This window comes from Hypanus sabinus, chromosome 21, assembly GCF_030144855.1.
Source record: "Hypanus sabinus isolate sHypSab1 chromosome 21, sHypSab1.hap1, whole genome shotgun sequence".
NCBI lineage: Eukaryota > Metazoa > Chordata > Chondrichthyes > Myliobatiformes > Dasyatidae > Hypanus > Hypanus sabinus.
This window is the reverse complement of record NC_082726.1, coordinates 34896847-35015758: the sequence shown is the minus strand read 5'-3', so window position 1 is coordinate 35015758 and position 118912 is coordinate 34896847. Positions and strand designations below refer to the sequence as shown.

The 118912-nt window shown below is 41.6% G+C and overlaps 1 protein-coding gene across 6 annotated transcripts; it reads left to right on the top strand.

Annotated features, from left to right (window-relative positions):
- The first annotated feature begins 10338 nt into the window (after nucleotides 1-10338).
- Nucleotides 10339-82249, top strand: washc2c (WASH complex subunit 2C). 6 transcript variants are annotated; one of them, XM_059946294.1, is made up of 31 exons: nucleotides 10339-10365; nucleotides 16823-16960; nucleotides 17550-17714; nucleotides 23418-23483; nucleotides 23985-24158; nucleotides 29039-29132; nucleotides 31363-31424; nucleotides 31958-32017; nucleotides 32734-32829; nucleotides 32918-33005; nucleotides 33162-33236; nucleotides 35086-35195; nucleotides 36222-36291; nucleotides 38527-38586; nucleotides 39843-39992; nucleotides 52195-52298; nucleotides 57967-58065; nucleotides 65003-65116; nucleotides 66631-66753; nucleotides 67633-67811; nucleotides 68813-68909; nucleotides 69884-70060; nucleotides 70768-70944; nucleotides 71023-71142; nucleotides 73271-73390; nucleotides 75081-75182; nucleotides 75514-75576; nucleotides 77299-77499; nucleotides 78940-79476; nucleotides 79607-79781; nucleotides 81334-82249. In XM_059946294.1, exons 1-31 carry the CDS (start codon nucleotides 10339-10341, stop codon nucleotides 81483-81485), a joined length of 3975 nt encoding a protein of 1324 aa, XP_059802277.1. In that variant the 3' UTR covers nucleotides 81486-82249. The 6 variants fall into 6 exon arrangements, with proteins under 6 accessions (XP_059802277.1, XP_059802276.1, XP_059802280.1 ...); XM_059946293.1 differs by having other exon boundaries at nucleotides 35083-35195; XM_059946298.1 differs by lacking the exon at nucleotides 10339-10365 and adding an exon at nucleotides 10903-11083 and having other exon boundaries at nucleotides 35083-35195.
- The last annotated feature ends 36663 nt before the right edge of the window (nucleotides 82250-118912 follow it).

The following is a 118912-nucleotide window of genomic DNA, read 5'->3' as shown; positions in this document are numbered from 1 at the left end:
AGGTGGGACCCGATATGGAATTGTGGAACCAACGAGTAAGGTAAAGTCGGTCAAGTTTATTGTCAAATGCACAAGGACGTCCACCCAGGCACAGGTGGAATTGAAAACTTACATGCCGCTGCATCACTGACACGTAGCATCGGATGAGCAGCATCCACAAGAAAAACATAAACATAACTTACGCACATTTTTAAACAAAAAAACTATTAGAACAAAGTAGTGCAGAGAGGCTGAAGTCGTCACGGCGTTACGAAACTGAAGTAATAAGGGTTTTGCGGGTACGTTCAAGAAATAAATGGTTCAAGGGAAGTAGTTGTTCTTGAACGTGGTGATGCGGGACTTCTGCACTCTGGTTGATCTTTCCTTGATCCTGTTATAGTTACTATTCTATAGATTTACTGCGTATGCCCGCAGAAAAATGAGTCTCAGGATTGTATATGGTGGCATGCATGTACTTTGATAGTAACGTTGACTTTGTACTCTGAACCTCAGGTCTCTGTACCTCCAACCCGATGGTAGTTGTGATAAGCTGGTATGGGCCGGGCGGTGGGGTTCTTCGTTCCTGAAGCTACCAGCTGTGGGGATGGGTGTGCCCGTGGGGTAGTGGGCAGAGTCCACCACATTCTGAAGCTTCCCACGTGCCTGTGCATTCCAATTGCCATGCCGGACCACGATACAACCACGGGCAACCCCAAGAGAAAGTTAACGCTGGCGGGGGTGGGGGGTGGGGAGTGTGAGATTCTGCTGGGAAGGATGTCAGTGTCGTAATTTCACGGAGACGTGGCATGTATCCAACAGCTTAATGTGTATTTAATGTAGTACATTTTTAAAACAACTCGCAGGTCGCGTGTCTTGGCCTGCAGTCTAGGTGTCTGAGATCAACAAAGTTAACGTTTCAGGAATAAAAAGCAGAAAATGCTGGAAGCACTCAGCATGTGTGGAACCGGGAACGAGTGAAAACGCCCGTTACTTCATGGTAACCTTTCAAGTCCCAGACATTAACTCTTCCATCTCACCGATGCTGCCTGACCTGTTGAATGTTTCCAAGCGTGTTTTGTTATTTATCTATTTATTTATTCATTCATTCATCCATCCATTGATTGATTGATTGATTGATTGGGGTACAGTGGCAGAATAGGCCCTACTGGTCCTGCCAAGCCGCCCAGCAATCCCCCGATTTAGTCCTGGCTTAATTACGGGACAAGTTACAATGAGCAATTAACCTTCCAAGCGGTATATCTTTGGACTGTGGGAGGAAACCCGAGCACTCCGAGGAAACCCACACGGTTATGGGGTGAACATATGAACTCCTTACAGGCACTCCTTGAGCGTTGTGCTGACCACTGTGCTACCATGCTGGCCCAGAATGAAGATGCAAAATGGTGGAAGCTGGAGCAAGAATACAGACAGCTGGAAGAACTCAGTTTCAACCATCCCTTTGGGTAGATTACAAAAAAGGAAGTTATAATAAGGCTTTATGAAACACTGTTTAGTCCTCAGATGAAGAATTGTGTTCTATTTTGCACACTACTTTTTATAACTTCAAAAAGCATGCAGAATTACTAGAATGGCATCATCAGAGAGAATTTTGCTTCAAGAAGCTATGGCTGCTAACCCTTGAGGCTGGGGGAATGTTTGATGATGATATTCAAAATCTTTACTAGTTTTGATGGAGTGAATAAGAAGAAAGTCAATGGGCACACAGTTGGCAAAGAGAGCCAGGCATGACATGAGGTGCTGCCATCTGGAATGAACACCCAAGAGTGTGATGAAAATAATAATTAATAACAGTATTAATCATCTCTAAGACTCAAGATTGCTTATTGTCACTTTTCAGTACGCAAAGAAAATTAAATGATTGCTACTCAAGATCTGATCCAGCATAAAAATAAAGACAAAGAACACAATAAATATAAATGCATAAGATTAGCTTATATACATACACTGAGTGGCCACTTTATTAGGTACAGTACCTCCTGTACTTAATAAAGTGGCTACTGAGTGTATGTTTGTGGATTTCCACGGCTGTAGCCGATACATTTCAAGGTTGTAGGCAACTCACTAAATTGTGTTCATCTATTGATTTAGCTGCCACTGAAGAACAAAAAGGCTTGACAAAAGTAATCTATTTTGAAAGACAGCTTTTAAATCTTTTTTTGTGTCCAAAAGCACTTTGCAGCCTATTCAGTACTTTAGAGGAATGGCATTGTTGATGATTCTTATAGCCAAGGCCTTGTATTATTGTAACTGGATGTATGCATGCATATAATCTGTAATTTAAGGTAAGAGGAAAATCTGGAGCAGGAAACATAATGGTACTTCTTGTTTGCACAGTGCTGTGAGGGGCCCTGCCTTTGTTGGTACATTGAGACATTAAGAAACTAGAGAGTGTGACGCTATTAGAGCTCAGGGTGTTGGAGTGGGGAATTCAATCCTTGTATCCTCTGTAAGGCATCTGTATGACCTCCCCTTTGAATACATTTGGTTTTTCTCTCGGGGCTCCCATTTCCTCTCACTTTCCTAAGATGTGCCCATTAGGGAGTTAATTGGTCAATGTAAATTGTCCTGTGTTTGAGCGCCCAGGTGGTGTGGTCTTCCATCGATTGTATTATGGTTACTATTCTCTGGATTTATTAAGTGTGCCCGGAAGAAAATGAATCTCAGGGTTGTATATGGTGACATATATGTACTTTGGTAATAAATTTACTTTGAACTTTGAATAAGCCAGGTTTAAATCGGGGGTTGCTGGGCTGGAAGGGCCTGTTCCATGCTGTATCTCAATAAAGAAATAAACAAACACCGAGGAGATTTCTTAAACTCTTCCTTCACTTTAATGTCTCATCAACACAATTGCTCTGATACTTTTGGTTTGAGTATGCTGCTGACTGGCTGGCCCATCCATACTCACATGGAGTACAATGAACTTCAGTACCTGCTCTTTATTCTGCTCTTAGCTGTGATGTTATGTCTGCTTTTTGATATAACAGGGCATGTGCTTGCATCAAACATAACGTGCTGCTCTAAAAGGGGCTCAAAGCATTAGGACTGGTGCCATAGTGATGTTGATGGGCAGTGTCAGTGCAGATGTTGAATAGTGTCTTAGGCTATTAATAATATAGATGAAGCTGCTATGCCTTCTCCACCTTAGGCGGACCTTGTCCAGATAGATGTGCTTGGTATTGTAAAGTAGACACGCTGTGTAAAGACAGAACTTCAACTGATGTGGTGTGGAGTGAGCCAGGGCCGAGTGGGGACAGTGAATTTGATTTCCACTGTCAGTTGCATTGCCTTTGCTGCATGCTGATGGTGTACATTCTTCAATGTAGCTGGCATTTGCGTTACCTGGAACTTTGGGTCCTCACAAGTAGGTGAATGCATGTATAGCTGGTGTAACAGCATGGGAGATGTTGCTATCATCTCCTTTCACTGGGATACTGAACAGGAGCAAACTCAAGCCAGCCCTCAGAACTAACTTCTTCATTTCCTATCTGCACCGGCTGCAATTTTCATCTGGGTATCTTTCAGTTGAAAGGATCCTGGACTGCCACAGCTCTGGGTGGCGCGCAGATTCACCAGAAAATACTGAGGCTTACATGTACCTACCTTCTATCTTCTTAACCACAGGATATAGAAGGAGTAGCTGATATGGGGCAGGAGGTGTGGGGGGTGCGGGTGGTGGCCTGTGAATGATTTAAGAGGAGGAGGGAGAGAAAATACTTCTGGAAAGAATCAAGATCAGGAATGAGGCTGTTCAAGAGCAAAATTAGGAAGCATCTTCTCAATTTTGTATGAGAAAGGAGGAGGCCATATGGTCCTCCCCCCTTCTGCTTATTTTCCTGTAGCCTTGCACCTCATTTTCTCTCACACGCCCACTGAGTCCCCTTCGATCCTTCTGTAAAGTATCTACACTAGTGACCAGTTACAGTAACCAAGTTACCTGCCAGCACAACTTTTGAAGGTGTGAGTAAACCAGTCACAGGGAGAATTACCCTCCACACAATAGGAACCTGGAAATCTCTTCCACTGGGGCAATGAGCGCTAAGGCAATTGGGGCTGAGAACAATTTAACTTCAAGAGGCCAGAATACTAAGGGATGTGGATCAAAATACAGTGGGAGTGCGGGTTAACCTTGATCTCACCTTTAGAGGACACGTATCCTTCACCTGTCCCCATCTCTTATGTTACGTGGTTCCTTTAACACAAACAAGGTGATAGGATGAAGCATTGGAGCAGCTGATTTACAGCTCTGTGGCTAGGCCGATGCCTTTGTGGAGTTTTCATTTAATTGCTGTGACTGTAGGTGTCCCCTGCGTGCTCTAGTTTCCTCCATATCTCAAGGGCATACAACCTTAGATTAATTAGCCCTTGTAAATTGAGGAGTGTTTAGAATAGCAGGAGAAAGGAAAGGGCTGTGGAGAGAATAAAATTAGATTAGTGTAAATGGGTGCTTGATGGGCAGCAGGGACCCCGAGGATCAATGGGCCTGTTTCTATACAGTATTGATTATAGAAGCTATGACCGTCAGTGGTTAGAGGAGCTCTCATCATGTGACAACTAACAACATTTATCCCTGCTCTGTTAAACCTGGTTGGCATCATTTTTGCTGCTATAAAAGTCTTAAAATAAATTATATCTCTCCTCAGTATTTTACAAGATTCCTAAAGTGCATTACTTAAAGAGAAGCTGCTGCCAATTGGTCCTTAGTACGGTGCCATTAAGTGGCAGTGAAATAGCAGGTTGTGCAAAATATTTTAGTAGTATCAGCAAAGGAATAAATATTTTTTTGAGGGGTTGGTCATGGTTAGAGTTAACTCATGCTTGAGCAAGGAGCTGGCCCCACTGCAACCTGCCTACCACCACAACAGGTCTGCAGCGAATGCAATCTCACCAGCTCTCCATTCGGACTTGGACAAACTGGACAACCGCAGTAACTTCATCAGTCCACTTTTTATTGATTACATTTCATTGTTCAAAACCATCATCCTCTCAGTAGTAATCAACAGGGTTCAAGACTTGGGCCTCTGTGTCACCTTTGCGACTGGATGCTTGACCTCCTCATTGGGAGGCCACGGCCAATGCAGATCGGAAGGTTTTTGGAGCAGCTTCTTCCCTTTTGCCATCAAATTTCAATATAGTCTGTGAACCTACGAATATTACCTCACTATTTTGCTCCCTGTTTGCACTATTTATTAATTCATCTACCTATGTATTTATCTATGTATTTGCATTTATATTTGAAACGCCCTGGTTTCCTTGTCTGCATCAGTCTAGGGTAGACACTCTCCAGTCCCACCAAACCCATGAGATCGAGATGGGTCTCCCACCCCAAACCCCGCTTTGTGTGGATGCTGTGTGATTTGCTGCCCTGTTACAAATTAGTGCCACAAAATAACAGACAATACACTACATACAATTAAAGGAATTATGTTTATGAATCTTAACTTAACTAAAGGGTTATAAAGAATAACAAATAAAAAGGGCCCATTCTAATTAAACAGTAAAATATGCACAAATTAGACCTCATCTTGAACTTCTCTGTCACTCGTGTGCTGGGCCCTCGGTCAACGTGAAAGCACACATCGCCTTCCGAACCTCTCTCGCAATCCATCTCGAACAAACGGGTTTCCCACTGGATCGTATGCTACGACTGGTTCTCCCCAACGTCTTCTATCTTCATCCCTCGCTGAACACAAGCTCAAGACCAACCCTTATTGTCCCTCACCAAGAAAACCTCCCACTAATTGGATGGCACACATTCCACATCACCCCTTATCTTCAATGATAATTCAAACAGGCTTAAAGCAGAACAGACTGCTCTTACAGAGCTGCTAAATGAAATACCTACAGCATAACAGTAAAGATGTGAACCAGGCATTACATATTCTTATTGTAATGTATAGACATTTTTAAGTATTACATCTTACTGCTGCCATAAAAGAATAAATTTCATGACATATGTCAGAGATACTAAACCTGATTCTGATTTACCAAGGGTAGCTTCCAAGCTGCACTTTGTGCAGTGCCATGGGATCATTCATGTCCATCTGAAAAGGTACATAAAGCTACAGGCTGATATATCATCCAAAAGGGAATGGGATTGCATTGTATCTTGTATATGTGCCTACACAGTCCAATTGTTGTACAAAAATGAAATGATATTGGAAGTGGAGGATTTCACATTATGGAAAAAGGGAGATATTCTGCAAGTTGAATATGGCCATGACTTCTGCTTTGGAGCATTTGGACATGGAGGAATTCCACATGTGTTCACTGTCCAATGGGCAAGCGCTGCTCAACTGGCTAAAACCTCCACAAATTTCAGTTGTGCCCCTCATGTGGTTGCAGGTTTTCACTACTACCAAATGGATCCTCCTTGAGCAGAAGCATATGGCTGGTGAGAATTGGGTACCCAACAGGTAGGCCCCCTTTCAGTCACTACTGCTGGGCCACACTCACATTCCATCCATGCTGTTGACCTTTGCATTCTCCAGATGTCAAGCCTGCCTACCTGCCTAATAATCTACACCTACTTTGACCACCAATTCTCAATCATGAACACTTGAATTCCACATTGACTATTGTCTCAACTACCTCATCTCAACCTTCCAAACACTGCATGAACCCCTTAACTAAATAGCTTTATCATTGGTTGTTCTGTGATTATTAACAATACAATTGCTCTCTACACTGAGCTTCAGGTTCCATAGATGTTGTTGAAGTATCATCTGCCTCTGGACTTAATAACACCATCAGCATGGCCACCACCCACAATATGTTGCCTTCTCTTGACCCTTCTACTATCCTTTCTATGTTGCCAAACATCATGCTTTAGGACTGATTGGTGAATGTTGAAGTTGTGCATAATTATTTGATTTGCATCCTCCTTCCATCTCCCAATATCCCAATTCTGCATCTCTCACTTTCTGGGTGGTCTCAGTACACAACCTCTGTCATACTGCATCCATTTCCAAAGTGAGTGGAAAAGTCTCAACTTTATTCTGTCTATTAATCACTAACATTTCATCGTCTATATACCATTAAGGAGTGTGATATGGTTCAATAGCTGTTGGGAATACTGAACACTGATGTTTCATGGTCATGTTCAACCCATTCTTTATTACTGAGTTGACTTTCCACCGCCTCAGTGGAAGCTGAGCAGTAAGGAGAAGTGAATTTTATTCACTTTGTAACTTGTGACAAAGATCTTAATTCCTCCATCGTGCAGAACATAGCATTTCACTAGAATGACTTCAAGGCTATTCACTTTGCTGTCAGTTTATACCAATAGGTGCATTCCACTTTTATACAGCAATCAGTAAAAACCCTTTTAGAATGTCAGCCACTTTCTGACCTGAGGAGATACTTCGTAAGCTTTCGGTTGACAATGCTGGCACAGTTCTCTTTGTCATTGTCAGTTCTGATGACCCATGACAGAGTTTGTGAACTGGACCACCCAGCAGGTCAGAGGTATGGAAGTTGTGTATTGGGAGGTTACAGATCCACTGGACTAACCCTCTTGATTATTGTACAATTATAGATCCTTAGCACAGTTAGAAGATGTCAGTGCACCAGATTCTTTAAATACTTAAAATTAATTATCCCTTATGATTATCATTTTACATTTACTAACAATACAAGGTGCCTGATTGATGCCACAGTGAACATAAGAATAAAATTTCATTTTCACTTTGAGTGTGGAAAACGGAAGTCTGAAATTAATCACTTTAGTTTAGACAAGGACAATCAGAGGAATATGGAGACACTGGACATGAAAAATAGACCAGAAGGAAAGACAATCGATAAACAGTGAGAGACATTTATGTAATTTTTTCACAACTTTCAACAACGATATGGAGGAATGAATACTCTGTAAGAAGGATCAATATCCATTCCTTAATGCAATGTGGTTTGTTGGACTATCAGGGACAATTGGTTTAGGTTCTAATGTCTGGGATTAAGTGGCAGACCATAAACAGGCAAGCGAAAGGACAGAGACTGCCAGGTTAGAAATCTCAGTGCATCTGGAAGGTCAGGGAGCTCAGAGATAGTAGAGGGAGAGGCCATTACACAATGAATAAATAAATCAGGAACAGAATCAGGTTTATTATATGTTATGCAGTTTCTTTTGTGGCAGCAGTACAGTGCAAGACATAAGATTACTATAAGTTACAAATATACATAAATAGCGCAAAAGGCGTGGGTTAATGGACTGTAGAAAAATCTGATAGTGGAGGGGAAGAAGTGGTTCCTAAAATGTTGATAGTGGGTTTCCAGGCTCCTGATGCTCCTTCCCGATGATAGTAACAAGAAGAGGACTTGTCCTGGATGATGAGTGTCCTCTGTGATGGATACCGCCTGACTGAGGCACAGGCTCTTGAAGATATCTGCAATGGTGGGAAGGGCGCTGCCTGTGATGGGACTGGCTGGGTCTACAACCCTCTCCAGCCTCTTGCAACCCTATACGTTGGAGGCTCCATACCAAGCTGCAAAGCAGCCAGTCGGAATGTTTTCCACTGTACACTTGTAGAAGTTTGTACGCCTTTGGTGGCATACCAAATCTACTCAAGCTCATAATGAAGTAGAGCTATTGGCGTGCCTATTTTGTGTTTGCGTCAATGTGTTGGGCCTAAGGTAGATTCTGTGAGATTATGACACCCTGTAATTTGAAGCAGCAGACCTGCCTATAAGAACTGGTGTGTATTTGTCCAAACTCCCTTTCCTGAGATCCATAATCAATTCTTTAGTCTTAGACCATAACCATAAGTCCATAAGGTATAGGAGCAGAATTAGGCCATTTGGTTCATCATGGCTGAACCAACTTTCCTCTCAGCCCCAATCTCCCATGCCCTGATCAATCAAGAATCTATCCACCTCTGCCTCAAATATACATAAAGATTTGGCTTCCACACCTGCCTGTGGCAAAGGTTCACCACTCCCTAACGAAAGAAATTCCTCCTCATATCCATTCTATTCTGAAGCTGTGTCCTCTGGTCTTAGACTCTTCCAGCAGAAGAAACACCTTCTCCACATCTTCTCCATCAAGGCCTTTCACTATCCCATAGGCTTCAAAGAGGTCACCCCCATTCATCTGAATTCCAGTGAATACAGGCCCAGAGACAGCAAATGCTCTTCATGTGACGAGCCATTCAATCTTGGAATCATTTTTGTGAACTTCCTTTAAACCCACCCCAGTTTCAACATGCCCTTTCTCAGATAAGGGGCCAGAAACTGCTCACAATACTCCAAATGAGACCTCACCAGTGCTTAATGAAGTCTCAACATTACATCCTTGCTGGAGGTGCTCCGATATGTGCAGGCACATTATATACTTGTCTTCATTTTCCAGTGCAAAGACTACGATACGATTTTATAAAATTTCACTTTGGTAACAGCTGGAATACTGTAAGAGTTCTGGGAGGCACATGAGAGAACAGTGAAGATTCAGAAAGTTGTTGCCAAGGATGGAACATTTTACATGTACTGTACAGCGGGACTACATTGTTTTCTTTGGAGCTGGGGAATCAGAATCAGGTTTTATATCACGGACATACAGTGCCTATAGAAAGTATTCACCCCTACTTCCCAGTAGTGTTCATGTTTTATTGCTTTATAACATTGAATCATAAAGGATTTAATTTGGCTTTTTTGATCAACAGAAAGTGTCAAAAAGTCAAGTGAAATCCATTGTGATTCAAAGTTGTAAAACAATAAAACATGAAAACTTCTGGGGGGGGTGAATATCTTTTATAGGCACTGTATGTCATGAAATTTGTTGTTTTGCAGCAGCATTATAAATGTATTTATTTTTGTAATCTATAGCAATTTTTGTTCTTACACTGTACTGCTGCCACAAAAACAACAAATTTCATGACATTTGTCAATGATAATAAACCTGATTCTAATTCTGCATTGCAGAGGGAGATGCAGAGCCCTAGGCCTAGGAATTTGCTTCAAACTGTTGTGTTGAAGATGGAGCTATAGTCAATAAATAGGAATCCGTCATAGGTACAGTAACTTTGTTACCCAGATTCTTATTTTTTATGAATCCATATTCATTATTCATCCACCATAACAACTGTGTTTTAAACCTCCATTCCAGAAGGTAACAGAAGAAACACATTTTGCAAGGTTTGCAAGATTACAGATATTAAATCAGACATGCGTCAGAAAATCAACCAATCAAGCAACAGCAGTGGAAAGAGGAACCAATCAATGTTCCGGATCAATGACCGTCCTTAGAACTGAACCAAGAACTTTGACTAGTTTGTCCTTCCAAACAATGCTCAACAGGTCAGGCTATATCTGCTGAAAGAGAAACTAAATATATATTTTATAAAGATGCAAATCCGCACAATGAGCCAAGTGGTAAGTTTACTATTGACATCGTTCAGTGACAAGCTAGATAATGCAAATTTTCGACCCGAAATGTCGACAAATCCTTTGCTGCGCAAATGCTTCTCGTTCTCTTGAGTTCCTCCAGCAAGTTGCTTGCTGCTGCAAATGACGAGTGAATTCTATTGTCATCGGCGTGACGGGTGCAAATTTGGTAGTTTTATTGCAACCCTTGGAATGTGCAATGCTGATGGTGGACGTCACTCCATTGGAGCAAATACCAACTTCTGGCATTAACATTGCAGAGATTAGTGATGACCTGGAATGAGCAGCCAGAAGAAATGGTCGAGGCAGGCACAACTGCAACTTATAAGAGATATTTGGATAGGTACATAGAAGGGAAGCGCTTGGAGAGTTGTGGGCCGAATGCGGGCAACTGGAACTAGGAAAGGGGACGGTGTGGTCTGCACGGTCCAGTTGGGCCGAATGGCCTGTTTCCGTGCTGTATTATGTTGCTGGAAATAAAAGCTGCCGGAATTATCGCACCAGTTTGTAGAAGCCCTGGTCTGCACCCCCGAACGTCGGAACAGGCGCTGTGTATACACCGAGCGTGGTGCCCACCGCCGCACTGAGAGATTGCACGGTATTTCCGCGGAGGGGCGGGGCCAAACTGAAGACACGCCCCCCAAGTCTGGCTCACGTGACAGTCACGTGCCCGATCAGATGCGGCGTTGCGGAGCGGAGCCTCAGGGTAAGTTTTGCCCACGGCGGGGTTTATTGGGGCACTGCTGTCGGAGTAGTACAATGGCCTGATACCGGCTTGGTTGCTGCAAGCTGGCTGCGTCCTGTCCGCAGGCTTCGGTCTCGGAGACCCGCTTCCTGGGTGGCTGACCGGGGCAGGTGTGCGGACCTGGGTGGCTGACCGGGGCAGTGGGGCCTTAAAGGTACAGGGGGCGGGACCCCGGCATAGGGAGCTGGGGTAAGGCAGCAGCTGGGTCCGGCCACTTGTAGGAGGGTCAGGGGGTGAGCCCGGGTGCAGAAGGACAGGGCTCGGGGAGCCGGAACGTGGGAGCGGCCGGGTCCGGCTGATCTATGCAGAGGGGTGAGAGGAGATGAGGTCGGGCGGAGGAAGCCTGGGTGTAGAAGAGCAGGACCAGCGGAGGGTGAGGGAAGCACGATATTTGGAGCGCCCGGGTCGGGTGGGCGGGCAGAGGGAGGGAACCTGGGCATAGGACGGGCGGTATTCGGTGTGAGGAACCCGGATGTTCTGTATTGGGCATGGGGGTCTGCATCCTCTGTGAATTATGCCCAGTTTGGGGAGCGATGCTGTGCGGGAGGGGAGTCTGGGTAATCTTGGTTGGGATTTGGTTGCAAGGCAAGGTCCATTTGACTGGATTTTAGGGGGCGAGGGGTAACTGAGTGTCCTGGGGTTTTAAAGCGGGCGGGTTTCTCCTGGTAAGTTGGTACTGGATCTTACTCTTCCTGTCATCGGTGTGTTGGTATGGCATTGGATAACGGCACCGGTATTCCATCATAACCTAGTTGTGTCGAATTCAGAGGGAACAACAGGTGCAGATGTTTTGTGCTCAACAACGTTGTCACATAAAAAAAAGAGTTGGGTTTACTGGTCTGCTATTCATTGGACTTGAATGTAATATGAGGAAACTTCTCAGTGGGGGTGAGGTTTGAGTGCAAATGAATCAGGAAGTCACCCTGTTCTGCCAAAGTTGATCCTTGTTTATGTAATTATAGTATTATACTGCAATTTTCTGGAAGCTATATTGGAATGTATCTACTATTCCTACTGGTTTCCTTAAGAGCTGGGGAAACAGCTTAATGAGCTGCTTGCTGAAATAATTGTTCCCCTATATTTTGGATTCATTGTATTTTAAAGTGACCCGCGCTAACTCTCGTCAGGATCAATTGTAGAGTAAGCCCTGGCTTCTCGGTTTGTTTCACTACTGCAACAAGTGCAGTTGATGAGGCAAAGGAAAAGTCATAATCAGTGGTGTGGCTCCTGTTTTCTCAAAGATGGCTTTTTGCACAAAATGGGGAAGTGTTTTATTTCCTCATTGCTACTGTCACACTTGATGTGTGATATGAAGTTCAAAGTTCACAAGTACAATTTATTAAAATACGTACATGTCGTCATATACTATCCTGAGATGAGTTTGCTTGTGGGTGTTCTCAACAGGTGCGCAATAAAATCAATGAAAAGCGACACACAAAAAGAGCAAAGCACCAATGTGCAAAGGGCACTAAATTGCACAAATATCAAAGTAAAACAATAAGAAAAAATAAATAATATTAAGCAGTCTTTGAAAGTGTATCCATAGATGTGGAATCTGTTTACAGTTGGGGTGAGTGAAGTTATCCATTCTGGTTCAAGAGCCTGATGGTTGAGGGGTAGAAGTGTTCCTGAACCTGGTGGTGTTGGTCCTGAGGTTCTTGTACTTCTTTTCTGAACACATCAGCGAGAAGAGTGTATGGCTTGGTTAGTGAGAGTCCTTGATGATGAATGCTGCTTTCCTGCAATAGTGCTCCTTGTAGATGTGCTCAGTGGCGGGAAGGGCTTTTTCTGTGATGGACTGGGCTGTATACACTACTTTTATTGGCTTTTCATTCACGTGCTTGGTGTCTCCATGCCAGGCTGTGATGCATTCAGTCAGAATACACTCCATTGTAGATCTATAGGTTGTCAAAGTTTTAGATGGCATGTCAATTCTGTGCAAATTTCTAAGAAAGAGTCACTTCCATGTTCCTTTGTAATGCTACTTGCATGCTGGTGCAGGACAGATCCTCTGAAATGATAACGCCAAGGATTTTAAGGTTTCTGACCTCTCCACCCTCATGAGAACTGGGCCAGAGATCTCCGGTTTCCTCTTCCTGTAGTCAGTACTTTAGATTTGCTGAAGTGGGAGGTGCTTACTCTGGCCAGATTTTCAATCTTGCTTAAAGTACGTTACACAATTTATCATTTCAGTGAAAGATTTTACACCACTCTCAAGATTCTGTTCTAATTCTATTCAGTGCCTCATACATCCACTACTCCCACCTAACCTGTTATTTTGTAGAAGTGTGTTTATTCTGGAAGGGGAAATATCATCTGCTGCTCATAGATTGGGTGATGGATGGTGGCGAAGGTCATGATTCAAGTCCATATGGATGCAGATGGTCAACAAAAATATATAAATTAGGACTGGGAGGGTTTCATTCAGACTAGTGAGAGCCTTAACAAACCAAATATTTGAAGTTCATTAATTTTTGGAAGAATTAAAACAATTTCTAGCATTTTATCCTAGTTTTGTTATCTTTTATCCAACTGTGGCCCCAACTCATCTCATCTTGTAGACTTTGTAAACTTCACTCTTTCTGTGTGTATCTAGAATTTCCTCGTCTCACAACTGGCCATTCTGATCCAAAACTGATACACTCTATCTTAAAACTGCCTTGATAAAGTTTTGGATTCTCTGTTCCAATACCTAAATCAATGATTGTAGTTCAGTAAAATGGTAGGTTGTTTTTCTCTATTGAAAATACTACAGTTTATTTCTCAGAGCCCAGTGTGCACGGTTGGTCAATCCTTTTGCATACGAAAACAAGAGTGGGCCCTCTGGCTGATCAATCCCACTCTGTGCTATTCACTAAGATCACGTCTGCTTATCCATCTCAGTGCAATTTTCCAGTTCTAACCACATTGACCTTAATTTTTAAAGATATAGCTACCTCTTTTGAATGCAGCAACTGAGCTTCCATGTCTCCAGGGTGAGGGGGGGGGGTGGAATTTCAAAAGATCACTTATTAGTGAGTGATAAAGTGTCTCCTTGCTTCAATCCTAAATTATTATCCCTTATTCTGAAGCTGTGCTCTTGGTCTTAGTCAGTCCGGGGAAATCAATCTCCCTGTATTCAGCCTGTTGAGCCCTCAAACAATGTTGTAAGTTTTGATGAAATCTCTCATTCTACTGAACTTTAGAGAAGGTAGGTCCAGTGTAATCACTCACTTTGTTTGATAAACCATCCATCCCTGACACCAGTTAGGTAAATCCCTGTTATACTCCGGAAATGACAAGTGCATCCATTTACTTAGAAATGGAGATCAGATCTTCACCATTGTTTCACCGAGATACTATGCAATTGCAATAAGGCTTCCTTACTCATGCATTCAAGTTCCCCTGCAATTAGAAATTAATTACATCGCGGGCTGAATCTCGGCTATCTTGGAGAGTTAACAAAACGGTCTTGATTTTAATGAGTATGACAGGTACCACATTTTGCTTTCCCTGCATAGAAATCCTTAGGCCTTACTCACTCATGCTTGCATATACAGTGGCATGCAAAAGTTTGGGCACCTTGTTTGAAATTTCTGTTACTGTGAATAGCTAAGCGAGTAAAAGATGAACTGATCTCCAAAAGTCAAAAAATTAAAGATGAAACATTCTTTTCAACATTTTAAGCAAGATTAGTGTATTATTTTTGTTTTGTACAATTTTAGAGTGGGGAAAAAAGGAAAGCACCATGCAAAAGTTTGGGCACCTCAAGAGATTTGAGCTCTCAGATAACTTTTACCAAGGTCTCAGACCTTAATTAGCTTGTTAGGGCTATGGCTTGTTCACAGTCATCATTAGGAAAGGCCAGGTGATGCAAATTTCAAAGCTTTATAAATGCCCTAACTCCTCAAATCTTGTCCCAACAATCAGGAGCCATGGGCAGCTGCCTAGCACTCTGAAAATTAAAATAAATGATGCCCACAAAGCAGGAGAAGGCTATAAGAAGGTAGCAAAGCTTTTTCAGGTAGCCGTTTCTTCAGTTTGTAATATAATTCAGAAATGGCAGATAACAGGAACGGTGGAGGTCAAGTTGAGGTCTGGAAGACCAAGAAAACTTTCTGAGAGAACTGCTCATAGGATTGCTAGAAAAGCAAATCAAAACCCCTGTTTGACTGCAAAAGACCTTCAGGAAGATTTAGCAGACTCTGAAGTGGTGGTGCACTGTTCTACTGTGTAGCAACACCTGCACAAATATGACCTTCATCGAAGAGTCATCAGAAGAAAATCTTTCCTGCGTCCTCAGCACAAAATTCAGCATCAGAAGTTTGCAAAGGAACATCTAAGCAAGCCTGACACATTTTGGAAACAAGTCCTGTGGACTGATGAAGTTAAAATAGAACTTTTTGGCCACAATGAGCAAAGGTATGTTTGGAGAAAAAAGGGTGCAGAATTTCATGAAAAGAACACCTCTCCAACTGTTAAGCACGGGGTGGATCGATCAAGCTTTGGGCTTGGGGAACATTTCACTGGTAGAAGGAAGAATGAATTCTATATAATAACAGCAGATTCTGGAAGCAAACATCACACCATCTGTTTAAAAAAAAGCTGAAGATGAAAAAGAGGATGGCTTCTACAACAGGATAATGATCCTAAGCACATCTCCAAATCCACAGTGGACTGCCTCAAGTAGTCCTTTTCCTGTTTTGTTATTTTGAAACTGTAAGATGGAAATAAAAAAAGTAATCTTGCTTAAAATAGGAAAGAAATGTGTCATCTTTCAGCTTATGCCTTTTGGAAATCAGGTCATCTTTTACTCGTTTGGCTATTCACAGCAACAGATATTTTGACCAGGGGTGCCCAAACTTTTGCATGCCACTGCACGTGTACATATGATAATAAACTTGGAATTTTCTAGTGTAACAAAATTGGTGGGCATATCTATGTGCCCCGTGAAACAATTAAAGGTGTCAATAAGTCTTAACATAATATGTGGTTATCATTAATTGGTTGGGGTGCCACGGTACCCTAATGGTTAGTGCAATGCAATGAAAACTTGCGGCTTTCTGGTATTCAGAAATCAGTTCCAGTGCCACTTGTATGATACTTTTCCCCATGAACCATTTGGGTTTCCTCCTCCTGATCCGGTTTCTTCCCATGCTCCAAAGACGTACCAGTTAGTAGGTTCATTGTCATTGTGCTATGATTCTTCAGCCCATCGCTCCTGCTGGGGCAGAGGCTGCCGACAGCAGCTGGCCAGAGTCCTCTCTCCTGGGCTGGTAGGTTGATCAGTCCTGTGGCGTCCACTTTCACCACATGACTGCTTGTGTCACCTAGGCAAAGATCCTTTCTCTCTCAGGGATGAGGTCTGGAGTTCCTGTAGCTCTTGGTTTGCATGTAATGGGGTTTGCAGTTCCATGCCCAAATCACTGCCTCCTCACAGTTGGGCTTGGGACTGTCATGGTGGAGTTGTCCTGTGGCAACACTTTCAATCCTCACTAATTGGATTTGGTGCAAACAATGTGTTTCACTGTGTTTCGATGTGCATAGAACAAATAAAGCTTTTTATATGATTAAGGCAGGTCATGGAGTCTGTCTAATTCATGAGACAAATGGCTGCATTGTGAGTTCAGCGGAATCTAATTGCCATGTTGTCACATGTTGTTTTGCTGTCTCCTCCATTCCTGTGTTTGCAGTGTTAATTGGTTTGCGTTTTTATCATAGATGAATGGGGCCTCAGTAACTGTTAACGGTGCTCCTGGAGAGAATAGCTGTGAGACAGAGCCTATCTGGGAGCGGCCTTGGTCTTTGGAAGAGATCCATAAAGCCAGTGGGAACTGGTCACTTGGTGCAGATGCTGGGGTAAGTACAGGTATCACCCATCTGCATTAATCTCACCTTCCACCACTAGACCCATAATCTTCAATGTGCTTATCGAGATGCTTCTGCTAATGTATAGTGATTATTATTGGCTATGTGTAATCCATGCTAATAAGCTGCAGATGTGACATCCAATCACAGCATTGCATCTGGAGACTTTCCATCTGAAACAAAATCTGGCTGTATAGAGTCGTACAGCATGGAAACAGGCTCTTCAGCCCACTAGGTTTTGTTCCACTGTCAGGTACTATCTACACTAATCTCACTTACCAGCACTTCATCCGCAATCTTCATTCCTTGGCAACTCACATGCATCTCTATGTTGTCAGACTTGCTGCTGTAGAATCTCTTGTGAGCATTCTCCATCAGCAGATTCATAGTAAGCTCTCCTGAAGTTGGTTGTTGCTGGAAGCCATTCATCGGACAGGTGGTAAGGAGTTGACATTTCTGCATTCACCTTTAGCAAGAAAAATAGTGGAGGGCGGAGGCTATTTCACTCTTCAGTGGGGAATTGACAAACCTGTCTCTCTTTTGCATGGTTTGGATTTAAATGATCTTTTTTTTCCATCAGCTTCTTCTATTTCTGCAAGATTTCTCACAGCAGATGCTGTCTCGCACACATGAGATTGAGAAGCAGCTTGACGACTTGATCCAGCACACAAAGGCTACAGACTCCCGTCTCCATAATGTCTTCAATGATTTTTTGATGCTGTCCAATATCCAATTCATTGAAAATGTAAGTGATAATGTTAACTGCTGAATTCTTATTTTGGATTTTCTGAATCTTCTAGCCTTGTATATATTCTCTGTTGGTTAGACATCCCTGCCATGGGAAAAAGATTCTTGCTGTTCATCTTGTCTGTTTAGGATTGGCTGGCGGCGCAGTGACATCAGCGCAGGACTCCGAAACGGGGGTTCCCGGGTTTGAATCCAGTCGGGCCGTTCCCGAGTATGTTTTCCATCCGTGCCTGGTTGAGTGTTGAGCTCACAACTCAACCTCATAAAATAAAGAAAAATACTGCGAAATGTCTGTGTGAGGAGTGGCGCGCCACACAGTCTTTTGTTCCGCGCCATGAAAATGCCTGAAGCTGGCCTCTCAGGCCCAAGTCGATGTCATCGTCATCATTTCCATCATCATCATTGTCTGTTCCCCTCATAATTTTGTTAACCCTTGGCCTCAGAACGAGTGGCTGATCAATACAAGTATGCATGTACATCTTTCGCTTCTCGGTGTCACTATTGAACCTGTTCAGAATCAAGAGCCTGTTACCTGTAAAGTGCAGATCCTCAGCTGTAAGTTGTAATGTCAGAATGATTTTTAGTCCTATATTGGTTAAGGTTAACAACAGCAGTAAATCTGGTGGTGTCGTCATGTTGGTTTGGGAGGGTTCCTGATGTTCCAGATTATGCAATTAGCTGGCATTGAGCGAAATTACTTGTTTACACTCATGGTGATGAATGTTAATATAAAGGAAGGCTGGAAGCAGGAGTCAGCACATTCTATTCTGCCCATCCGTTGTACTTCTCAGCTCATAGATAGGCAGCCCTTGTGTTACTGCAGTTCAGCTAACCAAAGCTTACCCTTACAGATTTCAAAGTAAATCTTATTATCAAAGTACATACTTATCACCATATATAACCCTGCGATACATTTTCCTGCGGGCCTACTCAGCAAATCTATAGAATAGTAACTGCAACAGGATCAATGAAAGATCAGCCAGAGAGCAGAAAACAATTCTCAAATACCATCTATGAAATTTAGACAGGAGGGAAATGCAAGTAAATCCACTTTTCAGCATGGGATGGGGATGTGTGTACTGGTGACCCAGCTTTGCAGTATGGGAAATAACGATACAGACAGTTGTAGGAATACAGTCCCTGAATTGGGGAGGGGTCCCTTGTGTTATAACCATCTTTTCAAGTCCAACACGGAGTTTGTTTACACATTTTGAATATGACAAAGAAAGCTTTCAGGCCTGGAGGTAGATAATTACTGAGGCGAGTACAGAGTGAATTGAGGGTAAAGCTGAGGGGGTGAAAAGAATCCTGGAAGAGGAAGCTGGAGTCCAGGCTCCAGCAGAATAGCGTAAGCGACGTGTGGTCGGGCATGAAGCAGCTCACTGGGTTGCAAGGTTCAGAAAATCAAGGGCTGCCTTGATAGAGCCAATGAATTCAACTTGTTTTTCAACAGGCTCAGCCTGGGACCTCCTGCTGTTCCCTCCCTCCCTTGCCTAAAACACACAGCGCCCCTGCCCCTGAAGCCTTCTCCCTCCCCTGTGGGGAGTGCTTGTGTTCTGAACTCCCCAAGTTTGGAGTATCCTGCCTCCATGGGGATGACCATCTTCCCCTGCTTGACTGTTGCTGCAGGTCAGGTTAAGAGACAGCAGGAGAGACTACATCAAGGCAAGGCTGCTGGACCAGATGATATCAGCCCCAGGGTGTGAGGGCCTGTGCGAACCAGCCATCTGGTATTTTTCAGCATCTTTACAATATGAGTCGGAGTCAGGAAAAGATACCAGTGCTATGGAAGACTCCTGCTTGGTTCCTGTACCCAAGAGGACAACTCCATCTGAACTTAATGACTACAGACAAATTGCCCTTACGTCTCGTAATGAATGTGCTGGAGAGGCTGGTTCTGACTTACCTTGGACCACAGGTGAGATCTTCACCGGACCCTGTGCAGTTTGCCTACCAACCTTATGTGGGAGTGGACGATGCCACCATCTACCTGTTGCAGAGAGCTTACTCCCACCTGGATGATGCTGGTGGCATTGTGAGAATCACATTTTTTTATTTCTCCAATGCCTTCGATACAATCCAGCCACTTCTGAGTGAGAAGCTGCAAAGGATGGGCGTAGACAAATCCACTAGCTCCTGGATTACTAACTACCTGACAGATAGACTCCAGCTTGTATGGCTGGGTAGTTCTCTGAGATGGGGGTGAGTGGCATTGGAGCGCCACAAGGGACTATCCGGTCTCTGTTTCTGTTCACACTGTGCACCTCAGACTGTCAGTGCAAATCTGAGTCTTGTCACTTGCAGAAGTTCTCTGATGACTCTGCAGTGGTTGGGTGTATCAGAGAAGGGCAAGAGTCTGAGTACAGAAGACAAGTTTGTGGAGTGGTGCGGGAGGAATCACCTACTCTTGAAAGTGGCCAAAACCAGGGAGATGGTGATTGATTTTAGGAGGAAGAGGACTATGCATTCTGGGACAAGTTGTTGCAGTGGTGGAGGAGTATAAATACTTGAGAACAGATTTGACTGGAAAACCGACACCAAAGCTGCTTACAAGACAAGCATGACCAGACTCTATTTTCTAGGGAAGCTGTGATCCCTCAATGTGTGCAGCAGGATTTTAGAGATCTTTTACCAGTTTGTTGTAGTGAGTGCAGTCTTCTTTGTGGCTTTATATTGGGGGAACAGCATTGATGCTGGTGGTGCAAAAAGACTAAATAAACATCAAGAAGGCTGAATCCATCCTTGGTTCAGATGAGGAGGTCACAAACTGTTCTCCATTTTGGACAATCTGGCACATCCTGTCCATTATATGCTGAATAAGCAGTAGAGTACCTTTTCAAACAGACTTGTTCAGCTGTTCTGTCTCAAGGATCATTACAGAAAATCTTTCCTACCAAATGCAAACCCCATTTCCAGAAGAGTTGGGATATTTTCCAAAATGCAATAAAAACAAAAATCTGTGATATGTTAATTCACATGAACCTTTATTTAACTGACAAAAGTACAAAGAAAAGATTTTCAATAGTTTTACTGACCAACTTAACTGTATTTTGTAAGTATACACAAATTTAGAATTTGATGGCTGCAACACACAACAAAAGTTGGGACAGAGACATGTTTACCATTGTGTTATGTCACCTTTCCTTTTTATAACACTTTTTAATTGTTTTGGAACTGAGGATACTAATTGTAGTAGACTTGCAATTGGAAATTTTGTCCATTCTTGCTTGATATAAGACTTTAGCTGCTCAACAGTCCATGGTCTCTGTTGTCTGATTCTCCTCTTCATGGTGCGCCATACATTTTCAATAGGAGATAGATCTGGGCTGGCAGCAGGCCAGTCAAGCACACATACTCTGTGTCTACAAAGCCACACTGTTGTAGCCCGTGCAGAATGTGGTCTGGCATTGTCCTGCTGAAATAAGCATGGATGTCCCGGGAAGAGACGTCGCCTTGATGGCAACATGTATCTCTCTAAACTCCAAATATACGTCTCAGAGTCAATGGTACCTTCACATACATGCAACTCACCCATGCCATGGGCACTGATGCACCCTCATACCATCACAGATGCTGGCTTTTTCACCTTTTGCTGATAACAATCAGGATGGTCGTTTTCATCTTTGGCATGGAGAACTTGACGCCCGTTTTTTCCGAAAATTAGCTGAAATGTGGACTCATCTGACCACAGCCCATGGTTCCACAGTCTTTCAGTCCATCTGAGATGAGCTCGGGCCCAGAGAACTCGCCGGCGTTTCTGCATAGAGTTTATGTATGGCTTCCTCCTTGCGTAATACAGTTTCAAGTTGCATTTCTGGATGCAGCAACGGACTGTGTTAAGTGACAATGGTTTTCCGAAGTACTCCCGAGCCCAGATGGCTATAATTGTCACAGTAGCATGACGGTTTCTTGGGCAGTGCCGCCTGAGGGCTCGAAGATCATGTGCAGTCAACAGTGGTTTTCGACCTTGCCCTTTACACACTGAGATGTCTCTGAATTCTCTGAATCTTTTCACAATATTATGTACTGTAGATGTTGAAAGACCTAAATTCTCTGCAATCTTGCATTGGGAAATGTTCCTTTTGAACTGACTAACAATTCTTTCAGGAATTTTGGCACAAAGGGGTGAGCCACAACCCATCCTTGCTTGCAAAGACAGAGCCTTTGATAGACGCTACTTTCATACCCAGTCATGATACCTCACCTGCTACCAATTAGCCTGCTTAATGAGGAGTCTTCCAAACTGGTGTTACTTGAATATTCTGTACACTTTTCAACCTTATTTTAACTCTGTCCCAACTTTTGAGTGTGCTCACGTGAATTAACATATAAAAAAAATCTGTGAGATTGCATCTTGGAAAATATCCCAACCTTTCTGGAAATGGGGTTTGTACAATAAGCATAAACAACGGTTCATCTCTGTGCGACAGAAGAACACACGTCGTGGTACTGTTTTATCATTTCTTAGTGTTAATGCACATTGGTAAATTATTGTGTATATTGTTATTCTGTACTTTATTAGTTAAGTGTGCATACTGCTAAGTGTTTTTAAATGCTGCTGTTGCTAAAGAATTTCCCACTCGACATCAATAAAGTAATTATTATTATTATTAATTGCAATGCAGGATGGACTTGAGCTAGTGGATTCATACTGACTTCCGACCCAGCCATCACATTGCTCCCATTACGCATTCTTATTTTTCTGTAGCTCTACAACTGTTTCTCTTGTCTATTGTCATCATTTAAGTTCTTTTGTTAATGTCCTGCACAAAGGGATAACTTAAAGCACCTACTTAACCTGCCGGCATGTCATGGGGTTGGTGGTGGAAACCAATCCTCTCAGCCGAAACCTAATAGTCACAAGGAGAATCTGCAAACTTCGAGCTGACAGCACTGGAAGTCAGTAAGGAAAATAGTTTCCTGGAGCTGGGAGGGAACTTGTCAACTTGTCTGTCACCATGCTGGCTTCACTGGCTTCTGAGTTTGCAAGTTATGGATGGTGTTTTTCACATACACACAATCATGGTGTATCTTGGCACACTAAACTAGGGTGCTTCCCACATTTAATTATGTTCTGATTTCCTTTGTACTGGTGGTACCTAGGTTAAGTAAGGGTTCTGTTCCTGAGAGTTTTATAACCTGAATTTTTTTTTGTAAGTCAGAAGCTAACAACTCCCAAAATTACATGAAGTGTTTAGCTGATGGCCCATGGGGACTGATTTGCCAAGACTGGGGAAGAGAGTTAGTTGATGGGTTTTGTTACCAGCAAGTGATCTGTGACTCATGTTTGCCAGAACGCAGTCAGGATTGAGTGACAGTGGAGCTCATCTGCTTATCTGTCTGCAGAAAGTGCGCTGATGAGAGGTGGCTCGGAGTTCATAATGTGTGTTCTTACATGAAGGAGAATTTGGAAAGGCACATGCTTTTTCTATCAGTGATATCTGCATTGTTTCCTGGTGACAAAATTCAAGTCCTTTACCAGAGAGCAGAGTCTGGGAGAATTTGTGTAATTTTTTTAAAAATTCATGTCTTCTGTAACCCAGGGAGCTTCTATTCACCCAATCTGAAAAACATTGCTATACTGCACAAGTTTATCTGCTGTTAATGAGCAGTGTTTGGCATGTGAATTCTGAATTAAGCAGCGTAGTATTCTGTTCTTCTCTTGCCGATTGATCTGAAATTCTGGCTGTCCTTGTTGCAGAGAGTATACGATGAGGACGTTGAAGAGGCAGTTAAACCAGATAGTGGAGGCAAACCAGCCGAAGTGGTATGTAACACAACAACTTATCAAAGGAAACCTTAACTTAATGCAAAAAAAAGTATTAATGCTTCTAAAATAATGTTTAGTACTGCTTTACTTTGAACTATTGGTGTGTGTCCTGTTCCTGCACTGATTACCGCAATTGTGCTGGGTAGTTGAGTCAGCACAGAAGAGAGTTGTTGCAATTAACATTAGACTCACTGGACTTGGACAAAGATATGGATTTCCTATTCCAACCTGCTGTTATTTTTCATTAGTCCCCTTGAAGGGATATTTGCACATTTGGGCTGACTAAAAGGTTCAACAATAACACTTGCGAAAACAATTCTATGAATTGATTTATCTTGTCACTATTTATGCCCTGCATTGACAAAGTTTTGGAAGTTGCTGTTTGCTGTTGTTGCAAGGTTGTTTGGTATTTAGAGCTCATGTGGTGGTTTAAAGGACGGTTTCGATTATTGTTCATTGCAGTCCTTAAGCTCTGGCTTTGATGTTTACTCTCTGTAGGAGAAAACACGGGAGCAGAAGGAGGCAGAGCTGATTGCCAAGGTGCAGGAAGCTGTGCACCATGGGCTGAAAGTGTTGGATTCTGCCTTTGAACAGCTGGATATTAAAGCAGGAAATTCTGATTCGGAAGATGAAGAAACAACTGAAAGAGTGGAACATCTGCTGGAACCCAAGGTGAATAAAAATGGAGAAAAGGGTGAATAGTCACCACCATGTCAAACTGACTTTTTTCCATGTTGGCAGTACACTTCCTGTGCTGGTAAACGCTTGCCTGATGCCAGTATTGTTTGGGAATTGGTTGTGCCATAATAGAAGCCTAAATCTTAATGGCACAAAATGAGCCCTTGTACCTGGTTTGATTATTTGAAAGAGTTACCCAATTAGTCTAATTTCTTAACACACTTTTGCAAATACGTACCTGATTTTCTTTTGAAAGTTCCTAGATAGGCTGCAAACTGGTTTTGATGTTATAGGTCTAGAATTCTAGACCAGCGTTATCAATAACATTAAATTGAGAACAGGGCATTAGAATCTGATAGTTCTAAATGTTTCCAAATGGTTGCGGGGTGAAGGAGTGGAAAATAATAACTATTGGTGAGCTGTCTACTTTATCTACCTCTGATTACAGAGCTTTGACATTTCCCTGGACCAGTTAGGCTTTTTCAAAAGGGGAACATAGTCCTTGATGATTTGTTTTTGGGTAAAAGAACAGTTATTGCATTTATTAGCTTTGAGTGACTCCGGAAGGCTGCAGACAGTGTGGGGCTGTTGTTTTTAGGGCATGTTAGAATACTGCATAGCTGGCTGAAGGGAAAATAATGCAGTCAGGTTCGGTGGATCACTTGTGCTGCAGCCTGGTTGTATCAGAGACCTGAGGCACCAGAGAATGCATCAAGTGCCTTTCTCACTGCTGATGATGCTGAGCTCCTTACAATTGAAGTCGGAAGTTTACATACACTTGGGTTGAAGTCATTAAAACATTGTTTAACCACTCCACTGATTTCATATTAGCAAACTACAGTTTTGGCAGATATTGAGGACATCTACTTTGTGCACGACACGAGTAACTTTTCTAACAATTGTTTACAGACAGATTATTTCACTTTTAATTGACTATATCACAATTCCAGTGGGACAGAAGTTTACAAACAAAATCAAAAGAAATCTGCCAAGACCTCAGGAAAAAAAAATTGTGGACCTCCACAAGTCTGGTTCATCCTTGGGAGCAATTTCCAAATGCCTGAAGGTACCATGTTCTTCTGTACAAACAATAGTCAGCAAGTATAAACACCATGGGACCACGCAGTCATCATACCGCTCAGGAAGGAGACGTATTCTGTGTACTAGAGGTGAATGCACTTTGGCGTGAAAAGTGCAAATCAATCCCAGAACAACAGCAAAGGACCTTGTGAAGATGCTGGAGGAAACAGGTAGACAAATACCTATATCCACAGTAAAACAAGTCCTAAATCGACATAAACTGAAAGGCTGCTCAGCAAGGAAGAAGCCTCTGCTCCAAAACTGCCATAAAAAAACCAGACTACAGTTTGCAAGTGCACATGGATCTTACTTTTTGGAGAAATGTCCTCTGGTCTGATGAAACAAAAATTGAACTGTTTGGCCATAATGACCATGGTCATGTTTGGAGGGAAAAGGGTGAGGCTTGGAAGCTGAAGAACACCATCCCAACTGTGAAGTATGGGTGGCAGCATCATGTTGTGGGGGTGCTTTGCTGCAGAAGGGACTGGTGCATTTCACAAAATAGATGGCATCATGAGGAAGGAAAATTATGTGGATATATTGAAGCAACATCTCAAGACATCAGCCAGGCAGTTAAAGCTCAGTTGCAAATGGGTCTTCAAAATGGACTTTGACCCCAAGTATACTTCCAAAGTTGTGGCAAAATTGCTTAAGGACAAGAAAGTCAAGGTATTGGAGTGGCTATCACAAAGCCCTGACCTCAATCTGATAGAAAATTTATGGGCAAAACTGAAAAAGTGTGTGCACGCAAGGAGGCCTACAAACCTGACTCAGTTACACCGGTTCTGTCTGGAGGAATGGAACAAAATTCCAGCAACTTACTGTGAGAAGCTTGTGGAAGGCTACCCAAAATGTTTGACCCAAGTTAAACATTTTAAAGGCAATGCTACCAAATACTAACACAGTGTATGTAAACTTCTAACCCACTGGGAATGTGATGAAAGGAATGAAAGCTGAAATAAATCATTCTCTGTACTATTATTCTGACATTTCACATTCTTAAAATAAAGTTGTGATCCTAACTGACCTAAGACAGAGAACGTTTTCAGGATTAAATGTCAGGAATTCTGAAAAACTGAGTTTAAATGTATTTGGCTAAGGTGTATGTAAACTTCTGACTTCAACTGTATGTTATTGTAGTTATACCCTCTACAAATGAAGAGCCTTATATCCCACTGCTGACAATTATAATGCTTGAAGGTTCTAGGCACTGAGCCATTTTTTTTAATGCAGAGTATCTACCTTTTGTATCCTTTTGGTGTTAATGCGCCATCAATTACTGTCTCCATGGAAAGGAGTATGTCAGAGCTATTGCCACCACATTCACTTCCATCATCTCACAAAGGAACTTGTATTCATGAATAATTGAACGTGATTTCAGGATGCCCATTTGTGCTTGTACATCATTGAAATGTTTCTCAGGAGTTATCACTGTGCTAAAAATAGAGCAGCAGTAAACTTATAAATAGTCATCTGAAAACCATAAAATCTGTTCTTGTGTTGTTGACAGAGGAATAAATTGTCCAGGGCACAGGGTAATTATAATTATGGATTATCTAATCTTCACCTGAGTTGGCAGATGAAGCACTTGGAAGTTTTGATCTAATTGTGGGTGCCTTTAATAATGCAGCACTCCCTCTTTATTGCACTGGAGTACATCTGGATTGAGGTTTATAATTTGTGGATTCTGGTTAATTGAGGTAGCTGATTATTTGGGACAACTCTTAAAGAACACAGAGTAATCCAGAAAATAGTCCTAATTAAATGAGGCAACTCTTAAGAACACAAACTAATTGAGAAAATAGCCTCATTTATGTGGGACACAAAGCTGGTAAGTTGGGACCAGAAGCTGTCAGTCACATTCTCTTGCATGGCCGTTAGAAATTACGCCATGCTCGGAGTGAATATTTGCGTCAGTTGTGTGTGCTCTTGTTATATTATCCACTTGGGCTGCCGGACGCCAATTCAAAAGGCATGATTATTGATAGTTCTGGTTTTTTTTAAGAAAAAGATGACAGACCCTTGCAAAGGTGCCACGAAAATATTTGACACTAGCTGAAAAAAATTACCTTACTCGACCAAATTATAAGCCGTCTGCCTAACACCATTTATCGTCAGCTGGCAGAGGAACTGGAGTGCTGAAATCTATTATTGCACTTTGGATACATCAGCAAGAAAACTGTGAGAAGAACGGGCATTACGTGAAGGAGAACAGGGAACATCCCAAAAATAAAAGCATTAAGTTAAGTATTAAGATGTTGAAGAGGCCCTCATTTTATGGTTTTCCATTGTAACTAGATGAGGTATGCATGTCAAATGCACCTATGTTAAAAAAACAAAAAGCAGGTCAGAGGAAGCTAGCTAAGAAGCTGTGCCACAAAGCTTTTAAAGCTACAGATGGTTGTTTCAATGGAGATGTAGGCACCACATTAACTTCAAGAAATCACACTCACTGAGAAAGATAGTGCTGATGCTGTAAATGCAGAAACATGGAAAGCTACAAAACTCTCGACTTCCACAATTTTGTGCAGATGATATCTACAACGCAGATGAAACATACATTTTTTATCATGCCATGCTGGATGGTTCCCTTTGCTACAAACACACAACGCTGGGGTTCAAAGAGAGTAATGGATCGAAAAATTGTAATGTTCAAATATTTCAGGAACTAATAAAAAGAAATTAATTATTTGGAAAAGCGTTAAGTCTCAATGCTTGAAGGGGCATGAAAGGATAGTTGACAATTGTGCAGCCCACCTAATGTAGCATTTTTGACAACTAGCTAGCTAGATTTTATGCCTACCAGTACAACATCCTTAGTGCCCCCAATGGATATGGGAATCAAAAAAAAGTAAGACGTTGTATTATAGAAAGTTGATAAACTATGTTCTTAAAGCAGTTGAAGAAAATCTACTGATGTCTTCAACAGCCAAAGAAGACAGTGTAAGGGTTAACCTTTTATAAACAGTACAGTTTGTCAGTCATAGTTAGTGAGATACAAACAGGAAAAAAAATACAAATGTTTTGCTCACTGCAGTTTCAGGTATTCAGGTTTGGAAATGCCTGAAACAGCTGGGAGTGAAAATAAAACAATTTCACGACTTCAGCAACTGAGGAACTATGAAGAATTTGAAGGTATCACCAATCATGAATGTTATGATGAAAATGAAGATTTGGAGTTTCGTAATCATCAAAAGCATTGTATCAAAACACCAAGGCTGGAAGCACGAAAATGAGAAAAGTGATGAAGATGACGCAACTTCACTTGTACTAGTGACTACACAGGATGCCAGGAAATATGTTGTTGGATTACAACGCTACTTCATGCAGGAAGGCAATGATAGCCTTCAATGATCTGCATTAGGTGTGTGTGCTGAGTTTGTTCATTTACAGTCAATCAAAAGTACATGCAGCATTTAACTGGAATTTCTCCGATAAACATTGCAAACTAATACAACTTTATAGTATTGCAGTAATATTGATTGTGTTCTAATGTGTTCTAGATTTAATTGAAATGCACAATTTGTTACTAAGTTAAATGATAGTTTGTCTTTTTATACCTTTTTAGCTATTTCCATGAAACTGCGGCTATTTTGGGGCAGCTGTTTAATTGGGCCAAAGCTTACTAGTCCAGATGTTTCTTTATTAACCGGAACCCACTGTATATAGTTAGGTTGTCCCTCAGCCACATGCTTCTCAACATGATTGTGCTTAGAGAAAGAATGAAACTCATAGTTTATATTTGAGTGTATTGTAGCAACTACATTTAATCTTTATCTTTGTGCTAATTGCAGGACCTGTATGTAGATAGGCCCCTGCCATATATCATTGGGTCTCCGCAGTTCATGAAGGAGGATGATGTAGGCCTGGGGGACCTTTCCAGTGAAGGTAATAAATGGTCAATGGTGATAATGAAGTGATCTGTTCTATTAAATAACCCAGAAATACCAAGTCAGTTTAAAAAATTGTTAATACAAACATCAATTATAGTGAGCCTAAGGCTGGTGAACATGGTCCAAAAAAATACGCTGCTTATCAGAGTTAAATCTGGTAGCATAGCTGTTATTGTGATGCTCTTACAGCTCAGGGTGTCAGAATTAGGAGTTCAATTCTGATGCCATCTGCAAGGAATTTGTTACTTCTTCCCACGAATACTTGGGTTTTCACCGGGTCCTCCCATAGTCCAAAGATGTGCCAGTTAGTAGGTTAATTGGTCATCGTAAATTGTCATGTGATTGGACTAGCTGGGCAGCACGGCTCGAAAGGCCAGAAAGGCCTATTTTGTGCTGTCTCTCGTCAGTACAGTCTTGTGTACTGTGGTGTGCTGGGGCAATGGCATCAACATGGGTGATGCCAGTAGGCTCACTAAACTGACTAGAAAGGCTGGCTGTGTTATAGGAGTCAAACTGGATGCACTGGAGACTGGTAGAACAAAGGACCCTATGGAAAATCCTGGCAATTCTGGGCAATATTTCTCACCGTCTGTATGTCATCTTGGCTGAACAGAGGAACACCTTCAGTACTAGACTAAGATGACTGCGCTTCTCCAGGGAGTGCTATACGGTCATTCTTACCCTCGGCCATTAGGCTCTATAATGAGTCAATCTCTAGCTGGGGAAGTGATGACCCCCTCCTTGCTAGATTGTTTGTGGTAACTTATTTTTTATTCTTTCTACTTCTGTTTTAATATTTATATCTGTGCACTTTTAATGCCACTGTGACACTAATTTCCTTTGGGATCAATAAAGTATCTGTCTATCTAAATAAATAAATATGCTGCTTTGACCAGATGGCTAATGTAAATCTTTGCTGTCAGTTAACAACATGAAATAATTTGGGCAGTCCCAGACTCAGTCTTTAGTGGGCATCTGGCACAAGTCAAACTGTAATGACTTCTGATGAAAGGCCATTGACCTGAACTGACAATAACTCTCTAGCCACGTGCTGCTTGAACTGATGTGTATTTTCAGCAATTTCTCCTTTTTCTAAAGTTATTTCCCATATTTATATTTTTTTGCACTGAGTGGTTCAAAGCACTCTGAAAATATTATCAGTGAGACCACATTTTTTGGTTTGAACCAAAAACATGGAAAACCTACAGCACAAAACAGGCCTTTCAGCCCACAAAGTTGTGCCGACCATGTCCTTACCTTAGAAATTACTACGGTTACCCATAGCCCTCTATTTTTCTAAGCCCCATGTACCTATCCAAAAGTCTCTTAAAAGACCCTATCGTATCCGCCTCCACCACTGTTGCTGGCATTCCACACACTCTCCACTCTCTGCGTTTTAAAAAAAAACTTACCCCTGACATCTCCGCTGTACCTTCTTCCCAGCATCTTAAACCTGTGCCCACTTGTGGCAGCCATTTCAGCCCTGGGAAAAAGGCCTCTGACTATCCACACGATCAGTGCCTCTCATCATCTTATACACCTCTATCAGGTCACCTGTCATCCTCCGTCCCAAGGAGAAAAGGCCGCGTTCACTCAACCTGTTTTCATAAGGCATGCTCCCCAATCCAGGCAAGATCCTTGTAAATCTCCTCTGCACCCTTTCAATGGCTTCCACATCCTTCCTGTAGTGAGGCGAACAGAACTGAGCACAGTACTCCAATTGGGGTCTGACAAGGGTCCTGTATAGCTGCAACATTACCTCTCAGCTCCTAAATTCAATTCCACGATTGATGAAGGCCAATACAACATATGCCTTCTTAACCACCGAGTCAACCTGCGCAGCTTCTTTGAGCCTCCTGTGTACTCTGACCCCAAGAGCCCTCTGGTCCTCCACACTGCCAAGTGTCTTACCATTAATACTATATTCTGCCATCATATTTGACCTACCAAAATGAACCACTTCACACTTATCTCGTTGAACTCTGAGTCCTTCTCACATTGAGGACACATACCTTCAAACAGTTAAGGAAATGGTCTCGGGGTGGAAGAGTCCTCTCTTGGGGGAATTGGAAATTGTTTATGGAAAATAATGTATTGCTCCAACCACTTCCATCGTGAGATATTGTATCCTAGAACCCTTTTAACTGTTGCTGACCTTTTCAATATATTTGCATATTTCATTGTCCCTACTGCACGATTTCCTAATGTTTTTCTGTTTTGTGCAGAATCTGTAGACAGTGAACGTGGCAGTCTTGTTGAGAGTGAAGAGGAGAGAGAAAAAGAAGAGGTTTGTTGAAAAGTAATTAGTTACTGATACACTGAGGGTTAGATATGTTATAGTTTTTTGTTGTCATGTTACAGCTGTGACGCTGTCTTTGTCTTGGTTCCCTGCTGCTGATAGAATAAAAGATGTTCATTTCAACTTTTACTGTCTAGTTGCATGGGAAACTTGCAGAAACATACTAACTCAGTTATTTGTCCTGGCCATGACAACAGTTGGGATGTTTTTGCTTGCATCTTCCCCTTTCTTACCTCTCCCACTTAGCATGGCCTCTGGAATATGCTGTCCCACTTCATTAAATAAATCCACCAAGTGGCGCATCTAGTCTCAACCAAAGCTGAGGTGATTGGAATCACCAAGTAGGATTAAGCTGATTCTATTTACATTGAAATGCTGCACTTGTAACCGAATTACTGAAATATTAATGAAGAGTTCTTCATCAGCAGATTAAGTACTGTTGAACAGTTAAAAGATGCGATTGCTGAAGGTTATATGCGTGATGTTCAAATATGTGGTCACATGCTTGTTTGTAATGATAGGAGTCAGAGGATGATTTTGAAAGTGAGGAGGATGAAGAGAAGCTGCCAAAGTCAGTCCCGGTAAGTAGGTTTGGTTATCAACTGCTTGTACCTGTTTTGTTAATACCTCTGCTGCAATTTTTACTTTTGATTAATTTGCTTATAACTGCATAAAAATATTCAAAGGGGTTAATTGTTCAAACTTGATCCTGCACTTAGTTGCTTCTCTGTCTGTGAGGAAGAGGTCCCCTGTCATGGATTAACTGGGCATGAGGTGGCGCACTGAGGTGTTAGCAGATCAAACTTCAGATTGTAGGTGGATCATACTGGCAGACCTCTTGCTTTCTGCCTGTGGAGAAAGGTGAAGAATCATTTTCTGCAAGATCATGCAGTCATAGATTGCTTTCCAATATCGCTTCCAGATTGGATGATGATTCTTTAAGTGCTGCGTAATCATCTTTATTTAAAATTTTTGCCCTGTTTATTTCATGCCGTTATCCCTTCCTGCTTCATCAACAGCCCTTTAGGATACCGGGGTTTATCCAGTAGTGAGCTTTTTGGCTCTTATTTTAATCAACTATTGCTACATGTCACCTTAATGTATGCCAAAGCCTTAAACACTAAAATTCCCTCGCTAAAACACTCATTTCTTATTTTTTCCTCTTCATGTGTTTTCTCTCTCTCATTGCTGTTCCTTCCTTAAGACCCAGTTTTTGATATCCTCGTTGCTTAGATTTTAGCTGTAGCAGTCCTGTAGGGACCTATTAATGATACTTAGTGGATGAATGCTCTTGTAGAAACGGCAGCTGGTCAGTGATGAGGATGAAGATGATGACTCTGACTTGTTTCATGAATCTGAGAAAGAAAGCAACGAAGGGGTTCTGACGAGCTCGGTGAGTGGCTCTTTTCTTTCAACTACTTTGCACAGAGAAGAGTTGATGCATTCCTTCTGATGTTAATATGATGTACTTTTCAATGCAGAAAAAAATGGGACACTTTTCCTTTGCAGAAGAACTGGCAGCCCGGATCCAAGAAGGAAACCCAGAGAAAACAGATGAAGAGAGAGCATGTAATTGTTACAGAGTTTCTTTGTTTTATGCTTGTTGATGATGTGAAGCGTGGATTGAGTGCCCACAGGCTGGTGCTGTGGAGCAATTGGGTTTTATTTCTCGGTTTTGCTCACTCTGCCCGATCCCAAGTTTTGTTGTAATTAATTGTTCCACAGCTTTAACGTCTCATGGGTCAACAACCAAGAGCCAAGTAAAGACAAAGAAAGAAACTGGAAAAGCTAAACAACAAGGTAAGGGTTAAGAATTGAAACAATGCGTTCCAACCTAAAGGTTTGGATGTAAGGTGTCTGAACTTGGAGAGCTGTGCTTGGACTTCACTGACAGTATTAAGGGAATTATCTGGGGAGTTCTTCTAATAGTTGACCAACCTTTTCTGGACTTGTAATCACCATGGTTTGCATTAACAAGCAAAACCATTCAGGAGCTACATGCTGCAGAGAAGGTCAGCGGATTTTTTAAGACTAAGCAAGAAAAGTCCAGGGAAAAAGAACATGGAAAATAGTACAGTACAGGCCAGTCAGTTCACAATATTTCATTGATCTTTTAATCTACTCCAAGATCAACCTAAATCTTCCCTCCTACACAGCCCATAATCCTCCATTTTTCTTTCATCCATGTGCCTGTCTAAGAGTCTCTTAAATGTCTCAAGTATACCAGACTCAATCCTTCCCCAGCAGTGTGTTCCAGTCACAGATCATTCCCTGTGTAAAACAAAACAACACAACTGCCTCTTGCATCTCCCCTAAGCCAACCTCCACTCATCTTAAAAGGATATCCTCTAGTGTTAGCCATTGGCACCTTGGGAAAAAGACACTGGCTGTTCATTCTATCTTTGTGTGTGTGTTTATTTATTTTTATTTAGCAGAACAGTGCAGAGTTACCCCTTCTGGCCTTTCGAGTCATACTGCCCTAGCAACCTCACAGCCCTGATTAACCCTAATTTAATCACGGGACAGTTTACAATGACCAGTGAACTTATCCAGTACGTCTTTGGACTGTGGGAGGAAACCAGAGCACCCAGGGAAAACACATGCACTCCACAGGGGAGGACATACAGAGACTCCTTATGGAATGGCATCGGAAGTGAATTCTGAGTTCCGGAACACCCAGAGCTTTAATAGCGTCACGATAACTGCTGCACTATACAAGTCACCCCCGCTCCTCCTCCGCTCCAAAGAGAAAAGCCCTAGCTCACTCAACCTTTCCTCATAAGGCATGTCCTCAAATCCAGGCAGCGTCTTGGTAAATCTCCTCTGCGCCCTCTTGAAAGCTTCCACGTCCTCCCTATAATGAGGCAACCACAAATGAATGCAATACTTCAAATGTAATCTAACCAAAGTTTATGAAGCTGCAATATAACCTTGTGGCTCTTGAACCCAGTCCCCTGACTAATGAAGTTCAGCACACTATTTGCTTTCACAACCACCCTATCAACTTGCACAAGAATGTGGGATGTTTGTACTTGGATCCCGAGATCCCCTGTTCTTCCACACTGCTAAGAATCTAGCCATTAACCTTGTTCTCTGCCTTCCTAGTTCAGCCTTTCAAAGTATATCACTTCAGTTTGACCTTCCACACTGTATCACTTCAAGTCTAACTTCATGCAAAGCTTTTCTGAATGGAAGTAAGCATTTTGAGAAATTCATTCTTGACTCGGAACTGATTTACACAGAATTAAGTTAATAATTGGACTCAATTACTAATCAAATTCTGAATGTTGTAGATTGGGTGTAACAGTCAGTATTCTGAAAAAGTTTAGCAGAAGATGGCACGATCTTTAGCTTTTGTCTATAATTTAGCTGTTATATAACTGCTGCAGTCTCTTTCGGTAGATTAGCTTGAGGTCACACTCTGAGAATAGATTTAAGTGATTTGGTTGCTAGGATGAACATAAACTGAGTGGCCTAAAGTGCATTAAATCACTACACGCTTTCCTTTGCAGTCCAATACTTTGAAGTGAGACAGATGGTCCGTACATGTCTTGTTATGAAGGGTAGAATCTGTTCTTGTAAAGGTGTGATTAATCCTCAGTTCTCACTGACCTGATGTACAATGCATTTCTGCTTCATATGTCAGAAGACAGCAACTTGTTTGGATTTGAGAATGCTGATGAAGATGACGACTACTCTCAATTTTGCAGCAGGGGTGGTCTGTTCAGTGGAGGGAAGGGCCTCTTTGATGATGATGAGGTTGGTATATACACTTTAAAACCCAGATAATAAAAATGTTTCAAACTCCTGAGATGTAATTTAGAAAGTACTTATGAATGTGAAGTGAACATTGTAAATGCTCAATGGTTTAGCATTCTACTCTTGCACCTTACGATAAGGGAATTAAGTTTGGCTGATCATCTATGCTAATTTATACAGTTACCTCTGAATTTCAGGTAATTTGACGGCAGTCCCATTCCTACCTAGATCTTTTTGCATTAGCTGCGAGGTGAGGTTCGAATTCCTCTCTTTCCTCTCTTCTGATAGTTCAATAGTTCCATTTAATATCAGCGGATCTATACAACCAGAAATTCTTGTTCTTGGCTGCCATCATTGAAAATAGAAGAGTGCCCCAGAGGATGAGTAACAGGAGAAAATGTTAGAACCCCAAAGCCCCCCATATTCCCCCCCAAACACAAGCAACAGCAAAGAATCGCCCCTCTGCTTCCCTTGCTTCAGCAAAAAGCATCAGCACCCTCCACCCACCAAGCAAGCAATAGCAAAGCGCCCAAGAAAGTCCATGATCTGCAGTATAACAAAAACTAGTCGTTCACCCAATAATTCGACATGCTACAGGCTCGCTCTCTCCCTAATAAAGGGGAAAAGGTGTGTCACTCAGTGAGAGGGGAGACGTAAACAAAACGACTCGCTGATTTACAGTGTTAAAGTCCAGTTCTATAGTCGCAGCTGATACTCTTTACTAGTCTCTTTTTTTTATTGATTTCTCTCTCAATGATTTAAGGACTACCTTATGTTCCCTAAGCCTCATGACGTATTAAAATAAAAGATGTAGATGCTCTACGGGTGATGTGAGCATCTGTGAAGAGAAAGGCAGGTAAATACAACTGATCCATCACTCAACAGCACTAGAGACACTGACATCTTGTGCCTCAGCTTACTTCATCTATCTTGGTGCCCTGAGGAGATGGATGGAAGGAATTGGGTTAAAGTTTATGTCCCATAGTCGGAGGCTTTAATTTGCATAAATACTACTTAATTTTATAGGGTGATCTTTTCACTGAGGCCCCAAGGGAAAATAATGACGAGAAGAGTGAAGTAAAGCCAGCTGATGAAGGTGAGTCATGTCCAACGCTGACAACCCAGGTTCTGCCGAAGTTTACTTCCAAGAAATTCTGAGTAGTGTTAATTGGCTAAACCTAAACTGTACATGAATCATTCAGGAATGTGCTTTTAGTCTTGATCAAAATGATTAGAGGGTGTGACAGTTTATTCTACAAGGGCCTCAGTTCTGAGAGAGATTGATTAAATGTGTTTGTATTTCACTTGAGTTGGGGGTTGGTTTATCGAAAGTTTGCCATGATTTGGTGACTAGTGTAACAATGCTAATGCTGATTTTGATTTTTAACCAAACTCCGTACTCTTCAGTAATCTTTTTTGTATTTTGAAACCTAATAATGGGACATCTGTGAAAGGATGCTTACTAACATTGCTTACTGCTCTCTGCATTCAGTCAATTGAAACGTAATGTAAACTTCAGTCTCTATCTGTGAGCTGTTCTGTGCAGCTGTTTGAATTAAAATTCCTACGGCTCATGGAGGGCTTTGTGTGTGTGTATGTGTGAATTGTGTTGATCTGGAGTTGCTTCAGAAGTTAATTTTTTTCTGAAATCTTCCATCCCAAATTAGCGCAACATTTGAAACTCCATTTGGTCAAGAGTGGGCTGGTTCTTGGATTCATAGATTAATACAACACAGAAACAGGACCATCATTTAACATACTGACCAAGCTGTCCAGCTAAGCTGGTCCCATTTGACCCGAATCCCTCAATATTTTCCTATCCAAATGTCTTTTAAATATTGTCTTTGCACCTGCCTCGGTAACTTCCTGTGACATCTCGTTCCATGTACCCACTAGCTCAGAGTGAATAAGTTGCCCATTGGGTCTTTTTAAAATATTTTCCTTCTCACCTTCTGATGAGAAAGCCCTAAAGTCAACCAAGTATAGTCTTCCACTGAAAGGCCTGTTCCCAGAGTATGAGGAGTATGTGGTTTTTACGGCAATTAGTGGCTATCTTCTTCTTTGGCCTGAGCTCCCAGTGAAGTACAGGCCATGGATGACCTCCCATCTCCATCATCAAAGATCGACAGTTTGGTTGGAGTTCATCAATGTTTCTGTAATCCATTGTACAGGGGATTGGTCTATAAAATTTCATTAGAAACCTGTTGGCCGGCCTTACCCGTTTCTACCTCTCATGACGAGGATGTAGGGTTGGATTTTGAGAGGCAAATTAATGGCAGTGTCCTTCAATAAAATGACCTTGCCGCTGGCGAGGCTCTGCCCTCGGACACTTCCATTGGAAGACAGACCTTCATTGAAGCTATGAAAACTGTCCAACTAATCAGTAATATACTTGGATGAGTAATATTTGTGTTGTTTGAATATGTGTAATAAAATCCCAGGTAAAGCAAAATGCTGCTCATCCTCGAGCTTCATCCCTGGGTGCACCAATTGAGGTGTCCTTGGCCAGTCTGGGGTGGGTAGCTGAAATGTTTACAATTCCTCTGGAATTGAGAGGAATAAACAGCTTTGGTTCTCAGTTCCCAGCCACTTCTCTCAGGGTCTAGTTGATCTCCAGATTTCCTATCATGGGTACAGTGAGGGTGTGGTCGGCGAGATGCTGGGAATCCAGTTACCATTTTGGAACTTCAAAACCTACTGGTGTTGGGTAGGAATTGGGAATACGGGATCTATGAAATAAATTTCCTTGGAGCCTTCCGACAGGGAAAGCCTGTTGCTGCCAGCATGCGCAGCAGTGATATCTGCTGAAGTCAGTGATGTTGCAGCTGTTCACTGAACAGTGGACTTCTCGGTGAGAAGTAGGTACAGCATTTACTGTTATAAGCTGTGCATTTGGACTTGGCTTCTGGTAATGGCAGTGAATTAATATGAATTGCCCACTGCTGATTTCCTCCTGTAACTGTGGTGGTGAGGGCTTTGTTTGGCTTGTGCTTAACTGTTTTCATGCTAACTTACAGCTGTTTCTGCATTCTGCCTTCTGAGGGATGGATGTCATTTTTTTTCAAAGTCTTGCTCAGAATGTTTGGAGGTGTATTTTGTGATTTAAAAGACGCCATTGAGATAAAATATTTAGTGGGTAGATGTACAGTGTCAGCTCTAGTACTTGTTGAGTAGGTTTGTGCGGACTTAAGTTTCCAGTTAGACAAAATTCATCTAATTTCCATAGTACTTAGATTATTATTCCTAGGCGTTTGAAAGATGCATAAGGTGTTTAGGCTTTCGGATATTTAATTTTCCCATTTTAAACATTTTTCTCCAATCTTAAACTCAGACTCTGCTATAAGAAAATGTCAGAAAAAGGTACCGGCTGGAGCGGTTGCTATTTACCCCGGTAGGTTCCTGTAATAACGGAACAGGTGTGTGTGTGTATACTTGTACTTATTACACGTCATCATCATTCCGCTTGAGATTTATGATTGCAGTTTTTTATTGTATGATTTTCTAAAAACATTGACATTTATTGCCACCAAAGCATTACAGCAGCTAAGTGTCGATAACATTTGCCAATTTGGAATCTTGTATCAGCCAGACCAAATGTGGATGAACTGTTTCAGTCTCTGAGGAAAATTAATTGAGCATTCATTTTTACAGCCATCTGGTAGTATGGTGGTCACCATTGTGAGCTTTTTATTAAAATTCCAGATTTGTCTAACTAGCTGAATTTAAATTCTCTGCTGCTGTGGTGGTGTTTGAATTAATCGGACTTCAGCATGTTCATCCTGCAGTCTGAAGATTGTTACCATCTGAGCAGATTAGAATGTATGAAATCTAATTGAATATTGGGACAAGTATTTCCTGTAACTCTGATAAGTTACACACCTGAACATAGCTAGAAATACCAAGACTTCTGAATCAAAATCAGTTATTTTAAGGGAGAAGTTAGTGAGCGGAGTCTATGTAGGCAGAGCCCAGTATAAACTCTGCTTTTCACGTGGACAAAATATCTGGTGGAAGCTGCTGGGATCTGAAATGCGGCTTAATCTCTGGCTGCATCAAATTATGGGAATATATTACTCCAGGAGAGATTACGTGGAAGTTGGGTGCAGTGATCTGTGCTTTACTCAGAGAGGATGGTGAGTACATGCAATGAGTTGCCTAAGGTTAAGACAGGTACGTTATCATTTAAGAGGTGCTTGGATAAGTACATGTATGGCCAAAGCTTGGAGAGATACAGGCAGAATGCAGGAAATTGGGACTGTCTGGGTGGGCTTTATATTCGGTATGGACCCACTGCGCCAGAGGGTCTGTATTCATGCTATATTTCTCCTTGATCTATTCCACAGCTAAGGTCTGCATAATGTTCCTGCAGGAATAATAAAAAGTTATTGAATATTGTACACCTACCAAAGTGTCTTCAGATGGAACAAAAAATAGCCAAGGTCATAAGCTTGAAAGATGTTGATTAGTCATTATTTGGATGTCTAAAGGCAGGAGGATATGAATAGGTTGAAAATGTTCTACCGAAATGGATAACATTTTTCCTTTTGTCAAAGCTATGTATTTTCTTAATATTAGAAGAAGAAGAGGTTTTAATCTTGAGTGTATTAATATGGAGGATCCTTTATAACTTCCAATTTTCTTTCACAGGTGACATATTTATATCTGAGGCAATTCCTGAGAAAATCCATGGGAAAGGAGCAAAGAAAAAGGTGACAAAACCCCCACCAGCTCAGAGTGCTGGAGGATTGTTTGATGAGGAAGATGACGATTTGTTTGGATCGAAAACATCAAATTCTGGTAAGTATGAGGCAATCTTCAACTTAAAACAAATTTGATGCCATATTTAGTTAAAGCTGGCTTTTGAATTGGATTTAGACAATAAGAATTAGGCCAGTGAGTCCATCGAGTCTGCTCCACCACTTGATCATGGCTGATCCATTTCCTTCTCAACCCCTTTCTCCTACCTTCTCCCCATAACCTTTCATGCCCAGACTCATCAAGAGTCTGTTATCCTCTGCCTGAAATACACTCAATGACTTGGTCTCGACAGCTGCCCGTGGCAGTAAATTCCATAGATTACCACCCTCTAGCTCAGGTTTCCAACTTGGAGTCCATGAATTCCTCAGATAATGGTCGGGGTCCTTGGTGTTTAAAAAAAAGGTTGGGGGTCTAGCTGAACAAATTCCTTCTCATCTTCATTATAAATGGACAGCCTCTATTCTGAGCTGTGCCCTCCAGCGCTAGATTTTCCTACAATAGGACACATCCTCTCCACATCAATTCTACCTAGGATGTGGAACCCTCTCCAATGTCACAACATCCTTTTTTAGATAATGGGTACAAAACTGCTCACCATGCCCCAAGAGAGGCCTCACCAGTGTATTATAAAGCTTCAGCAATACATTCTTGCTTTTATATTCTAGTCCTCTCAAAATAAATGCTCGCATTGCATTTGCCTTCCTCACCACTGAGCCAAATTAACCTTTAGGGAATCCTCCACAAGGACTCCGAAGTCCCTTTGCACCTCAGATTTTTGAATTTTCTCCTTATTTAGAATATTGTTTATTTTTTAATTCCTTTTGCCAAAGTGCATGCCCATATACTTCCGAACTCTGTCTTCCATCTGCCACTTCTTTACTCATTTTCCTAATACATCTAAGTCCTTCTACAGCTTCCCTGCTTCCTCAACACTGCACGCCCCTCGTATTGCATGATCCTCGTATTGTTTGAAAAATTGTCCACAAAGCCATTGTTCCGTCATCCAAATCGTTGATGTACAACGTAAGAAGAAGTGGTCCCAAAACAGACCCCTGTGGAATACCACTAGTCCTGGCAGCCAGTCAGAAAGAGCTTGCTTCATTCCCACTCTTGTCTCCTGACAATCAGCCAATGCTCTATCCATGTTGGTATCTTTCCTGTAATACCATGGGATCTTAACTTGCTGAGTAGCCTCACATGTGGTACCTGTCAAAGGCCTTCTGAAAATCCAAGTTCACAATATCAGCCGATTCTCCTTTGTCTATCCTGCTTGTTATTTCCCAAAAGAATTCCAGCAGGTTTGTCAGGCAAGTGTTTCCTTTAAGGAAACCATGCTGACTTTGGCCTACCTTATCATGCACCTCCAAGTACCCTAAAATCTCATCCTTAACAATCAACTCTAACATCTTCCCAACCACTGAGATCAGGCTAACTGGTCTATAATTTCCTTTTTTCTGCCTCCCTCCTTTTTTGATGAGTGACATTTGCAATTCTTCAGTCATCAGTAACTATGTCAGAATCTACTGATTCCTGAAAGATCATTACTAATTTCTCCACAATCTCTTCAGCTACCTCTTTCAGAACCCTGGGGTGCAGTCCATCTGGTCTAGGTGACCTATCTACTTTCAGACCGTTCAGCTTCCTAAGCACCTTCTCCTTAGTAATAGCAACTGCACTCACTCACACCTCCTGATGCTCTTGAACTTATGGCATACTGCTAGTGTCTTCCACAGTGAAAACTGACGCAGAATACTTAATAATTTTGTCTGCCATTTCCTTGTACCCCATTACTACTTCTCCAGTGTCATTTTCCAGTCGTCCAATATCTACTCTTGCCTCTCTTTACTCTTTAGGCATTCTCTTTGATGTTATTGGTTAGCTTACCTTTATATTTAATCCTTTCTCTCTTTATGACTTTTTAGGTGGTTAACATTTGTTTTTAAAAGCTTCCCAATCCTCTAATTTCCCACTGATTTTTGCTCGATTGTATGCCTTCTCTTTTGCTTTGATGCTGTCTTTGACTTCCTTTGTTAGCCAGGGTTGTGTCATCTTGTCTTTCCAGTACTACTTCTTTGGGATATCTCTATCTTGCACCTTCTGAATTGCTCCCAGAGTTCCTGCCTTTGCTGCTCTACATTCATCTCTGCTTGTGTTTCCTTCCAATCCCTCAATGCCCTTTACTCCACTATAACACTGATACATTTGACTTTAGCTTCTCCCTTCCAAACTGCAGGTTGAATTCTGTATTCAGTACCTCCTAAGAATTCCTTTACCTTGAGCTCTGTCATCAGATCAGCCATGACAAGCCGTGATATTGTTTAATGGCGAAGCAGGCTCAACGGACCAGGTGGCCTACACCTACTATTTCTTATGTTCTTGGGTATTTCTTATGTTCTCTCTAATCAAATCCAGTCCTCTACACAGCACCCAATCCGTATAGCTGATCCTCTAGTGGGTTCAACCACAAGTTGCTCTAAAAAGTCATCTCATAGGCATTCTGCAAGTTCTCTCTTGGGATCCAAAATCATTATCAACCTGATTGTCCCAGTCTACCATAATATTGAAATCCTCCATGACTATTGTAGAATTGCCCTTTTGATCTGCATCATCTACCTCCTGTTGTAATTTGTAGCCCACATCCTGGCTACTGTTCAGAGGGCTGTATATAGGAGTTATGTTGCAGTTCCTTAACTCTACCCACAACAATTCTACATCTTCTTGCCCTATATTGCCCCTTTCTAAGAATTTGTTTTCATGTTTCGCCAACAGATCCATGCCACCCCTTCTGCCTACCTGCCTGTCCTTTTGATACAATATGTGTCCTTGGATGTTAAGTTCCTAACCATAATCTTCTTTCAGCCATGCCTCAGTGATGCCCACAACATCATACCAGCCAAACTCTAATTGCACTGCAAGATTATCTACCTTAATCTGTTTTCTGCGTGTATTCAAGTATAACACCTTCAGTCCTGCCTTCGTTACCTTTTTTGTTTCTATCCTCGTTACATTGCAACTCAGCTCAATGACTGAAATTTGCCCTATCGTCTTCCTGTCCTTCTTAACAGTCCCACTACACATTGCCTCTGCTTGTATGCCAATCCACAGCCCTATTCCCATTTCCCAGCCCCCTGTCAAATTAGCTTAACCAGGGAATTCCAGCCTTTTTTATGCCATGACCTCTACTGTTAACAAAAGGGTCTGTGAACTCCAAGTTGGGAACTAGAGGTTTAGCAAATCTACCCAAAAGGATATTGTTCCCCCTTGATTCAGGTGTAACTTGTCATTTTTGTACAGGTCATGCCTTCCCCAAAAAGAGATCCTAATTTTCCAGAAATCTGAAACCCTGCCCGTGCACCAGATCCTCAGCCACACATTCTACTGACAAATCCTTCTATTCTTACCCTCACTGCTGGCACAAACAGCAGTCCAGAGATTACTACCCTAGAAGCCCTGCTTTTCAGTTTTCTACCTAGATTTGACTGCTAGTTATTTGCAATAATAAGTAATGAACTAGGCATCTTGAAAACAAAAGTGTGGACACGGTCTCTAGTTTCCCTCTTTTAAAGGCTCCTTGAAGTCGCCATCTTTGACTTGGTAGCTTTGTTGTTGTACAGTGTTGCTAGCTGTCAAATTGTCTAAGTGATTCTCTGAGATTTTGTGTGATGCTAGTAAAATAAAGTACCTATTTCTGTAGTTAGGTCTGGGGCTGTTCAATTATCCAGAAGAAGGATAAACAGGATGGATATAATAGAAAAGCAATGAAGTACAGGGTAACTAGTCAGCCCATCAGGCCTTGTCTGTTCTGTTGGTCCTACACTTTCCTAATGCAAGGCTTCCACCTGAAATGTCAACGATTCTTCCCCACAGAGTCTGTTGAGTTCCTCCAGCAGATTTATCCTCCAGAACTCCAAATTAATTTACTTCTAGTGCCTGTTCAATTCATATTTGAAATTCTTTTGTCTTTTGAAACTTCCCTGTTTCCTGAAAAGTAAAATCCTGTATCTGTTGGAAATCTGAAATTTAAACACACAACGCTGGAAGTTTCTCAGTCAGGTTGATGACCGTTTGTCAAAGATTTTTAAACAAGATGATTGATGGGAAGCATTAGCTCCATTTCTCTATCTATGTAGACTGCTTAATCTACTGATTATTTCTGGCATTTTTTTGTTTTGTATTCTTCACTCATTTACCTTGTACCTCTCCTCTAAAACTTTAATCTGTGTTACTGATTTATAATGCATCTGCAAATGGAAATTTCTTTTTATTTACCCTCTTTGGGAATGCCAGGTATTCCTCTATCAAGTCTTGATATTCTTCATTCTGATGAGAACAATGTCAGCTACTCCAGTGTTATCCAATTGCTGAAATCCTCATACCCTCTAATCTTACCTGGAATTGTAAAGAGCAAGAACAATTGTAAAGTGCTCTCCTGGTGATCATTATCGAGCTCCTGCACAATCCTTTTGTGAGGTGCTTGATGGTCTCCTGGATGATCTTCATTTTACATGGTGTCTGGCCAGGGACTCACAAGATATGGAGAGGATGTTGGATGTTTTGAGGAAACTTTATGAACATCCATAAAACTTAGTCCCCATAACCAGAAATTGCTTGTCATTGTGGAAATTATATAGGGTGTTTTACATGAGTGTCTAGTGTCGTGTATGTGGACAGGGTGTCCTGCCCACTGAAGCTCTATGCCAAAGTCCCTTTGGTTTGCATATTGGCTTGGGAAAAGCTTTTGGTTCTTCTATCCTGTTAATTAGGTTTGTTGGACTGAGCAATCTTCTACACAGATTTTTCAGGTCTCTAGAACACACCATCTCCAGGTTTCTAGAACACACTAAATCTCCAGGTTTTTCTGGTCTCTGAAATATTACTGCCCAGTGCTAGCTTTGCAGTCCTGGCCTTCAGACTCGTTTTTTTCCTGAAGTCTTCTGAAGTGGTGCTGATGCATTGATGGCAAAGGTTGGCTTTGTAGTTGGTTTCTCTATGCTGAGAGGTGGCCTCAAGGCATAAATCTTGATCTGTGTTTTCAGAACTTTACTCTCTATATTTGGTGTTAGGACATTTGGTGCTGTGTTAGGGCAGGATGGAGGAAGACATTTGTGTTTAGTATAAAGCCTATCTCACTGAAGGAACACTGCCTCTGCATATCCATATTGTTGTGTTTGCATGTTGTGAATCGCTAAGTGATGTTCTGGAGTTTTTTGTGTGCCATACTCTGCCAGAGCTTTGGCGACCACTTTTTCAAGTGGTTGTCTTTGGAGGAAAGATACTATGAGAGGTCTCCCACGTTGTTCTGACAGCGCAGTTTTTTTAAACAAGGCTGAGTGGTGAGCTTGACACTCAACCCGGCAGGGATGGAAAGTTTGTTCGGGAGCAGGTCGACTGGAGTCTGGCACTGATGTCACTGCGCCACCAGCCGGCCCAGGGTGTTCTGGAGTGGAGAGCGTTAAGGCTTGAACTGCTTTCTGTTCATTCTGTAGACTGACTTCACTGAGGAGTCTGTTGAAGGTCTGCTGCAAAACTACAACATTGTTGCAGAGAAAGCTGAAGGAAGCTGTAGTATTGCTCATTCTCTGGGATTGTGTTTTCAGTGGACATTTAGTTGTAGTCACAACTTGCATGTCATCATGCAGGAGATGTGAAATAGAAACTAATTTTTAAGAATTGAGAATTTTTGCATAATCCTTCGGTTGACTGGGTCAAAGGCTTTTGTGAGGTCAGTAAACTCCATGTACAGTAGTTTCTGTTTAGTACAACTTTAAACTCTTGGACCTTGGCTTTTTGGGCCCCTGTCTGCATCTGGCTTCTACATTTTCTGACTGTCAACCTCAGTTGGTTAGAATTTGTTATCGTATTTTACCCACCCTGTTCCATAACACTGGTGCTTCCAGAGGTGTGTGTTCATTTCCCCGTATACCCATAAGTAAATGGGCACATCCAGCACCAGCTCAATCTTTGTCTCACCAGTGATGCCATTGTTATTGGCTGGATGATCCACAATATTAAAATGGAATATAGGAAAGAGATCACAAACCATATATCATAGTGTCAGAGCAACAACCTAGCCTTTAAGGTGAAAGATGGGGTGGTTATAGACAATAGGTGCGGGAGTCGGCCATTTGGCCCTTTGAGCCTGCACCGCCGTTCACTGTGATCATCCACAATCAGTACCCCATTCCTGCCTTCTCTCCATATCCTTTGACTCCACTATCTTTAAGAGCTCTATCTAACTCTATCTTGAAAGCATCCAGAGAATTGATCTCCACTGCCCTCTGAAGCAGAGCATTCCACAGATCTACAACTCTCTGGGTGAAAAAGTTTTTCCTCAATTCCGTTCTAAATGGCCTACCCCTTATTCTTGAGCTGTGGCCTCTGCTTCTTGACTCCCCCAACATCGGGAACATGTTTCCTGCCTCTAGCATGTCCACTCCCTTAATAATCTTATATGTTTCAATCAGATCCCCTCTCATCCTTCTAAATTCCAGTGTATACAAGCCCAGTCGCTCCAGTCTTTCAACATATGACAGTCCTGCCATCCTGGGAAGTAACTTCATGAGCCTACCTCCCTCCACTCTTTGTTAATCAAGGAAGTGGAGGGAGGAGCAGTGGAGCTGCTGTAGAGTTGGTCAACAGCTTAGTTTTTAAGTAACCATATCATCAGAAACCTCTCTTGGTCCCTTCACACTGATGCAGTGGTCAAGAAAGCACATCAGTGAATGTACTGGTGTAGGTACCTGAGAAGATACTTGTCCGTGAGGAGTCCCTTCAACCTCTACAGATGTGCTAGTGAAAGTATCCGGACAAATTGCATCTCAGCCTGATGTGTGGTAATTGTTCTGCTGTGTATCGAGGGAACCTGCCAAAGGTGGTTAAAGCTGCCAGTCCGTAACAGATCTGTCACTTCCTTCTATCCAGTACCTCTTCATGGTGCGTTGCTTCAGTATTATCAATGATGCCTGCCACACTGACTGTTGCTTTTTCTCTCCCTCTCTCTCCCTCTCTCTCCCTCTCTCTCCCTCTCTCTCCCTCTCTCTCCCTCTCTCCCCCTCTCTCCCCCTCTCTCTCCCTCTCTCTCCCTCTCTCTCCCTCTCTCTCCCTCTCCCTCCCTCTCCCTCCCTCTCCCTCCCTCTCCCTCCCTCTCCCTCCCTCTCCCTCCCTCTCCCTCCCTCTCCCTCCCTCTCCCTCCCTCTCCCTCCCTCTCCCTCCCTCTCCCTCCCTCTCCCTCCCTCTCCCTCCCTCTCCCTCCCTCTCCCTCCCTCTCCCTCCCTCTCCCTCCCTCTCCCTCCCTCTCCCTCCCTCTCCCTCCCTCTCCCTCCCTCTCCCTCCCCCTCCCTCCCCCTCCCTCCCCTACCTTTTTGAGAGAAGATACAGGAGCTTGAAAGCCTCCCTAGCCAAACATAAGTCCTGTTTCTTTGCCACTGCTATCAGATTCCTGAACGTCATCTCTTTCACACTTTCTTCTCCATGGTGCCATGTCCCTTGACTCTTAATTCCACCTCTCTTGATTATTCTGGTATTGTCACCTTATCATTCCCTTTTTGTGCTGCCTGTCAGTTTGCATTACTAGCTGTGCACCATTCTGCAGTCCTTCACTGGTCACTGTACATACTGTGTACTCTGTGACCTTCACATCAGCACAGAAATTCATTGTGTCCTGATGTATATGACAACAAACTGATCTAAATTGAGCCAACCTTTCAGGAGTCCCAATGACAACTGCCGACACTGGCTCATTGTAAACCCCTTCAGGCTAACATCAATGAGCAGCGGTCTACTTTTTAAAATTCTATCAACTACCAGAAGTTATTTGGGAGAAGTCACTGATAAATGAATGTTGGCTGAAATCAAACCTTTTGGAAACTACTACCTTGACTAGAAAATTAACTGAACAGTAGGGATGACAAGTAGGTATTCAAACTGGCAAGAAATGACCTCTTTGTGTTGTATCTATATTTATACGTCACAAAGATGGTAGGATGGAAAGCCATGTATCCAAGTTTTTTATTTTGATGACTCACAAGTGCCATTATAAATAGTGTAGCTGGATATTCATAGGTAAATTGAATGGGAAAATCTGAGGTAAGGAGATTTCAATGTAGGCAAATGTGCAGTCACCTAGGCAGGATGTAATAAATATACAATAGTTTATTTCCTCAATATGTTAGGTTATTGAATTGGAGGTGAGTAAATTGGGGAAATGGGAGGGGCAACTAGGTGATGGTGTTCATGCACAATGATCATTAAAAGGTCATGGAAAGGTATTGAAAAGCTTCGGATGAAAGTCTTGGTGCAACCAACTTTAGATTAGATTGGCTGATTAGAGCAGCCAATCTGATTTGCATCCCACTCTTGAGTTGGCTCTGAGCGCTCTCATCAATATACAGTGTTGTCGCTTGCCAAGTTTTGAATAACTTTCTCCATAGCACCTCTCCTCCCCAACCCACCCCATCCTCACTGCCACCAAAGCTGTGATTAGTGCCATACAGGAAGACAGGTGTAGCATGTAGGATTCTCAAGTAGTTTTCAAAACAGACGTCAACTTGACCGGGAACTCTGTTTTCTTCATCATTGCCTGGCAAAATTTCTGAAATTTCATGCCTAATAAAGCTGAGAGTGAATGTTCATAATGTGCATCGGGAGGTAGTTGAAGGTGGTGACCACCAGCGCTTCATTTTCCTGGACCATAATAGGGGAGTTTGAAAAGCTAGTCCTGCTAGGGGTGTTGTTATTTGATGTTTGATTAGTCGAGAATTGATGTGGTTGTCAAATATGGGCATTGTCTCAGAGTCTGCATGTGTTTTCATTTTTTGCATTTGCTGATGCAAAAATACAATTTCTGTTGTTTGATGACATCTAGTGGTTGAATACTTGTGTGAATAGAAGAATCATGAAATCTAAGATGTTGTTATCGCCTAGTTTATGTATTGGTATGTGTTTCTTTCAAAGTAAGTACTATTTTGAGCTTGAGAATTAACTAGTCTTCCTTTAGAGCTGCAGCAGCTGGTGCTTTCCTGATGAGTTGTGCAAACTTGAAGCAAAGTGCGATGTGTCATCTTGCTATCTACCCTCTGGCTGTTGCTCTGATTCATGGCTTAAAGGGCTCAGTTTAGCGTCTGAGGTCTCAGTGCATGTAGCCAGTTGCAAACTCCAGATCTGGTGTTGGATTTTCTGTGTTGTGAGAAATGAGGTTTCACTGGTGGGGAAAAAAATATCTTGGCTATGTTATGTTCTTTTTCAGTAAGATATTCTGGCAGAGCCTTGGTTTCTGCTGCCAACCCCCTAGCTGTCAAGTTGGATGATGTGCCTTCTCCACTTGCAGTATTACATATGGTGAAGACCTGCAGTCAGTACTGCTTGGTGGAGGAGTGTGCTTTTTTGTGCCTTTGATATCATGGCACTGAAGGAACCATACGGTGTCCCTTTGTTAGGTACAGGAGTGGAATCTGGTGAGGTCTTCTACTGCTGTAGCCCATCACTGAATGTATAATATATCAGAGGTTGATATATTAAGTCTGCACACCACTCTTGTAACATGTGGTTATTTGAGTTGCTGTCACCTTGTCAGTTTGAACCAATCTGACAATTCTGATCTGACATCTCTCGTTAACAAGGCAATTTCACCCACAGACGTGCTGCTCACTGGATGATTTTTTGTTTTTTGCACCATTCTCTTTGGAAAATCTCAGGAGATCAGTTTCTGAGATGCTTAAACCACCTGTCTGGCACCAGTAATCATTCCATGGTCAATGTCACGTTGATCACCTTTCTTCCCCATTCTGATGTTTGGTCTGAAAAAATTACTGAATCTCTTGACCATGTCTGCATGCTTTTATGCATTAGATCCAGTGAATTCCAGTTAATTGAACCATTGGTTAATCAAGGCAGCATCTTTGAGACAACTCTTAAAGAACAAAACTAATCAAGAAAATAGCTGAGATTCACTTCATTTATTTGGGACACTGTGCCAGTTAATTGGGATTGCAGTTTGTTGCTGTACAGTTTCAAACTAGCATCACTCACAAGCACTTGTGTGGCTTGGAGTGGACGTTTTTTAAACAGTGTCAGTTGTGTCTGTTTGACTTCCAAAAAGTGATTTTTTTTCACTGACAGTTGGTGATAAATAGGCAGTAAGAGAATTCAGAACTATTTTGCTCATGGTGGTTTTGGGGCGGCCACTTAATTGGGCTAAAGTGCACTGGTCCCAATGTGTCCCAGTTAACCAGAATCCACTGTATTTGCATTAGTGAGCAGGTGTACAGATGTACCTAATAAAGTGGCCACTGAGTTTAAGTACAGGGCAAGATGATGGATGATGTGTGAATTGGAAATGTTTTATTATTGTCCCATGTAACAAGATACAGTGAAAAGCTAGTTTTGTATACTGTTAATGGGGATCAAATCATTACACAATACTTTGAGGTAGTACAAAGTAAAACACTAACAGAATGCAGAATAAAAGTGTAACAGCTACAGAGTAAACACATTGCAAGTATACAATAAGGTACAACATCATTATGAAGTAGATGGTAAGGACAAGAGTCTTATCGTATTCGGGAACCATTCAACAGTCTTATAACAGGGTAGAAGCTGTGCTCAAAGCTGTGTTATGTGCTTTCAGTGTGCTCCTTGTGTATGTAATGTCCGATCAGTGAGCGGATAAAAGAGAATCCCAAGGATGAGTGGGGGTTTTTGATTTTTCTGGCTGCTTTACTGAGAGGGATTTGGAAGATAGTCATTTTCCCATCCAGCTCTGCCCATGTGCTGGATGAAATGGGTTTGGGGCCTGCTCTCGGTCAACGGTAGGCTTATTGTGCTTATCCTTGGGTATTGAGTATTGGTTTACATGTACCAAGATACAGTGAAAAGCTTGTCTTGCATATTGTTTACATAGATCAAGTCATTGCATAGTGCTTTGAACTAGATTGAGATTAAATAATAACAATGCAAAATAAAGTGTGAAGACCATTGAAAAAAATGTAGTTCAGGTTAATGATAAAGTGGAGGGTCATAAACCAGGTGGATTCTGAGGCCAGGAGTCCTAAGATAAAATGTGAACAAAAAATGCCAGTGTGTTGGCTTTTGTGACACCGGCCGTCTTGTCATTTCTGATCGTACCTTGTCATTTGGAAATCCAGACAATATAATGCTCAACAATAATGAATAGTGTGAACAAAATCACTGGAGAGACACTGAAGCTAGTGGATCTAGAAGTGTTTTATTCAACAGAAACGAGCAAGAGGTATCATATTGAGACACTTGGATGTAATATGACCCCGTTCCAAGTTCATTTGACTTTCCAGCTTTTAGCTTATGTATGTTGAGAGGACCGGAAGTGACGGCATTGATGATTATTTATTCTTGTGAGATATTATAAACAGCCCTTTTTTTTTCTTCTCCCAATGTTTCTTTTTTTCGCTTCTTTTTTCTTCTTTATTAGTCATTAGATTAGTAGATTAGCTAATTTTGCATTATATATATATATTTTTTTCTTTTTTCTGTTTTTTTTATATCATATATTATGAAATATTTAGACTTACCATGTTCATACATATACTGTATGGTTTATGTCTTGGTAAACCCATTTATACTGTAACTATTTGTCTTTTTTCATCTGTAATGGAATTTGTATGTTTGTAATTTCTTTTTTATTAATATATCATTTGTATTTTGTCCTTATTATTGATAATAATAAAAAGATTGAGAAAGAAAGAAAGAAAGAGACACTTGGTGGAAAAGGCCTATTTGATCCACTATTACATGACATTCTGTATGCTAAAGATCAAAGGTAACAGCAGGACAATTCGATAGTTACAATGTATCTACTGTGCTTCCTTTGAATTACATGTAGTTTTCACACACCGCCTTCTTCAAACCCGCACTCCAGACACCCAAAATGAATGTTAATCAGCATTGTCTGGTTTGCAATCAACTGGTGTCCCCAGTTCTCAGAAGCTATTGTTCAGGGTTGCATTTTAAATTGAATCTACAAATCACATTCAGGTCTGAAGATTGGTTGTTGAAGTTAACGTTTGCTGTATTTCCCAACTCTAGAATACCCCCTAACAATGAGACATACAAAGATCCAGTCCCCCTCAATAGGTAACAGTTAAGTTTAAAATCCCATTAACTGGTTAAGACAGTTTTCAGAATATTTGATTAATGCAATTGAATTGCATACATACTTAGTAACTCCAGTATAATTAATCAGTCTGTTTTTCTTTCTGATTTTTATCAGTTGCCCCTGAACCCAAGCCAACTACAATTCTTTTTGATGATAGTGATGACAGTGGACTCTTTGAGACACCTAAAGTATCCAAAGAGAAATCAAGAGTGCAGCAGGTGAGTGGTTGCTTCAGAATACGTGCACGAAGTGTAACATCTAGTTAACTGCAGCTTTGCAACAATTTTACATTTCTTAACCATTCACGGTCTGCAATGCTGGGCTATCATGGGTAATAAATCCAAATCATTGTAGAGGACAAAGGAGAAATGGGGGCAGTAGTAAAGGAGGAGAACCAAACCAAATGTGTGGCCACGATTTAAATATCAGCATTATTAGAGGGCTATGGGTAACCCTAGGTAATTTCTAAAGTAAGTACATGTGGGCCGAAGGGCCTGTATTGTGCTGTAGGCTTTCTATATATCTATGTTAGTAATCTTGTTGTAATATCTGTTAAGCAAATGTTGATCCCAAGGAGAAGGACTTGCCTGTTAACTAATGTGCCCAGGCTCTTGCTGCCAATACACACACATTGTGTATATCTCAGCACTGGAATTCACTCAGCACTTTTTTTGTGTAATGGGTGTGTTACTCCCCAGTTGGTGGGTTTGGCTTGAACTGGTATAACATTGTTGGTTTTCTATGGTTGTTGAGTCCAGTTGCGTCATCATTGACTCATGGATAGTGGGTTTGGGTTTCCATGGCAAGATATGGAAGTAGATTGCTTGGCTTTTCTTCTGCACAGATACTGTTTCTGCTCAGGTTGGGACACCACTGGCCGGCCCACAATCATAAGCCATCGTTAGGAATTCTTAATCAGCAAGAACAAGTGATACAAGGATTCTCTTGCTGCTGTTCTGGCTAGGTCTTGCTAAAACTGATGACTTATTTTGAGTATTCCCACAAGTATCTTGAATTCAGGCAACTAGTTTATGGAACTTTGTCAATATACCTTATCAATGACCCAGTTATGTTGTAGTAGATTATTTATCTCTGGTTCAGAAGATTGTGTAGTTCAGATAACTTGAAGTTCTTGTGCATTGGTCATAGAGAGGGAGACAGCAGAGAAACAGGCCTTTCAGCCCACCAGCTGTACTCTTTTATCCAGCATCTATTTTTACACTCCTCCTACCCTAACCTACTTGCCTTCTCGAGCTGAAGAGTCCTTGAACGTGAGTCCATAGGTTGTGGGAACATATCAATAATGGGGAAGTAAAGTTGAGTGAAGTTATCCTCTTTGGTCAAGAGCCTGATGGTCAAAGGAATTAACTGTTCCTGAACCTGGTGTTGTGAGTCCTGAGGCTTCTGTACCACCTTTCTTGCAACAGTGCTTCACGTAGATATGCACAGTGGTGGGGAGGGTTTTACCTGTGATGGACTGGGCCATATCCACGACTTTATGTAGGATTTTCTGTTCAAGGGCATTGGTATTTCCGTACCAGGAAACAATGATGTCCAGTTAATATACTGTCCACCATACCTCTATAGAAGTTTGTCAGAGTTTTAGATGTCATGCCAAATCTTCAAAAACTTTTAAGAAAGTAGAAGTGCTGCCATGCTTTCTTCATAATGGCTCTTACGTGCTGTGCCCAGGACAGGTCCTCTGAAACGCTAACACTGAGGAATTTAAAGTTGCTGACCCTCTGATGAGGACAGCTCATGGACCTCTGGTTTCCTCCTTTTCTTCCTGAAGTCAATAATCAGCTCCTTGGTCTTGCTGACATTGAGGAAGTTGTTGTTGTGGCATTACTCAGCCAGGTTTTCAATCTCCCTCATATGCTGCATTGTTGCCACCTTTGGTTCAGCCAACGACAGTGGTTCGTCAGCAAACTTGAATATGGCAATGGAGCTGTGCTTAGCTACCCAACCATAAGTGTAAAGTGAGTAGAGCAGGGGCTGAGCACACAGCTTTGTGGTACACCTGTGCTGATGGAGATCGTGGAGGAAATGTTTTTGCCAATCCAAGCTGACTGGGGTCTGCAAGTGAGAAAATTGCGGATCCAATTGCTCAAGGAGGTACTGAGGCTGAGATCTTGAAGCTTATTGATTAGTATTGAGGAGATGATGGTATTGCATGCTGAGCTGTAGTTGATAAAGAACATCCTGATGTATGCATATTTGCTGTTCCAAGGTTGAGTCAATGAGATGGCACCTTCTTGACATGTTATTGTCCCCTGCACAGTTATAGTCATCATAGCTTTGCATGTCTGATATAACAGTGTAGCTGGACTTGTTCATTAAATTATATTAGGTTGCTCAAGAACAGTAGACCACTTGGATCATCAAGCAGCTGTGACTTGTGAGGCTCTATTCATAGTCAGTAAAGTGTGTACTTCAATGCTGGAATCAGGCATGATGACCAGATCGGGTGCCTGTACTGCTTGCAAACACTGACTCCATCCTAATGCTACATTATTCAATTTAGCAGAGTAATAACCAACAGGACGCTGTACGTCTCTGTGTCCTTGAGTTAAGACTGCCATCATGTGACCATATTTCTTGGTGACAGGGTAAATGGTCTACCTGTATTGGGGATTCTTGATGCAGATGCAGTACACAATGCTGCCTTTAAAGTTTGAAGCACTTTTAGTTGTTCTTCATTAAATGATACAGGGTCGCCTGAGTGCTTCCTGTCTATCAGATTTTTGAGTGGGCGAGCAATAGTTGATGGATCTGCCACAAGTTTGTCAGTATATTTATTAAAAATTGTTTCGTCTTCAGTCCTGCTTGTCTTCACTCCCTTGGTCTTTATTGGAGCAAGCAGTGATGTAGCTGTTAATCTTACTGTTTTATCACGAAGGTCCTCGCTTGAGTTGCTGGGGGCTGTAGTTCCTTGAAGTTCAGATGGTGGCACTCTCAGAATCAGAATCAGAATCAGACTTTAATCGCCAAGTACCTGTACACATACAAGGAATTTACTTCTGGCAGATGTTGTCTCTCTGCTCATAACAGATGATAAATATAAATGAAAATATAGATTATACATACAAGTAGTGCAATCCAAGTAATAGTTAGCCGACAGTTAACCGGCAGTTAACTGTTCAGCAAAGTGACCGCAGTAGGGAAAAAACTTCTCCAGTGCCTATTAGTCTTAGTCTGGAGGGATCTGAAGCGCCTACCAGACGGAAGCACTTGGAGAACTGTCACCATCTCCAATTCTTCGGAGTTCAGATCATGCCTCTCTTTTGAGCAGCTGTTCAATATAGGGAGTGTTCTCCATGGAAGGGTGCCAGAAGTAATGTCACCAGATGTGTCACGAGCAGGGCTGCCCCCTTGAATTCCCCCCCGTGCTCTCCCCTGCTGTTGCAGTGGCTTCTGAATCTTGTACCTTACGCTTATTTATTTATTTATTTATTTATTTATTCCAAACTTGTTTGGTTAATGCAGACATTTGTTCTTTATCATTTTTACTGTCTTTATCATGCTGTTTTTGTAGTTCATCACAAGTTTTGCATTTCTTTTCCAATTGATTAATAAAAGACTTTACTCACCCTTTGAACTTTTTCATGAGTCCGCACATTTGATCAAACTGACCACACAGTTTATCTCTAAGTCACACATTTGAGGTTTTTAATTTCCCTGAGGCATTTTCTGGGTCATGATAAATTTAATGTTGGTATGCTTTATTCAGTTCCTTCACAATAATTTTATCAAACTGAGATGTTCTATTCAGGTAACAGCTGTTAGTAGGTTTCATGACTTTGGCCATTATTTTGATATGGTCTTAATTCACACGTGCTTTTTATTACTTTGACCGCAATCTCAAAATACTAATAGATTGCTACCAATGGATTGCACAACCAAAGTTGTACTTGGTACCAAATGGATCACAACTTTTTTTTTACAGATCTGTTATTTTATGTAAACTAGCAAATCAGTAATTTCCTCTCTGATTTGTATTGAAGTTTAAACTAGTTTTCCTTTCAGACAGTTTGGAATTGGGGAGGAAGCTATTTTCTCCCATTTAGTTTAGGTGCCGAAAATTTTCCACTTTGTCTGCAATTCTTCCAAGTCCATAAAACTTCTCAGTCATACTCGGTGACTACGCCAATTGTTGGATTCTGATGGGTTTTAATCCAAGGTTCTTTTGGAAGTCAGGAAAGGAGCACAAAACCTGTTGCTTCATAATCATTTTATTGAGCATGAATAGAACAGAGATTTGGAAACAAAGTGATTGAGGTCTACTAAGTGAAGGAAGATAGAAGCAAAATGAAAAAGATGGAGCTGCTGCACGGTCAGTTCTTTTATACTGGATGGATAAGAAAGATTCCATTCAAATTTGCAGATAAGAGTCAGCCTATTAGAATGCCCCTATTTAAATAATGCAGCTTCAGAGAAGCTTCTAGGGCCTTCCGTAATAATTCAAATGTAGCCACTAGGGGACACTACTACTGCATAACTGCATATGCATACGGTGTCCAGTAAGAAGTATACTGATGTATAAGAAGTGCTCCTGATGAAGGGTTTCAGCCTGAAGCATCGTCACTACCTCCTCCCATAGATGCTGTCTGGCCTGCTGAGTTCTGCCAGCATTTTGTGTTTTTAAGAAGCATACTATGTAGTTTCTTATATAGAAGTAATCATATAAAATGCAAGGTGACAATTGTTTAGCTGCAAAGAAAATAGCTAACACTTGGACCCAACTTTTCCATCAATTCCCCTCAAATTTGACCACTCGGTGACATTCTATGGGAAATTTAGTGGTCAATTTACTTGCCACATTTTTGGAATGTGGGAAGGAATGGTAGCACTTGAAGAAAATTGCACATAGTGTTGGGGACAGCACATAAATTTCAGACACAGAACACTAGAAATCCAGGATATTGGAGCTCTGAGGCAGCAGGTTTAGTAGCTGCATTACTTAGCGGCCCTGTGGCTAGATTCCTTGCCCATGGGCACTGCTCCTTCCAACGAGTGATATTTCTGCACATTGTCACGTTCCTGGAAATCTACTGGGGAAACCAGACTGTAAGTTTTGACATTTTTGCTTGAGTGGGATTGAAGCTCAGGATAGTCAACCTTTCAAAAGAGAAAGACAGCTGATATTGAGGAAATTGGTGAATTGTGTTGGAAAGTAAACTGTGTTGGGGCAGAAACATTGGATATTGACTTGTGAGAGATTGAACAGAGCAGCTTGTGGGCTGGAAGTTTTCCAAGTTGTCATTTGAAGAAAAGTGGAAGAAATTTTACTAAGATATTGTGTGTGAGTTCTGGATATCTGAACACACCCATTACATTGTTAGGTACTTTGTGAGAAAGTATCAAACAATCTAATAGGTGTGCTCAGATACACTGTTACATGAACAATAAAAGTAGAAAATGCTGGAAGTACTCAGCAGGTCGGGATGCATCTTGAAAAGGCAAGAGTGGAAGTTTTAGATCAAAAACCTTTCCTCAGAACACTTGAATAGTTAACTATTTTTCTTTTTTGTGGATACTACTAAGTATTTCTAGCTTTTTCAGCTTTTGTTTTAGATTTCAAGCAACTGCATTTATTTGCTTTCATTTGCTTTTGTGGCTGGTGTCTGGGCAGAACTCAAAGCAGCAGAAATGTGTCCTGGTGTAGCTTCCTACCTGAGCAATAAACTCTCTTCTTGTACAGCATTGAAATTCATAGCTTGATTTTTGAAGTTGGAAACTGCACTAACGGTCAGTTTCCAATAGCAACTCCCAAACCAGGATGGACTGTTTGTGAATGAATCAGACTTGTGAGCTCCATGTACGATGCAGTCTGAAGGAAGTGATGATAGAGTTGGGGAAATTAATTTGTCTTAATCAATTTCCAAGAATGCAGGACCACTTTCGGAAGTGCTTGAATCCTCGACGCTGCTCGCAGAAAAGTCCCAAACCAGCTCTGGTCTTTTCTCTGATGAAGATGAATCAAAGGTAAGGCTAACAAGGCACTGATTCTTAAATAATATTAGAACTTGGATGTATCTGTTATTGTAACACTATACTCTGCATTATGTTATTCATTTCCCTTTTGAGTTACTTCGAGGTACTGGTGGTTTGAAATCATTTTTCACTGTACCTTGGACTAATTGACAATAATAAACCAATTACCAAATATAGAGCAAACACGAGGAAATCTGCAGATGCTGGAAATTCAAACAACGCACACAAAATGCTGGTGGAACACAAGCATTTTGTACATCTATGTTGTACCAAATATAGATCTGTGTTGATATTGTAAGTGGGTAGCTGGTGATTTGCTTCTTATGTCTACTTTTAAGTATTTCTATTTGCAGAAAATTTCATTTGTTTGCTTTCCTTGAACTAGATGTTTTAGAAAAGTGTATTGTAACATTTGCCTCAATCTGTGGAATTCTGTATCTCAGGCCTGCAGATCAGTGTTTAATGCAAGATATGGCTTCAAGCAGAAAAACCTTTCATTTGTTTATGTCAAATGCTATGCTACTCTGAAATATTCAACTGAAGCCGGTAAAGAGGAAAGCAGATGAAGGTTTAATCACATTATATGCTTCTTGGTTGCACTAATTAGACATTTTGGAAGAATATTTGTTCAAATCTAATTAAAAACTTCATGCAAGGCAGATTCTCGTCTGGCACCTACAGACGTCTGGGTGCAGCCAGACATGCTTGTTTATTCCTCCCTATCTGCACTCACTGACTGTTTGCATTACAGCTCATATGCAAGTATAATGAGGGTCAAACTTTGAACCTTTGTTGTGACTTCCGGTAAGATGGCGATTGCTTAGCTGCTCCGAACTTTTGTTCCATTACTGTTGCTATCTTTGCATTAAATGTCTCCATTTTTTAAACCTTAGTTGGGAACTTTTTCGGTATTTCTTACTTGCCTGTGAACACATCCAACTTACAATGTCTAGCAAGAGTTCTAAATCCGGGAGAAAGGAAGCTACGGCTCTCTCAGACGAGACCCTGGCTGCGCTCGGACAGCTCCGAGACAAAATTTTAAAGGAATTCAAAACTGCTTTCAAACAGTTGGAAGACAAACTGGATCGGATCAAGGATAAAGTGGACAAACATGCTCAACACTTATCTCGCATCGATTCGACTTCTGAAGATCTAGAAAGTCGTGTTCGATACTTGGAGACTCTCTGTTCCAGCTTAGAGGAAAAGTGTAACAAACTCCTTTTCAAAATGGTGGATCTCGAAAATCGCAGCAGACGCTGCAATCTTAGAATTCTTGGATTGCCAGAGGCCACCGAACAGGGATCAACAGTGAAGTTTTTCGCCGAGTTTCTCTGTGAGATATTCGGGAAAGATTTGCTTCCGAACCCACCTGAGCTCGAACGGGCACGCCGGGTCTACGTTCCCCCCGGAATTCTGGGCTCCTGCCCGCGACCAGTAATCTTGTGCTTCCATCAATACCAGGTAAAACACAGTCTGATCGTGGAGGCATGTCGCAGAGGTTCTTTTATTTTCCAGGACACAACCATTGGCTTTGTGGAAGATTTTGCACCCCAGACCTTAAAGATGCGCGCTGAAATGAAAGTGCGCGCAATGAAAGTGCTTTTTGATCGTGGTTTTAAACCCTTTCTTCGTTCTCCTGCCGATCTACGAATCAAGCTTAACACTGGAAAATACAAGTGGTTTAAATCAGCGAGGGAAGCTGAAGCATTTGTGGCAAGTCTTCCGGCTATCCAGTCATCTTCAGAACCCGATCGGACCTCCTAAAATGGTGGATAAGTACTTCTCGTAGTAAAATTACTTTTTTCTGGACTCAGACTTTACTTGAATCACTCAGACATTATTCATCGAAACTCTAAGGGCTGTTGACAATCTCTCCCTGGATTTGGTGTGTGTGTAATCTATTTTTATTCTTGTACAACTTTATCTACAGAGTTCTACAACTGACTTTAACTTGTTTTGGAGGTTTGAAGTCTTTAGTGAAGGCCTCCCTGTTTGTTGGTTCACAGTTTAATTGCCAATCTATTTTTCCTTCTTTTTATATTTATTTATTTATTTATTTATTCCTTCACCCCATTTTTCTAATCTCTGAATTTTTTTCTCTCTTCTCTATAAATAGTTGATAAATACTCGTCCTGAATTTATAATTTTCCCCTTCCTCTCCTTTTTTTTAATCTTTTTTTTCCTTTCTCTTACTTTATTCTTCTATAATTTTTCGCGGGCAGGTTAGTTTTGGTCTTCTTCCGATTTTCTCTGTATTAAGTTGTATATTCCTGCAGAAGGTGTTCTAATCTGTAGTTATGTTTTCTAGTGCATAAACTAGTTACTATTTGTTATAGTATTTACACGGAACTGCTTTTAATGACACAGATCTGGAAGTTGTATTTGGGTTAATTTTTTTGGTAGAGCTAGCTACTTGTTTTGGTAGCCATCTAGTTTTGGGTTGTGTGGGTGGGGTGGGATTTCCAGTTCCAATATCACTCACTGTATATATTATTTCTCTTTATTGCTCAGGACATGTATATGTTTTGATTTTACGAATCTATGTTTACATCTCTGCTCCCAGACTGTTATTGTACTGCTTGACTTTTTATATGCCTTCTGCCTTTTATGCATTAGTAATCGATAATGGCTAGTGCACTTAAATTCGTGAGCTGGAATGTAAAGAGATTGAATCACCCTGTTAAAAGGAGGAAGGTATTCTCACATATTAAACAACTCAAAGCTGACATTGCTTTCCTTCAAGAAACTCATATTCGTTGTTCTGATAACTCCCGGCTTCTGTCAAAGTGGGCGGGTCAGCATTTTCATTCATCCTTTGCCGCTAAAGCGAGGGGAGTCTCCATTCTTATTAACTCAAATATTCCTTTTGAACTCCATAATAAAATATCTGATACAAATGGCCATTTTATTATTGTTTCTGGTAAACTATATAACACTAAAGTTGCACTAGCAAACCTGTATGCCCCCAACTTTGATGATGTTAATTTTTTTGAACGTTTTTTTTCCTCACTACCAGACTTAAACTCATACTCTCTTATACTGGGTGGTGACTTTAATTGTTGGTTGGATCCTAATTTGGATCGATCGTCCTCTGTTACTAGACCACCTACTAAATCTGCCTTAGCTATTCAATCGTTTCTCTCTAATTATGGTATCTCTGATATATGGCGTTTCCTCCATCCTACGGAGAGAGATTATTCTTTTTTCTCACATGTTCACCATACCTTCACTAGAATTAATTATTTCTTACTCGATAACCAACTTATTCCATTTGCCCACTCCTGTGACTATCAGAGTATACTGATCTCTGACCATGCCCCAATTACTCTCTCTCTGAATTTGCCTGGTCTCCCTCAGAGGAATAAACACCGGCGGTTTGATTCAACTTTACTATCAGATGATGATTTTTTAAAATTTATTAAGGATCAGATAACCTTTTATTTTAACACTAATACATCACCTGAAGTGCCATCCCAGATTGTCTGGGATGCCATGAAAGCATATCTGAGGGGGCAAATAATCTCTTACACAGCAAATCTCAACAGAAGATCCCATGCAGATCGATTAGACCTCATTAACCAGATTAAAGAATTGGATCAAATATATGCCCAAACTAAGAACCCTGAATTATACAAGAAGCGCGTTGAACTCCAAACTAAATTTAACCTTCTGTCCACTCAACCTGTCGAACGCCAACTTCTCGAAAGCAAGAGTCGCTTTTACATTCATGGGGATAAGTCTGGTAAATTCCTAGCCAATCAGCTGAGGTGTTCCAAAGCCAAACAACATATTACAAAGATCCGGAAGGAGAACGGAGACTTTACATCGGATCATTTAGAAATTAATGACTTATTTAAAAATTTTTATTCTTGGCTTTATTCCTCTGAATCTCTGAATGACAATATCTCTGTTGATTAATTTTTACAGAATCTGAATATCCCCTCACTTTCATCTGATTTCAAAGCCAAACTCAATGCGCCTATGTCATCAGAAGAAATATCTATCGCAATTTCTGCACTGTCCTCAGGGAAATCTCCTGGACCTGATGGGTTCCCTTTAGAATTTTATAAATCATTCTCTTCACTTCTTTCTCCTCAGTTACTTTCAATATTATCTGACTCGTTTAATTACGGCAAATTGCCACCCTCTTTCAGTGAGGCATCTATTATTCTTCTTTTAAAAAAGGGCAAAGACCCAACAGAGTGTTCCTCGTATAGGCCGATCTCTCTGCTCAATGTTGATGTAAGGATCTTAGCTAAAGTTTTGGCTCATAGATTAGAAACCGTTATTCCCTCCATTATCTCTTTTGACCAAACAGGCTTTATTAAAAACCGTCTCCCTTTTTTTAACATTCGGCGTTTATTTAATATCTTATACTCACCTCCAACTGGGATTCCCGAATATGTTATTTCCCGCGATGCGGAGAAAGCATTTGATCATATAGAGTGGAACTAACTTTTTGCAGTCTTAGAAAAATTTGACCTTGGCCAAAATTTCATCTCTTGGATCCAATTGCTGTACCTGTGTCCTACTGCCTCTGTTTTAACCAATTTTCAGAAATCCCAAGTATTTAATCTCAAACTTGGCACCCGTCAGGGATGCCCCTTAAGTCCCTTTCTGATTTGGCTATAGAACCTCTGGCGATAGCGTTTCGAAACTGCCCTGAATTGACTGGGATTTGGAGAGGGGGTGTTGAGCATAAAGTTTCTCTCTATGCTGATGACTTATTACTCTTTCTCTCAAATCCGTCTACATCCTTACCTCTAATGTTTTCACTTCTTGACCAGTTTAGCCAGATCTCTGGCTATAAACTTAATTTACATAAGAGTGAACTTCTCCAAATTAATAAAGAAGCACAAGAAGTAACATTTCGTGATCTCCCTTTTAAAGTAGTCCATGATCAATTTACTTATCTTGGAATTACAATCACAAGGAAGTTTAAAGATCTCTTTCGTGAAAACTTTGCCAATCTTTCATATGCTATTAAACAGAGTCTGGTACAGTGGTCACCTCTATCTGTGTCTTTGGTAGGTCGTATTAATGTTGTTAAAATGTATGTTCTCCCCAAATTTTTATACCTATTTCAGTCTATCCCAATTTTTATTCCTAAATCTTTTTTTGATTTAGACTCTATTATTTTGTCATATCTGTGGCAGAATAAGCACTCTAGAATTAATAAAATCCATTTCCAAAAATCTAAAAAAGAGGGTGGCATGGCTTTACCTAACTTTTGTTTATATTATTGGGCAGCTAATATACATTGTGCTACCTTTTGGTCTTTCTTCCACGGCCAACCCGACTGCCCTAACTGGGTGGCGATGGAGCTGAGCTCCACCAAAGAATTATCTATCTCTGCACTTCTTGGCTCTGCACTCCCTAGTAGTCTGCCCAGATCAATAGCTAATCCTCTTGTTAGACACACTTTGCGTATATGGGCTCAGTTCAGGAAATGCTGTGGTTTCCAGGGGTTTTCCGTTTCCGGCCCTGTTGCTCATAATCACCTTTTTTTACCTACTACATACGATTCAGCTTTCCATGTTTGGTATAGGAAGGGCATTAGACATTTTGAAGATCTTTTCATTGATAATCGCTTCACTTCTTTTCAGCAGCTCTCTGTTGAGTTCAATCTGCCTAACGCTCATTTTTTCAGATATCTCCAAATCTGACACTTTATTGCACCTTTAATTCCTAACTTTCCTGAAATGCCTGCAAAAAATGCTATGGACCTATTTCTTTCCATGAATCCACTAGGTAAAGGCTTAATATCAATCATCCGAGATAAACTAGCAACCTTACGATGGGCCCCTATGGATAAAATCAAAATGGCCTGGGAGCAGGATTTAAATATCTCCTTATCTGAGGAGAGCTGGGATTCAGTTCTCAAATCGGTTAACTCAACCTCTCTTTGTGCTCGCCATTGCCTTTTCCAGTTTAAGATAGTTTAGATTTAGATATATGGGCTCTATGAACAATCTCGATTCTACCCTAGCATTAGTCCACTCTCTGATAAATGCAAGAGGGGCGTGGCCTCTCTCATCCATATGTACTGGTTCTGTCCTAGCTTGGAGAAATTCTGGAAAGATGTCTTCACTACGTTATCGTGTATTCTGAATCAGCATCTAGAACCAAACCCCTTAATTGTTCTGTTCGGTTTTTGGGGCGAGACAGATTTATGTCTGGGTCCGACCAAATGCCGAATATTATCCTTTGCCTCTCTCCTGGCTAGACGCTTGATCCTCCTTAGATGGAGTGATGTTGCCCCGCCCACTCATGCTCAATGGCTTAACGACATAATGGCCTGCTTGGACCTCGAAAAAATTAATTATTCAGTTCTCAATTCGGATCTAAAGTTCCATAAGGTCTGGGGACCTTTTATCGAGTACTTTCATAACCTTCCTCTTGACTAGGGTTTTTTTTTCTTTTCGGTCCCTTGCTTTCAGCTCCTTTTTTTTTCTGGTAGAAGGCATTATTATCCTCTGTTGCTGAGTGTATTCACAGTCTGGGAGTTTGGCTGTCCTGACTTATACTCTCTTTATTGTGTTGTGGTTGGTCTGGAGTTGCTGTTGTTTTCTGTTATGTTGTGGGGGCTTGGGGAGGACACTAAGCTTACTTGTCTTTAATTTAGGTGCTTTTTTTTTGTTAAATTCTCTTCCTTTGTAGCATATTGTTATTGTATGCTTAATTTTGCACTGTTTTAATGTTCCTCATTGGGATTTGGGGTTTTTAATTTGTAAAATGTTTTGAAAAACTAATAAAAAATTTTTTAAAAAAAGAGTATCTTTGTTGTCTGTTCTGTAATTTTTTTTGCATTTGTTTACATATGAAGTTATTAACAACTTTGTAATAAAATGGTTCTTTATCTGACTCTACCAATCAGTCTCTCAGTGGGGTCCCTGTTTACTTTTGATTCACTCTTACTCCATGACAGGATTTAGTCTTTCCAAGCAAAAACACCAGAAAAAATGAATCAAAGCAGTCATCAGCAAGCAAGACCAAATCCAGTCAACTTCCAATCTCACTCTTTGATGACGATGATGATGAGGTAAATGTTTTTTTCTTTTTATTCTGTACACAAATGTTTTCAAAAAATGCCATCTTATCAGCAACCATCTTAATTGTGCAACCCTGTTAGTCCAGAAATGCATTCTTAATTGAATAATGTCCCCAGGTACTGGAAGGGGGTCTGTAAAATCTCACTGAGAGGTTAAGAGTTGAAATCCAAAGGTTGGGCTCAAGTGGGCTGTAAATTTGATCTGACTTCAGTATCCCTCACCTGAGTGAGAAACATGGTTTTCCTCAGACATGACCATTTGTTTTTGAGTCTTCAGATGTTGTCATTCTTGTGTTTTTTTTTCCCTGCCTTTGTAAATTTTCCAGTATTATTAGATAATTTTATAGGAAGAGGATATGCAGTAATCTTTAAAAAAAACCAGGTGTTTTCCCCAGTATATTTATGAATCACTAAGTTCATAAGAAAATACTTGTGTATTGATGTTCTTAATGGGATATGATGTAGTGAACACTGAAAGAGGAGTTCCTGTTAATTATTCTGTTTCTTCTGCCTTCAGCTGCTGGTGGTTCTTGCAGGTTCATCTTGCTTAATATTTAAACCTATAGTTCAGCCACTAGAAAGCATCACCAAAACAAGAATTTCCAATCTATTAATACCATTTCTCAATGAAAGAATCAAGGGTTTTCTCACCCATTTGACTTCTTAGTCTATTCAGTGAATATGCATGCCACTGATTAATGGAAGACTTTTCTACCATTCTAATACTGCTGGTATTCAGTTTGGTGCAGTTATTTCATTCAGTCAGCAAACTATATTTCCATTTATCCGTCAATCAGTTATGTTTCTGTAGAGTTTGATTGAGTTAACATCCCAGATATATTTTTTGTGGGAGGTAGGTTGGGTACATGCTCCATGGGACAAGAGCAATGATTTTTCTTTTGCTATGTAATCAGTTATTTGTTATCCTGGAGCCTCTCTAAATAAGATATTTAAGATGTCAGTTTTGAGTAGGTGTGTGCCAAACTCTTTGTGAAATTGTGGACTGAGAATAACACAAAAGTGGGCTTTCTGCCCTTTGAAAAGGCTATCCTATTAACTGTTCCCTGGTGTTTCTCTGTAATCCTGCATTTTAAAAAAAAATCATTTCACACATCTTTTTTTTTGCTTTTGAGTCTGTTCCATTGCAGATTCAAATCATTCCAGATCCTAGTAATTTGCCAGATTTTCATTTTATATCTGCATCTTTCTTGTCCTTTTGCCAGTTATGGTAAATCTAGAAAGTAAATGTGACTCACTTGCAAAAGTTCAGATTAATAGCTACGCTTCATCTGTATTAATGGGTGGTGTCTATGTGAAGATTATAATGATTGATGCAGAACCTTTGCGGCCTACACAGGCTTCAAATAGGCTGTGAGTAGGACCTCGTTGGTTAACTTTGGCAAAGTGAGTATTTGTTTTCTCCGTTGCATGTGAATGTTGAATGAGTGGAAGAGCTTCCTCGTGCAAGGCTGCTCCTACCTTCAGATTGCATTCGGTTTTTATAGGGTGACCTCTTCAGTGCCATTTCTTCAAAGGACAGTTCTGCATCGAAGAAATCTCAGCAACAGAATGAATCCAAAGTCGCGCCCAGCAACTTAAAATCCACTGCATTATTTGACAGTGATGAGGTAAGGAGACTGGACGATTTAGATACCATATGTATGGTGACACTTGTGGGCTGCCCCCCCAGTGTCTTGGTTGTTGAATCAAGTGATGCATTTTCACAGTATATTTCAAAATTCACATGATTAAAAACGTGAACCTTGAATCTCAGCTACATCCTAGATTATTCCTCCAACTCTTGTCTGTCCATTCAACACCCCCACCCCCCCCCCCCATCATGGCAAGAATTTAGCAATATTACTCCAATGTTTAGGTCTTAATCAATTCAACTTTTGCTAATCTCTACATCCTGTAGTTGCCTCTCATTCAGGCTCGTGCTGTGAGCCTGAATTTGGACAGAAGGCAGCCACTTACCTCATTGCAACTATCAGCGCTTGCAAAATAATCCAATTAATCCTGCTACACTGCAATTTGTGCCTTCCAGAAATATTCAATTTCCTTTGGAAAGTTGTTAAATGTCCTTGACACAACAAGTCAGCATTATGTCCCCTGGATTTTTTTAAAAAACTATCTTCAATTTTTGATGTATGGTTATGGTTTCCTCTGCCTGAGAAACAATGCCTCACTTATAACCCTTCATAGTTTTGGACATTGTCAATATTCTCTTAACCTTTGCTTTAGGCTTCTCTAATCACCCTTCACAAGATCCCTGGGTCCTGTAAATAAACTCTGTACTTTCCAGCTGAGATGCAAACCGAGTTTAAAAGTATTGAAAATCCATGTTATTTTTCTCCCTTATCATAATATCAATTTTTCAACATTTAGGTGTATTAATGTTTTCCTTTAAGTTAACCGCCCTTTCACCAGCACACCAGCACGAGTTTGTCTGCACACCTTGCCCATTTTCTCAATCAGTTGGCTTCTCATAAGTGTTTTCACTGCAGGGTGACTGGCAAGGCTCAAGTTCGCCAGTGACAGAGCGTGCTGTGGGCATTGAGGTCTCACCGACTTCACTAACAAAGGAAGTGACACCCAAGGCTGCTGCCGCCTCAAAAGCAGTGAAGACCAGTCTGTTTGATTATCCTGAGGAGGAGGACTTGTTTGGTGTATCTGGGAAGGAAAGGTGAGACTATGGAGTTATTTTAGAAGCACATAGTGAAAAGTTGAATATGTAGTTTGAAATGTAGCCTCCTTTTGTAGGGTGCTTAAAGAATTTAATAGTAATAACCTCCTCCAAAAAGGATCTGTTCTGTTGAGCTTCTCTTGCAAATGAAGGTCCTCTATTGTAAGAGCCTGTCTTGCTGGGGGTGACACTGTGCATAGTATTGACAGGAATGATGCAATGCTGTGCAGACTCCTAACTAGTAGAAGGGAAAGCAAGACAACAAAACTAGTACCATGATCCAGGCCACAGGATTGCTGCCCATGCAATATGCTTTCTGGGGGAGCATGTGCCGTGTTATTTGGACTTGCCAGCACATCTATAGAAAGCACCTATATTTCTCGGACATCTGGTCATCTTTAATGCACAAGATATAAAGTGGGGCTTGCAACATTACAACACACACAAAATGCTGGAGGAACTCAGCAGGTCAGGCAGCATCTAGAGAAAGGAGTTATCAGTCGACGTTTCGGGCCAAAACTCTTCATCGGGACTCCTTCCAGAATTATTTCGTTCAGTCTAAATTCAGATAGTTGTTGTTCTTATATCTTGGTGTTATTTATGGATCTAAAGGTAAAGCAGACAACTTGTTATTTGGCTTTTGTATTGAGATTCCATCATATCTACTGACTTTAGATATCTAGAAACATTGACCATGTCACGTGTAATCTGTCTGCTGTTGTGTTTTGATTAATTAAAGGTACTTTAGTCTTCAAGCATTTCTTTGTTGTAGAAAGTCATACTTTTTGAAAACATGTTATCATTAATCATACATGCCCTTTCCCTCCCTTGCATTACCTTTTAATATCCATGGCGCTCAACTCCCTGTTCCCTGATGTTTGAGTTTGAGAACAATGGTACAGGCTGAGACTTCAAATGCATTTAAGGAGTTTGGATGTTAATGGAAAGAGATTTCTGGCCTCCTTTCTAGGTTTTATTTTTAATTACTTTTCTCTTTTCAGCCAGAAAAAGCCCCAAAAAGTTTCTCTTTTGTTTGAAGATGATGATGAAGATGATCTCTTTGCATCTAAGCCGGCAGCCAGCAAACCTGCTGCTCAGGTATTAACACTTAAAATGCCGTATGAAGCTATTGACTGAAAAATGTTTTTGTTAACAAAAGGAACTCCTATACCTTATCCCAGAACCACATCAATGACCTCTATTCATGACTGGACCTTGGATCTCGATTCATTGCAGAAGCGAGTCTTCCTTCTGGTAGAGCCGTGTCATTGGCTTCTCAGCAGTTGGTAGATTGGCCTAGTACTTGCTCCTGAGCTCTGTGGATGTGCTGTCATGGTACTCAGTAAGAACAAAATCTGGACCAAAGCTGCCACTGCATCTCATCATAATTTTAGTACAGTGTAGTAAGTACAACAAAGAGTACTTTAAGGCTGTTAACACTGAGATCACTGATAATTAATGGCATGATATATTCATGAGGATTCTTTTCTCTGTGTCAGTTAGCCTTTGGATTTGCTAATTAGGTTTGCACAATGGGAACAGGTTCTTAGATAACTTGTGTTTATACACAGAACAGATATTCTAAGTTCAAAGGTTTCTCATAAATCAAATTTTGACACCTGCCCATGTATTAGGGCAAAGGATCAAATGTTTGGTCAAAGAGTTGCGTTTTGAGGAAGAAAGGGAACTGGAAGTTTAGAGAATTCCAAAAAGAGGTTAGATGTCTATAGATGAATTGAATGAATTAGCCCAAGGTCCGAGAAGAAGATTGTATGGATGCATGAGGTCATGGATAGAAGAGAAAATGGTATGATGGAGGGGGGAATTGTAATATCAACTTGCCACTGCACTGGAAGTTAATGTGGGTTATCAATATAAGCAATGACCAAACAGGTGTGATTTATTACAGGGATAATCAGAATGCACTATAGTAAGAAAGTGCTCCATTGGGAATTGGGGGTGGGGGATGCCATAGAGTTGTTTAAGAGATTGTTCTTAAGTGCTTCCTTTGAACCATTTGTAACGCAACTTAAACTCTCACACTGATACTGTGTTCTCTGTTTTGACAAAAGCCTGCCGCAGCTCCTCAGGGGTCAACAGTGTTCAGCAAAGCTGTGGAAAATGATTCTGTTGAATCAGATGGGAAAAGCCAAACGGAACAGAAGGTTGAGACCAAGAAAAGGCCACCGGGTGCAGTTCCTCTTTTTGCTGGGATCGATGTCCTGCAGCAACAAGAAAAGACCAAACTGGTACTTAACTCAAATCAACAACAAATATGAAGCTGCAGAATACTTTTTGAAGATTGTGTATTCTGCGACTGCATTTGTAGTGCACCTGGAGCTGATGGTGGGTCACCGTGACTCTGGTAGACGGTTCAACGTAACTGAGGAGCTTTGGCCAGTACAGGGCAGTTAAGAGTGGGAAGTCATTTTTATTGTCATCTGCACAGGTGCAATGAAACACTTACTTGCAGCAGTATCACAGGAACTAAGCCTTAGAGTCACATTTACAAAAAAAAAATAAATATCATTGATGATACAACATTATCAAATGAACATAATTAGAACGAGAAAAGTCAATTATAGTGCAAAGCAGTTACAGTGTTGCTACACTGAGCTAGTGATTAGAGTTGTGCAGGTTATTTCAGGAACAAAATGGTTGAAAGCAATTAGCTGTTGTTGAACCTGGTGGCGTGGATCTTCATACCCAAAGATAGTGCAAGAAAATGGCATGGCTGGATGGTGGAGATCTTTGATGCTAGCTAAGCTCTTTAGCCCTGCTGATCATGCTAAACAAGTTCTCTACTTGAGCATTTGGCCCAGATTTCTCTGAACCATAAACCATCTGAGTCACCTAGATCAGAGTAGATAGACACTGGTGTCCCTTTTCTAAAGAGTTGTTGTGTTGCTGCAACAACTGAACTATCTCAGTAAACGTCATTTGTTTTTCTCTTCAGTTGACCTCGAATGATGTAACTTCCCAGGGAGCTGATACTACTTCTAAGTCAAGTAGCCCCAGTTCACAGGAGGAGTTGCTGAGCAATCGCAAATCAGTAGTAAGTCTGTTTGATGACAAGGATGATGAGGATCTGGAGGATACAGCTAGCCAGCATAATCTAGTTCATGATGAAAAGGTAAACGACAGAACAGCTTTCTTGCTCTAGGCCACAATTAATGCTTCACAAGTGGCAGCAGTCATCTCTTTTCTGCAGCTTCCTGAGAGCGGTACGAGTACCAGGGTGTTCCAGGATGAAGAGTTGCTGTTCAGTCACCACCAGCAGAAGGACAATGATCCAGATGTTGACCTCTTTGCTGATGCTCAGAAACCAGAGGTTAGTTAGTTCTGAACTTAATTGTTCTAATGTCCATTAGATGTCACTAAGAATAGTGTTGCGCTCATATCTGTGTAGTGTTGTTCTTAATGTGTGGGAATTTTTTGTGGTTTGAATGTGCTTGAGAGGAAGTCCTGATGTCTTTGTCACATACTAGAACATGGTCACATTGAGCATGGAGCACTTATCGAGAGGCTTGGGTTGTGAACTAGGTAAAATTCAGTCATGCAAAGCCTTTGGAGTCTGTGTTTGAGCCGTATGGCCTACGTTTAGGTCACTTGCTCCCAACCATGGTCACTTGCCTGGTCTGACAAGGTACGACACAGAGCCCAGGTCTAACTTCTCAGCTTAGTCAGTAGTGAGCAGCCCTGCTTCAACTCTGTGCTGTAGAGAAACCTTGAACTTTAGTCACAATGCCGAAGATCTGAAAAGTAGGAGTTGAGGGAAGGGAAGGAGATGTCACAGTCCTGATAGCAGTGCAGTAAGTTTTCTTTTGCGGAGTATCCAATGCTTTAATGTCTTTTTTTCAAAAATGTAATATTTAATCTTTTGGGCACCTGTTCTTCACAGTGTGTCTGAAACATCTGGATTTCCTTGGTCTAGGATGCTGCAAATCCTAATGTAAATAATTTTTGCAATTGACAAAAAGACCGATCAGGTCCATGTACAGAGTAGTAACAGCGAATTGCTCCAGTCTTGCTTCCTGGACCATTTCCCTTTTGCTCAGAGAACAAAGGAAAAGAAACATATTGTACAGTGAGACGAATCAGCACAGGCTGATTTCAATAACCTGTGCCTAGTGGTCAGGTTATGATTCTTTGCAGATTATTGTACAAAATCTGGTTATAACCTGTAGATTGAAAAATACTGTATCTGTGACTGGGGTGGGGAGAATAAAAAGCAACTTGTATTTATGTGTGGTGTCTTCCATGATCTAGAAAGCCCTTTACATCAGTAGCTGTGGTGAGAGAAGGGTGGATTGGAGCAGTAAACAGTCTGGTAATAATCTTATAAAATCTCGATCTCGCAAAATTTAACTCTCTTAAATATTTGAAGAGTTTTTGGTGATTCTTGGATCCCCCCCCCCCTTCTGTGATCCAGAATGCTTATGCTGTCTATTACCAATGTCTGTATGATTTATAAATTCATACGAAGAATGGAGAGATTCATTAGTAAAGCTGAGGGAAGGCAACAATAAGTGGATGTGGAAATTTGTCCACTTGTTTTTTAAGTAGTCTCAAACAGCCAGTGAGATAGATAAGCAGTGTGAGTGGCATTGGTGAAGCTAACCACACTTCCACGTCTGGGAAAATACCTGAGAGCCACTACCAGAGATATTTATAACTTATTGCTCATTGGGAAAGCTAACTGAGTACATTTGAGACCATGGAACAGACTGTATCCAATTCTTACCCATCCTTTCTGCCTCATGGAAGCCATGGGAAGAAGTGCACCTTCAGCCTTGTTTGGGGTTGACAAAGCAGTAGGCAGTGCACGGTGCTGCATTGTTCTGATAAGCTCAAAGATATAAAAACAGTTTCTAAAATACATTTCTTCCAACGCCAGCGTTCATAGAATGAACCTGGGATCTGAGGCTCATTGTAATTGTGCTCAAAATATCGTGTTATTGTGGTAACGAGCTGTTGATGCTCAGAAGCAGCTGATGCTACATCACTGGTGTCTTGGCTGGTAAAGTGGATAATACTGCATTAGCTCTGAGTGTGGGCAAGAAATGAGTGGTAGTGATTAGCATTTAGTGACTGGCTGTCAGGTGAGTATAGGTTTGAGTTCTATTATTAGTAATAATATTAATAACAGTTATTATTAATACCAGCCTCTTCTCACCATCTGGATTTTCCCATTTGATACTCTGTGTGCAGATCTGTTCATAAGCTCTTGAACCCCCACTAACTTTAGAATTTGGTATTGAAAATATGTGAATATTTTGACTTCACTCTTTGTGTCACTTTCAATGTCAGTTTATTAAATTATAAGCCTATTTTAAAAATGTGTGAGGGATAGGGTGATATGATTCATAAAAGCTTATAGAGTTCTTATAAATAACAGAATAGGAAGCAAAAAAAAACAACTTTTTTTCATGCCTGTTGACCCTGGGCTTGTGTTGCAGGTTAAAAAGACACAAATGAAGCCTCCCACTAACCCTCCAGCGCCACCTCAGACCAAGGCTGTGGAGCTTCCCAGTCACGATCTCTTCGACACAACCGATAGCTTGTTCAACAGCACCAAGGTAGTAATAAAGAGGAAGGTTAATCTGTCAGAAATGATACTAATAAATGCTGGATGTACAAATGTCAGAGCCTATGCTGGGAAACATTTTAAATGGAGGCTTTGTTAGAATCATTCCCAAAGTGTTGGTCAGCCAGAAATTACTTGCAATCAATGTATTATGTAAAATGTTGGAAACACCTAGTTGGTTAGGCAGCATCTATGTTAAATAAAACTGTTGATATTTCACATCTAAGGTCCCTATTCTACATTTCATCTATTTGCCACTCTCATTCCCTCTCTTCTTGGATAGAGTTCCCTTCACTCTCCATGATCTCAGTAGATTATCTTTTGCAATTTCTACAGCATCAACAAAATTCTATCACCAGCCACACATTCTGCCCTGCTTCCCTTTCAGCATTTCAATGGGATCAGTCCCTCTGCTACCCCTTGGTCCTCTTTTTTTCCTCTCCATCAGCTTTTCCTCTTTTGACACCTTCTCTTGCAGTTGCAGGAGATACAACATCTGTTCCTTTACCCCTTTCCTTCCCACCATCCAGAACCCAAACAGTCTGTCCAAGTGAAGTAGTTAATCTCTTGCACTTCCAAACAAGTATATTGTACTCGGTGTTCAGAGTTGTAGCCTCTTATACTTTGGAGACACCAAGAGCAGATCAAATGACCACAGGCTGGAGTTTCCTGTTGCCTGTCCCTTTAATTCTGTATCTCATTCCAGTTTACCTGACCCTGACTTCCTGCATTGTTATAACAAGGCCTAAGATAATCTTGAGAAACAGCATCTCCTCTTTCCTTGGGGCAGGTATGGCTTTCCAGCGTCTGTGTCAAATTCTACAGCTTCAGATAATTTCCCAATCTGTATCAAAGCTGTCAGTTTCTTAATCCATCTGTAGCATTTGCTGTGCTTTACTCCCTCAGTCTGACCTGCTGGGTGTGTGATACAACTCAGCATTCTGAAACTGTTTGCGCCCTCTATGGCCCTTATCTCCATTTTCCTCCTTAACTGTACCCTTTAGCCCTTTGACCTAATAAGTTCCCATGGGAACCCTAGTCTCACCCTTTCGGAGATATTTCCTTTGCTCTATGTATCCCTCACCTGTCTTCTCCGCAACTCAGTGCTAACTTTTTTTTTTTACTTTCCCTGTTCCAACAAGGGATCCGTGAACTAAAATGTAAATTTGTTTAAACTGTTCATAAATGTGACCTGACCTTACTGCATGTACATTTTCTGTTCTTAAGTCTGATTTCAACCATCTGATTATCACTTACCATTTATAACAGGACTTTTATTAATGTAAAAGGAAATGTGATCAGTGAGCAGAGGCTTCCACGTTTCTATGGTGGGGATAAAAATAAATGAAGCAGTTCCATTGAGAATTAGAATCGTTCAGATTTGCTGATCAGGAAGGGCGAGAGGGAGGCTAACTTAGTATGTTGCGCTGTCATCTCTGATATGTGTCTGGAATAAGCAATGTGTATTCAATAATTCTATCTCCTTGTTTTCTGATTAGATTATATATAATCTGTAGTTGGTCCATTTGTGCAGGTTTAAAAAATAGTAAATCACACTTGAGAACACATGCATCAGAGTTGATTGGCATAATCAGAGTATGTTTAAATGTTATAACCTGTATTTCATTGGAGTCATCGAGCATGAGCACTATTAAAGCTTTAATTTTCAATTTTACTTGAAGCCATCATCTGCAAAATCTCCTTCCAAGTCCAATATTTTTGAAGACAAAGAAGATGAAGATCTCTTTGGTGCAGTATCTAAAAAGCCGCCTGCGGTACACACGGTAAGCCTTGGCATTTCCAAACTTACAAAGCAATGAAGCAAAAACAGAAATGCTGGAAAAACCCAGCCAGTCATGCAGCATCTGTGGAAAAAGAAACAATTAATGTTTCTGGTCAGCAACCTTTAGATAACGTGTGGGGGAGGGGGAAGGTGCAGGAGGAGTGCAAGTCAAAAGCCTCTCTGGAGATTACTTAAGAAAGATAAGGTGATAATGAGCATATGTACAAACTGTTAACGAGAATTCAAAGAAGTATGAGAAGGGAAAATGAGGGTTATAATGAGAAACTATTTTGCTCTCTCATCATTTCCTGATGTTTACCCTCCCTCCACAGAAACACACCAATATGGGTCCCATCAAAATAAAAGGACCTTCCTCTCGGATTGGAAAGCTCCAAGTAACTTTATTTTGTGACTTCTTTCTAAGATCTTTGTCACCTTGGACACTTGCTGCTTTATGCAATCACTTCTTTGCCTCAGAGCTCCTCAGTGGTGTTTTATGTTGGTGCTGACTGGTATCCTTTAAGTATTTGCAGCCAGGTTTCACTACTTGCAGTAACTGCAACTTGGGTAACTTACACTTTATTCGGTGCACCTGCTCGTTAATGCAAATATCTAATCAGCCAATCACATGGCAGCAACTCAATAGGTAAAAGCATGCAAACCCATGGTCAAGAGCTTTCGTTGTTGTTCAGACCAGACATCAGAGTGGGGGAGAAATGTGATCTAAGTGACTTAGACCATGGAATGATTGTTGGTGCCAGATGGGGTGGTTTGAGTATCTCAGAAATTGCTGATCCCTTGGGGTTTTTACACACAGCATTCTCCAGAGTTTACAGAGAATGTTGTGGAAAAACAGAAAAAAAAATCCAGTGAGCAGCATTTCTGTGGATGGAAACACCCTATTAATGAGAGAGGTCAGGGGAGAATGGCCAAAGTGGTTCAAGCTGCCAGGAAGGTGACAGTAACTCAGCTAATCACACGGTGTAACAGTGGTGTGCATAAGAGTATCTCTGAACACACAACACATCAAACCTTGAAGTGGGCCACAGCATCAGAAGAAGACTACACCAGATTCCAAGTAATAAAGTGGTCACTGAATGCAGATGAGGTGTTACAATGAGATAAGCAGATTTTGTCTAAATCTCCCCCAGTGACTTTCCTTGCAGCTGTGTTTACCTGATTTTCAGATTGTGGAGTGTTGCAGTTACAGTTACTAATTTGATGCCTTTCCCATCCAATGTGGCCCTTTTTTGTAATGGGTACCCCTACAAAAATAGGTTCCACTCCAAAAGGATCACCCAACCTGAACCCTCTACTCCCAGGCTGACCCAAACTGTTGCCACATCACGGCCCTCTCATCTCTTAAATCAGAGGTCGAATCTGGAATGTTTAGATTGTGTGTGGCTTTCTATCACTTTGGCAGGTTATCTTGCAAAATAAAGGAGATTGCCAGGGCTTTAAAGATTCTCCATGTGTTGTAAGTTGATGAGGTGCAGGATCCGAGGCTTAAGTTTGTTTTTCCCCCTCCTACAAACTACTGTATTATAGGAGTGATTGATGGGCTAAAGGTGATTTCTCCATTTTGAATGACTGGTGTGTCAAGATAAGGAGGCATTTGCTTTGGACTATGAGAAATTTGGGGTTGAAAAACTGGAATTGTGCACTTTGAAATGCAGTGGAGAGTTGCAGAGTAAATTCAGATATTAGGTTTTTGAGCACAAAGTGAATGAAGGGACAGACCTCAAGGACTGGCCAGCAGTATATTGAATGGCAAATAGCGCTTGAGGGGCCTTGTACCTTTTCTTACACTTTGAAGTTTCACTGACAGCAAAATTTAGCACCAAGCACCAGGGGAATTTTAAAGAATCTGTAACAGAAGTTACAGCACGCTACAGTGTTGGGTGCATGAATGGGCTTTATAACCAGTCTTGTGCAAGCCATTATTGAGTATCAAAGCTCACAGGTCTTTGCTGCTTAAAAGCTAACAGCACCTCACTCTGCTTCTAGCTGCACTCTAAAATCAGTCTACACATGCTGGACTATTTCCTTCCTTGCCACTAATTTATGGCTTTGAGTATGTCATATCCCCTGTTTCCCTAAAACTTTTCTCTTTGTAGGCAAACTTGGCGATAAATACAGCGAGCCTCCTACCAGGAGCGTCACCCAAGTTTCAAGGCATTATTCCTGGGTCTGCATCAATTTCACCTCCATCTACCCTATCCACAAACATTGCCACAGCTCCCGAATCCCCACTGGGTGAGGGCAGTGTGAATCTCAATGAACCCGTCCAGGTGGACATCCTGCACAGTGTTAATAAGGTAAGATTTGACAAAACTTAAAATATTTAGCCAGATAGGATTTTAATTATCTTGTGTTGACGTTAAAGGTAACTTCCTTACAACAATCGTCGCCTAAACCATTGAGAGGAACCATACCACCCATTCCATTTCAAATATAGAAAGGTTGAAGAATTTGTTTAAAAATATTGAAAAGGCAAGTCGATGAATTAAATCTAGGTAAATTTCTTGAGCATCCAGCTGCTAGTTTGGTGTTGAGTCAATCTATTTCCAGGAAATGAGTGATCTGAAATTCTTTAAAGCAAAATTTCCTGGAGGGAAAAGAAAAGCTAACCAGCCAATTTCCGTTGTTCAAGATGAAAGATATGAAGAACACTTTTTTTAAACAAATTTTAGAATTGTTTAGACTGAGTTAATTTTATTTAAGGAGTTTTCATAGAGCAAAAACTAAATTTGTTTTGTTACTGGTGTTACTGTTTCCTTACTGCTTAGTAAGTCGGACCTAAAGCACCTTTGGATTTGCTTTCAAGCTCTGTGTTCCATGCTGGATGTAACACTTGAAGAATGTTATTTTGGCCTTGGTTGGAGAACCTGGCAAATTCATTAGAATTTTATTTGGTCTGAAAGGGTTAAATTGTGAGGGCAGTTTACAAACTAGGTTTGCAGACTTTGGGCATGAAAGATTACATAAAGATCTAATTACTCATTGAGATGATTGGGACCAGAAGGTGAAGATGTTTTATCCAGTGGGCAGGTCCAAACAAGTGGGAATAAGGCTTTGGAGCTGATGTCAAGAAACATTTAGGGTTGTGAAAATGAGACTGTTCCATTCCCATAAAATATTTTAATTGTCAATTAAAAATGAAGAACAGTGGCAGATTAATTGTGTTAGGCTAGTGCATTGAGAGTTTGGGAATTAAGACAAGTAGAGGACACGGCATAGGTTAGAGGGGCCTAATGGCTGCCTTCTCTTTCTTGGTACTCAAGGATCATGTAGATGACAGAACTCCTCTCCAGCGTATCGCTAATCTTACTGCGATATCTTGGCATCTGAAATGACTCCTGAGTACAAGGCCATTTTGTCCACAGGTTCATGCCAGTTCTCATGGGAGCAACTTTACATGTCCCATTTTTCCCTCTTGTTTCCCTTTACCCCCCGCTACATTCTCTCACACACGTACCCATTAGCTCCCTGTTGTTTATTATTTTGTCATTAACTAGCAATGGGTAAGTTACTGTACCCAGATGACCTCCAATATAGCTAGTTTATTAATGATTGTGAAGTAGCTATTTATTTAGATGTCATTAGTTGGAGTATCCAACTACTTTGTGCTAAGTTTAGAATATTTATTGTGTAATGTACATTCTATACTTTAACTGTAAATGTTATGGGCTCTGTCTGTTGTTTGGTCACATTTGTTGCTAAAATATTCAGTGGTAGTCCATTCTGTTGTCTTGCAGAACCGTGCAAAAGTAGCAAGGAAGCGTCGACCTCCAACAAGGGAGGCAAGGCGACTGGCAGCTCAACAGTCTGCTGAGGTGGAAGAAGTGGACCAGAGATCAGAAATTGATGGCACTTCAGTGAAAAAGAAGGTTTCTGCACCAGGTCTTTCTGTGAAACAAAGTCCAGACAAGACCCTCTCCGCAGCGCCAACGTCGCCAATTGAAAGATCCCCTGATAAAAGTGCTGACCCACTCTCTGCTGCCACTGTAGATCTTGATTCTGATCTCTTTAGTTCAGGTGATTCATTTAAATCGAGCTTGGTGCAGCCACCGACTGCCCCAACTGAGATCAGAAAGGACACGCTGCCGAGTAAGGAACCAGTCCAGTCAATGTTTGCACCTAGCGAAGATGACCTTTTCAAGTCTAGTAAACAAGCCATGAAGAAACCCAAACCTGCTTTCCTTGAAGAGGAAGATGAAGATCTTTTTGGAACAGCAAAACTGGAGACAACTAAACCATCAACAAAAACATCAAAATCAATAGACATCTTTGAGGTAACATTTTTTTATTTGTTAAATGTGAACTGGTTACCTGTAACCAATGAAAAATTCTGATAGTGAAGTAGTTCATACAGCTAGTAAGTTTTGGGTATTGCCTGCTGAGATTTTTTTTCCTTTGTGTTAGGATGACCTATTTGCCACAGAATCTGTCACCCTAACCAAGAAGAAGAACGAGGGTGACACTGATGTAAACCTCTTTGATGACAATGTTGACATATTTGCTGACATAAAAATAGCTCCAAAAGAGAAGAAAAGCAGGAAGAAGATTGAAACCAAGTCAATATTTGACGATGACATGGGTATGTAAATACAGAATGAGAAAGGGACCATACCTAACAACCCGTATAGCAATGTGTTCTAGAATTGTACGGCAAAGAATCTTCATTGCTTCCTCTCCAAAAGAATAAGCACATTAATTGTAAGTTCCTAGTCTATCCCCTGTCATGGACGTGCTGTCTCAGTACTAAATTTCAAAGTTTCTTGATAAAGTTATTTTAATACCGTATCCCCAAGTCCAGGCCACTGATTTGATTGCCCATCCCTCTCCCATTGTCCGAAAGACCAGTGGAACCTGCACTGACCTTTGAGAGACTTGCTTTGAATATTTCCCTCCATTCTATTAAAATTCTGTAAGCACAGAGAAAGATTGGTCAGCCTGTTGTACCAATGCTGATTCTGCAGAGAGCCATTCTAATTCCTCCATTCCACCATGCTAGTGAATTATTTAAAGCCTTTTCTTTCATATACTCATACAGCACAAAGCAGGACTTTCAGCTGACTGAGTCAATCAGGCAACCATTTACTATGATCCTCCATTAATCCCACTTAAATTCTCCCACATTTATAAGCTGTCCCCAATTTGTACCATTCAGCTGCATAAGTGGAGCAGTTTACAATGGCTTGTGAACATTTAGGATCTGGGAGGGAATAGAGGATGAGATCACAAGGGGCACATGCAAACTGCACACAGGCAGGGCCTGAGGTCAGATTGAACCCAGGTCTCTAGTGCTGTGAGGCATTTCGCTGGTTAATTGCTTAGCCGGTTTCAACAATTATTCCTGTTTAGGAAGTTAACTTTTATCCAATTGAAGGTACATTTAAGCATGTTTAAGTCTTTAAAGGTGAACGCCCATTGAGCTCAAATATCATACAGATGTGCTGAATTTACCTCCTAGAGTGAACAGAACTAAAGAACAACGTTCTTTGCTCAATGCCATTGTCTCTTGAGGAAGTGATATGAAAAGATAATAATGCCCAAGATGCCTATCTCTGCACTTTAGCCTTTGTTCACAGAGTTAACAGTATTTACTGTATCTTGCCATTGATTTCCCCATATCTGCTGCCTAACTCTGTTTGGGATAACTAAATGTTCCCCTTAATAAACTTCATCATTCTTGTTATTCTGGTGAGAAAAGGGACCATAATTGGAGAAAGCAAAACCAGAACTGCAGATGCTGGATCTGAGTGTTTGCAGCACTTTCTGTTTTTGTTCTACTTTATTCGATACTATTTCAGTATTACTATTTTTAATACCAATTGAACAAATGAGAGTGAAACTCTCTCCATTGTACGTGCATGACTAAACTTTTCATGAAATTTGTAATAGCCTCAGCAAATAGCTTGCACATCTGGCTGTCATTTTTCCTGCTCCATTCTTTAACAAATGGAGCATAGGTTTTACACAACACCGTGATCAGCTGAAGAGTCTGGAGGAGTGGTATCCCTATTTTTGTTTTCACTCTCCTTCCCGTGCTGACCATCTTTCCAGCTGCAGTGTTATTTCTAGATGCTTAAATCTAGGTCTGCAATGCATGTATTCCTGTCTAAGTTGTTGATGTCTTTGTATTTCAGATGATATTTTTGCTTCATCCTCATCCTCAGACAGCTCCAAGAAACAATTCAAACCCAAGACCAAATCAAACCAGACTGCCATTCCGATCAGCACAGCAGAAGGCAAAACTGCAAACATTTTTGAAGATCCTTTGAACGTTTTTGGACCATAAGATGCAGGTGTAAAAGCAATGTTAAAAGTTACCGGGAGGGAGAGGAGTAACCCAGCATTTCTTCCTCCTCCTCCTGTCCAAGGCAGTGTTCTAGTTTTCGAATATTACAGTTAAACCTTAAACATCGTCAGACCTCAAAACTGATAGGTGGAGCAGAGGTTGGTGCAGTTACCTTGTAATTTTGAATACTCACACTTATTTCCATTTGGTCTCCTAACCCTCTTGTGAACCATATTTTTTCCTGCACAATTTTGATGCCTTAATTGTTAAACATTTTACTCAATTTCACCTTACGTTATTGAGAAATCTCTCTCAAGTCTGTGGGGAATTTTCTTTTTGCTTTGAGTATGAAGCACTGATTTCCAGTACCTGATAGGTAGTTTGATGCCTTCTGGTAATCTTAGATCATTGAATTTTATTAAATTCTTTTGTAAATTGTGGTATTACATTTGAGATGGCTTGCTACTTTCATGAACAATATCCCATATTTGAAGTTAAGGATTCTCTATGACCAGTGCAATATAATGTAAATATTACTCATGAAATTAAAGACGTGCTTTGTAAGGAAATTAGTTGCAGACTTACTAAGGCCAAGGCTGACTAGACCTTATGGCATTTGAAGTCAGTGGTTTGAGATCAAAGATGCATCTGTTAGATTCATATTGAGGCCATCGGCTGTTTCATTCTGATTGGAGTTAAAATGCTCTGGAAAAATAAAACTGCACAGTGAACAAACTTTGTAATAAATCTTATTACATCCTGCAGCTTTTAGAAGATCTTTGGGATTTGCATCCATGGTGTTTGTCCTTTCATAAACAAGTAAAATAACATCCACTTGCTTTATTATTGTCACAGTTAGAATTAACTGTTTAAACTGTTATCAGTGCTGTATTACTAAATTGCAATTGTGAATGTGATCTGGATCCCCTTGTTGATTGCTGGCCCTTGTTGTGTCGTGTACCTGTGAAATTTGGGTAAGTATTGTAATGCTAAAGAAGGAAACCATTTAGCCCATTAGATCCATGCTAGCTCCCATTTCTCCTTTTCCTGATTTCCCTGTACCACCTTGTGTCTCATTTATGCCCATAACTTTTCAAAAACATTAACCTACACTAAGGAAAATTTATTACAGCAGCTTAACCTTTCCGCATCTCTTTGGGTGTGGGAGGAAAGTCACAGTCACAATGAGAACATGCAAATGCCACAGACAGTATGTGGGGTCAGGATCCCTAGAGGTCTGAGGCACCAGTTGAAGGAGTTGAAATCAGTTCAGCTGAAAAGTTGGGCTGAGCAGTGGCTGTTTTGAGCGTCAATGCCTCCCATGATGGGGAACTAGATAAAGTGATGGTAATACTATTTTCATAAAAAGATGAAGTGTGAGAAAGAAACCTGGATGTTGGAGCACTTTGCTGTTAATTTTCAAACTGGCTGTACTAATCTTGAAGGTATGCTAATTGAAACTAATTGAAGTGTAGTTAAACTAATTGGAGTGGGGAGTGAAGGAAGAGTAAATTAAAATGTGGAATGCTGAGATCGAGGTCTTAGTGTGGCAGCTTTGCAGCATGAGTGAATGAAGGCTGAGTATAGGAAATTCGTTGGCTGATTTGAAACTGGGTAGAAGTAGCAAGAGAAATAGGATGCCAAAGGAAGTTGCAAAAGGTTACAGAAGAATATGTGCTGCAGTGAAGCTTAGTGGTGCCAAAATGGCTGAGCCTCCGTCTTCAGTTCAAAAGAAGGACTGAGCTTTTGACCTGGGAGGTGAAATCTCATTGAGGAAGGAGTTCAAGAGAACTGCTTTGACACTGTGGAAGTTTGTTTCGCTACTCCGTGGAGGTAATGTTCTCTACCCCCTGTGGAGGAAGAGAAAATTGCTGAGTAAGCTTGGTGAAACTTAGTGACATACAGATAATTTGGATATGTGGCAGGTTTGCAAGCTTAAATCATAATCCGAATTATAGAACTTCCAGTGTTAGCAGAGCACGAGGGACCTTTGTAATTGCCAATAATCTTGCAACCAGCAACCTCCAGTAATCATTGAGGCAGGATGAGCAGTAATCCTCCAAGGGATTAGAAAGAGTTTAGAGTTCGAGTATTGAAGTTAGGAGTGTTGACGGTGAGAATACATATGGACACGAAGTGAAGTGGAAAAAGGAATCAAAGATAGATATGCTTATAAAAGCCTTGAGTATGCTTTTTGTATTTACTTCTTGTATCTCCAGTCCAATTCCAGTCTCCAGTTTTAGACGATAGACAGTAGGTGCAGGAGTAGGCCATTCGGCCCTTCTAGCCAGCACCGCCATTCACTGTGATCATGGCTGATCATACACAATCAGTACCCCGTTCCTGCCCTCTCCCCACATCCCTTGACCCCGCTATCTATAAGAGCTCTATCTAACTCTCTCTTGAATGCATCCAGAGACTTGGCCACCACTGCCTTCTGGGGCAGAGCATTCCACGTAGCCACATATCCAGTTTTATTAAGAGATGATAGGGTTGCCAAGTTTTCAATTCAGTAGGTTCAGGAGTAGGCTGTTCAACCTGCCATGCCAGTTCCCCTATTTAAGTTGAGATTGACCATCTATACCGTCTCTCTCTCCCCCCCCCATCCCCCATTTAGACTTCTTTGATCTATACAGGTGCCCCCCCCCCGTATTTCGAACATTCGCTCGACGACACCTCTCTGTTACGAAAGACCTGCATTAGTTACCTGTTTTCGCTAACAGAAGGAGTTTTCACTGTTATGAGAAAAGGCAGCGTGTCACGAACAGCCAAGCTTCTCCTCCAGAACTGCATTCTAGCTGGCATTGCTTAAACACGTGCCTGTGAGCATCTGTGCTTTATGTCGATTTATTTTGTTCATCCGTTAGCAAGATGAGTTATAAGGTATCGGAAAGGCCTAAAAGAGCTTGTAAGGATGTTACACTTAGTGTAAAACTAGACATAATTAATCGTTTCGATTGTGGTGAACGAAGTAAGGATATAGTGAGTTTGGCTAAGGGTTTGTGGAAGTTGACGAAGATGATGTTGAAGAGGTTTTGGCATCCCATGACCAAGAACTGACAGATGAAGAGCTGATGAAGAGGAAGGGATAACAATTGAAGCTGAACGCAGTAGTGAAGACGTCCAGGAACTGAACGTGAAGCAATTGTGTGAGATCTTCGCTGCGATTGACAATGCTGCAATGATTACAGAAAAGTATGACTTTAATTTTGAAGGGTACGTAGGTTTAGGGCATATTGGCAGGATGGTTTGAGTGCTTACAAAGAGTTGTATGATAGAAAAATGAGTGAGGCTAAGCAGTCAAGCATACCGTCGTTTTTCAAGCCTTCCACATCAGACAACGAAACTCGACCTTCGACATTGAGGCAGGCAGACATAGAAGAAGGTGACCTGCCTGCCCTGATGGAAACAGATGACGATGACACCCCAGTCTCCTCTAACTCCCACCACCCCAACCTCCGATGACTCAGCTTAACACATCATCAGTGTGCTCGCTGTCTTACTGATTCCAGTAAGTGAAACTACACTGGACGTACATTATTTGTACTTTATATAGGCTGTGTATTTTTATGTGTCACTTGGCAGCTTTATAGCTTAAAGGTTACTGGAAAGAGTGTTTCTGCCGAGAGAGCTTGCGCCGAGTGTTTTTGCCGCGAGTGCTGCTGAGAGCGCTTGGGTGAGATTTTCACTGCGGTGCTGCGATAATTGCAGAAAAGTATTCCTACATTTATATAGGCTGTATATTTATCAGATCATTCCTGCTTTTACTATATGTTAACGTTATTTTAGGTTTTATGCGTTATTTGGCATGACATGGTAGGTTATTTTTTGGTCTGCAAACGCTCACAGATTTTTCCCATATAAATAAATGGTAATTGCTTCTTCACTTTACAACATTCTGGCTTACGAACCATTTCATAGGACGCTCTGCCTTGGAATAGCGGGGGAAACTGTATTCCTTGATGCTTTTGTCTAATAAAAACCCCTCCTCAGTTTTGAGAATGTCATCCAATCTTTGGTGAGAGAATTTCAGATAGTCATAGAACACTACAGCACAGAAACAGACCCATCAGCCCATCTAGTCTGTGCCGACCATTGATCTGCCTAGTGCAATTGATTTACACCCAGACTATAGACCTGTATATCCCTCCCATCCATGTACCAATCCAAATTTCTCTTTCATGTTGAAATCAGCCCTGCATCCTTCACTTGCTCCACAGCTTGTTCCACACTGTCACTACCCTCTTAGTGAAGTTCCCCTTAAACATTTTGCCTTTCACCCTTAATCTGTGAACTCTAGTTATAGTCTCACTTGACCTCAGTGGAAAAAGCCTGCTTGCATTTACTCTTGTCTATATCCCTCGTAATTCTTTATACCTCTAGAAATCTCCCTTCAATGTTCTACATTCCAGGGAATAAAGTCCTTACCTATTCAACCTTTCCCTATAACTCAGATCCTCAATTCCTGGCAACATCTTTGTACATTTTCCTACACAGTTTCAATCTTATTTACATCTTTCCTGTAGGTGACCAAAACTGCACACAATACTCCAAATTAGGCCTCACCAACATCTTATACAACTTCATCATAACATCCCAACTTCTGTACACAATACACTGATTTAGGAAGCCCAAAGTACCAAAGCTTTCTTTACAACCCCAATAACCTGTGTTGGCACTTTCAAGGAATTATGGATCTATATTCCAAGATCCACAGCACTCCTCAGTGCTCCACTGCTCACTGTGCAACCCTTACCATGGCTGGTCCTTCCAAAGTGCAACACTAGGCACAGGCCTCCACTCAGTGAAGCAACCCTGTACAACTACTCTGGCTTTTTCCGCAAAGCCAGTGTTCAATTCAACTTACTACAACATCTTGACTGCCAAGCAACTGAATCTTTTTGACCAACCTCCCATGCGGGACCTTGTCAAAGACAACATCCACTACCTCCATCAACTTTCCTGGTAACTTCCTTGAAAAACTTTGTAAGATTGGTAACTTACCACGCACAAAGCTGTTAACTATTGCTAATCAGTCCCTGTCTATCCAAATGCTTACATATCCTGTCCCTTAGAATACCTTCCATAACTTTCCCACTACTGATGTCAGACTCATAGGCCTATAATTTCCTGACTTATTCTTGGAGCATTTCTTAAACAACGGAATGACATTAGCTATCCTCCAATTCTCTGATACCTCACTTATGGCTAAGAGTGTTTTAAATATCTCAGCTAGGCCTCCTGCAATTTCTGCACTTGCCTCCCACAGGATCCGAGGGAGCACTTGTCAGGCCCTGGGGACTTTATCCACCTTAATTTGCCTCAAGACAGAAAACACCTCCTCCTCATGAGGGTCCATGACCTCACGGTTGCATTCTCTCATCTATAGACTGTGTCCATCTCCTGAGTAAATACAGATGCAAAATATCCATTTAAGGTCTTCCACATTCCTTTCAACCTCCATTGCTGGATAGGCTGGTTCTCATGTTAACATAGTCGGCCCTCCTTATCTGCGAATTCCGCATGCACGAATTCAACCAACCGCGAATCATGAAAACCTGGAAGTTCTCTCTCCAGCACTTTTTTTTCTTGTCATTATTCCCTAAGCAATGCAGTGTAACAACTGTTTTACATAGCATTTACATTGTATTAGGTATTATAAGTAATCTAGAGATGATTTAAAGTATACGGGAGAATGTGCGAGGGTTATCGTGGATCGGGATCGAACAAAATCGTAAGTTCTCTTACTAAGTAAGTTGGAACAGGTACATCTGGTATTATTTAGCGTCAGTTAGTCAAACGTTTGTCTTAGTATATAGTGTATATTTTAACTTTCTATGCATATAAAACACTTAAAGAATGTATGTTTCAGTGCTAGACTCAGGAACTTCTTCCTGAGTTCGATCCAGTGACAGGCCGCTATCGAGGGCGTTCTCCACCGTGTCGGGTTAATGTGGAGGATCAAAAACCGAAAACCCCAAAACCCAATAATTAAACCACTGTGTTGCTTAGTAATAATTGTAGCTTTCATTGGGACACAGCCTTTCTCACTTTATCCTTTAAAATTGTTCCAACCGTTGACCGACTGTAGCCTAATGCTTTTCCAATAACTGATGGCGTTTCACCTCTTTCCAACTGCTTTATTATTTCCACTTTATTTTCAATCATGATCGTGATTATTTTCGTGAACAAAAACACTGCGGATTCAAATCTCTGCCGCTGGGTCTTAATGTCTACCGCACTGAGACAGATTAAATAAGGTCTGGGGTTCCGCTGGGTCCTAAGATCTACCGAATTGAGACAGGTTGAATAAGGGACTTGAGCATCCGCGAATTTTGGTACCCGTGAGGGGTCCCGGAACCAATCCCCAGCGGATAGGGAGGGCCGGCTGTATTGACTCTCTTGATGCTGGGTTAGTCAAACAGAGGAGAGAATATTTTTGCTGCATCTGGAAAACCCACTTTCAGGATTCTTCTCCTAACTGGATCACAGCTCTGCTTAGCCCTGAACAAGTCAGTTTTACAAAAGGGGCCATACAATGTAAGACTCTAAGCTCTCATTGTAAGTCATCAAACATTTCCTTCAAACTGTTGAGTCTATGCTGATCATCAAGCAGGGTTCCTTTATTTCTTCAAAAAACTCAATCAAGCTAGTAAGACACAACTTGCCCCACACAAAGCCCTGCTGACTATCCCTAATTAGACTATGGTTTTCTAAATGTCAGTGAATCCTCTTCAGTTACTTCCCTACCACTGATCTCCAGACTGGTTTCCAGGATTATCCGTATTTCCCTTCATGAATAATGGAACATCTACTCACTAGTCCTCTGGTACTTTGCAGCTAGAGAGAACACAAAGGTATCAGTCAAGGCCCTCAGCAATCTTATCACTTACCTCTCTTAACCAGGGGTATATCCCATCAGAGATCCACCACTGCCTCCTTTATCTCAAAATGCCCTAGCAAATTAGCATGCTCCACATGATCTCCCCATCTGCCACTTTACTCTCCTTGGTACATACTGATTTTAAAGTACTCATTTAGGACCTCACCCACCACCCCTGCCTCCAAGCACGTGTTCCTGCCTTTATCCTTGAGAGTTCCTGCCTGATACCCAGCTTGATGTATGTATAGAATGTCTCGGGATTCTTTTGAATACTACTTGCCAAGGACTCCATCTGTCCTGGCTTTTTGAGTTCTTTTCTAATTTTATTATCCAGAGGTCATTTTGATTTTAATTTCCTAAACCTTACATATGTTTTCTTTTTCTGCTTGACTAATTGACCACCTCTCACAACATCTGGGGTTTCTTAATACTTCCATCCTTGTCCTTCTTACTGGAATTGATCTTTAAACACCAGACCATCAGGCTTCCAGTCTGAGAAGCATCTTGCTGGTGTGCCAAAGGAATTGGTGCTGGAACCTTTGTTGTTATTTACATAAATGATTTTGACACAAATGTACAAGACATGGTCGGTGAGTCTGCAGTTGAAACTAGACCAGATAGTATCGTATATGGAGGTAGAGGGGGAGATATCAAAAATGGAAGGGGGATCTTGACCAGCTATACAAGTCAGTTAATGACAGGCAAATGGCTTTCAATTCAAATAAGTGAAGGATGTTGCATTTTGGGTAGTCATACCAGGGTAGATGAGTGATAGGGCTCTGGGAAGTGTTGTGGAACCCAAGAATACAAATAGATAATGAACTGAAAGTGGAATTACAGGGTGGGGAGGTGTTTGGCACATTGGCCTTCAACTTTGGCAAACTTTATATGTAAAGGAGAGTATATTGACTGATTGTGTTATGGCCTGGTGTGGAAACACCAATGCCCTTGAATGAAAAAGTCTGCATAAAGTCGTGGATACAGCCCATTCCATCACAGGTGAAGTCCCCCCCAGCATTGAGCACATCTCCATGCAGCCCTGTCACAGGAAGGCAGCAATCATCATCAAAGACCCCCACCATTCAGGCCATGCTCCCTTCTCACTGCTGCCATCAGGAAGAAGGTACAGGAGCCTCAGGATCCACACCAACAGGTTCAGGAATAGTTATTACCCCTCATCCATCAAGCTCTTGAATCAGAGGGAATAACACCACTCAACTTTATTTGCCCCGCCACTGGATTCTCAAGGACATTTCATCTCATGCTCTTGACATTTATTGCTTATTTGTTTACCATTGTTATTTTTTCTTTCTTTTTGTATTTGCGCAGCCTTTTGCACACCAGTTGAACTCAGTTGGAGCGGTCTTTCATTCATCTTGTTGTGGATATATCGAGTATGCCAGCAAGAAAATGAATCTCAGGGTTGTGTATACTTGATACATTAACTTTGAACTTAAAGCCATCAGGGCACTGAATATAAGAATCAGGAAGTAATGTTGCAGTTTTACAGGATGTTGCTGAGGCCACATTTGGAGTATTGTATGGGGTTTTGGTCACGCTGTCATAGGAAAGACATTGTTAAACTGGAAAATGTGCAATGAAGATTTATGGTATTGTTGCCACGACTTGGGGGCCTAAATTATGGTGAGAGGTTGGACAGGGCAAGTCTTTATTCCTTGGTGCACAGGAGGCTGAAGGGTGGTCTCGGCGTTTAATAAAATCGTGAGAGGGTAAGATAGGGCAAAATGGATCTTTTTCATCCCAGGGAGGGAACCAAAAACATGGGGATGACATAACTGGGGAAAGATTTAAAAAGGGACCTGAGAGACAGCCTCATGCAGAGGATGCTGTTCATCTGGAACGATTCACCATCGGTGGTGGTTGGGGTAGGCACGATATCGACATTTCAAAGACATTTGGGTAAATACATAGGTAAGAAAAGTGTGGCGAGATGTGGGCCAAACACAGGCAAATGGAATTAGCTTAGGATGGGCACCTTGGTATGAAGGAGTTTGGCCAAAGCGTCTGTTTCTGTGCGATACTACTTTGTAACATAGCCCCATTATATTAGATTTGGCTAATGCACACAAATACTTCTCATGGTCACATCAGTTCATAAACTATATCTCCAAGTTGCCTCCTCTGAACCAGAGCTCTGTTCAGCACAGTTTATGAAACTGCTTTTTAATACTAATCACTTACAATTTACATTACAAGCAGTTTTTGTGAAGACTTTTCATGTGACTGGGTATCACTTGTACTAGTAAAGTGGGCATTGAGTGTGTGTTCCTGGTCTCCTGGTGCTGTAGCCCATCCACTTCAAGGTTCGATGTGCATTCAGAGATGCTCTTCTGCAAACCACTGTTGTAACACATGGTTATTTGAGTTATTGTCGCCTTCTTGTCAGCTTGAGTCAGTGTAGCCATTCTCCTCTGCCCTCAGTCACTAGCAAGTGTTTTCATCCACTGAACTCCCACTCACTAGTTACTTTTTGATTTCACACCATTCTCTGCACATTCTGTTAATAATCTGAGAAGGCTTTTAAAATATATTGAGATATAAATATGTTTTATGAATTCCTGGAGTCAGTCATTACTTTGTGAAATATAGTTGCCAAAACTACAGTATAATAAGGCCATAAGATACAGGAGCAGAATTAGGCCATTTGGCTCATCAATTCTGCTCTGCCATTTCATCAGGGCTGATCCAATTTCCCTCTCAGCCTTGAACACCTGCCTTATCCCCATATCTGTTCATGCCTGACCAATCGAGAGTCTATCAATCTCTGCCATAATGACTTGGCCTCCACAGCTGCCTGTGGCAAAGAATCCCACAGGTTCACCACTCTGGGGAAAGAAATTCCTCCCCATCTCCATTCTAAAAGAACACCCCTCTATTCTTCTCTAGACTCTCCCACCATAGGAAACATGCTCTCCACATCCACTCTGTCAAGGCCTTTGTACCATTCATTAGGTTTCAATGAGGTTGCCCTTCATCCTTCAGAATTCCAGTGAATGCAGGCCTATAGCTATCAAACGTTGGTAATATGACAAGCCATTCAACCCTGAAATCATTTTTGTCAACCCCCTTTGAATCCTCTCCAGTTTCAGCACATCCTTTCTAAGATAAGGGGCCCAAAACTGCTCACAGTACTCCATGTGAGGCCTCACTAGTGCTTTATAAAGTCTCAACATTACATCCCTGATCAGTGAATAAAATGAAGCAAAGGTTTAGGTTAAATGGACATTCACTGTTTTCATGGGCTTATGGAGTTGAATTCTCTGTAGTTATGAATTAAACCATGGGATTTTTTCTGCATTTATTGATCAGCAGTCTAGCATCTCATCGGAAGAGGAGCGCACTGGAGAATGCCACCCATCCACAATAATTAAGCAATCTAGCAATGTATTTGTTTATTGCTAAGTGAATTGAATACAAAAACAGGAAGATTACAACAAGCTTTGAAACCACATCAGGAAAACTCTGCACAGTATTAGTCTCCTTATCCAAGGAAGGACGTTAATGCTTTTGGAAAAGTACAGAGAATGTTTACTAAACTGATAACTGCAATAGGCCAGTTTACTAATGAGGAGGGAACTTGATTGAAATGCATAAGATCTAGAGGGGTTCTGGCAGGATGGGTGTGGAGAGAATGAATTAGAACTCACTGCTTAAAAAAACAAGAGGTCGCCCTTTTTTGGCCAAGATGAGGCAGCTTTTATTCTGAAGGTCCTGGTTTTAGGGAATGCTCTTATTGTAATCTTATTAACTGATCAAGCTGGCTTACGGAGTCTTTCCTGTTACAGGAGGCAGCGAGTGGGAATAAAAGGGGCCGTTTCTGGTTGGCAGCCGGTGACTAGTGTTCCTGAGGGGTTGGTATTGTTTGTCAATGATTTGGATAATGGAATTGGTGTCTTTGTGGCAAAGTTTGCAGATGATACAAAGATAGGTAGAGGGGTAGGTAGTGCTGAGGAAGCAATGCGATTGCGGTACAAATTGGAAGAATAGGAAAAAAAGTGGCAGATGGAATATAGTGCTAGGAAATATATGATAATGCATTTTGGTTAGACTTTTATCTAAATGGGGAGAAGGTTCAAACATCAGAGGCGCATAGGAGTCCTCGTGCAATAGAAACATAGAAAATAGGTGCAGGGGTAGGCCATTTGGCCCTTCGAGCCTGCACTGCCATTCAGTATGATCATGGCTGATCATCCAACTCAAAACCCTGTACCTGCTTTCTCTCCATATCCCCTGATCCCTTTAGCCACAAGGGCCATATCTAACTTCTTCTTAAATATAGCCAATGAACCAGCCTCAACTGTTTCCTGTGGCAGAGAATTCCACAGATTCACCACTCTCTGTGTGAAGAAGTTTTTCCTCATCTCAGTCCTAAAAGGCTTCCCCTTTATCCTTAAACTGTGACCCCTCATTCTGGACTTCCCCAACATCAGAAACAATCTTCCTGCATCTAGCCTGTCCAATCCCTTTAGAATTTTATATGTTTCAATAAGATCCCCCTTCAATCTTCTAAATTCCAGTGAGTATAAGCCTAGTCGATCCAGTCTTTCTTCATATGAAAGTCCTGCCATCCCAAGAATCAATCTGGTGAACCTTCTTTGTACTCCCTCTATGGCAAGAATATCATTCCTCAGATTAGGGGACCAAAACTGCACACAGTACTCTAGGTACGGTCTCACCAAGGCCTTGTACAACTGCAGTAGGACCTCCCTGCTCCTGTACTCAAATCCTTTTGCTATGAATGCCAACATACCATTTGCCTTTTTCACCGCCTGCTGTACCTGCATGCCCACCTTCAATGACTGGTGTACAATGACACTCAGGTCTCATTGCATCTCCCCTTTTCCTAATCGGCCACCATTCAGATAATAATCTGTTTTCCTGTTTTTGCAACCAAAGTGGATAACCTCACATTTATCCACATTAAATTGCATCTGCCATGAATTTGCCCTCTCACCTAACCTATCCAAATCACCCTGCATCCTCTTAGCATCCTCCTCACAGCTAACACCACCGCCCAGCTTCGTGTCATCCGCAAACTTGGAGATGCTGCATTTAATTCCTTCGTCTAAATCATTAATATATATTGTAAACAACTGGGGTCCCAGCACTGAGCCTTGCGGTACCCCACTAGTCACTGCCTGCCATTCTGAAAAGGTCCTGTTTACTCCCACTCTTTGCTTCCTGTCTGCCAACCAATTCTCTATCCACATCAATACCATACCCCCAATACCGCGTGCTTTAAGTTTGCACACTAATCTCCTGTGTGGAACCTTGTCAAAAGCCTTTTGAAAATCTAAATATACCATATCCACTGGCTCTCCCCTATCCACTCTGCTAGTTACATCTTCAAAAAATTCTAGAAGATTCGTCAGATATGATTTTCCTTTCACAAATCCATGCTGACTTTGTCCAATTATTTCACCTCTTTCCAAATGTGCTGTTATCACATCTTTGATAACCAACTCTAGCATTTTCCCCACCACCGATGTCAGACTAACCGGTCTATAATTCCCTGGTTTCTCTCTCCCTCCTTTTTTAAAAAGTGGGGTTACATTAGCCACCCTCCAATCCTCAGGAACGAATCCAGAATCTAAGGAGTTTTGAAAAATTATCACTAATGCAATTTAATGCAAGATTCCCAGAAGTTAACTTACAGGTTGAGTCTGTGATAAAGAATGCAAATGCAATGTTGGCATTTATTTCAAAGGGAATAGAATATAAAAGCAAGGAGATAATGCTGAACATTTATAAGACACTAGACAGGCCGCACTTGAAGTATTGTCAGAAGTCCGGGGTCCCATTATCTCAGAAAGGATGTGTTGTCATTGGACATAGTCCACAACGATGATTCTGGGAATGAAGTGGTTAACATATGAGGAGTGTCTGGCAGCTTTGGGCCTGTACTCACTGGAATTTAGAAGAATGTGGGAGGATCTCATTGAAACCTACTGAATGTTGAAAGGACTAGATGGGGTGGGGGGGTGTGCAGAGGATGTTTCCTGTGGTGGGGTCTCCAGAATTATAGGGCACAGCCTCAAAATTGAGGGGCAACCTTTTAGAACAGAGGTAGGGAGGAATTTTTTTAGCCAGAGAATGTTCTGTCACAGACTGCAGTGGAGGCCGAGTCTGTGGGTATATTTAAGGTAGAAGTTGATCATTTCCTGGTTGATCAGGACATCAAAGGATATGGTGAGAAGACAGGTGTATGGGGTTGAGTGGAATTCAGGATCAGCCCTGATGGAATGGAGGAGCAGACTCAATGGGCTGAACGGTCTAAAATAAGAACAGCAAATTCGAGGCAGTGACAAATAATTGCAAAATTATTCAAATCTGTTTTAACTCTACAAATAAAATTATTTAATTACAGTAAAAACAATTTTAGGGCATACATTATTAGCCCAACTATTCATTGCTTTTTTACCTTTCAGTGGGGTGGATGGGTTTGGTGCAGTGACATCAGCTTCTCAACATCAGGGTGAATGTCATTCAGAAGGAGTCTCAGATCCCCATGTTTCGTAATTTGTAGTCTGTTTCAGTGCTTTGAAAGAAGTTGGCCGACTGCATTGAAACCCTGCTCCACTAAATAAATAACGTCTTGACCCTTTTCCATAGTGCAGGATAATGTTCTGAGATTTCTTTCTGCAACCAAAAGTCTTGATACGATTTTTTTGAATCTTGGCTTCAGCTCAAAGTCATTTTATAGTGAGATCAGTTCTTCCTCCATCCTTCCTGTTAATTCATCATTACAAGTGTTAAGGAATGGATTTATTATCCAGTCTGTAATTTGGATCTGGAGAAGATCCTGAAATCTCTCTGATGTGTCTTTATGAAGTTCACCCAGCTGGGCACAGTACACTTGAAGATCATTGTCTTGCCAATGTTGCATTTAAATGGGGTTAACTTGGACAGAAATATGGAGACGACTGATTTGACTTTGATAAGATTCACAACATTTCCTTGCAATTGAAGATTGATTTCACTAAATATTGCAAATAATTCTGACAAATAAACAGTTTCATGCCTAATATTCTTGATTTGATTACTGAATAAAGCATTTGAGTCTTCAATGAATTTTATCACAGTTTCAAAAAGTGCATAAAAGCATCTCAGGCAGTTTCCTTTTTACAGCCAACTGATTTCTGTGTGCAACAGGAAGTATTCAAACAGTTCATCATTCTCAATACAAGGCTGTCAGAATAGTTGAGAATTGAGAGGATGGGATTTGATTTTATTTACCATTCTGTATTTAATGATCTGGGGGCAGTAGCTATTTTTGAGTGTCGAGGATCTGGCTTGGATGCTGCATAGCCTCTTCCCTGATGGGAGTAGGACAAACAGTCCATAAGCAGCATGATTGGGAATCCTCCATCATGGCCTTCCAGGATCTTCCTCTATGTGTTCTTGATGGTGGGTGGGCCAATGCTGGTGATGTATTCTTTACCACACAGTGATGCAGCATATCAGAATGCTTTCAACTGCGCATCTATAGATGGACACGAGTATTGATGTGCATAGCCCAGCTTTCTACAGTCCCTTCAGAAAGTAAAGGCACTGAGCTTTCTTAACGGCAGTGGATGTGTTCTGGGACCATGGGAGATCGTGTGAGATGTGCACTCTCAGGAGTTTGAGATTGTTATGCCACCGATGCAAAGAAAATGTGAGTGGTGTGGGTTTTCCTGAAGTCAATAGACAATAGACAATTGACAGTAGGTGCAGGAGTGAGCCATTCGGCCCTTATAGCCAGCACCGCCATTCACTGTGATCATGGCTGATCATACACAATCAGTACCCCGTTCCTGCCCTCTCCCCATATCCCTTGACCCCACTATCTATAAGAGCTGTATCTAACTCTCTCTTGAAAGCATCCAGAGACTTGGCCTCCACTGCCTTCTGGGGCAGAGCATTCCATATATCCACCGCTCTCTGGGTGAAAAAGTTTTTCCACGTCTCTGTTCTAAATGGCCTACCCCTTATTCTTAAACTGTGGCCTCTAGTTCTGGACTCACCCATCAGCGGGAACATGCTTCCTGCTTCCAGTGTATCCAATCCCTTAATAACCTTATATGTTTCAGTCAGGTCCCCTCTCATTCTTCTAAATTCCAGTGTATACAAGCCCAGTCACTCCAATCTTTCAACATATGACTGTCCCGCCATTCCGGGAATTAACCTTGTGAACCTAAGCTGCACTCCATCAATAGCAAGAATGTCCTTCCTCAAATTTAGAGACTAAAACTGCACACAATACTCCAGGTGTGGTCTCACCAGGGCCCTGTACAGCTGCAGAAGGACCTCTTTACTCCTATACTCAATTCCTCTTGTTATAAAGGCCAGCATGCCATTAGCTTTCTTCACTGCCTGCTGTACCTGCATGCTTGCTTTCATTGACTGATGTACAAGAACACCTAGATCTCGTTGTACTTCCCCTTTTCCTAACTTGACTCCATTTAGATAGTAATCTACCTTCCTGTTCTTGCCACCGGTGAATAACCTCACATTTATCCACATTAAACTGCATCTGCCATACATTTGCCCACTCACCTAGCCTGTCCAAGTCACCCTGCATTCTCATAACATCCTCCTGACATTTCACACTGCCACCCAGCTTTGTGTCATCGGCAGATTTGCTAATGTTACTTTTAATCTCTTCATCTAAATCATTAATGTATATTGTAAACAGCTGCGGTCCCAGCACCGAACCTTGCGGTACCCCACTGGTCACAGCCTGCCATTCCGAAAGGGACCTGTTAATCGCTACTCTTTGTTTCCTGTCAGCCAGCCAATTTTCAATCCATGTCAGTACTCTGCCCCCAATACCATGTGCCCTAATTTTGCCCACTAATCTCCTATGTGGGACTTTATCAAAGGCTTTCTGAGTGGATAACTGAGATGATATCAAAGTCAATAACCATCTTCCTTGTCTTGTTGACATTGACCCTAATGTCATGCTACAGGTGTTGGGATGATCTTCAGAAGAACCTGAAGTGCCTGGAAATGTGGCTGGGAGGCATGGTGGTACGGCTAGCAGAGCTGCCACCTCTCAGCTTCAGTGATGCTGATCTCCAATGCAGTCTGGAATTTGCATTTTTCCCTGTGACAATGTAGGGTTTCTCCAGCGGCTCTAGTTTCCTCTCTGACATAAGGATTGGCAGATTAATTGGCTGTTGTGAATTGCCACTTGTAGGTGTGCAGTAAAATCTGGGGGTAGTTGATGCAAATGTGGGAAGAGTAAAATGGATTAAAATGGATTGATATAAAAATGGGTGCTCAATGGTCTATGCAGTCTCAGTGGGCTTTGGGGCCTATTTCTATACTGTACATCTCTGATCTTAACTTGACTCTGTCTCACACAGTAGTAAGGTTATCAAAGGCAGTTGCCTTATAATGTTCATGTTAGTTCATTTCGTAGCATGTCATATGACGTAGAGAATCATGGTCTTTCCGTGACCTTGATTGTTCTTGGCAAATTTTTCTGCAGAAGTGGTTTGCCGTTGCCTCCTTCTGGGCAGTGTCTTTACAAGATGGGTGGCCCAAGCCGATATCAATACTCTTCAGATGCTCATGGACAAGGAAATAAGGGGAAATAATTCAAAATTCTTATTACTAATTTTGACTTAGAATTAAATATGCATTGGAGAATTATACTTAGGCAATTTAATCCCATTCAAAAGCAATCCATGAAATCTTCTCCTTTGGAAGTAACTTCCCCCTTTGCAATTGAGAATATGATTGAAATTATTATTTCATCTTATTTATGAAATCTGAGGAAGGCAATGCTTTCTGTCATACTTTGAAAGCACTAATCAAATATTTACACAAAGGTCCAAGCTATACATAAGAACAAGAGATTCTGCAGATGCTGGAAATCCTGAGCAACACAAAATGCTGGAAGAACTCAGGCAACATCTATGGAAGGAATATTTTGGGCTGAGACGGTTCATCAGGCTAAGCTTCATTTATTTAAGTAATACTTAAGCAAATATTGCAAACTGTTGCACAGTTGTCTATTTTTCATTTTAAAATCCCCAATGTAAACATTAACAATCTGGTAAGGAAATGAAATAGAAATTCATTTTATTTCAGCTCCGTTCCTTGGCTTTCTGTCTCAGTTCTGACAAAAGGACTTTCACCTGAGTGGTTGGATGTTTCTCTTTCCATTGATGCTGCCCGACCAGCTGAGTGATTTCTGCTTTATTTCTTATTCAAACTCTTCAGAATGCATTTTTTCCAAATGATTTAATTATTCCCTCGGAGTTAATGTAACTTTATCCTGGTAATTTGTTTTGGGAGACACGAGATTGCAGATGCAGAAATCTGGAGCAAAGAGTAACAAACAGCTGGAGGAGCTCAGTGCGTCAGATAGCATCTCTGGAGGGAAATAGTCAACCCTTCATCAGAGGGGCATAAGGAGGTGAAGGTAAGGGATGGGGCAAGAGTAGGCATGCAGTTGGTGGATCCAGGTGAGGTGGGGAGGTTGGGTGAAGAGCAGGCATGCGATTGGTGGATTGAGGCGAGGAGGAGCGATTGATAGGTAGCTGGAGTTAAATTGGGGAAGGGAGGCTGGGAGATGATGGAATCTGATAGGATAGGGAAGGGAAATATGAACCAAAGTAGGGAGATAGGTGGACTGATAGGAACAATGGAAAGATGGGACCCAGTGGGAGAAGTTTGTGGGTGATGTGCAGATGGAGTTGGCGGGGGAAGGGACAGCAACTGAGACCCTTTGGCAGGACCAACCCGAAACGTCAACTGTATTTTTTTTCCATAGCTACTGCCTGCCCTGTTGAGTTCCTCCATATTTTGTATCTATTGCTTGAATTTCCAGCATCTGCAGATTTTTTTGTGTGTCTGAGAGATGGTGGGATGGGTTAATAAGCCAAGGGTGTGTGCGAGAGGACCTGGGTAGACCAGAAGGAGGGAGAAAGGGACAGAGAGGGAGCAGATCAGCTGAACTTGAAGAACCCAGTGCTCGTGCCATCAGATCAGAGACTACTCATATGACGACTGATCATCTAGTTTGCCTTTGTCTTCAGTCTGGCAGTGGAGAGGCCGAGGGAAGACACGTACGTGTGGGAATGGAGAGGGGAATTAAAATAGCTAGTAATAGGAGGTCCAGATGTCTGTGGAGGACAGAACACTGAAGCTGGATAAAGTGGTTGCCTCATCTGCACTTAGTCTCACCAATGTAGAGAGATCTTGGGAGATACGTTTGCCATCCATATTAGTTTCCCACAATATATAATTTTTCTTAAATCAGGATGAAACTCCATCTGCCATTGTGTTGTTTGATTTATGCAAATAACTTATTACATTTTTGACCTCCTACTTTGCTTATTAAGATCAAAATACTAACGCCAATAACTTGTAAAAGAAACTAAAACCAGTGTGGTTCTGTTTAAAGGCCCAAGTAGTTAATTTATCACTGCACATATGTTTTCATTTACTACAACTGTGAAAACATTGCCCACGTTTCCCATTAGTCAAGAAATATCAAAGTAATCCTCTCAAATGCCACAAAATACCAAATTATTGAACTGTTTCCATTTTTAATATGCAAGAATGTTGTATCGGGAATTAGATTCCCTCTTAATTTGCAGCATTAACTGAAATTCTATATGACCAATATGATGGTCAGGAAGGACCTTATTTCTTCAGAGATTAATTTAATACCGGAACTCATTAATTAAAACAGAATACCTTTTAAAACATAGGGAAAGTAAGGGAAACAAAAGGGCTAGTGTGTAAAATAGACAAAAAGAATAATAAGTCAGACATGAAAATCAAAAAATAAAGTTACTGATGCTGCAGATCTAAAAGAAATTCAGAAATTACTGGAAATGCTCAGCAAGTTAGAACCTAACAGCCTTCAACCTCAAACGTGTATTGTTTCTTTTCCCACAGATACAGTCTCATCTGCTGAGTATTTTCTGGTCTTTATTTTACAATTAGGGCATATGCTTTCTTTAGGAATCTTTGCAAACAACTGTAAAATTTAAAATAATATCCAAAATGAAATAAAACTTAATTTTGCCAAAGACAAACAGAAGCTGGAGCCTCACAGTGGTCTCACATTCACAAAGCTTTGCAAAGAGATTTCATCTCTTTAAAATATGGGAGATTCCACAATTTTACTTCACATTAAATGGCACAGAATCTCTCCCTTAGTCACATCAAACTTACTCTAATTTAGAAAGTGAATTCTCAATGATCAAACAGGCAGAACAATTTAAAGCACATGGACCTTCAGGAAGACTTTTAAACTTAAAAACAAAGGGATGCTGTTAGTTTTAAGTCAGACACAAGAAAGACCACAGATGCTGGAAATCTGAACCAATTCACCAATGCTGGAGAAACAGCAGGGTGAGACGCATCTATGGAAGGAAATGGATAGAAGATATTTCAGGTCAAGACCCTTCATCATGATTGGAAGGAGAGGAGAGAGTCAATATAAAAGGATTGGGGGAAGGTGTCGAGCAAGAGCTAGTGGGCGATAGATGACACTGAACGTCCACGAAACTCTTTTTTCAAATGAGTGCCACTGACCTGTGAGAAACCTCCTCTCAGTGTGCTGCTCCCACTGCTGACTGGGCAGCCAGAATGAAGCCCTCTCAACCATTGAGTACATCTACACGACTTGCACCACTAGGTCAAGAGTAGTTACTACCCCTCAACCATCAGGCTTTTGAACAAAGGGGGATAACTTCACTCAATTTCACTTGCTTCATCATTGTAATGTTCCCACAGCCAATGGACTCACTTTCAAGAACTCTTCATCTCATGTTCTCATTATTTATTTCTATTTATTTATATTTGCACCTACACAGTTTGTTGTTTTCTGCACTTTGGTTGACAGCCCTAGTTGGGTAGTTTTTCACTGACACTGTTGTAGTTACTATTCTATAGATCTATTGAGTGTGCCCAGAAGAAAATGAATCTCAGAGTTGTATATGGTGGCATAAATATACTTTGATAATAAAACTTACTTAGAACTTTTGAAGGACTCCATTGCCTTTTGACCCAGCAAAAATATTACAGTGGCTTGGGCATTGGTCAGCTGGAGGAAAGGATGCCTTCCTTATTCAGTTCATGTCCCAAAGGGTTTGTTCCAAGAGTTCCAGAAGGCTTTGTTCCAAGCTTCTCCAGTCCACCTTCAAGAATTTTTCTGGAGTTTCTGGGTCAATAAGGTTTGTAAGGTCTCCCATATTATGTTATGTTTCTGAATTGTATGCAATGCAAAGCTTCCAAGCTGTACACGCCCTATCCTGGATTTTCCAGCCATGTCTCCATAAAGATATAAGAGCAGAATTAGTCCCATTTTCATTTACAGACCCAATCACCTGCTCTCTCCCTGTATCCCTTAATGCCCTGACTAATCAAGAATTTATCAACCTCTGCCTTTAATATATCCAGTGACTTGGCTTCCACAGCTGCCTGTGGCAACAAATTTCACAGGTTCATCACTCTCTGGTTAAAGAAATTCCTCCTCATCTCTGCTCTAAAAAGACATCCTTCTATTCTAAGATGTATCCTTTGGTCTTAGTCTCCCTATCATAGGAAACATCCTCTCAACATCCACTCTATCAAGGCCTTTCAGCATTCCACAGGTTTCAAAGAGGTCACCCCTCATTCTTTGAATTCCAGTGAGTAGAGGCCCAGAGCCAACAAACACTCCTCGTATAATAAGCCTCTCAATCCTGGAAGTATTTTTGTGAACCTCCATTGAACTCTCTCCAATGTCAGCACATCTTTTCTAAGATCAGGGTCCCAAATGAGGCCTCACCAGTGCTTTATAAAGCCTCAACATCACATCTTTGCTTTTCTATTCCAGTCCTCTTCAAATTAGTGCTAACATCACATTGGCCTTTCTCACCGTCTACTCAACCTGCAAATTAACCTTCAGGGAATACTGCACAAGGACTCCCAAGACCCTTTGCACCTCAGATTTTTGCTTTTGTTCTCCATTTAGAAAATAATCTACACTTTTATATCTTTGACCAAAGTGCATGACTGTACTCCTGTCTAAGTCCTTCAGTTGCCTCTCTGCTTCCTCAAAACAACCTGCCCCTCCACCTATCTTCGTATTGTCCATAAACTTGGCCATAAAGACATCAATATTCTCATCAAAATCATTGACATAACACACCATTATTCACCGGCAGCCAACCAGTAAAGACTCCCTTCATTCCCACTCTTTGCTTCCTGCCAATCAGGTAATGCTCTTTCTTTTTTTGTCTTTTATCAATCTTTATTGATTTTTTTAAAAGTGTGTATACAAACAGGAGGAGACTATCTCTGGTATATATGTCAATAGCAGTACATACAGAAGGTAAAATAAACATTATCAGAATCACACATAAATAAATTTGATATAGAATGTATAATTCTCCTCTTATCAATTTATGAAGAAAGGAAGGACTATTAGAAAACTTTATATAAAAGAAAAGAGAAAAAATAACCCACTATTCTAAACAGGAAAAAAAGGACTGGGCAGTCCATCCTGAGAGAAAAAACAAGAGAAGGGAGACTCTCTGATCGAATCCTAGGTTCTGAAAAAATAGCTGGAAGAGAATCAGTACAAAAATCAGATCATATGAAAATATTGAGTAAAAGGTCACCAGATTTCTTCAAATTTAAGGAATGTATCCAATGTCCAACTTCTTATTTTCTCTAGACTTAAACAGGGCACGATAGAGGAAAGCCAACAAAAGGCGGTAGGAGGGTTAGGGTCCTTCCATTTAAGTAAAATGGCTTTCCAAGCCAATAAGTTTTAAAAGGTTATCATCCGCTGAGCGGAAGCAGGAGTGTATCCTGCTTCCGATGGAATAGCCCCAAAAATAGCTGTAAATAAGTTTGGTTGAAAATCCAGATCCAGCACTTTAGATAAGGTTTTAAAAACATCTTTCCAAAAATTCTCCAACTTTATGCAAGACCAAAACGTGTGAGGTAAAGTGGCCACCTGAGTATTACATCTATCACAAATAGGATTAATACTGGGAAAAATTATGGGCTAATTTATCCTTTGACATATGTGCCTGATGCACTACCCTGAACTGTATCAAGGAATGATGGGCACAAGTAAATGAAGTATTTACTAGTTGAAAAATTTTACTCCATTGATTATCTGAAAGTAACTCTTGAAATTCCAATTCCCAGGCAGCTTTAATTTTATCATTAGATATCATTCATAAATTCAATGACCATTTATAAATTGTAGCTATTAATCCTTTTTGGAGCAGTTTAACCTGGAAGAGGGTATCTATTGTATTAGATGGATAAGCAGGGGGATAACTTGTAAGCAAAGTACATAAAAACTCCTAATTTGTAAATATCTAAAAAAGTGTACATTGGATAAATCAAATTTATCCGCTAGCTGAGTAAAAGACATTAAACAATCCCCTATAAACAAATCTGAAAAAGTTACTATACCTTTGGTTTTCCAGATTTTAAAAGCCTGATCTAAAATTGATGGTTTAAAAAATAGTTAAGACATATTTTACTGGTAAGGACAAAATTATTTAATTCAAAAAATCTGCAAAACTGAAACTAAATTCTTAATGTATGTTTAATAACAGGAATAAAGTCTTATCTACCAAACTTAGAGAGCAGAAAAGGAGGAGGAGCTCCCAGTAAAGAGGCCAAGGAATACCCCTTCACCAAGTTTTTCTACAATTCCACCCATAGTCACATATGTCTGAATAATGAATCCAATAGGTAATATATCAAATTTTAATTGCCCACTAGTACAGTCTAAGATTTGGCAAAGCCATACCACCGTCCTTTTTTAATTTCTGCAATAAAGGTTTACTCAATCTAGGATTTCTATTGTTCCAAATATAGGATAAAATTTTAGAGTCTATGTCAAAAAATCGTTTAGGAACAAACGAAGGAACTGCTTGAAATATATATCTATATATATATATAAGAATTTTGGTAGAACTATCATTTTAATAGTATTAATTGAACCAATTAATGATAGCATCATAGGAGACCATTTAGAAAGTATTTGTTGGGTATAATCAATCAATGGGAGAAAATTATATTTATACAGATCTTTAAAATTCTTAGTAACTTTAATACCAAGATAAGTAAATTGATTTTTAGCAACACTAAAAGGTAATTGCTCTTACTGATCCAAGTGATTATTAATGGGAGAAACTCACTTTTGTATAAATTTAACTTACATCCAGAAAAACTACTAAATTCGGAGAATATGGATAACATAGAAGGAATAGATTTCTTAGGATCTGAAATGTAGACTAACAAGTCGTCTGCATACAATGAAACCCTTTTATCCCTTCCCTTAATACCATTAGAATTCCAAAGAGCAGCTAATGCTCTGTCTATGCTGGTATCTTTCCTGTAATGGCATGGACTCTTAACTTGTTAAGCAGCCTTATGTGTGGCACCTTGTCAAAGGCTTCGGAAAATCCAAATACAGTGCATCAACCAATTCTCCTTTGTCTATCCTGCTTGTTATTTCTTCAAGGAATTCCAACAGATTTCTCAGGCAAGATTTTCTCTGAAGGAAGCCATGCTGAATATGGCCTATTTTATCATGTGCCTCCAGGTACCCCAAAACCACATCCTTAGTCATTGATTCAAACACCTTCCCAACCACTGAGGTCAGGCTAACTAGCCTATAATTAATTTCTTCTGCCTCTCTGCCTTTTTGAAGAGTGGAGTGACATTTGCAATTTTCCAGTCATCCAGAAACATGCCAGAATCAATTGATTCTTGAGAGATCATTACTAATGTCTCCACAATCATTTCAGAACCCTGGGGTGTACGCCATCTGGTCCAGGCAACTTTTCTACCTTCAGGCCTTTCAATTTCCTGAGAGTCTTCTCCCTAGTAATGTTAACTTTCACTTACTTCTGTCCCGACACTCTCAAACTTCCACTGCTAGTGTATTCCATGATGAAGACTGATGCAAAATTACATATTCAGTCCATCCACCATTTTCCTTTCCCCCAATACTGCCTCTCCTGCATCATTTTCCGGCAGACTGATATCTACTCTTGCCTTCCATTTACCCTTCATATATTTTGGTATCTTCTTTAATATTACTGGCTAGCTTACCTTCATATTTCATCTGTTCCCTCTTTGACTTTTTTTAGTTGCCTCCTGTTGGTTTTTAGAAACAAAGAACACCTACAGCCCTGGGAAAAAGCCCTTGACTATCCACACGATCAATGCCTCTCATTATTTTGTACACCTCTATCAGGTCACCTCTCATCCTCTTGTCACTCCAAGGAGAAAAGGCCAAGTTCACTCAACCTATTTTCATAGGTATGCTCCCCAATCCAGGCAAAATCCTTGTAGATCTCCACTGCACCCTATCTATGGTTTCCTCATCCTTCCTGTAGTGAGGCGACCACAACTGAGCACTCTTGGCTCTTAAGCTCAGTCCCGCGATTGATGAAGGCCAATGCACCGTATGCCTTCTTAACCACAGAGTCAACCTGCATAGCAGCTTTGAGTATCCTATGGACTCAGACCCCAAGATTCCTCTGATCCTCCACACTGCCAAGAGTCTTGCCATTAATGCTATATTCTGCCATCATATTGGACCTACCAAAATGAACCACCTCATACTTATTTGGATTGAGCTCCATCTGCCCCTTCTCAGCCCAGTTCTGCATCCTATCAATGTCCCGCTGTAACCTCTGACAGCCCTCCACACTATCTACAACACCCCCAACCTTTGTGTCATCAGCAAATTTCCCAAGCCATCCCTCCATTTCCTCATTCAGGTCATTTATAAAAATCATGAAGAGTAGGGGTTCCAGAACAGATCCCTGAGGCACACCACTGGTCACCGGCCTCCGTGCAGAATATGACCCGTCTACAACCACTCTTTGGCTTCTGTGGGCAAGCCAGTTCTGGATGCACAAAGCAATGTCCCCTTGGATCCCATGCCTCCTTACTTTCTCAATAAGCCTCGCCTGGGGTACCTTATTAAATGCCTTGCTAAAATCCATATACACTACATCAACAGTTCTACCTTCATCAATGTGTTTAGTCACATCCTCAGAAGATTCAGTCAGGCTCGTAAGGCACGATCTGCCTTTGGCAAAGCCATGCTGACTATTCCTAATCATATTATGCCTCTCCAAATGTTCATAAATCCTGACTCTCAGGATCTTCTCTATCAACTTACCAACCACTGAAGTAAGACTTACTGGTCTATAATTTCCTTGGCTATCCCTACTCCCTTTCTTTGATAATGGAACAACATCCACAACCCTCCAATCCTCCGGAACCTCTCCCGTCCTCATTGATGATGCAAAGATCATCACCAGAGACTCAGCAATCTCCTCCCTTCCTTCCAACAATAGCCTGGGGTACATCCCATCTGGTCCCGGTGATTTATCCAACTTGATGCTTTCAAAAGCTCCAGCACATCCTCTTCCTTAACTTCTACATGCTCAAGCTATCCCTACAATCGCCAAGATCCTTTTCCATAGTGAATACTCAAGCAAAGTATTCTTTAAGTGCCATCTCCTCCGGTTCCATGCACACTTTTCCACTGTCACATTTGATTGGTCCTATTCTCTCATGTCTTATCCTCTTGCTCTTCACTTGGGTTTTGCTTAATCCTGTCCACCAAGGCCTTCTCATGGCCCCTTTTGGCTCTCCTAATTTCATTCTTAAGCTCCGACCTGCTAGCCTTACAATCTTCTAGATGATTATCTAGTTTTTTGAATCTTTTGTAAGCTCTTCTTCTTGATGAGATTTACATCAGCCTTTATACACCACGGTTCCTGTACGCTACCATCCTTTCCCTGTCTCATTGGAACCTATCTACGCAGAACCCCACGCAAATATCCCCTGAACTTTTGTCACATTTCTTCTGTATGTTTTGCTGAGAACATGTTTCCAATTTATGCTTACATGTTCCTGCCTGATAGCCTTATATTTCCCCTTACTCCAATTAAACGTTTCCCTAACTTGTCTGTTCCCATCCCTCTCCAATGCTAGGGTAAAGGAGATAGAATTGTGATCACTATCTGCAAAATGCTCTCCCACTGAGAGACCTGACACCTGACCAGGTTCATTTCCCAATACCAGATCAAGTACAGCCTCTCCTCTTGTAAGCTTATCTACATTATGAGTCAAGAAACATTCCTGAACACACCTAACAAACTCCACCCCATCTAAACCCCTCAATCTAGGGAAATGCCAGTTGATATTTGGGAAATTAGAATCTCCCACCACAACAACCCTGTTATTATTACTCCTTTCCACAATCTGTCTCCCTATCTGCTCCTCGATGTCCCTGTTACTACTGGATGGTCTGTAAAAAAACACCCAGTAGAGTTATTGACCCCTTCCTATTCCTAACTTCCACCCACAGAGACTCTGTTGACAACCCGTCCGTGACGTCCTCCTTTTCTGAAGCCGTGACACGATCTCTGATCAACAGTGTCACGCCCCCACCTCTTTTGCCTCCCTCCCTGTCCTTTCTGAAACTTCTAAAGCCTGCCCCTCGAAGTAACCATTCCTGCCCCTGCACCATCCAAGTCATATTGTGACTTCTGTTTTAAATGCTTCGCAATTCTCTAACTTCCCACCAATTTTTACTCTATTATTATGCCCTCTCAAGAGCATCAAGCCTGTCTCTGTTGTTTTCTGGGTCTGTCCCAGGTTTTTCTAATTCTGTCTCGAGAGCATCAGGTTTGTCTCTGTTTTATTTCCAGCCCTGTCTCGAGAGCATCAGGTCTGTCTCTTTTTTCCAGCCCTGTCTGTAGCTCCCCAGGTGATCAGGCGCTAACATAGGGTGAGAGGTACTGCTGTGACCTCTGTGGCTTACTGTAGAGTTTTGGGCTTCTGGATTGCTCCAGCACCTGTACTTACTAATTGTTAGAAGCCCAGGTACTTCCTGTTTGATCTTGTCAAGTTATTTGAGACTGGCACATGGTTCCCACATTCTGTGATTTTATGTTGTCTTTTGCACATGGGATGTTTGTCAGTCTTTGCGTGTGGTTTTTCATTGTATTTCTTTGTTCTCCTTTTGCTTGATGCTTCTCCCCAGGGCTTCTCTTTATCCTCTACCTCTGCTGTTTCAGCCTTGCGTTCGTTTAGTATCAGTTCATATCTCAGAATTCATTATTTATTGTATTCTGCTGTATAAGAGGTGTAGAATATTTCATTTCCATTACAGGGGATGCAGACTCTGTCCAAATTGAACTGGGAAAATATAGAAGAAAGCTCCTTTTCTAAATGGGAGATTGCAGAGATCTGTGATGCAGGGCAATCTGGCTGCTTGGTGCACAGTTTGCAAAACGTTGATATGCAGAGAATGAGGAAAAGTAGGAAGGGAAGGCTTCACTATTTAAGTAAGTGGTGGTGGCATCCGTCGGTCTTGAGAGACCATGGATCTGCGCCTGGAGTTTCCAGGGCGCAGGCCTGGGCAGGGTTGTATGGGAGACTGGCAGTTGCCCAAGCTGCAGGCCTTCCCCTCTCCACGACACTGACGTTGTCCAAGGGAAGGGCACTAGGACCCATGCAGCTTGGCTGCCGGTGACGTCGCAGAGCAATGTGCTGTTAAGTGTCCTGCTCAAGGACACAAACACACTGCCTCAGCTGAGGCTCGAACCAGTGACCTTCAGGTTACTAGTCTGATGCCTTGCCTAATAGGTCACGCGCCAACACTTAAGTAAGTATGCAAACACAATTGAGGAGAAGACTGATACTTAAAATGGGCATGTTTTCTTATGAAAAACAGTTAGACAGTATGAGCATGTCTCCACAAAAATTTAGAAAAATAATACAACATTGATTGAAACATACAACATCCAAAGAGGTCTTAACAGAGTGGTTGTGGCAAAAATGTTTTCTCTTGTGGGAGAATCTACAACCAGGATTGATTGTTCAGAAATAAAGGATCACCGATTCAAGAAAGAGTGAAATGAAGCATAGTTTCTCCTCTCAAAGGGCTGTGGATCTTTGGAATTCTTTGCCAAAGAACAGTTGGCAGTAGGAGAGTTGAGTATTTTCAGGGCAATGGTGGGGAGATTAATGATGAGCAGTTCGATGAAAGGTCAACAGGAGAAGTGGCAAAGTGGTATTGTGGTTATGATCATATTGAATGGTGTGTTGAGTATGTAAAATTCTGTTCCTAACAGTAACAGTTAATGGGTAGCCTACAACAATTGGTTTCTGTGATTCCTCAGACACAGATGATGTTGTCTTCATCCTGTCATCCCATGTACACCTTAAACCTGTGTGTGAACTCAGCTAGCCCATACACTTATCTTCATCCTTTAATTCTTTGACAAAGTCAACTCAATCAATGACCATATATGTATTTTATCAGAGTCCATTTGATTTCTTCGGTGCTGGTTCTTTGGTAAAAATGCCAGCCACATCACCCAGAGGACCTTTTAAATCCACTCAGTGGTTGCTCAAGCATTGTTTATTATTACTTCCCTTAGACAAATTAGTCTCACCCTCTCCCACCATAGACATCCATAAAACCGCCGCTTTTGTGAACAATTTCTCATGTCCTTTGTCTCCATCAACCTAATGACGACACAGGCTTGGTCTGATCCTTATTGAAGCTGACAAAAAGACAAGCACATGTATGGTTAACATGCCAGCCATACAATCTGACTGTCATAAGGGGTACGTTGGGATCGGACCCAAATGCAAGACATAGACACTGAAGTACTGGGAACTAGACTGGACTAGAGTTAGAGATGGGACAGGAACACAGACTTTGGCTAGGAAAGCAGGACCAGGACATGGAACTGGGTACTAGGAGCCTGGGCTTGGACTCTGAGCCAGACTGGACAAGGACCCAGAACCTGGGTCTTGACTCGGGCTCAGACCCCGGAACTAGGTGATGACATGACGTGGATACAGGACTGGATGCAGGCTTGGGTTCTTTGAAACTCAGCTTGGTTAGGCCCTTGAGTATGGAGCCAGGACCATTCCTAGGATGCAGGGCTGGGATGACTGCTGAGGAAAACCGCCGAGAAACTGTCAGGGATTCAGATGGAGAGGGGAAGGGAAGGGAACAGTCCTGCCTCAGGGTAATGGCAAAGATGGACTGGCTTACCCCACGGAGGAAAGGACAGGAAGGGACAGACCCAACCACAGGGTAATGGCAAAGAAGGCCTGACTCTCTCCCCCACCCCCACCGGAGGCCAGGACAGGAAGGGAGCTCAGTCCAGGGTGGCTCCAAGTCTTGGGGCGGCCAGCAACCTTTGCTGGCCCCAGAAATGGCTGAATCCATTTCTAGCTCGGAGTGGCAGACGGCCACTCAGCTGGCCCCGGAAATGGCTGAATCCATATCTAGCTCAGAGTGACAGATGGCCACTCAGCTGGCCACAGATAGGGCTGAATCCATATCTAGCTCGGAGTGACAGACGGCCACTCAGCTGGCCCCGGAAATGGCTGAATCCATTTCTAGCTCGGAGTGACAGACGGCCACTCAGCTGGCCACGGAAACGGCTGAATCCATTTCTAGCTCGGAGTGGCAGACGGCCACTCAGCTGGCCCCGGAAATGGCTGAATCCATTTCTAGCTCGGAGTGACAGACGGCCACTCTGCTGGCCCCGGAAACGGCCGAATCCATACCTAGCTCGGAGTGACAGACGGCCACTCAGCTGGCCCCGGAAACGGCTGAATCCATACCTAGCTCGGAGTGACAGACGGCCACTCAGCTGGCCACAGATAGGGCCGAATCCATACCTAGCTCGGAGTGACAGACGGCCACTCAGCTGGCCCCGGAAACGGCCGAATCCATACTTAGCTCGGAGTGACAGACGGCCACTCAGCTGGCCACGGAAACGGCTGAATCCATTTCTAGCTCGGAGTGGCAGACGGCCACTCAGCTGGCCACAGATAGGGCTGAATCCATACCTAGCTCGGAGTGGCAGACGACCACTCAGCTGGCCATGGAAACGGCCAAATCCGTACCACGATGACTGCTCCGACGAGTGACAACAAGGCTCCATAAAGCGGTGGTCCTCCAACCCAGCCTACAGATCACAAATGGCTGCTCTAGCCTTCCACCAGCAGGTTTCTCCAAGGGGATACTGACAAGACAAACCAGAACCCACACTCAACCCCAGGGCCACTTATATATCCCAGCCTCAAGATGAGAATCAGGTGCCTATGATTAAGCCCAACTGAAGCAAGGGACAGCCGGAAAACTCGAAGTCCAGAGTACACGGACCGCACTGTGAACCGGAACGTGGACTTCACGGACCGGCCCATGTCACCGGCAACCTCTCCTGTGCTTAACTCTCTTCACCAAGCCTGATGATGAGAATTTTCATACCTCAGCCGAAAGGAGGAAGAAACTGGAGATCTTTGAGCCTCTCGCCATCAGGGGATTGGAGGTGGAGAAGATCAGAATCTTTAAAATCCTTGGCATTATCATATCCAAGGATCTGTCCTGGGAGCAGCACATAAGTGCCAGTAAAAAGAAATGTTAGAAATGTTCACAGATTCAGTGTGCCACCTGGAACTCTGACAAACTTCTTTAGGTGTAGAGTGGTGAGTATACTGACTGATTGCACAACGGCCGGGTATGAAAACACCAATGCCCGAGAATGGAAAAAACTATAAAAAGTGGTGAACAAAGCCAGTCCACCACATGCAAAGCCCTCCCCACCATTGAGCACATCGACAAGGAGTGCTGCCACAAAAAAAACATCCTCAAGGACCTCCACCACCCAGGCCATGTTCTCTTCTCACTGCTGCCACCAGGAAGGTGGTACAAGAGCCTTGGGTCCCACACCACAAGGTTCAGGAACAGTTATTACCCTTTGACATCAGGCCGCTGAATCAGTGTGAATATCTGAACTGATTCCACAACCTATGGACTTGCCTTCAAGGACTCTATGATCACGTTTCATAACCTCAGTATTACTTATTACATTTATTTATTTACAATTGTATTTGCACAGTTTGTCGGTCTTGGTGTGGAGATTTTCACTGATGATATTGTATTTCTTTGTCCTGCTGTGAATGCCCACAAGAAAATGAATCTCAAGGTAGTATCTGGTGACATATACGTACTTCGATAAAAAACTTACTTTGAACTTTCATCTTCTAGTGGAACCACATAGCATAGATAGAGTAATAGAGACACAAGAGATTCTCCAGGTTCTGGAAAGTGTGAACAATACACATAATACTGGAGGAGCTCAGCAGGTCAGACAGAATCTGTAAAGGGAAATAAACAGTCAGCATTTCGGGCCAAGACCCTTCATTAGGATCTCAGCCTGAAACATTGACAGAATGCCCTTTCCCAAATAAAACTCACCTCCTCTATAAGGGCCAGTCTCACTCAGGAAGGACTCTACCCTCAGTGGTTGTACCTCTGCCATGCAGAAGTCTGGAACCAAGGTGTCTACTATTCCTTCACTTTCACGGATGTTGCCTGACCCACCAAGGTCCTCCAGCAGGTTGTTTTTTTTTGTTCCAATCCCAGAATCTATGGTCTCTTGCATCTTCTTAGTTAATGTATTTATATGCAACTGCAAACACTTGGTTCTGAAATTACTCAGCATAATCCAGAATCAAAATGAGCTGTGCACAGACTTCTGCCTCACAGTCTGAGTTAGAGATACCCTTTCTCAGTGTGGATATTAATCAGTGACTGCCCCAAATCTCACCATCCTGCCCACAATGGTCCTATCCTATCTGTGATGTCAGATCTTGGACCTACACTCTGTGTTAAAGATCAAGAGTTTATTAAAAATTGATTTCATTACTGCTGAAGGTCAAAACTGACTCGGTCCTAGGTGACCTTGTAGCTCCACCCCAGAAAACATCAATTAGTAGTTCCACCCTTGGTTTTTCAGACAAGTTCCACCCACCTCTTCCTGTCCAAGATTTCCTGTAGATCTCTGATCTCATAAATAATTGCTCAGTTCCTCTCGTTTTTCTTTTGTTTTTCATGAATGTTTCTAAATTGCACAGCTGTAACTTCACTGAATGGGCAGAAAGGCCATTTTAACTAACAGCAATTCACAGCTCATCTTTGTTCTGCAGATCCCGTCTAACAGTTACACAACACAGGATTTTTATCACATGCAGTTAACAGAAATGCTGGCACATGTATAGATTAGAGTGATAGAAAAACACAAAACTGAAACAAGCACTTTGACTTACCCTGCTGAACATCAGTCATTTATTTACACTATTCCCATATTAATCACAACTTTTTTATTCTACTCAGATTCTCATCAACTCCCCCCAGATTCTTCCACTCACCCTCAAGGATTAGTGTGGGAGGAGTGGATTTGAATTCACGGGAAGCTGAATGGGGAAAGAGGGAGCTGTTCCGCCAGGATAGGCTCCACCTGAACCGCGATGGGGCCTGGATCCTGGCGAATCACATAACTAGGGTTGTGGATAGGGCTTTAAACTGAACAGCAGAAGGGAGTTGGGGTGGGTGGGTTCAACAGATTGGAGAAGAATGGATAAAGTAAAATGAAAAGTGTGGATAAAGATAAAGTAAAAGCAAAAGTTAAAAAAAGAAAGGAGTAAGGGTGGAGTGCAGAAAAGTCAACCGCATAAGAGGCAAAGATTACTAGATTTTAAAGTCACAATAAGTGTAAGGGCACTTTATCTGAATGCCCATGGTATTCGTAACAAGGTCAGTGAACTTGTGGCACTAATCAGTATAAAGGGGTATGATTTAGTGGCCATTACAGAAATATGGTTGTAGGGTGGGGAGGATTGGGAATTAAATATTCAAGGATATCAGGTAATACAGAAGGATAGGCAGGAAGGAAGGGAGGTGGGGTAATGCTCTCAATTAAGGATGAGATCAAGGCGACATTGAGAGATGATATAAGGTCTAAGAAGCAGAATGTTGAATCCATCTGGGTAGAGATTAGGAATAGTAAAGGGAAAAATCACCACTGGTGGGAGTTGTCTATTGGCCACCGAATAATAACATTGCAGTGGCACAGGCAATAAACAGAAATATCTGAGGCAGAATGGAATAGCAGTTATTGTGGGGGACTTTAACTTGCACATTGACTGGGCAAATCAGGTTGGTTGAAGCAGTCTGCATATGTATACTGCATATGTATAGTGCATATGTGATAACTTTCTTGAACAGTATGTCATTGAACCTACAAGGGGACATGCTATCTTGGATCTGGCTCTGTGTAATGAGACATAAAATTAGCAATCTTGTAGTTAGGAATCCTCTTGGAAAGAGTGCTCACAGTATGACTGAGTTTCTCATACAAATGGAGGGTGCAGTATTCGATCTAAAACCAGTGTATTATGCCTAAACAAGGAAACAACAATAGGATGAGAGAGGAGTTGGATAGGGCAGACTGGGAACGCAGGCTATATGGTGGGACATTTGAAGAACAGTGGAAGATTTTCAAAGAGATTTTCCATGGTGCTCAGCAAAAGTATATTCCAGTTTAAAGCAAGGACAGTAAGGTGGAGAGAGCCAGCCATGGATAACAAAGGAAATAATGGAAGGCACCAAACTAAAAGCTTGTGCGTACAAAGTCACCAAGAGTGGTGGGAAACTGGAAGATTGGGAAAACTTTAAGAAGTAACAAAGATCCACTAAGTGAGCAATAAAGAAAGGGAAGATAGATTATGAAAATAAACCAGCACAAAATATAAAAACAGATAGTAAAAGTTTTTATAATTATATAAAGTGAAAAAGTGTGGCCAAAGTGAAAGTAGGTCCCCTGGAAGAGTGGGGGAATTCATATTGGGTAATGAGGAAATGGCTGAGGCTTTGATTGGCTATTTTGTGTTGGTTTTCACGGTGGAGCACATGCCTAACATGCTGAAGAGAGATTATGTGGATGCAATGGGAAGTGAGGACCTCGATACAATAGCTATCACTAAGGAAGTAGTGCTAAGCAAACTTGTGGGCCTAAAGATAGACAAGTCCCCTTGTCCTGATGGAATGCATACTGGGGCACTGAGAGAAATGACAGAGGTTATAGTTGAGGCTTTGGTGATAATTTACCAAAATTCTTTGGACTCTGGGAAAGTCCCGGCGGACTGGAAGAAGGCAAATGTCACATTTTGATCAAGAAAGGATCCAGGCAAAAGGCAGGTAACTATAGGCCAGTTAGTTTAACATTTGTAGTTGGGAAAATGCTCGAGGCAATCGTTAAAGAAGAACCTGGAAAGAAATGGATCCATCAGGCAGACGCAGCATGGATTCAGCAAAGGCAAGTCCTGTTTGACAAACTTACTGGAGCTCTTTGAGGATGTAACGAGTGGAGTGGATAGAGGGGAACGGATACTTTGTGGGCCGAAGGGCTGGTATTGTGCTGTAGGTTTTCGATGTTTCTATAGATGTTATTTTCTTGGATTTCTAGAAGGCATTCGATAAGATGCCACATAAAGGACTTATCCATAAGATAAGGATGCATAGAGTTGGGGGTGATGCATTAGCGTGGATAGAGAATTGGTTTATCAATAGAAAGCAGAGAGTTTGGATACATGGGTGTTTCTTTGGTTGGCAATCAGTGGTGAGTGGTGTGCTACAGGGGTCGGTGCTGGGCCAGCAACTGTTCATGATATACATTAATGATCTGGAAGAGGGGACTGAGTGTAGTGTATCTAAGTTTACTAATGACAATAAATTGAGTGCAAAAGTAAATTATGCAGAGGATACAGAGAGTGTGCAGAGAGATATAGATAGGTTAAGTGAGTGGGCAAGGGTCTGGTAGATGGAGTACAATGCGAGGTCATCCACTTTGGAATGAAAAGTGGAAGATCAGATTATTATTTAAATGGTAACAAATTGCAGCATGCTGCTGTGCAGGAGGACTTTGGTGTGCTTGTGCATGAATCACAAAAGGTTGGTTTGCAGGTCCCCCAGGCTGTCAAGAAGGCAAATGGAATGTTCGCCTTCATTGCTAGAGGGATTGAATTGAAGAGCAGGGAGGTTATGCTGCAACTGTACAGGGTACTGGTGAGGCCGCGCCTGGAGTACTGTGTGCATTTCTGGTCTTCTTACTTGAGGAAGGATATACCGGCTTTGGAGGCAGTGCAGAGGAGCCTCACCAGGTTGATTCCAGAGATGAGGGGGTTAGACTATGAGGAGAGATTACATCGCTTGGGACCGTATTTGCTGGAATTCAGAAGGATGAGAGCAGATCTTATAGAAACATAAAATTATGAAAGGGATGGATAAGAAAGAGACAAGAAAGTTGATTCCACTGGTAGGCGAGACTAGAACTAGGGGACATAGCCTCAAGATTCAGGGGTGTAAATTTAGGACAGAGATGAGGAGGAACTGTTTTTCCCAGAGAGTGGTGAATCTCTGCCCAGGGAAGCAGTGGAGGCTACCTCAGTAAATCTATTTAAGACAAGGTTGGATATATTTTTGCAAATTAAGGGAATTAAGGGTTATAGGGAAAAGGCAGGTAGGTGGAAATGAGTCCATGGTTAGATCAGCTGAATATTGGAGCAGGCTCGACGGGCCAGATGACCTACTCCTGCTCCTATTTTTATGTTCTTATGTTCTCACACTAAGAACAATTTACAGAGGCCAGTTAACAACCAACCAAACGCACACAAAATGCTGGAAGAGCTCAGCAGGCCGGGCAGCATCGATGGAACAGTTGACATATCGGGCCGAGACCCTTCGGCAGGTACTCTTTTCCACAGATACTGCCTGACCTGCTGAGTTCCTCTAGCAATTTGTGTATGTGTGCTTGAATTTCTAGCATTTGCAGATTTTCTCTTGTTTGTGATCGAACTAACGAACCCACACATCTTTCTGATGTGGGAGGAAACCAGAGCACCCACACGATCACAGGGAGAATGAGCAAACTCCACACAGACAGAACGCAAGATCAAGTACAGTTTAAACATTGTCTTGCATACTGTTCATGCAGATCTATTCATTATACAGTGCACTGAGGTAGAACAATAACAGAACGCAGATTAAGGTGTAACAGCTACAGAGAAGTGCAGTGCAGATAGACAATAAGGTGCAAGGCCATAATGAGATAGATGGTGAAGTCATGCGTCCAAATTTATCCAACTCCCTCTATGTATGATCATCATGGAGGGGGCAACGAGGCAGTTTAAAATGGCTAATTATCCTGTTTCCTGCACCTGTTTGGGAAGTGGAAATAAATCAAAACATCCTGAGGAGATTTATGTGATCACAGGGACTGGTGAAGAGGACAGGGATCCTCTTCAACACCGACGCGTACCGGGCAGAGTCCCGCCCCCACCTTGGATACTCAGACCACATCTCTGTTATGCTATCCCAACATACAGACCGCTTGTCAGGCGCTCCAGACCAGTTCAGAAGCAGGTGAAAACCTGGCCAGCAGGAGCCATCTCTGCTCTTCAAGGCCGCTTTGAGCAAACTGACTGGCACATGTTCAGGGAGGCTGCAACTGATGGCGACTCTACCAGCTTAGGGGAGTACACAGCATCAGTGACCAGCTACATCAGCAAGTGCATTGATGATGTTACTCTGTCCAAGACCATCACTATACGCGCTAACCAGAAGCCATGGATGACCGTGGAGGTACATGCGCTGCTGAGAACCCGTGACTCGGCCTTCAGAGCAGGCGACAAGGCAGCTCTAACAACAGCAAGGCCCAAACTGTCCCAAGCCATCAGAGAGGCAAACCATGCACATGCCCAGTGAATCCACAGCCACTTTCAGGACAGCGGTGACATGCGGCGCATGTGGAAAGGCATCCAGGACATCACCAATTACAGGACAACATCACCTGACTGTGCATGTATGCCTCCCTCCCAGATGCGCTGAATAACTTTTACACCTAGTTTTGAGGCGGAAAATGACGTGGCAGCGAGGAAGTCCACCCCTCTTACAAATAACCAGGTGCTGTGTCTCACCGTGGCCGATGTGAGAAGAACCCTGTGCAGGGTCAACCCACGGAAGGCTGCTGAACGAGGCAACATTCGTGGTAGAATGCTCAGAGGATGTGCAGACCAGCTAGCAGCTGTTCTCACTGACATCTTCAACACCTCCCTGAGCAGCGCCACCATTCCAACGTGCTTCAAGGCCGCCACCATCGTCCACGTGCCAAAGAAGTCTTCAGTGTCCTGCCTCAATAACTACCATTCCATTGCACTCACATCCATCGAGAGGCTTGTCATGAGGCATATCAAGACCCTGCTGCCCCCCTTACTGGACCCCCTGTAGTTTGCGTACCATTCCAACCGCTCAACAGACGATGCCATTGCCATCACCCTCCACCTGGCCCTAACCCACCTGGACAAAAAAGACACGTACGTTCAGATGCTGTTCATAGACTCCAGTTCAGCATTCAACACAATCATCCCTTAGAAACTGATTGGAAAGCTGAGCCTACTGGGCCTGTACACCTCCCTCTGCAACTGGATCCTAGACTTCCTGACTGGGAGACCTCAGTCAGTCCGGATTGGGAGCAGCATCTCCAACACCATCATATCGAGCAGGGGGGCCCCCCAGGGCTGTGAGCTCAGTCCACTGCTGTTCACTCTGCTGACCTATGACTGTGCTGCAACACACAGCTCGAACCACATCACCAAGTTTGCCAAT

Bases quoted from the DNA above. Each gene is read 5' to 3' on its own strand.
- washc2c (XM_059946293.1), top strand. From the start codon at position 10,339: ATGCAAATCCGCACAATGAGCCAAGTG. The intron at 33,237-35,082 runs GTAAGGGTTAAG...TTCATATGTCAG, and splicing joins TGGAAAAGCTAAACAACAAG to AAGACAGCAACTTGTTTGGA. The intron at 75,577-77,298 runs GTAACTTTATTT...TTCTCTTTGTAG, and splicing joins CTCGGATTGGAAAGCTCCAA to GCAAACTTGGCGATAAATAC.